Consider the following 124,104-nt stretch of genomic DNA (forward strand, 5'->3'; position numbering starts at 1 on the left):
CCAAACCCTAACCCCGACCCTCCCCATAACCTCTAAAGCCTGACCCTCACCTTGACCCCTAACCCTCATCCAGGGCCGGCTCCAGGCCCCAGCATTCCAAACTGGTGCTTGGGAAGGCATTCTTTAAGAGGAAGCAGTCCCTGTTGTTTTGTCCCCATCAGCGTGCCGAATTGCCGCCGAGGACGGCGGGGGCAGTCCGTGTGCCCTTACGGCGGCAAGCGCATTTCCCTGGTGGCAGCAATTTGGCAGCAGCTTCTATGTTTAGCTGTACGCGGGCTTCAGCTAAACATAGAAACTGCTGCCAAATTGCCACCACCGCGCAAACGCGCCTGCCATCCGAAGGGTGCAGGGACTGCCCCCACCACCCACGGTGGCAATTCAGTGTGCTGTTTGGGGCATCGAAAACTGTAGAGCTGGCCCTGCCCTCACCTGACCCTAAACCCAGACCCTAAACCCAACCCCAACCCTACCCTCACCCTAACCCTGACCCTAAACCCTACCCTCACCCGGATCCTAATCCTCTAACACTAACCCGACCCTAACCCTTAAACCTGACCCTATCCCGACCCTAACCTGTGATACACTGGGCCGTGTCAGTCCGGGGACTGCAAGTCCCGTGATGCACCGGGCGTGGCATGGGGGTTGCGAATCTCGCGATGCACGTGTCGCCGCACGTTCCTCTGTTCCACTCACACCCCCTCAAGCCGCGCCTAGGCAACTGCCGCTTCCTGCCTTGCAGGGCCCCCGAGAAGGGTAAAGTCCCGAGCCCCGCAATGAGTGAAGGGAGATAGAGGCCGGGTGATACTGTATTTTCCCGTAGTGGCCAATGGGAGAGGGCGGCTGCAGGTAAATACTACATTTCCCATGGTGCCGCGCGGTTCACAATGGCTGATGGGAGATACAGGCCCACGGAACACTACCCCTCCCATAATGCATTGCTTCACTCCGCTTCCTCCTAGCTCGGCACCAGCTGGCGCGTCTCTGTCTCTGCGATGCGGAGCGTGACCCTCTTCCCAGTGTCTGCAGCGAGGGAGCGCCAGAGATGGGGGCGGAGCGAATGAGGCTGCTCCGGCTACGGGGAAGAGGGGATTTGAGCTGACTCCTCCTTCGTTTGCCACGCCAGAGCTATGGACCCGTTCAGCCCCCTAGTGCTAGCGGCCCCGCTGCACGCACGCACCCCCGGCGGGCATAGCTGTTGCAGGAGCATCTGCCCCGTAGGAGCCGGGCTGCGGTAGAGGCTGGTCCCAGCAGCCAGGCCAGGGTCAGCCTAAGGGTACCTAGGAGGGAGCAGAGCATGCGGCCTGCTCACAGGAGAGAAACGTGCCCAATCCCCTTACTGGCTTGGGGGAGGGGCCACCAGTGAAACTCAGTTCTGGGTTATGGATCCTGCTCACTTCAGTTGGTTCTTGATTTTGGAAGTACCAGAGAGGGTGTTGGCTTTTTCAGTCCCTGCTGCTTAGGGGGTTCCCAGGTTGGGGGCCTACTGTGGGTGATTTATTCCCCTCATCTCCCTCTGGCAGTAACATCCCCACTCAGCTGCTCTCTACTGGCATTTTCTATCCAGATATCTTAACCATTCCCATCAGCATAGTGCAGCCCTCCCCTCCCATGGCTTTTCAGCTGTAAAACGTTTTTGGTTCCTCTCCTAGTTGTACAATCCTGGTGCATGTTCATCCCACTAACTCTTTGCTGTCTGGAATCAGAGTGGTTCTGGGAGAAGTGGAACTGACAAGCCCATTCCATGTAGTCCAGTTGGGACAGAAGGAATTTAGCCACACCCTTCCCACCCCACCAATGAGCTGTTTATAGGGGGAGAGGTCCCTCTATATATTCCTTACTCTAAGCCTCTCTCTTACTGCAGATTCTGGCTTTCATCTACCAGGTGAAGGGCCACACAGATAGAGTAGACACACCGGAAAGCCCACATCCTGGCTCCCATAGAGTCACGTGTGAGAGAGAACCTGGGAATCAGAGCACATGCTGTGTGGAGGTTGGCAGCTTTCGTTTGTCTGTCCAGCTGCAGGGCAAGAGTCAGTTTGGTTGTACAGTACTAGGATGGGCATGAGGCACATGGCATTTACATTGAGTCCATCCTTTCGGAAGCTGTGCCTATCTCACTCTGTGCTCCTTGCTGGCTGGCCTCATGCTCATTGTACTGTGCCTGTGTGGAGGTGTATGGGTACCTGATTCCAGAGCATTCACTGAAATCTTCTGCCTCTCAGATCTAGATTGATCTTGCTTAGAAGCTGGTGGATAAGCTGGAAGGAACTATGACAGCAGATTTCTATCAGGTAACAGAGGCATCAGCAATCAGCATCAAGATCCTCCTGGGGCTGCAGTGCCCAAGCACCAGTTCACCCTTCCTGTTTGTATGTGGGAACTGAGGCACACACTCACCCAAGATCATGCAGCAGGTCTGGGTCAGACCTGGGAGTAGAACCCAGCTGTTCTGACTTCCACACTGGTACCCTCCCAAGTAGATTATGCTGCCATCGTTAGCTTTCTGTGCTGGTTAGCTGTGTAATAGTGAAGGGATTGAAGCAAGACCAGATAGCAGCTCATGAGCACTGTGTTCCCTGGGAGATCCCAGGCTCTGTAACCACCACTTTCTCATTCTCAATCAGCAGATTCCTCCAGCATCTGTGAAATTCATCTCCTCCCGTGCCCATTTGCCATGTCCCAGCAGCTGCCTCCACCTGCCCCTTCAAAGGTGTTCCTCAGCATCTTTCTGCAGAGGTCTGGGGGTTGCCTGGTTGGCCCCTGAGGCTGAGTGGCTGCGTATGCTCAGGAGCTCTCTTGTGCTGAAATGGTGGGTGCGGGGAGTTCTGGCTCACCTCTCTTCCCCCATTCTCATGCTGCTGTGTTGCTTGATAAGTGCTAGTTCCCTTAGAACAGGGCTGGCCAACCTGTGGCTCCAAAGCCACAAGCGACTCCTCATAAGTTAATATGCAACTCCTTGTATAGGCACCAACTCCAGGGTGGGAGCTACAGGAACCAACTTTTTAATGTGCTGGAGGGGGAGGGGAGTGCTCACTGCTCTGCCACAGGCCCCTCCCCATAGCCTGCCCTGCCCCTTGCCCCCAGAGCCTTCTGCATGCCACAAAACAGCTGATCAGGAGGGTGGGAGACACTCTGGTGGGTGGGAGATGCTGGGAGCAGGTGGGGGCGGCTGGCGTGTTACTGTGCCTCTTTAGCAAAGTACATTGGTAAATTCTGGCTTAGGTTGGCTGCGCCTGCCTTAGCAACAGCAAGTCACTGCTCAGATGGCCCTGAGTTGTGCGAGGCAGCAGCAAACAATTCCAGGCCTCCCACTCACAGAGCATTGGTTCCTCCAGATCCAGCAGCTGAAAATACACCCCTTTCCATAGTGTTTCAGTGGCAAGATTGGTTGGAGCATTGTAGCCATTTCCTGCTTAGTCAAGTTCCCCCAAGCCAGACCATTTGGGGATTTCTGTGGCACCAGGTTGGGTGGCCAGCCAGTCAATGGAGAATCTACCACAACCTTTGGTAAATTGTTTCCAAGGGTTAATTTAACACTTTAATGCTAGTCTGAATTTGTTTAGCTTCAACTTCCAGCCATTAAATTGTGTTCTACCTTTCTCTGCCAGCTTGGAGAGGCCATTATTAAATACTCTAACTACATGGGAAACAAATAATTGTTACCTCTTAACCTTCTCTTATTAATATATTCTGATTATGTGAACACAACTCTATTAGGGTAGGAAATGATGTCACACACCCTTTTGAAGGTAACTTGTCTTGGTGCACTTAAAAGCATCAAATACTAATTGAAAATATTTTACCGTAAAACTGGTTTATGCTGCTTATTTCATATTCAAGTTTCAAAAAACTCTAATTTATGTCATTAACTACAGAGTTACACAATTCTGGGTTTGGCCCTGGTCCTGCAAACTCATGCACGAGTAAAAATATATGAACATGTGGTCCTTGCAGGTGTTTAGAGGCCCTGCACCTTTCCCCAGGATCTGGGCAATGTGCAGAGAATGAGCTTAAAGTCAGACATTGACAAAGGGACCATTACCTGCCAGGGATTGGAAGATGTGGGGGTAGGGTGACATAATGGAGAACTATCTTTGTGCTGCCAGATGCACTCTTTGCAAATTCACGAACAACCTTAAAGTACAAAACAAAACCACCACTATTGGTTGGGCTGCACCCAGGGGGGCTCAGCAGGCTGGAGATATAGGGCAGGGGAACAACTTCCCTGATGCACTGAGGCCTGGCTGGAAATGAATGTGATAAACATTGGACTTCCCATGATGCACTGCAGCAGGAAAGCACTGGCAGCGTTTGTCTCTCCAGCTACAGGGCAAGAGTGACTACATTTCCCATACATGCCAACCAAGGAAGATCAGGGACAACCGAGTCCATCCAGGAAGTCCCTGGGGCATTTCACTGCTCTCCTCCCTATTTGGTGCACATATTGGATGGCAGAGGGTGGAGATGGAAGCTGACCCATGGCCACCTCCTGCCCTGCATCCTCCAGCAAGCCTCTCTGAAAACCAGAATTGCCCAGTATCCTGCCAATAGTATCCCCTCCCAGAAATCAAAAGTGCCAGTCTGGCCAATACTGTCCCATCCCCCTAAAACAGGTCAGTAGTGGTCTCTGCCTCCCACCCAGAACCAGGAAGTGCCTCAGTCCTGGCAGTGTCATTCTCCCCCACATATCCAAGTGCCCATTTCCTGTCATTAGTGTACCCCCAACACATCATCCTGCCCATGCTGTGAATGAAAGGCTCTTGCTCTATGCAATTCCATGGCTGGGTCAGGGGTCATCTCCTCAGTGTTCGTCCTTGTAATTTTACCCACAGCTGGAGCCAATGTCTGATTTTCTACTGTGGCCATGACTGCAGCAGCTAAGCACTTCCCAGGTACATCAGGACTGCACGGTAAGGGTGCCAGGGAGACCCATGGAGTCTACTCACCTTGCTCGCACAGGAATCAGCATTTGTCTCTTACCGCATCCATGAAACTTGGTGCAAACTTTTAGATGCCCTCCTCCTATTGAAGCCCCTTTAGTTCTGCTCAAACATCCTCATGAACCCATGAGACGGAGCAGTATTATCCCCACTGGAGCAACGAGGCACAGAGATTCTGCAAGATGCCCTGTGTCATACAGCAAGTCTTAAGACAAGACAGGCTTGGACCTAGATCTCCTTAAGGACACCCTTCCTTACATTTTTCCCAGAGCTTTGCTCTGTACAGGTAAAGAAATGTATTTATATGAAATGGCTGAGAGAGAACTAATGAATGAACACATTCTTCCCAACCACAAGACAGTTTTTCAACTTGACACAGAAAACCTGAAGTGAGAAGAACTGATGAAAAATTCTTATTTTTTCTGCAGCTCAAATGTAACAGAACTGCTGGTGGCAATGTTGTCGCTGTCTTATTCCCAGGCGATTAGACACACAAGGTGGGTGAGATTTTTTTTTTTTTTTTTTAAATTGGACTGACTTCTGTGGTGAAAAACAAGCTTGCAAGCTGCACAGAACTCTTCTTCAGGTGACCAGTCTGTGAAAGCTTCTCTCTAACCAACAAAAGTTGGTCCAAAAGACATTACTACACCCAACTTGTGTCCCTAAAAACAGGACTAGGTCAGGCAGTAGGTGACTGTCCTGCAGTGGGCCATATGATTGTATCAAAAGGTCAAGAAATGCAACCTAGGCTAATCCTCTATGACAGCTTCCCCAGAATTATGCACTTTGGGCTCCCTTAGTTCTACAATGAAATGCTATGCTTTAAGGGGATATTTTCATTGTTTGTGCTGGAAAGATCCTTGGGGCAGAGTGTGTCCAATTATACAGCAGAAGTCAAGAGTTAACACCTGCTGATACAGGCCTGGTGCAGTAAACCAAACACTTATATGCACTCCAGGACAGACTGAATGTTTTTCTTAAGATATTGATGCCCAAACCCATATGCAGAGGTCTGTCCAATAATGGCTACAGAACACATAAACCCTCAGCACTAGCAGACAGAGTTCAGCTGTAAGTCGTTGCCTCAGCTACTCCCAAAGGTCACATCACCCTAGGCTTGTGTGTTAGAAAAGTACACAACATTGCAGCATTAGTGACTCACACAGAAAGTCTGCTTTGTCCTCAAATAAACCCAATCTTTACTCAAGAGGGACAAGTTAATCAGGGAGCGGCATCCCAGAGTCCAGGGCCCATTCCACAGAAAACAGGACCAGCCCTAAACTGGAGGGAAGCTTTTGTCTGGGGAACTTTCCAGAAGGCAAGTCCTTACGGATGAGTTTGGAACCCACCTGTCATGTCTCAGCCCTCATCCACAGACAAGTTCTCAACATTTTAGTCTTAAAAGGGGGTGAACAGTCAGATTTATGCTCCTTCCACCCCACAGGTACAGAGGCCCGTGTTTAACCTCAGAAAGGGTAAACTTGGTTGGAAGAGTCAAGATGTGTGCATCTCAAATCTGAACTGGAAGCAGCAGCCACCTCTCCTTGCTTTTCTGGTGCACATTTATTAGCTATCGGGGCTCAAGCATTAGTGCCCCTTAATAAGGTTTTGTCCTTTGAACCTTTCATCCAACCCATGACTGGGACTCAGAGAAGACCTGGGCCTTTCCTCACCCCAGCAAACAAGGCAGCCGCCTGAATCATAGAATATCAAGGTTGGAGGGGACCTCAGGAAGTCATCTAGTCCAACCCTCTGTTCAAAGCAGGACCAATCCCCAGATACCACAACCCTGGGTTTAGCAGGCCAATGCTCAAACCACTGAGCTATCCTTCCCTCCCCAGAACTGGAAGGGACCCTGAAAGGTCATTGAGTCCAGCCCCCTGCCTTCACTAGCAGGACCAAGTACTGATTTTGACCCAGATGCCTAAGTAGCTCCCTTGAGGATTGAACTCACAACCCTGGGTTTAGCAGGCTAATGCTCCTCCCACCGAGCCCAGCTGATAATACATTTGGAGAAACAATACTCAGCTCCAGGAGTAGGATATCTGCTAGTGCACAAACCCCTGGCCTGCACTATGAGACATGCATCCCGCACCAAAAACTCTTTGTGGTACATCGTGCTCCTACTTGTCCCCTTCACCAACTGCTCTGTCATTATCTCCCTCCATTGTGGCAGATGCCACTGCATATGCTGGGCCAGAGGGTACTCCCAGGTGGACAGATGCAAGTAGACGCACCAGGTAAAAACCATACTTTTTTTTTTAATTGTTAAATCATAGAGGTATCAAAATTAAAAGAGGAAAATTACAAGGGATTTAACAGAACTATGGGGCGAGCTAGGGGTGCGGCAGGAGACAACACCATGAACACGTGGGTGGGCAGTGAGGAGGAGGCTGGGGAGGGGCTGGTGACAGGCTCAATCTCAGGTGGGCGCCTTGCTGGGGGGGTTGCACCAGTGGTTTAGGAGTCATCTTCACCATTGGCACTGTCTCTGTCGTCCTCTCCTTCCTCTGCCTCCTTCTCGTCACCCTTGATGGATTCCAGCTGGGGGAGAGGGGACAGGAAGGGGTTAGCCACAGTGACACCCACTCTGCCTTGGCTCTCTCTGGTTTCAGGGTTCATACCTGGTCATCCCCTCGATCCTCATTATCATCATCATCCAGCAGGTCCCCCTCCTCGGCAGAGTCATCTGCCCCAGCCTCAGACTCCATCTTCACGTTGCTCTCCTCCTTCTTCATGGAGCTGCTGCTCTGCTCCTCCTCAGATTTCTCGTTCTTCATCTCTGCAGGGCGTGAGGATGGGTATCAGGGAAAATGCCACCTCAGGGCCTCGTGCTCACCCACCATCCAGGGAGCTGAGGCTGCTCCGAGCAAAGGACACCCCTTGGAGGGAGACAGATTATCCCAACCCTGCCACAACTCCACACCAAGGACAAATCAACGTGGGTCCCCCGAGGGAGCCCCACACCTTTCTCCACCCCCCCTCTCACCCGTCTGTTTACTTTGATCCTTCTCGATCTTTTCCAGGCTCTCCAACAGCGAATCCACTTTCTGTTTGATCTGGGTCAGCTCCTTCTTAATGGTCTGGATGTCATCACCTTTCACTGAAACCCAAGAAAAGCAGGGGACTGATTGCCACTAGGACCCATCCCAACAGGGTACAGGCTGCAACCCTAACTCTGGAATGCAGGGCCGTAAGACCCCACACAGGTAAGGGATAGTATCAGTACACACTATTCAGCGTGGGTCTGGCACCTGCAGCCCACCTGACCCTGCCCCAGATCCCTGAAGTCAGCACTGCACGCTCAGTCAGACACGTACATTTACCAGACTTGGAGGACGATCCTCGCTGACCACTCTTGGAATTAAAGCCACTCTTGCCTCGGCGGGAGGTGTTGCCAGAGACACGCTGGCGTTTGGAGGGCACCACAGCCCGAGCGATGGGGGGAGGTGGGGGCACGCGTGCTGGGTAGCTGTACATCCTAGGAGCAGGAGGAAAACAGTGACCCCTGAGCAGCAGGACCTTCATGTACCCACCTGCACACTGAGCTGCAGAGTGTTACGCCCCTTGAGAGACTGTGTGTGCAGTGCTAAAGCTTATCGTCATCCTCCCAGGACACTCAACGTACCTGTCATAGTAATCCCGCTGGAAATCATAGTCCAGGTCAAAGGAGGACCTGGAAGAGAAAGCCCATGAGACAGGGTCAGGATGGGCAGACAGCCGGGGGTGGGAGGGTGGGGGGAGAAGGGTGGAAGAGGAGAAGGAGGAAGTGATGGTGGGGAGGGACCCTGCTGAGCAAGTGGGGAAAGAGGTGCTGCTGCACCAAACCTGCTCCTCATGGAGACAGGACCCAGCAGCCCAGCCTGAGAGACTCACTGGCTTCTCAGTGCAGGTTATACACACACACGGAGCCACATTACAGGAGGAAGGGGTAGCTTTGCAGAGCAAACTCACCAGCACCTGTCTCTCCAGTTGGCCTACTACCCAGCTGCTATGAGCTGGGATGGGCCTAGGCAGAACCTCCCACACCCAGGGAGCCCCAGCAATTCAGACACTTGGGGCAGGGGCCTAGGCAGCCCAAGACACCCAATGGAGGCATCTCATATGCAGCCACTTCCCAACATCCCTCCCCACCTCTGGGAGACAGAGAGAGAGAGAGAGAGAGAGAGAGAGAGAGAGAGAGAGAAGCTGCCCACGCAGGGCATTAACGCGATATAAAAAACATAAGGGTCCCGACCTGACTAGAGGGGACGGAGAAGGTGGTGCAGCTACTGACCCGTACATCTCCGCTGCCGACCGCTTCACGCCTGCCTTGCCTCGGTTCACCTTCGGCTCAGCCGCAAGGTTGATATCTGGGAAAGAAGCAAACATGCTGAGCAGACAGCCCTACTCCTCATGGATGCGAGGAACTAACACCACTTCGACTGACTGGAGCCAGGCCCATAGGGGACAGCTCCTCGATCAGAGCTACTCTCCCTCACTGGACTGCTAGCTCTGACCAGTGCAGCTCACCGACATAAAGTGATAGTATGATCCATGTCCCTCTCCAGCACGACTCGATACCTGGCCCCACCAAATGGGCCATGGGGAATAGCTGGCAGTGGGGAGGCAGACACACAAGCGCTCATCTACCACAGAGGCCAGGCAATGGGAAGGCTCCCCACACAGGCAAGGCTTTCCCAGAGAAAATTCCCAACTGCAGACTGTGACCACAATGTATCCAGCTTGCAACAGGGCCTGTGTGTGTCAAAGTGACCCAGCCACACACTGGCAACAGGGAAAGTGGCAGATTGCACAATGGGTGCCTCAGTCTCCATACAACCCCACAGACATCTTCCGATTCACACCTCTGTGCTCAAGACTTCTTGAGCATCATACTCATCTCCCTTGACAGGTCAGCACTAGGTGTCTGTTGGCTGCTGGCCAGTGCCCATAACAGCTTCTGAGATAAACGTGAGCCCTGGGGGAAGAGGCAGTGGCATCTCTTGTATCAGAGATCTGCAGAGGGTCAGAAACCTGCCACTCTGGAACCTCCCATCCCAGCTCCCCACCCACCCCCATCTATTCCATGTTCACCTTTCTCCTGCTCCCTCCTAGCTCCTGTGACCAGGCGCTGCAGGGGGGCACCTCAATAGCCCAACCACTAGCCAGGATGGGCATGTTGGATGAAGCTCATAAAAAACCTGGCTGGTGATGAGCTTACCTTCTGCAGTGTGCGTGGATGGGGTGGGAGGCACAGCTAGAGGATGACCACCAAGGGTCTGGCCAGCAATCTCCCTGATACGGTGTCGCAGGGTTAGGGCAGACAGGAGGTGCTCACCTGGGACCAGGCCAATGCTATCCCTGACATCTCCAGAGTATGTGAGAGTGGGGGACTCTCTGGTCTGGCTTAGGGATGCAGTCAGGAGGTGCTCACCTAGGACCTTGCCCATGCTAACCCCACGATACTCCTCAGTGTGCAGGAAGGGGTATCTAATCTGAGTTAGGGATGCAGCCAGGAGGCACTCACCTAGAACCTGGCCTGCGATCATCCGGCCATCCTCCCCAGCCACAGCAGCGCGGGCATTCCGCTCGTTGACGTACTGCACAAAGGCAAAGCCCTTGTGCACAGAGCAGCCCACAATTTTGCCATACTTGGAGAAGATCGCCTCCACGTCAGACTTCTTCACCACCAGCGTGTTGAGATTCCCAATGAATACACGCGAGTTCATGGAGCGTGGGTCTGTCTTGTTGGTGACGTTGCTGGCCATGGCTCACGCGCAGCACGGACCTGCTGGGGTTGGGAGAGCTGGTCAGAGGGACAGTCACAGAAATGAACACACCCCATCTCCCTGCATCTCGGAGCCAGGTCCCATCTCCACTGCCTTCCATCCGGGCATCCAAGTGCTTTAGGACAAGGGACCGCGATCTCAGAACCTCCAGTCACACCACAAGGCAGGACTCTCACAGTTAAGACTTGGGCGAGAAGAGGGAAGGCCTGTCCATGGCTACACAGTGATCCAGGGTCAGGGACAGCCAGATCCACCCCCTTTTAGAACTACCATTGTACAAGGCACTGGTGAGGGCTCATCTGGAATATGTCATGCAATTCCAGTCTCCCATGTTCTAGAAAGATGCAGTCAAACTGGAACAGGTGCAGAGAGAGCCTGCTAGGATGATCATAGACTCATAGACTCTAGGACTGGAAGGGACCTCGAGAGGTCATCGAGTCCAGTCCCCTGCCCTCATGGCAGGACCAAATACTGTCTAGACCATCCCTAATAGACATTTATCTAACCTACTCTTAAATATCTCCAGAGATGGAGATTCCACAACTTCCCTAGGCAATCTATTCCAGTGTTTAACTACCCTGACGGTTAGGAACTTTTTCCTAATGTCTAATCTAAATCTCCCTTGCTGCAGTTTAAGCCCATTGCTTCTTGTTCTATCATTGGAGGCTAAGGTGACTGGATGACTGGAAAACCTACCTTATGAGGGGAGACTTAAGGAGCTTGCCTCATTTAGCCTAACAAAGTGAAGGCTGAGGGGAGATGTGACTGATCTCTGTAAATACATCAGTGGGATAAACACCAGGGAGGAAGGAGTTATTTTAGTTAAGAACCAATGTTGGCACAACAAATGGTTTTACACTGTCCATCAACAAGTTTAGGCCTGAAATGAGACAAAGGTTTGTAACCATTATAGGTCTGAAGTTCTGGAAGACCATAAGAACAGCCATACCAGGTCAGACCAAAAGGTCCATCTAGCCCAGTATCCTCTCTTCCCACAATGGCCAATGCCAGGTACCCCAGAGGGAATGAACAGAACAGGTAATCAGCAAGTGATCCATCCCGTCACCCATTCCCAGCTTCTCGCAAACAGAGGCTAGGGACGCCATCCCTGCCCATCCTGCCTAATAGCCATTGATAGACCTATCCTCCATGCATTTATCTAGTTTTTTTTTTTTAACCCTGTTATAGTCTTGGCCTTCACAACATCCTCTGGCAAGGAGTTCCACAGGTTGACTATGCACTGTGTGAAAAAATACTTCTTTTGTTTGTTTTAAACCTGCTGCCTATTAATTTCATTTGGTGGCCTCTAGTTCATGTGTTATGAGGATGAGTAAACAACATTTCCTTATTTGCTTTCTCCATAACAGTAAAGATTTTAGAGACCTCTCTCACATCCCCCCCTTAGTCATCTCTTTTCCAAGCTGAAGTCCCAGTCTTATTAATCTCTCCTCATACAGCAGCCATTCCAAACCTCTAATTATTTTTGTTGCCCTTTTATGAACCCTTTCCAAGTCCAATATATCTTTTTTGAGATGGCGCAACCACATCTGCACATAGTATTCAAGATGTGGGCATACCATGGATTTATATAGAGGCAATATAATATCTTCTGTCTTACTATCTATCCTTTTCTTAATGATTCTCAACATTCTGTTTGCTTTTTTGACTGCCGCTCCACAGAGTGGATGTTTTCAGGGAACTATCCACAATGACTCCAAGATCCCATGCCAAGGGGAGCAGTGGAGGAAAAAAAACCCTAATTTGTTTCAAGAGCTTTATAAGCTTTATAAGTTTATGGAAGGGATGATATAAGGCAGCCTACATTGGCAAAAGGCCCATCTGTGATGTCTATTAGCAAATATCCCCAACAGTCAGAAATGAAACACTAGATGGGGAGGGTTGAGTTACTACAGAGAATTCTTTCCCAGGTGTCTGCCTGGTGGGTCTTTCCCACATGCTCAGAGTCTAAACACCATATTTGGGGTCAGGAAGTAATTTTCCCCCAGAACAGATTGGCAGAGACTGGGGTGGAGGGAGGTGGGGGGGTTGCACCTTCCTCTGCAATGTGGAACACGGGCCATTCGATAGTTTGAACTAAAGTAAATGGTGGATTCTCTGTAACTTGAAGTCTAAGTCAAGATTTGAGGACTTCAGTAGATCAGCCAGAGGTTACTGGCCTATTACAGGAGCCTATAGATGAGATTCTATAGCCTGATGCGCATGAGGTCAAGCTAAATCATCATGATTGTTTCTTCTGTCCTTCAAGTCTATGAGTAATACTTTGTATTAAAGTTGCTGCAGAAGACACTAATACCTACGGAGAGGAGAGCCACAACGCCTAGCCCTAGGCACTTGCCTAGCTCTCCAACTTTTCCTGACCCTGGAATACAGCCAGTGTCACATCCAGTCACATAGGGCTCTGTCTGGCCCGGAATCACCTGGCAGCAGCCACCACCTCAGAGGAAGGGCTAAGAAACCCTGCACCAGGCAGTTTCCCCCCCAACTCCCTCAGTTAGGGGTCAATCCAGACTCTGGAGGAAAGCTTAGATGCCTTCCACCTTTGGGTTTTAGGATGGGATTTCCAAAAGGAGCCTAGGAGTTTGGGACATGGGCAATAGTCCCCCTCAGTACTTTTGGCTATCCCAGTCTTAAACCTGGCTAATGGAACTCTAGATGCACATGCCCAATCTGCCTGCACCCTATCAACCTCTTGGCCTCCTCAACGACACCATGTGATGGAGAGTTCCACTGGCTACGTGTCCATGGCATAAAACTATTTCCTTTCTAGCAGCATCATACTAGCTGCTTTTCCATTTCATTAACTCTGCCCTTGGTTCTGTAATGCGACTGCTGATCTACCAGCCATTGTTGTGTAACCCTTCATTCTCTCCTCTCCATGAGGAGCTGTCCCAATGGGAACAAGCAGCCCTATCTTGACTCATGTGGGCCCCTGGATCCTTTCTCCCAGCAGGCCATTTCCATACTGGAGTGGGGGCTGGACAGTATTCGTGCAGATCCTGCCTTGTGCCCCACACCAGCCAACTCAGTCCAAGGAGGCAGAGTGACCTTCCTTGGGTCACTCAGCAACATAGGAGCTCACCTCAGACCCAAGCACTTCACTAAGTGCTCACCCTCCCCGACATTCTGTGCTTGCCTTCCCAGCTGCCCTACAGACAAGAAGCCTTTCATGAAAAAGCGATGACTCGCCCCTTCTAATGGAGACTGGCACAGGATATGATGGGCATAGGGCAGTATACAGGCACTGTGCCATCAGTGGTATGAGGTAGGAATCAGCATGGGGGCCATGCTGCATGACATGAAGATGGAGCACAGCCTTATTTCCACTTGCCTCTGATTAAGGGGATGTTCTCTCATGGAGCTGCAGGGGGCTAGGAGGGGAAGGGAACAGAGGTCTGGGAGACTTCTTGAGAACTGTCCCCCATCTCTCAGGATGAGATTCACCCTTTACACTCAACTCCACTGAACAGAAGATTGTTGCTCCCACACACACAAAGACAGCCCCTCTCCCCAAAAGGTCAAAGCATTAGGGGCTGGTGAGATTAACACACCTGCATTTCGACAAGCCAGAGCATCTGCCAGGAGCTCAAGCACCATACAATGAACATGGCGCCAGTGGCAGTTCTTGCTGCAGGAGCCCTTGGACTAAAATAACAGGGGCAGCTGCAAGTCAGGATTGAGGGGCCTCAGCAGAGCTTGGTGAGGACTCCAGAACTTGCGAGCATGTCACTGAGTGGAGAGGTCAGCATGCTCCATCCTCACACGTGGTTCAACCTCCTGGTGCTTTTGCACATACCAACCACAGACAAGAAAAGAGAGAACCTACACACAATTCTAGCAAGATGTCATCTGGGACCTGGCGCTCAGGACCAAGACCCTCAAACCCAGAGGCCTCCGGTCCCACAGCAGGGAGGGGAAAGTCCCTCTATAGACAGATTCAGACCATCCCGCCTGGGATCCTGTGCTCAGCTTTGGGGTCCTCACTGGGAGGGACATCTGAGGAGAGCAGCACAATGGTTCGTGGATGCTGGAAAGTTGCACATCTTGGGCAGCTGAGCCTGACTAATTGTGCGTTGAGAACAAGATTTCCATGGCTTCCTTTCCTCTGTCTCTCTCCAACCCAGAGCTTCTTGTGATGCAGCTTTTTGAGGTGGAAATGTGACCACACGTATACAGCCCGCTTGGCTATCATGGCTGATCTTTCCCCTCCCACCACCAGAGCCACATGACCATGGCCCTTACCATGAGAGCACTCCCCCACCCCGCAGGTCTGCTAATGCACGTCTCTGCAGCAAGCTAACCTTAGTCCATGCCTGAGATACAACACTGGCACCCACAACAATGCCTCCTCCATGCCAGGGCCTTTAGTTCTGGCTGCTGAAGCTTGCAGTAAAACATATTGGCCCTCACACCTCTTACCATGGCCCAAGATGGGTTTGTATCTGCGCCGCACGTGGGACCACCAGCTGCCGCTGCTGCTTCAGGCTGAGTGTCCATGTCGTGGTGGGTTGTTTGTGAGGGAAGGACGGCGTAGAGGAAGAGCAGGAGGAGGGTTTGGGGGTCAAAGGAGGAGAGGGGCTGTTTGGGGAAGGGCCATCGCTATCAGGAGCGATCAGCACCACAGACATCATATTGCAGCAACAGTTTAAAAATTGTACAAATGAAAGATTAAAAATAAAAAATAAAAATATAAAAAAAAATACAGACTTCCAGAGATGTTCTAAAACAATTCAGGAGAAACCAGGTCCCGCTCTCAGCAGCCAAGCAGTCAGGGGGGAAAAAAAAGAGTTAGCGTGATCAATCCACTTTAAAAATTTAAAAACCTTCCACAGTCAGGAACACTCAGAAAAACTCGATTTCATCCGGTTAAAAATCAGCAGTGTCATTATCATCACCATCAGCAATATATCAGCATAGTCAAGTCATCAGCATTATAGTAGTATAATAGTAATAGTAACTAGTAACAACAATAAAAAGGAAATCAGTGGAAAGGCAGGAAAAATGGAAAAAAAAATTGGAATAACTTACTGTAGCTGAAGATCAAAAAAATCTCACTGTAAAAAAACAAAAATAAAAATAGCCCAGATTAGAAAAACGGGAGGTGCCAAAAGGTCAAGTCAGCAATGATCATTTCTGTTCTCTCCCTCTCTCTTTCTGTTCCAGCCACGGTTACCACAGAACCGCCTGGGGAGAGCTCTCTGTAGGAGACAATCACAGCCCTTTGCACATCATCATTTCACTCTAAAAATACCCGAGGAGAGGTCAGCTCATGAGGGGCGAAAAGGCTCCTCATCTACCCCAGCTGCTGCAGAAAAAAATAGAGATAGAGACTTTAAAAATTACATCTTAAATCCAGCTCCAGTTTGGTGCAGGGAGCACTAGGCCACAGGGACACCGTTAAAATGGCTCTATAAAATTGGGAGATGTGCGTGTGTGGGGAGGGGGGTTAAAACGAAGCTGAGCTCCAGTGAGAAGGGATGGGGTTTCGCCTTGCTGCCCTGTGAAAGGAGAAGGGACAGATTGAGTCAGGGTTCCTCAGAAACACTGCACGCATCTCCCACTCGCGCGCCAAGAGACCTGCCTACCTCCCAGGGGGCCCTAAGCTCACAGATGCCCTGGCTCAATTAGGGCTCTGGGTGTGATGAAACTGTATCCATCTTAATCTCTCTGCTTCTCCCTGTCACCAAAGCAACAGCTCAGATGACTTGTGAGCACAGACACCTGTGAGCTTGTGGCAGGAGGCAGCTTCAAGTGGGGGTGCATCATGTTCACACACCATGAGGCAATGAGGACGAAGGGAAGGAGCACATGCATATGCTGAAGCCAATCCTGACAGAGGATTGGGAGAGGAACCTACAAGACAGTTAACTGGAACTCCAGGACTGTGGGGGGTTTGAAGCACCACAGCCTCCTGGGGTTGGAAGAAAATATCCCCTTCCCCTTCCTGTCAGGCATTACAGAAGGCAGCTTGCTATTGGAAAAGGGGATGAGGCTGCCTTCTTTCTCTCTGAAGAGACCAGCATTAGCTGGAGATGGGATACCAGGCTATGTGGGCCCACTGCCCTGTGGGGCCATGGCTATGATGTGAAAGAAATACCAGTTTACATGGGCCCATCTATCTGATCCAGCATAAAAGAGGATGGGGAGAATCCTAGGGTAGATGGGCCCATTACCACACTGGTTCAGAACACAGACAGAGAAAGTAGATTAGATGTGCAGATGTGTAGTGGGGAAGACATTAGGAAAGGAAGTGCCCTGTACCTTTAGTATACACTGCCACCACATGCTCCCCATCATGGTTCAGGGACAGCCTGAACTGCAGGATCCATGTTACCCCAGCATAAGTCACATTGTAAGTAACTCTCTCCTTCAAATCATCTCTGATCACTAGGAATAAGGCAGAGTCCCAGGCTACACCATAGGGGGACAGGATCCTCTCACTCTCACCTGTTGCTATGTTTATTAAACAACAAGAATGTCTACATGAGGCTATGCCTCTAGGATTTGAGCTCCACAAGGGTTTCCCCAGCCCACTGTCACTCAAGAGAGGAGATGTGATAGTGGGGAAGCTGACACTGTCCAGTTTGGAGTCACAACAGCCACCAAATGCCTGCTGTTTCACGCAAGGTTTGGGTTAGATGGTACGTCCCCATGTAGAGACACACACAGCCCAGATTTGCATCAGCTGCCCAAATCCCTACAGTGATGTTTGTGCCCAGGGACCATTTACAGACAATTCTTGAACCAGAGATGATAAAGGGGCTAGCCACCGCTCCTGGCAGGGGTCTGAATGTGTGGCCCCTCCCTGCCATATGAGTAGAATGGCAAGTGGCCCCAACAAAGTGTGTTTTGTGAGAGGGTATATGTGCCAGCCGATCCTGATCATAGAGACAGTCTGTGCACCCTCATGCAGCCCCCACCACCACAGGCACATCTGGGCTCACTGCAACTGACATCCTGGGGGGAGGAGAAGGCACTCCCGCCCAGACACCTCTCCGGCCAACTTCCAGGTCTTAGCCATCTCAACCACGGGGGTCAGCACAAAGGAGGATGCGTGTGAGGGCAGCCCTCCTCCCCGTGCAAGGAGGCACTGGTTTCTCCTGGGGCTGGAGGGACCACATCGCAAATTCCGGCACTCCCCCACAATCCTACTCTCTAGGACGTACCATTCACCACCACCCCGGGGGGGGGGGTGTCAACAGGGTCAGGATATTTACTGTACCAGTCATCCCGAACTCCCCCGCCCCGCCTACCCTGGTCTCCGAGTTCCGGGGAAGAAAGCGAGATTTTCTGTTTCGGCAGCGCCATTCCCCCTCCCCAGAAAAGGAGACTCTCCCCCCCGGAACAGACCATTATCTCACCCCCATTTCCATCACTGGCCTTCCCAAAGAAAAGGGTAGATTTCCCTCCCCTGGACCGCACCATGGGGGGGGGGGACGCAAGATGTCCCCTCACCCGCTATTACCGGAGAGGAACATGTATCCCCCGCCCGAGGACCAGGACGCCCACCATTATCGGGGGAGGAGATGGTGCGTGTCGTCCTCCCCCGCTCCAGGGCCGCACCGTTCGCGGGACGAGGGCAATACGTGTGTCGAGCCCCTCCCCGGCACTGGGGAGGGTGATGCCTCCCGGGCCAGGACCGCACCGTTAACCCTCAGGAAAGGCTCGCGAACGACTCACTCACCGCTAGACCCCAATAAGGCTCCGCGTCACACTCACTATCTCTCCACGGCCCCCTCACTCCGAGCTCCTCACAAAATGGCGCCTACACCGCCCTCTGCGCCGCGCAGCCCGGACTAATCTGTGCCCGCCCCCTCCACGCCTCCATTGGAGGGCGGGAAAGCCCTTCTCAACAGCAATTGGCTACTGTGGAAGTCGAGCACAATACTGGCCAATGAGAGCAAAGAAAGTGAGGGGGAGGCCAGGAGTGGCTCTGTCCCTCTCTCCAGCATGGGACGGAGAAAAAAATAACGATTGGCAGAGAAACGTGTCACTCCCCGACTTTGCTCCAATTATCCATTCTGATTGGCCTGTCATTCTCCCCCGTTTCCTTTACATTTTCCTTTCTGATTGGATGAATAACTCATCAGACTCCGCTCTAGCCTATAGACCTCCGTGATTGGTTAAATGTATTTTTTAGCCCACCACCGCTTTTGTTCTCATTGGTTGGCTACCATGTCTGTCACTCTAAATAGTTCAACTATTATAAGCCACTAACGAGAAAGAGGAGGGATTAACTGTGTGACTGAAAGGGCTTTATGGCGGCGGAATTACGTCCGCCGTCTGCGCACTGACGCCTTCCCATTGGTCACAGAGGGGATGATGACTATTCTGTTTCCTCGCGTTATCATTGGTGAGCGAAGGTTCCCCCATTTCTGCTGTGGGATCGGCTAGCGGCGAACGCGCGGGAACGGGTAGCTCTTGCTTCCGCCAATCAGTGCCGGGCCGCTCCCTTCCTGTGATTGGCCGCTTTGAAACCGACCCTATCAAATCAACCGCGGAGAGAGGCCGTTTCTCGGGTGGGGAGGGGCTACATAGGCCTTGCGCGAAAGTGGAGGGGCAAGAGGTTGCGGGATAGGGGCTGAGACAGAGCTGGGGGGGGGGGGTCAGTTAACGGAGGCGGGAAGGGGCTGACGTGGGAAGAGCCGGCCGTGCCCTCCCCAGGGGCCTGACTCTGAGTGGGCTGGCTTCAGGGTGCAGCCCCCCTCCCCACATCGACTCATAGACCTGGAAGGGACAGTGAGAGGTCGCTGAGTCCAGTCCCCTGTGCTCCTGGCAGGACTCAGTACCTAGCCCATCCCTGACAGGTGTTTGTCCATCTTTCTCTTAACAGTCTCCAGTGGTGGTTCTTTCACAACCTCCCTGCACAACTTGTTCCAGTGCTTAACCACCCTGACAGGAAGTTTTTCCTAATGTCCCTCAGCCTCTCTTGCTGCAATTTAAGCCCATTGCTTGTCCCATCCTCAGAGGTTAAGAAAAACAATTCTTCTCTGTCCTCTTTGTAACAACCTTTTTTGTACTTGAAATTGTCCCCTCTCACTCTTCTCTTTTCCAGACTAAACAAACTCAGCCTTCCCTTATAGGGCATATTTTCTTGACCTTTAATGATTTTTGTTGCTCTTCTCTAGACTTTTTCCAATATTTGTCCACATCTGGCACTCAAAACTGGACACAATACTCCAGTTGAGGCCTAATCAGCGCAGAGTAGAACGAAAGAATTACATCTTGTGTCTTACTTACCACACTCCTGCTAATACATCCTAGAATGAGGTCTGCTTTTTTTGCAAGAGTGTTACACTGTTGACTTGTATTTAGCTTGTGATCCACTCTAACCGGCAGATCCCTTTCTGCAGAATTCCTACCTAGGCAGTCATTACCCATTTTGTATGTGTGCAACTGATTGTTCCTTCCTAAGTGGAGTACTTCGCATTTGTCCTTACTGAACTTCATCCTATTTTCTTCAGACCATTTCTCCAGTTTGTCCTGATCATTTTGAATTTTAATCCTATCCTCCAAAGCACTTACAACCCCTCTCAGCTTGGTATTGTCTGCAAATGTTATAACTTTACTCTCTATGCCATTATCTAAATCCTTGATGAAGATATTGAGCAGACCCAGAACTGATCCCTGTGGGACCCCACTTGTTATGCCCTTCCAGTATGACTGTGAATTACTGATTACTCTCTGGGAGCAATTTTCCAACCAGTTATGCACCTACTTTATAGTAGCTCCATCTAGGTTGTATTTCCCTAATATGTTTATGAGAAGGTTAAGCAAGACAGTATCAAAACTCTAACTAAAGTCAAGATATACCACGGCTACCACATGACCCCATATACAAGGCTTGTTACCCTGTCAAAGAAAGCTAGCAGGTTGGTTTGACATGATTCATTCTTGACAAATCCATGCTGACTGTTATTTATCACCTTATTATCTCTCAGTGTTTGCAAATTGATTGCTTAATTATTTGTGTGATGGGTTCGGCCACAGAGACCCCCTTGGGACTGTCACCTGATGGCGCTGAGACTACCTCTGACCCCATTTTCTCTGCCAGTTTTGGCCTCCAGGACCCTGCTGTGTTGAGCCAGACATGCCAGTCTGTTCCAACACAGACCCAGGGTCTGAACCACATGCCCCAAAGTTGCAGACTTAACTGAAAATGGCTTAAGAAGTGCTCCTGTCGCCAGCACCCAGATACCCAGCTCTCAATGGGATCCAAACCCCAAATGAATCTGTTTTACTCTGTATAAAGCTTATGCAGGGTAAACTCAAATTGTCCTCCCTCTATAACACTGATGGAGAGAGATGCACAGGTGTTTGCTCCCCCAGGTATTACTTACTTACTCTGGGGTAATTAAAAACCAACAGTGATTTTATTAAGTATAAAAAGTAGGATTTAAGTGGTTCCAAGTAATAACAGACAGAACAAAGTAAGTTACCAAGCAAAATCAAACAAAACGTGCAAGTCTAAGCCTAATTACAGATAAAATCTCACCCTCAGAGATGTTCCAATAAGTTTCTTTCACAGACTGGACTCCTTCCTAATCTGGACCCAGTCCTTCCCCTGGTACAGTTCTTGTTTGCTCCAGCTCGGGGGATTTCTCATGACTAGAACCTCCTTTGTTCAGTTCCACCCCCTTATATAGCTTTGGCACAAGGCAGGAATCTTTTGTCCCCTGGGTCCCCACCGCTCCTTCTAAATGGAAAAGCACCAGGTTTAAGATGGATTCCAGTGTCAGGTGACATGTCACATGTCCTGTGAGACCGCAAGCCTTCATTCTTCCTGGCCTGACTCACAGGAAGGCTTGCAAGTAAACAACTACAACCAATTGTCCTAGTTGATCAGAGCCATCTAGATTCCAAACCGCCATTAATGGCCCACACTGTGCATAATTACAATAGGACCTCAGAGTTATATTTCATATTTCTAATTTCAGATACAAGAATGATACATTTGTACAAATAGGATGATCACACTCAATAGATTATAAACTTTGTAATGATACCTTACAAGAGGCCTTTTGCATGAAGCATATTCCAGTTACATTATATTCACACTTATTAGCATATTTTCATAAACATATGGAGTGCAACATCACAATTTGCTCAATTATCTTTCTGGGTACAGAAGTTAAGTTGACTGGTCTGTAATTCATCAGGTTATTTCCCTTTTTTGTAGATGTTCCAGAAGACTAGAAAAGGGCAAATATAGTGCACGTCTCCCATCTTCCATGACTTTTCAAAGATAATTGCTAATGGCTCATATCTCCTCAGTCAGCTCCTTGGGTATTCTAAGATGCATTTCATCAGACCCTGGTGATTTGATGACATCTAACTTATCTAAGTAATTTTTGACTTCTTGTTTCCCTATTTTAGACTCTTATCCTACCTCATTTTCACTGTCATTCACTATGTTAGGCATCCAATTGTCACCAACCTCCTTGGTGAAAACCTTGTTTCCCTTTATGTCCCTAGCTAGTTTGATCTCGTTTTGTGCCTTGGCTTTTCTAATTTTGTCCCTACATACTTGTGGTGTTTGTTTATATTCATCCTTTGTAATTTGACTGAGTTTTCACTTTTTGTAGGACCCTTTATTTTTTTCAGTTTTAGATCATTGAAGATCTCCTAGTTAAGCCCGTGTGGTTTCTTGCCATACTTTCTACCTTTTCTACACAGTGGGATAGTTTGCTTTTGTCAGTTTTTCAAAGATACATTATTAAGGGCACAACTGTCTTCAATTATTTTCCCCCTTCCACTTACTTCCCATGGGATTTTACTTACCAAATCTGTGAGTTTGCTAAAGACTGTCTTCTTGAAATCCATTGTCTTTATTTTGCTGTTCTCCCTCTTACCATTCCTTAGAATCATGAACTCTACCATTTCATGATCACTTTCACCCAAGTTGCCTTCCACTTTCAAATTCTCAACCAGTTCCTCCCTATTTGTCAAAATTAAATCTAGAACAGCCTCCCCCCAGTAGCTTTGTCCAACTTCTGAAATAAAAAATTGTCTCCATTACATTCCAAGAACTTGCTGGAAAATCTGTGCCCTGATATGATGTTTTCCTAACTGATGTCTGGATAGTTGAAGTCTCCTATCACCACCAAGTCCTGTGATTTGGATTTCTTTTTTTGTTGTTTTTTAAAAGCCTCATCCATCTCTTCTTCTTGGTTTGGTGGTCTGTAATAGATTCCTACCATGACATCACCCTGTTTTTTTTTACCCCTTTTAGTCTTACCCAGAGACTTTCAACAAGTCTGTCTCTTATTTCTATCTCAACCTCATCCAGGTATATACATTTTTAATATATAAGGCAACACCTCCTCCCTCTTTTCCCTGCCTGTCCTTCTTGAGCAAGCTGTATCCTTTTATACCAGGGATCAGCAACCTTTGGCACATGGCTCGCCAAGGTAAGCATCCTGGCGGGCCAGGCCAGTTTGTTTACTTGCCCCTCGGCAGTTTCGGCCGATCGCGGCTCCCACTGGCTGCTGTTCGCTGCTCCAGGCCAATGGGGGCTGCAGGAAGCCAGGGTGCTTACCCTGGTGAGCCACGTGCCAAAGGTGGCCAATCCCTGTTTTATACCAATATTCCAGTCATGTATTGTCCCACCAAGTCTCTGTGATGCCAACTATGTCATAACTGTGTTTATTTACTAGCATTTTGAGTTCTTCATGCTTATTCCCCATACTTCTCATATTAGTATGCAGACAATTAAGATACTGATTTGATTCCCTCCCCCACCCCTCCATTCTGTCTTCTCTCCCTTATTTCTGCTATAACAGCCCATGCTCCCCCTAGATTCTAACCCTTCTCCCAGGTCTCTGTTTTTTACTTATCTGTGGGCTTTGGTCACCTGCCCTCGTTGAACCTAATTTAAAGCCCTCCTCACGAGATTAGCCAGTCTGTGGCCAAATATGCTCTTTCCCTTCCTCGACAGGTGGACCCCATCTCTGTTTAGCTGTTCTTCTTCCTGGAACAGCATCCTGTGGTCAAGGAAGCTGAAGCTTTCCTGGTAACATCATCCTCGCAGCCAGGCATTCACCTCCAGGATGCATCTGTCTCTGCCTGGACCCCACTAGGGTGACCAGACAGCAAGTGTGAAAAATCAGGACAGAGGTGGGGGATAATAGAAGCCTATATAAGAAAAAGACCCAAAAATCGGGACTGTCCCTGTAAAATCGGGACATATGGTCACCCTAGCCCCTACCCTTGACTGGAAAGACTGAAGAGAACACCACCTGTGCTCCCAGCTCCTTCACCCTTACTCCCAGAGCCCTGTAGTCACTTCTGATCTGCTGAGGGTCATACCTCGCAGTATCATTAGTGCCCACGTGGATGAGCAGCATGGAGTAGTAGTCAGAGGGCCGGATGATCCTCAACACTCCCTCTGTAACCTCTCAGAATGGGCCCCTGGCAGACAGCATACCTCCCGGGATGCCATGTCAGGGCAACAGATGGGTGCCTCCATCCCCCTCAGAAGAGTCTCCAACCACCTCTACCCTACGTTTCCTCCTGGGAGTGGTGGCTGTGATCCTCCCAGCCTCGGTGGGGTACATGGCTTCTCTTCTCTTCTTCAACGTTTGGGGATGATTCCTCATCATTCATTGTGATGGCAGCATAACAGTTCTCCACCATAGTGGGTGGGTTGGGAGTAGGGGTGGAGCACTGCCTGCTGCCAGGAGTAACCAGCAGCTAGTGTCCTCCCTGTATCACAGTGTTATCCTCCTCCCCTGGGGGCGTGACAGCAATCCTATCTAGCTGGATAGCGTCCTCAGCCTAGGAAGTCTCCATATGAATACTGTCAATGGATTCCTCTTGTGCACAGATGCTCCTCAGTCTAGCCACCTCCTCCTGTAGCTCTCCCATCTGCTTCCGGAGAGATTCCACCAGCAGGCACCTTTCACACTGGATGGTCCCCCCCAGCCTGGTTTTCTGTGAGTGAGAAATGCAGGCCACAGTTTCTGCAAATCCACACCAGGATCTGGATAGAGGCATTCGTGGTTAGGTTCTGTCTGGATACAGCAGGGCTGGTGCAACCATTTAGGCAAACTAGGCGGCCGCCTAGGGCGCCTAACGGTTTGGGGCGCCTAAAAGCCCCCTCAGGTGAGGAGATGGAGGTGAGCTGGGTGGGGGTGTGTGCAGAAAGGGTTGCCCGCAATAATGGGCGGGGGGCGCACAGGGGAACCGCTCCCTGCCCCAGCTCACATCTGCTCTGCCTCCTCCACTGAGCACACAGCCCAGCTCTAAGTCTCCTCCAATCAGCGCCGCAAGCCTGGGCGGGGAGGAGAATTAGAGCAGCGCCAACGTGCTCAGTGGAGGAGGCAGAGTCGAGGTGAGCTGGGGCGGGCTACTCAGGCAGGCTTAGTTTCCACAGGAGGTCTCCCCAGGCAGGGTTAGCAGCCAGAGAGAGGAGTTAGCTGTCGCGGTGGGGGGGGTAGCTGCTGCGGGGGGGGGGGTTCCCCGAGTGGGGGGTTAAGTTAGCTGCCGCTGGGGGGGCAGGTTTAGCTGGGGGATGGGTGCAAGGTGGAAGTTTCGCCTAGGGCTCAAAACTTCCTTGCACCGGCCCTGGGATACAGGCATAGGTGGAGGAAATGGGAGTACTATTGGCACTGGCAATGTGGTCCTTCCAAACCATAGCAATATTGTCTTGTCTCCCTCTCTCAAACTCCCCTGTTTGTTCAAGGTCCCCTGTTCACTAGTTCCCCTTGTTCACTTAGCCTCTGGCTTTTAAGGCCTTCCCTCCTAGGTCAGCCCTACCCCCTTGTTACTCACACAGGGGTGGGGTGATCACAAGGCTGATTGAGGCTGATCAAGGATGATCAAGGGAACAAAGGCTCAAACTGTCCCCAAACACACAATCCCAATTAACCCTGTAATTGAAATAACCCAGAGTTTCTCAAACAGGGGTCGCCACTTGTGTAGGGAAAGCCCCTGGTGGGGCAGGCCAATGTGTTTACCTGCCCCGTCCACAGGTCTGGCCGATCGCGGCTCCCACTGGCCACGGATCGCTGCTCTGGGCCAATGGGGGCTGCTGGAAGCGACGCGGGCCAAGGGACTTACTAGCTGTTGCCTCCTGCCGCCCCCAATGGCCCGGAGCAGCGATCCGCCGGATCTGCAGATGGGGCAGGTAAACACACCGGCCCGGCCCACCAGGGGCTTTCCCTACACAAGCAGCGACCCCTGTTTGAGAAACCCTGAAATAAACAACAAAGAAAAACACAAATAGCCAAACAAACTCACTCACTCCAAGGTTAGTACTCGCATCTTGTTCCTTCAGCAGGGGGCTGTCCTTTGCCCTCTCTCAAACTCCCGTTTGCAGTCCCCTGTTCACTAGCTTGAACACAGAAACTGGGTGGCCAACTCTCTGTTGGGCAGGGGCTGCATGACACCCCATAGCCTGCCACAGAGTTAATGCCAGGTTGGCCTGTGCTGCCCAACAGGGGAGAGACCCTCCAGGGGGAAGGAAGAGAATCCTCCCTGTCGGGGTTATCTTTATCCCAGACTTTTCAGGTTCGTTGTCTGACTGCAACAGAGACAGGCAACCCAGCAAAGTCCAAAACCAAGTTCTTTATTGATGCATGCACACAAGCAACAAAGAACAAGCCCGTTCTCCACAGAGAACCAGAATCAGCCCCCCCCCCCGAGCCTTTCTTCAGTACAGCACAAATTTATATAAGCAAGTTTACATAACAGTTAAAGCATTTAATAGCCTGCAGTTAATTAATGGCACCTGGTGAAGCATTTGATTACAAAATTCATGGCCTTGAGCAGTTCCTGGCACACAAGCATCTTCCTTATCAGTACTGAGCATTTTTTTATCGGCACTTCCCAAGCTTGAGTGCAAGGTGGGGTTTATCCACCCAGCTCCTGCTTGCTGACTTCATTCATCCACCTTCTGAGCCCCCCTTGTTCATGCATCAAGCGTGTGATCACCTGCTCAGCCTATCTTGTGGGCCTTTGGGCCCACTTTAAAGCATCCTATCTATCATCCCTATCCCATCCCAAAATCGTGGGGAGACCAGAGGCCAATAAAACTTCCTCCCTGCCCCTTTCCCTGGGGGGGAAGCCATGGCCCTTTGCACAGGAGAAGGGGGCTGCATGGAGCTGTATGAGACAGCAGTCTTAAGCAGGGAGCCAGCAGTGCTCCCCAGTGCCAGATGGATGAGGAGGTGTCTGCTCACTGGGCAACACTAGTAGTAGCTACATGTAGGGTCTAGTGCAGCTTTGAGCCATTTCAGACACTGTGTCCTCTGCAGCAGTCATCTGACCTTCACTTCACAACAGTGCTATCTAGGTCCTGACACATGACCACATCCTATACCAACAGCATGCCCCAGATCTCCGCCCCCCATCACCACACAGTGCAGCTCATTCCAGGAAGACAGAGATAAGTATTCTCGCACGTCTTGTCAAACTGTCTGTAATGGGCTATCTTGATTATGACTACAAAAGTTTTTTTTTTATCTTAATTAATTAGCCTCTTAGAGTTGATAGGACAACTCCCACCTTTTCATGTTCTCTGTATGTGTATCTATATCTCCTCACTAGATGTTCCATTTTCTGCATCCAATGAAGTGGGCTGTAGCCCACAAAAGCTTATGCTCAAATAACTTTGTTAGTCTCTAAGGTGCCATGTAGAGGGGTGGTCACCTGCTCCTGCCCTGAGGGGCTTAGGAAAGTCCCAGCTGTGGCCTAGCAGAATGCCAATGAGTACTGGAGGTTGCAGAGGGCAGCCCACGGGTAGGCAGAGGCAGCAGGTCCAAACCCTCCTTGCCAGTGATGAGTGGCTTATACTGCAGTCTGCCCCAGGGAACGGGGGGCTAGTATGTGACTGGCAGTAGCCCATGACTGAGGCAAGGTGGGGATAGAGGGTTGGGGGTTCACTGGGGAGGGGAGACCCTGAGAGTGAGGGGTTACTGCTAGGGGGCAGCACTCCAGATAATGGGGCACCAGGTCTGGGAAGGATATGAGGGCCAAGCGGCAGCGGGACACTGGCCTGCAGAGGGTACTCTGGAGGCTGGACAAGAGACAACCAGAGACAACCAGCAGGAGGTGCTGCAGTGGTGAGTCCTGCACATGTTTACCTCACAAGTACTCCTGTTCTTTTTGTGGATACAGACTAGCATGGCTGCTACTCTGAAACCTGTCAGAAGCAAAGGAGAACACGTTTAGTAAGCAGATGAGGGAGGCTGCTCCAGCCAGTGTAGAAGGAAGCCCTCACCCGCCCACTCTGTTAGGAGGTGGCCAGTGCCAGTAAGCAGAGGTTAGTGACCTGGATTTTATTCAGACTGGTACATTTAATTGTATTTCCCTGACAGAGCGCTGCTGTAGCAGGAGATGACAGTAGACCTGGACCCACCTTAGGTCCGTCTTTGCCATCCCCCTTTGTGGGACACATTTTACCCTCCCCCTAGTAGGAGGGGTGAAAGGTCTGGCTTGGAGGATTTCAGCCTGGCTGCTTCAGGCTCTAGCCACACCAGTGGGAAGATTTGTTCCCAGAACTTCCAGCCCCCATTTGCCATGGAGGTGATGGTTGGTTTAAAAATCCACAATTTGACAAGACAATGTGTGTGGGGGACTGGTGGTGCCACTTTACAGCACTTGGGGTGAGAGAGACAGATGGGCAAAGGGGAGGTACTGCCAGAGGATAGACAATTTCTCCTATCACCTGTCTCTGTGGCTACTCAGTGCCTGAGCTGGGGATGTGGCATGGATGTGCACATAAGTACCAACTTCTCCTAGTGCCAGTGGGTGCTTGACCCCTGCCCTGCCACCATTCCAACCCCTTCCCCAAAGTCTCTGCCCCCTCCCTGCCCCTATTGGACTCCTTCCCCAAATCCCCACCTCCACCCCTGAGTGTGCCGAGTTCCTGTTCCTCCCCCCTCCCTCCCACAGCTTGTTATGCTGTGAAACAGCTGTTTTGCAGTGGCAAGCACTGGGAGGAGAAGTAGGGATGTGGTGTGCTCAGGGGAGGAGGCAGAGGTGAGGTGAGCTGGGGTGGGGAGCTTGGCTACTGGTGGGTGCAGAGCACTCACCAATTTTTCCCTGTGGGTGCTCCAGCCCCGGAGTTGGGGCCTATGGACGTGGGTGCCTTTTTCTTTGTCCCATCATGGTTAAATTGACAGCTCCTTGCCTGCTGTGAGTCTCTTTCTCCCCAGTGGGCAGCATTTTGTTGCCTTTCTGCTTTTGCTGAGGGTGGGTCTTTTTTTTTCATTGGTGGGGATCTGGGTCTCTCTGTCTCACACATTCACTCACATGTAAGTTTGGATTAATATCTTCTCAACTGTAGGTTGCTCCTGTAAGCAGAGTCAGGATAAGCTCTACCCTGACATCTGGTGGAAAGAATGTCAGAGAGTGTATTTGCATAGGCACGCCTACCCTATCCCAGACTGCTGAGCGGTGGGACTGCTTGGTGACAAATGACTCACCGTCAGTTGGGTGGTACTTGCTAGACAAGGGACATGGGTTCCAAAACCCAGTGAACTGAGAGAAGCTGGGGACAGGTATCTGTGCCTGGTGGTGCAAGTTCCTTGTGGAGCTAGAAGCACCAGTTACACCCCCTTCTCTGTCCACTGTGGAATGTCAGAGTTGATTTTTTTTATTCCCTCAAGAATCTAAATACAGGTTACTGAGCTGAACTCGCTTTGGGCTAATGGTGCACTAGCACTGGGGCTCCCCCACTAAGACCTGAGATCTCTAAGAGTTGAAATCACAAAAGAGCTGAAATGACTGAGCTGAGAGCACTGAGTACTGTGCTAACTAGTGGGGGAGCCTGAAGATATACTGTGGCAGCAGAGCAGCTAGCAGAGTGGAGTAGCTGTGGGACGGGTGGAGCGGCCCACAGAGCGAGCAGAGCCGAGCAGGTTTTGCAGAGCAGCTCATGGAGCAGAGCAGCTGGTGGAGCGGAGCAGTTCCTGAGGATGGCTGGAGGAGCAGAGTGGAGCAGCTGGTAAAGCGGAGCAGTTCGTGGGGAAGGCGGAAGCAGAACCCACGGAGAGGCAGGGCAGTTGGCCCCGGACCACGTAAGGTGCCCCTTTCTACCGAGGCTGGGGGGAGGGACCTCTACAGATAAACTCTCGAACTCTGGGGTGGCATTGACCAGAGACTTTTGGGTTGTTGGACTTTGGGGTAATTGGACTTAAAACCCTAAGGGGAAAAGGGACAGTGCCAAACGTACTTGGAGGTGGGTTTTTGTTTATGGTTTGTGGTATAACCCTGTTTGTGGTGTTTCTCCAATGGGATGCTGCATTGATTCCTTCCTTTATTAAAAAGATTTTGCTACACTCAGACTCCGTGCTTGCGAGAGGGGAAGTATTGCCTCCTAGAGGCGCCCGAGGGGTGTGGTATGTGAGTGTCCCAGGTCACTGGGTGGGGGCTCGAGCCGGTTATTCATTGTGTTACTGAAATGGAACCCCTGGATACTGAACCCGGCCCTTGTTGCCGCCAACTCAGAGAGGCAGAAGGGTTACACTCCTATCCATCCATATCCACTCCTAGATCCTAATCTAGTCTAGTGGTCTATGTTTTTTATACTTATCTGTTCGGTATTGCCACCTCTCAGTTTTATCATGAGTCAATATTAAATGTTAAAGCCCCAGCTCTTGAAATTATATGATGCTGTTCATTTAAAAGAGCATGATAGCCCCCCACTTGCAGTGAAAAGCTGGAGCTCCAACCTTAAAGGCAAAAAGACCTAAAATTTATTATTCATAAGCCAATCTAATGATTTTTTGTGGTTTGACTCAGCCTGTCTCTTTGGTATCGAATTGCTTCTCCAAGAAGTTCTGAGTCACGGAAGTCCCTGGGGGATCATATTTCCATGTTTGGCTGCAGGGGGCAGAGTTGCTTCACAAAGGGAAGCAGAGAGCAAGGCCAAGCCCTGGCATTCAGACCGGGATCAAATGGAGGGACCTTGAAGTCCAAATGGGTTTCTGCCACCTCACTGGGTATCTTATGCAGTGGTCTGGGCCAGTGTCCGCCCAGTGTGTCCATTTCTGTCTAATATACTTGTGACCCTGACCCAAGACCTTGCATTTTAAGTGATTTCCAAGTTCTGTATGCACGTCTTTGAGGAGCAGGATGTACCGCAAAGGATCCAGGACATTGCCCAGAGTGGTGAGGCACAGTGCTACCTGGCTGTAAATGAAGAGGTTTGTCTCAAAGAGGCAGAGACCTTCATTGTTCTGAACCATCTCCCTTTGGTATTTGTAGAAGGAGGTCACCTGGTAAGGAGCACAAAGGAGGAAGAAGGAAATGATGATGAGGGAGATGAAGCTGTAGATTTGCCTCTTTGTCTCCCGCTCCAGTGATGGCACCTGCCTGAGCTTGTGCAGGACCCGGAGGTAGAAGAAGCCCATGAAGAAGCAGGGTAGGAAGAAGGACAAAGCCATGGTGGCTATCTTAAAACATGCATAGTACGTGCCCAGTGAGCAACCCTCATAGCAATGCCCTGCTTCTGGCTCTTTCCGCAGTAGCCCAGTCCCCACGGAGCAGATACTGAGCACCAGCACCCATGCTGTAGCGCTGACCTTGGTGGCACCACGTATTGTCTGTAGCCCACGGAACCACAGGGGATAGACAACACCTATGCAGCGCTCCATGGCAATGAGGCACAGGAAGCCGTTCTTGGCATAGAAGTTAGTGATGAAGCCCAGTTAGTGATGACTGCCACGCAGGCCCCAGCCCCCAAATCCCAGTTGTGATCCCAGTAGCAGTAGTAGATCCAGAAGGGCAGCATCAGGGTCTGCAGCAGGTCAGCTACTACCAGGTTCAGCATGTAGACAGAGAGGACGATAGACTTGTTTATCTAGGACACCAGGGTCCAAAGCGCCAGGCAGTTTAGCGGCAAGCCAGCCCCCAATACCACAGAGTAGACGGGGATGAGGAAGTATTTGGTGGTGTTAAAGGCCATTGGACAGGGCGAGGCCATGATATTCACCTTACCCAGCAGAGTCAGTGATTGTTACCAAGGGCTTTGGTTGCCATCCTGCATGGAAAGGGACACAGGCCCCTGTCTTCAGGGTCACTGTTCTACAGTGGAGGCTACATCCAGTTCTCCAGGGTGACTGTCTCACAAGGGGAACACAGTTACTCCACTCACTCCCAAGCTGCACTCCTCAAAGAGCCTGTAAGAGACAGAAAAACCAAGTGCTATAGGGAAAAAGCAAGGCAGCCCAAGCACCTAACTGTCCTTGAGGACTTACTCCCTTTATCAGACAGCTAGGTTTGGGATTTCACTGCCTAGTAATCTTTGTGTTGGGATCTGAGCTAGAGAACAAGCCTGAAACTAAGACTTTTAACTCCTCCTTGTTAGTGCAAACACTACAGCAAAGCTGGGCTGTCTGGTCAGGAAGCAGTCACAACTTCCTGTCCCCCTGGCAGGCCAGTTATGCTCTTAAGCAATGAAAGTCCACCCCAAACTCCCAACAAACTAAACACAAACAAAAGCCCTGAGCATTGGCTCTTTGGGCAAGGCTTCTGTTTTGACAAAGCTTTTCCACTATAATCTTATGACCTTTACAACAACTGCTCCCTGCAACCTCAAGGAGAGCTTCCCACAACTGTGGAAATGAGAGAAGCTGAAGACTCAGTGAAATCCCCTAGGGACCTTACTTTGCCAAATAATGAACATGAGAGGCACTTGAACACTGTGGTGAGGTGGTGCCAGCATCAGAAAGAAAAGGCTCATCAGAGTCACAGGCCAGAGCTAAAGACAAGGACAGCTAGGCGTTGGCTCTGAAAATTGCACCATGTATGGGTCAAATACATCTCAGAACCTCCCCCCTGGCTTAGTCCCTTTTCCAACCCTCTTCAGCGAAGGGGCTTTGGACTCCATACACCACTGTGTTGCCCCTTGGGTCATTATTTACAGTAGTACAAAATGCCACCTTTTGGATTAATGCCAGCCTGCTCCACCCTGCCCTGCCTCTGCCCACCCTGATCCACCCTGCACCCACTCACACCCTCTCCACCCCTTTCCCCCAAACCCCAGCCCCACCTCTTCCCACCGCTGCTCTGCCCATGCCCTTCCCCCAAGCCCCTGCCCTGCCTTTTTCCGGCTTCTGCCTCCTTCCCCGAGTGACGCCGGGAGCCAGAGGGGTGGATCGGGGCAGATTGGGGTTGGGTTGCTAACTGCTGCTGGTGCCAGCCCCCCACTAACACCCCCAGGCCACCCTGGACCCCATGTCCCCTGAAGTGCAGGGCCCCCCCCAAAGCATGGGGCCCAGGGTGGTTACCCCAGTCCGTCCTACGGATAGGACGGCTCTGCTTGGACCCATTCTGGGCACCACCAAAAATTATACAAACCTGCCGCCCATGTAACTCGCCTAGGGCTAGTCTACACACAGAATTGCACTGAAATAACTAAAACAGATTTAATTCACCACTGTTGTTTTTTTAGTGCAAGTCTGTGTATGGATACTCCTTTTGGTTCAAGAGTGCCCTACAGCAATTTAACACAATTTTTTATTCTAAAATAAAAGTCTCTACCCACAGACTTGAACTGAAATAGCAGAAGGGGTGAATTACAATTGATTTAATCATTTTGAAGAAGGTTTGTGTGAAGAACCAGCCGAAGGGTCCTTTGAAAATCCCAGCCTAACGTGACTGGTGCTGTATAGGTACTCTGAGTGTCTGTGATCTGTTTATTTGTACTGTGGCAACACCTAGCATTCCCAGATGAGATCAGGGCCCTACTATGCTAGGCATCATACAAACACATAGTAACAAACTCGAAGAGCATACAGTGTAAATAGATCAAGAGTGGGAGAAAGTGGGTGATGATATCCTTGTAGCAGGGCAGTAACCCCGCTCCTTCCCTGAAGGGCTTAAAACAGCCCTGTGAGAGAGCTGTGGTGGGGAACTAGTAAGCCTGGGCTGATTGGGGAAGCAGCTGCAGTTGGCCCTATAAAGGGGCTTCTAGGCTGGAGCTAAGGAAGTCTCTCTCTAGCTGTGGAGAGGGATGGGGCTGGCTGCTGCGGGCTGAGCAGGATGCTTAAAGTGGAGCAGGGCTGGGGAAAGGCCAGAGGAGCTGGGGAGCTCTGCCCTGGAAAACCCCCAGGCTGCAGGCCTTATTTAAAGGCCAAGAAGGGTACTGGGGTTGCAGAGGGGCAGCCCAAGTGTAGGCAAAGGCAGCGGGTCCAAACCCTCCTTGCCAACGATGAGTGGCAATTATACTGCAGTCCGCACCAGTGAGCGAGGACTAGATAGTGACTGGCAGTAGTCCAAGACTGAGGTGGGGATAAGGGGTTGAGGGTTCCCCAGGGAGTGGAGACCCAGTGAGACTTTGGGGTACTTCAGGGGGCAGAACCCCAAGAGAAGAGGCACCGGGGTCTGGGAGGGGCACCGGGGCTAGCAGCAAGCAAGACACTGGCCTGCAGAGGGTACTCCTGAGTGGACAGAGCTAATTCCCAGGATGAGCAGCAGGGGGCGCTGCCGGGTGAGTCGTCGCCCCATCACAATCCCCATGTTTCAAGCCGGGAACTGAGGCACTGCCAAATAAATGGTCATATTTTCAAAAGAACTCAGTGCTCAGCTTGTGAAACTCTGGCCACTTCATTTAGGGACTGGAGAGGGAGCTGAGCTACTTTGAAAATATGAGAGCAGAATCATGTCCTGAGTTTAGATCAACAGGCAGCATTTTTACTGAAAGCCAGCTCAGGTTGTCTTATAGACTCATTGTCCAAGGTGAGCTATAAAATGTAAGCACAGCACCAAGATACCATTTAGTACACCATCCTCAGACCCAAATGATTAGGAATACAGCTTGTGGGGAAAATGCCATTTCACTTTAGAGTAGAATTGGAAATACTTACCCTTTAGCTCAGCCCTGCGCTACCTGTTATACCTCTTTAAAAAAACAAGAGTACTTGTGGCATCTTAGAGGCTAACAAATTTATTTGAGCATAAGCTTTTGTCTTAGCTCAGTCATGCAGTAGCAGTAACTTGCTCCATTTTTTTTATTTTATTGAATTACACTCTGAGGTCAGGATTATGTTCCTTGATTAGAAGGAGTCAAGGACTTAACAGCACCACAGTGGATAGTGATAGCATCCAGCATATCTTGAATAAGCCTGGCTTAGTAAAGGGGACCCCAATCCTGTGACAGGCACATTTGACTCTGTGTACCTCATGAAGAAAAGTGACAGTAAACTGCAACTTAAAAACATCTCACTGAAAAATTAAATGGGAGGCAGGGGGATTGAGGAATGGGCTATTGGAGCTTTTGGAGATATGGACATGAACATATATGGCTAAGAGGGAGTTTCAGAAATGATAGTGTTGAGTGTGGGAGGGAGGGAGCCAGAGAAAGCTCACATGCTTAGAAAGCTTTCTCGTTTTGTTAAAACTAATCAGCAACAGTTCAAAACATTTGTACCAAATGGTCATCTCCATAAACTTTGCTTGTGTGTTCTCCTAAGCAAGGATCCTGGCTCTCCAACGCCATGGCTCTTCCATGTCTATATGTGCTCTAATCTGCATTTGTTGGTTGTGAAACTGCTTCCTCTGGAGAGTTTATTAAGTGTGAATGTCCCAGTGTTTCTTTGCTGTACCCAAAACCAGTGTTAGCAGCACACCACACTGCCCTTGGTCAATCTTTTTTTTTTTTTTTTAACCAGAAGGGTCATTATTTATGCCATATTTCCAGTCTGAACTTGGCTAGTTTCAACTTCCAGCAGTTGGGTTTGGTTATACTTTTCTCTGCTAGATGAAGAGCCCATTATGAAATATTTGTTCACCATGTAGGTATTTACAGACTGTAATCAAGTCACCCCTTAACCTTTCCTTTTGTTAAACTGTATAGATTGATTTTGAGATTATCACTATAAATGTATTTTCTAATCCTTCTCATGGCTCTTCTCTGAACCCTCTCCAATTTATCATTGAGAGGTCATCTAGTCTAGTCCCCTGCACTCATGGCAGGACTAAGTATTATCTAGACCATTCCTGACAGGTGTTTGTCTAACCTGCTCTTAAAAAATCTCCAGTGATGGAGATTCCACAACCTCCCTAGGCAATTTATTCCAGTGCTTAACCACCCTGACAGTTAGGAAGTTTTCCCTAATGTTCAACCTAAACCACCCTTGCTGCAATTTAAGCCCATTGCTTCTTGTCCCATCCTCAGAGATTAAGAAGAACAATTCTTCTCCATCCTCCTTGTAACAACCTTTTTTGTACTTGAAACTGTTATGTCCCCTCTCACTCTTCTCTTTTCCAGACTAAACAAACTCAATCTTCCCTCATAGGTCATGTTTTCTAGACCTTTAATAATTTTTGTTGCTCTTCTCTGGACTTTTTCCAATATTTGTCCACATCTTTCCTGAAATGTGGCACTCAGAACTGGACACAAGACTCTAGCTGAGGCCTAATCAGCATGGAGTAAAGCGGAAGAATTACTTCTCGTGTCTTGCTTACAACCCTTCTCCTAATATATCCCAGAATGATGTTTGTGCCTTTTTTTTTTCTTTGGAGAGGCAGGGGGTGGTGCAACAGTGTTACACTGACTCATATATACCTTGTGGTCCACTATGACCCCCAGATCCCTTTCTGTAGTACTCCTTCCTAGGCACTCATTTTCCATTTTGTATGTGTGCAACTGATTGTTCCTTCTTAAGTGGAGTACTTTGCATTTGTCCTTATTGAATTTCATCCTATTTACTTCAGACCATTTCTGCAGTTTGTCCAGATCACTTTGAATTTTAATCCTATCCTCCAAAGCACTTGCAACCCTCCCAGCTTGGTATCATCTGTAAGCTTTATAAAAGTGTTCTCTGTATGCTATTATTTAAATCATTGATGAAGATATTGAACAGAACTGGACCCAGAACTGATCCCTGTGGGACCCCACTCATTATGCCCTTCCAGCATGACTGTGAACCACTGATAAACTACTCTCTGAGAATGGTTTTCCAACCAGTTATCCACCCACCTTATAGTTGCTCTGTGTAGGTTGCATTTCCCTAGTTTATGAGAAGTTCATGTGAGACAGTATCTAAAGCTTTACTAAAGTCAAGATATCAACCACTTCCCCCTAACTACAAGACTTGCTACCCTGTGAAAGAAAGCTATCAGGTTGGTTTGACAGGATTTGTTCTTGACAAATCGATCCTGACCATTACTTATCACCTTATTATCTTCTAGATCGGGGTGGGTAAATGACGGGCTGGAGGCCACATCTGGCCCTTCAGACATTTTAATCCATCCCTCGAGCTCCCACTGGAGAGCGGGGTAGGTGGCTTGTACTATGGCTCCGCACGGCTCCTGGAAGGAGCAGCATGACCCCCCTCCAGCTCCTACACATAGGGGCAGCCAAGGGGCTCAGCATGTTGTGCCTGCCCCAAGTGCCACCCCTACAGCTCCCATTGTCCGGGAACCATGGCCAATAGGAGCTGCAGAGGCAGCGCCTGCGGATGAGGCAGCATGCAGAGCTGCCTGTCTGCCCCTCTGTGTACGAGCCAGAGGGGGGACATGCCGCTGCTTCTGGGAGCTGCTTGAGGTAAGCGCCATCCAGAGCCTGCACCCCTGACCCCCTCTCATGCCCCAACCATCTGCCCCAGCCCATATCTCCCTCCTGCCCTCTGAACCCCTTGATCCCAACCCAGAACACCCTCCTGCATCCCAAACCCTCATCCCCAGCCTAGAACCCCCTCCCACACACTGAACTCCTCATTTCTGGACCCACCACAGAGCCCAACAGAGCCCCTCCCCCCCAGCTGGAGCCCTCACCCCCTCCTGCACACCAGCCCCCAAATTTGTGAGCACTCATGGACCACCATACAATTTCCATAACCAGATGTGGCCCTCGGGCCAAAAAGTTTGCCCACTCGTCTTCTAAATGTTTGCAAATTGATTACTTAATTTTTTTCCTATATAATCTTTCCAGGTCTACTTGAGAGTCACTTTTTTATGCAGCCAAGGATTGCATTAGCCCTTTTGGCCATAGCATCACTCATATTCAGCTGGTCTACCATGACCCCTAAATCTTTTTCAGTCTCACTGCTTCCCAGGAAAGACTCTCCCATTCTGTAAGTATTGCCTCCATTCTTTGTTTCTAGATGTATATATTTACACTGAATCATATTAAAATGTGTAGTGTTTGCTTGTGCCCAGGTTCCAGATACAGATTGCTCTGTATCAGTGACCAGCCTGCACTGGACCATAGCACAGCTGTCTGAAATGGAATGGAGCCTTCACTTAAAGAGCTTCACATCCCAAAAAACAGCACTTTATAAATGAATGAAAGACCATCTTACTGCCACTCTGTCAAAGCTGTGCAGCCAGGCACCTGGGTAGGAGCTGTGTCCATGATACCAGTACCTGTAACCCTGCTCTCCAATTCCACCCCCTTTGTTTGCTGCTCTCACCTGTTGGTCCTTGCCTTGGGTTTAGGCTGGCAGCTCTTTGGAGCAGATAGTGCTTGCTGCCACAGCCCCCACCTCCACCTTGGAGGTGGATAGATAAGTAATAAATGCAGTAATAGATAGCAAGAGGACAGGTGCCTTTAAACCCCAGAGAGTGAATAAGGAAAACAGAGTTTGTCAGGTAAAGGCATCTTAGATAAGTAAAATCAATCAATAAAGCACTCACCAAAGGGTCGTGCTGCCATGTTAGGGCTCACTGACACCCTATCTCCTCTGTCTCCAAGGCAGCATGTCTCAGGGGAGTCAGATACTCGGCAGCTGTGGTTTAGTTACGTGACATTTACTCTCTGCAGATAGAAATGTCTGAGCGAGACAGGCAGTAACCACAAAGTCTGCTTGAATACGTGACAGTGAAGGGCACAAGCTATGCATAGGCTGGGAATTTCAGCTGACACTGGATACTACCATAGCTTACACTAATGGAGGAGCCAAATTCAACCTGGTGAGTGACTGATACAGAGGGAAAAAGGGGGCTCTTCAGGGGTCACGCTTCAGCAAAAATCACTTGCAGAAAGGCCAAGCAGAACCATGACCCTCAAACTCTGAGATGAGCAGTGTCTCAGGGGGTCAGGGACTGAGATAGAGGGCGCTGGTTCCAGTCCTGTCTCAGGGACGTGGTTAATGGAATATGGAGACTTTCCCCTCTAGGATTGTCATCTCTGATCCAGCCCAAGTAAGGGGGAGAGGTTGGCTTAGGGGGATGGGAAATGGAATACTTGGCCTTCTCCCTCTAGGGGGTGCCAGTACCAATGAATCCCCAGGTCAGCCAAGTCCTTCTAAGTGGAAACTCTTTAGTTGCCTGTCTGTTAGTAGGTCTCAGCCCAGTTTCCCCAGTTTCCCAGGACTTGGTACCTACATAACAAACAACCGTCATTGGTCACCTTAGGAGAGAGGCTAAGAAATGACTGGGCCATGGGGACTGCTCTGCCTCCCTCTGCACACCTACCCCCTCCTCCAAAGGCAGTACCTGTTCTATGGGTTGGGAAGGAACCCAGGCTTGGACTCTGAGAGAGAGGGAGCTATGAGGCATGGTGAAAGCAGAGCTGGAATTTCACCATCCACCATAGTCCCTTCCTTTCCTGTGCGCTCCACTTCCCCAGGCTACTTCTCCACAGAGCCTTGGCTGTGGTTCCAGCAGTGACCATGCTGCTACTGAAGAGGAGGAAGCAAAGTTGCAGCCAGAGGAGAACTGCTTCCCCACCCTATGCTTAGAGAAGGGACTAGGCTAGCTGTGAATTCCTTCTCCACCCAGCTGGGGAGCAGACAAGTGCTCTGCAGTCTGGGGATTGATAATCTTGATCACTGAGATGAAGTTGGTGCCTATAGGGAGGCTTGGATCCCTCTGCTTGTGGCAGGCACAAGTGACTAGATTCAATTTCTGAATAGGACTCAGGAACAGCGACCCTGCATGCTCCTGTGTTGCTGCAGAAGTGAGATGCTCACCGACCTCAGTGGGACACATTCAGAAATGCTGCATTGGAAACATTGCTGGTTCTTGCATTCTTTGTGTTCCTCAGTTTCAGCCCAAAATCACAGCTTCCATTTGACACGTGTGCATACCCATTCCCCTCACCACTCCCACATATATAAACACAGACCTTTCACAAGCCCACTGCACACACTCCCCTAATAACCTCATCCACAAATGCAGGCACCCACCCTTCAGAACCCCTTATACACACACCCATCCATATGCAGACACACCTCCTCACAACCGCCCCCCACTCTCAGAATCCTGCCACACACCCTGCACCGCCTCACAAATGAAGACAGGCATCCCTCATAACCCCACACAGATCCACCTCCCTCACACACACACACACACACACACACACACACACACACACACACACACACACACACACACACACACACACACACACCCTCTTGACAGACACCTCCAAAAACACACACACTCCCATAGCCTGACTGCATAGACACCCACCCCCGGAGACACTCCTCCATTCCCCCCTCACAGTCCCCTCCCACACGTACAAATGCCCCTGTGATGGGTTCCCCAGGGTGCAGCCTGGGACCATGAGACCGCTGTGCCACTCTGAACTCTCTCCAGCCTGGGCTGTCTCTCAGTGCCTGGCTAGTGACCAGCAGCAAACCCCGCCAGGCGCTGTGATCACTCAGCACAACAGCATGTGGAGCCCCCCTCCCAGCTATATTGCATGAGTGCTCCCAGAGCTTCTCATGAATCACACAGAGAAAGGCGCCAGCCCAATCCCCCCAGCTCCCAGCACTGTACCTCAGGAATATACCATCTTGCACTGCTCAACATGAGCAGTGCAGATTTATTAATTGGTTCACCACTTCATCAGTGGAAAGTGGATATACACCAGCCTTTGCAAACTTAATCACATTTGCCACACACTTCAGGTATCTCACAGGTAAAGCTAAATGGGGGGGATAGCTCTGTGGTTTGAGCATTGGCCTGCTAAACCCAGGGTTTGTGAGTTCATTCCTTGAGGGGGGGCATTTAGGGATGTGGGGCAAAAAAAAATCCATCAGGGACAGTGATCCCACTGTGGAGGCAGGGGACTGGACTCAATGACCTTTCAAGGTCTCTGCCAGTTCTGTGAGATAGGTATATCTCCATATTTAAAAAAAAAAAAAGTTACTTATTGACTATAAAAGATAGATTTGTAAGTGATAGGCAAAAAGTCAGAGTTCATTACCAATAGAAATAAAATATAAGCACATAGTCTAAACTCTCAACCCCATTAGACTGGGCACCAACTAAACTATGCAGTTTTCTCACCCTGCTGAGGGGACTGGGAGGCCAGTCCCCTCAGTTGAAGTCTTCAGTCTTTGCAAGTTTCTGCGCAGTAAAGCACCTTTGAGCACTGTAACCCCCTGAGGTGTACACACTGCCAGGCCACTTAGTGCACAGAAACTGCACAGTAACAGCACTGTTAAAAAAAAACCAAAAAAAAAAACCAAGAGGTATACGGCTTTCTGCACCAGGGCTGGGTGTCTGGCTGGGGAGTCTTACCCACATGCTCAGGGTTTAGCTGATCGCCATATTTGGAGTCGGGAAGGAATTTTCCCCCAGGGAAGATTGGCAGAGACCCTGGGGGTTTTTCACCTTCCTCTGCAGTGTGGGGCATGGGTCACTTGCTGGAGGATTCTCTGCATCTTGAAGTCGTTATACCTATGATTTGAGGATTTCAACAGCTCAGACATAGGTTAGGGGTTTATTACAGGAGTGCATGGGTAGATTCTGTGGCCTGTGTTGTGCAGGAGGTCAGACTAGACAATCATAATGGTCCCTTCTGACCTTAAAAATCTGAGTCTATGATTTTGGGAATTGCTGAAGCAAGTTGTCAGGGGCAGGAGGGTTGCAGAAAGCAGGCTTGTCTCCCACCGCATGCCTAGTCTGAGTGGCGGAACAGGCTGTTGATTGACTCCCTCACTTCATGGGAATTTCCCTCAGATTTCCAGGAAACTCTCACGGAGATACTGGGCAATCCATTGCTGCAGGTTTTTCGGCAGAGCTGCTTTTTTTTTTCCTTGCCCCATTAACGGTAACTTTCCTGTGCCACTGAGGTGCGGGAACCATTGCCGCACACAGCCGAGTCATGTAGGGTCTAGGGCAGAAGCCGCAGGCTTGAACGAGACCCTCCCTTGATTCCCTGCTCACCCTCAGCAGTGATATCTTCCATAATGATCACCTCCTGTGGAAAGTGTGGGGACAGGAATGATTATCAGCCCCCGCCCACCTCTCTTTACAGTGCTGGCTCTCCCCAAGAGCCACATGGCCAGTGTACAGCAGGGCTTGGGAAGACTGATTTACCCTGCCCCTACTCACAGTCTGGGGGAGGGTCTTGTGGCTCATGTGTGCTTGCCTGGGGTCAGCCAGTCAGTGACAAGTGTGAGTACTGGCAGTGTTTTAAAGCACTGAATCACTGTTGCATGTGTTGCAAACAGGGCCGATGCTACCATTAAGGCGAACTGGGCGGTTGCTTAGGGTGCCAAGATTTGGGGGCACCAAAAAGCGGTGCCCTCAATTTTTGTTTTTACAGCGGTTCCTCCCCGAGCGCGCAGTTGCTGCTCCACTTCTTCCGCCTCCCAGACTTGCAGCGCCAATCAGCTGTTTGGTGCTGCAAGCCTGGGAGGAGAATTAGAGTGGGGGCGGTATGCTCAGGAAGGACGCGGAGCAGAGGTGAGCTGGGGTGGGGAGGTACTGCACGGCTCCCCGGTGGGGGGGAGCTGCCACAGGGGGAGTTGCCTCAGGGCTGGGGTGGGGGGCGCAAGGTGGAAGTTTCGCCTAGGGCGTGAAACTTCCTTGCACCGGCCCTGGTTGCAAACAATACTGCTTCTGTAAAATGTTGCATTTAAACTTCAGAGATGACCTTGGGAGCCCAGCCTCCCTCTTTATCAGCGGCAGAACGGCTGCGGAGAATTAGAAGGCAGCCAAGAAGAATTAAGGAGGGCTTCTGAGTGAGGTTATGATGCACTCCACTGCCGAGAAACAGGAATTGAAGGAGTGACAGGACAGCGAGAAGAGGGACTGAAAGGAGAATGCGGCATGCCAGAAAGAAGCCACGGAGTGGCTCTTAAACTTTATGGAGTGCCAAGTGGACACACTCCAGGCAATACTAACTCTTCAAACCAAGCAGCTCCGCACCCGCCCTCCCCTGCTGCTGCTGTCACAAAACTCTGTCCCATGTGCCCCCCAGACACTGCTAACCCACTCTTACCAACCTCCTGGCTCCAGTCTCTACCTGCAGCATTCCACTCCTCCCTCCTCACAGTCCAGCACTGTGGACTTCCCCTACCCGCTGCACTCAACACCCATCCCTCTACAGTTTGGCCCTACTGAAGTACAATACCTGTTGCATTGTACTTCAGTGGAAAACTGGATATGATCCCTGGACATACCTAAATCTTTATCCATCCTGGGACCCCTCCTCCTCCTGAGACCTTCCTTTCCCCCATTCCCCTCAGTGCTGATGTATTTTTTCATTTGACTCTGTCCTCTGGTTGTTGTCTTTTAATAAAAGAATTGTTGGTTTGAAAGCAATATTTTTTTCTATTAATTGAAAGCAAAAAGAGCACTTCAGAGCAACATACGATTATGTTAAACCCCTTTATTGCATCTTGTGCACCAGCCACCTCCTAGCATTACAAGCACTTCAATCCCGAGCATAGCAATAAATATTAGTGGCTTTCAGCTTCAAATTGCTGCCTCAAGGCATCCCTGATCCTTATGGCCCCACGCTGTGCCCCTTAATAGCCCTGGTCTCTGGCTATTCAAACAGCCTCTAGGCACTGAGCCTCTGCAGTCCAACCCTGAGGGTATGGCTACACTTGATGCTTTGAAGTGTGAGTGTGGTTGGAGCGCTGCACGTGAACCACATCCCTTATGGGTGTAGCTTGCAGCGCTGGGAGCCGCGCTCCCAGCGCTGCGGCACTGATTACACTGAGGCTTTACAGCGCTGTATCTTGCAGCGCTCAGGGGGGTGTTTTTTCACACTCCTGAGCGCGAAAGTTGCAGCGCTGTAAAGTGCCAGTGTAGCCAAGCCCTCAGTGAAGCTTTCACCCTTCCCTTCACAAATATTATGGCATGTACAGCACACAGCTATAAGCATAGGAATATTGTCATCGGCCAGGTCCAGCTTCCCATACAGGCATCACCAGCGGGCTTTTAAATGGCCAAAAGCACACACAGTCATTCTGCACTTGCTCAGCCTGTTGTTTAACCACTCCTTGCTGCTATCAGGTTGCCCCATGTATGGCTTCATAAGCCACAGCAATAAGGGGTAGGTGGGGTCTCACAGGCTCACAGTGAGCATTTCAGCTTCCCCTATGGTGATTTTCTGGCCTGGGAAGAAAGTCCCTGCGTGCAGCTTCTTGAACAGGCTAGTGTTCCAAAAGATGTGGGTGTCATGCATCTTTCCGGACCAGCCTGTGTTAATGTCTGTGAAAAGATCACCGGATCCACAAGTGCCTGAAGATCCATTGAGAAATACCCCTTGTGATTAATGTGCTAGGAGGTCTGGTGCCAGAATTGGAATGTGTGTGCCATCTATCGCCCCTCCGCAGTTAGGGAAGTCCATTTGTGCAAAGCCTTCCACAATGTCACGCATATTACCCAGAGTTGCGGTCTTTTGGAGCAGGATGTGATTAATGGCCCTGCGCACTTCCGTCAACATGAGTCCAACGGTTGACTTTCCCACTCTGAACTGGTTAGCGACCAATTGGTAGCAGTCTGGAGTAACCAGGTTCCACAGTGCAATCACTACATGTTTCTCCAATGACAGGGCAGCTCTCATTCTCATGTCCTCGTGCCACAGGGCTGGGGCAAGCTCATCACACAGTCCCATAAATGTGGCATTCCTCATCCGAAAGTTCTGCAGCCACTGCTTGTCATCCCAGATGTGCATAACAGTGTGATCCCACCATTCAATGCTTGTTTCCCAAGTCCAGCAGCGGCGTTCCACTGTGGTCAGCACCTTCGTGAATGCCACAAGCAATCTCATGTCATAGCTAGTACATGTGACGAGATCAATGTCACACTCCTCTTGCCTTTGTAGTTTAGGGAATAAGTCCACTGCCACTTGTGTTGGTCAGAGCAAGCAGCATACTAGTCAGCAGTTCGGGATCCATTCCTGCAGCCCGAAGAAGCAGGGAGCGCAGTACACAAACCATTGAAAGATGGTGCCAAATGTGGACAAAAGCACAGGGATTTCTGGGATGCAAAGCAATGCATCATGGGGCATTGGGACAGGACCCAGGATGCTGCATGACCCCATCCACCTTCCCACAAGTTTTAGCAGCAGAAAGAGGTGCTCTGTGGGATAACTGCCCAGAGTGCACCACTCCGAATACTGCTGCAAGTGCCACAAGTGTAATTTTCACTCCATTTATCTGAAGAAGTGGGTTTTTTACCCACACAAGCTTATGCCCAAATAAATGTTAGTCTTTAAGGTGCCACCAGACTCCTTGTTAGCATGTTTTAGTGACAACCACACAACACAATCCTCATAACTTCGCATGTATTAAATATATGCATATATGGATAGAGAAATGACCTCCAGCAGATCATAATGTTTCCCCTGATACCTTACAAGGCATGCTTTCTATGTAATATCACAATTATATATAGATGAGGAACCTGGGGGTGGGGGGTTACAGGATGCTTTCCCAACATACAGAATGTCACAGTCCCCACATCCCCTCACAACTCCTCCCCCCACATGGACACCCCCCCATCCACACCTACACCCACAAGCCACACACACAAGCCACACACACAGACACACCCATCTCACACATACATACACAGACCCACAACTCCCCGAAGACAGACTCCTCCACACGCCTGCCACACCTCCTTCACAATGCTCTCATATACAGACACACAAATACCCCTCACAACCTCTCCCATGTACACAGAAACACTCACCCCTCACAGATCCAGATACCCTTCAAATTCCCTACATGCAGACCCCCCACCCAATTCCATCCCACACGTGTAGAGGCACACACAATCCCTACTCCCCATACACACCCTTCAGTTCCCCAGCCATGTGCAGCTGCATGGATAGCCCCCACATCCTCCCACCCACATACACACCTGTCATTCATTCCTCTCATGCAGGTACACACACAGGCCCCTTGCAGTCCCCCTTCCACAGGCTCACACACCTCTTGCATGTCCCTCTGGGTTGTGCACATCCATCACACATTTCCACAACATGCTCGTGCTTCCCCAAGACACGTCCCTAGAGAGGCACAAACCATCCTCATATTTCTCCCCATACACACCCTTAACACATTCCCCCCCCATATGCACAGACATGCCCCTCACGCTCCCCCCGCCCCACGAAGATGGGTGCACATACATGCAGATATATGCACATCACTCACCAGCACACCAAACATTCCCACATGCCTCAGCAACTGCTTAGTAACCTCCTGAACTTCATCCCAAACCACAAAGAGCCAGTGTGACATGGGCAGTTGGTGCCAGGGAGCCATCAGAGATACAGTTCCTTCGGGCACTTCAGTTATCTGCCTCTGACTCACCAGAGGAAGAGGAAGGATGTGGGAGCGGGGCAAGTGAAGGAGGCTGAGTGTATGGGGAGTGAGGGGTTGAGCAAGACTGTCTGCGGGATGCGAGGGTACAGGCAGCCACTGGGGAGTCCTTGGGGGAAAAGAGGCTGTAGAAAGAGGTGGTGGAGAGTAGTGGTGGTGGTGGCGGTGGGGGGGAGGACACTGTCAGTACTGGGAGCTGAGGTTGTGTGAGGATCCTTGACAGTACTGTGGGCTGAGGCTGGAAGTGTGTCTGCACTATGAGGCTGTGATGAAGTGGGGGGGTTTCTTGGTTTTTCTGTGTTTTCCAGTGGGTTGCATGCAGAGGGAGTGGGACTCAGTGTCCCCGTGTGTTACTGGTTTAACGAGCAGAGGGGAGAGGGAGTTTGTTGTTACAGAGGACCGGAGAGGGAACTTGGGATCCCAGCCAATGGCCTGGAGGATGGAGACCCCCGCGGCTGGTGACCTGCCGCCCAGAGGCCCAGCTCAGGAGTCACAGCCGGTTCTGGCCAGTGGGAGAACAGTGGGCTGCAAAGAGAGGACCCCGGTGACCTGACCAGCTGGTTCCAGCCAGAGGGGGCCAGAAGAGGGCTGAGAGGAGAGGAGACCCAGGCCTTCCTGTTTACACCCTGTTTACCTGTAGAGAAGACAATGAACAGAGGTGGGGCTTGGGGCCGGGGATATCGGAGGCCCAGCTGGGAAGCAGGGGGAGCTTTGGGCCAGGGCTGCCCAGAGAGGGGGGCAAGAGGGGCAATTTGCCCCAGGCCCCGGGCCCTGCGGGTGCCCCCATGAGAGTTTTTTGGGGCCCCTGGAGTGGGGAGCTTCTTCCACTCCGGGTCGTCATTGGCAATTCGGCGGCGGGGGATCCTTCCACCCCAGGACCCGCCGCCGAAGTACCCCGAAGACCCGCAGCGGGGGGGTCCTTCTGGCACTTCGGCAGTGGGTCTTCGGCGGCAATTTGGCGGGGGGGGCCTTCCACTCCAGGACCCACCCACCGCCGAAGTCCACCAAAGTGCCGGGTCTTTGGCGGCAGGCCCCCCCGCCGAAGACCCCAGGCCCCCTGAATCCTCTAGGTGGCCCTGCTCTGGGCTGGAGAGGGGGAGCAGGCAGAGCCCACCTGGATGCAGGGAGACTGGGATATGCTGTGCTGAGGGAGGCCAGGCCTGAGGCCCTGAGAGTTTCCTGTGCTGTGTTCAACTCTCAATAAACCCTCCTGTTTTATGCTGGCTGAGAGTCACTCCGGTCTAGAGAACAGGGTTGCATCAACCCCTTCGGGGGTGGAGGCTCAGGGGGTCCAGAGCGAGGGGACTCCATGAGGGGCCCCACGGCAGAGACAGACGTGCTAAGGCTCAGAGAGGTGCAGCGTCAGGAGGTGGAGGGGCCTGACCCCGAGAGAGAGTGGACCCCTGAGAAAGGGGCACCCCCTATGGACCACGTGGGGCCATGAGTGGGCATGATCTGTGAGTCTGTGACAGAGGCATCAGCACAGTAAGGACTCCGCAGAGCACTGCTGTCTGGTGCATCAGGGAACATCAGCAAAGCCCTTCTTCAAGCACCAAGGCCCCAGCACAGACACATGGGGTCCCTGCAACAGACCTCTAGACCAGACATAGTCTCCCCCTCTTCCCTGCCCAGGGTCATCTCCCACCCCCAGTTCCTGGTGTCCCCTGGTGACCTCAGCCCTTGTACTTTCTTCTGCTCTCTAGACTCACAGACTCCCTCTGGCAATGTCCCAGACACAGATGGGTACTGAGCTGGAGAGCCCATCCCTGGGGCTGTTCTCCGCCCTTACCCCCAGCTAGTGCCTCCTGTGATCCCAGTTGCATGTGTAAGCAGAGTCAGGATGAGCTCTACCCTGACATCTGGTGGTGAATTATGGGGAGTGTGGAAAGAATTTCAGGGAGTGTGGAAAGGAATTTCAGGTATTTGCACTGGCACACCCACCCCACCTAGCATAGCCCACAGCAGCCTGGGATGGTTATTTTGACAGCTCTGGGATCCCCAATTTCTTTGTTATTGGGGCAGGAAGAATAAAGTGTTGTCACCCTGATTATGTGAATGAGGAACTATGAGACTGCTTTATAACAGAAATGACTCAACCTCAGTAAAGTAGTACTTGCTAGACAAGGGACATGGGTTCCAAAACCCAGTGAATTGACAGAAGTTGGGGGCTGGTGTGTGTGTATCTGATGGTATGGGCCTCTTTTGAGGGCTGGGGGAGTATCAATTGTATATCCTTCTCTCTCCACTGTTAAAGAGCACAGCTAATTTTGATTCCATTAGGAATCCATCTAAAGGCTGCTGAGCTGAATTCATGTTGGGCCAATGGTGTACCAGCACCGGGGCTCCCCTACTACAAGCTGAAATTGCTAAGAACTGAAATCACTAAATGAGCTGAGATCACTGAGTGCTGTGTTAACTAGTGGGGGAGCCTGAAGACCTATTGTTAAGCAGCTGGCAGAGCGGAGCAGTTTGCAGCATGTTGGAGCAGCCCATGGAATAGTGAGTGGAGCGGTTTGCGGGGACAGCTGGAGTGGCTTGCAGGCTGGCTGGAGAAGCGGCACAGCAGGTGTAATGGAGCTGGTCGTGGTGAAGGCTGCAGCAGAACTCCACAGAGAGGCGGAGCAGTTGGCCTTGGACCACGTAAGGTGCCCCTTACCACCCTGTGTGGGTCCCGCCCATTTCCACCCAGGCTGAGGCGGGTAAAACTCTGTGTGATGCAGTAGGGACTGTCTGTGTGGGGAATGGAAGAGCAGGGGAGGACTTTAGGGGATGGACGATGCCAGGGCCTGTAACCTGAGCTAGGTAAGGGAGGGGAAAGGTCAACACCTTTGCCCGGGAAGGGGAGAAAGGAAGGGAGTGGCAGGAGGGAAGCAGTTTGAGTTTGGGCTTGGGGCTGTGTGGGCGGAATTCAGGGTATCCTAGCTAGGATCCAAGCACCCTGAAAGCCCAGAAGGGCTCGGTGGAGGGGTCCTGACTGTGCCTGCAAGCTCTGCTGTAACCTGTGTTCCTGTTGTCCAATAAACCTTCTGTTTTACTGGCTGGCTAAGAGTCACTGTGGGTCCCAGGAAGAGGGGTGCAGGGCCGGACTCCCCCACACTCCGTGACAACTGGTGGCAGCAGCGGGCGATACTGCACCCCGTGGACGGTGCTTCCTGCAGTAAGTGACTGGGGAGCAGTAAAACGAAGGGGTGATTAGCCCCTGGGAGTGTGTGCCCAGTGAGAAGGACTTTGCAGTAACAGGGTCCCCCGGGGGATTGCAGTGATCGGTCCCAGGGACGAAGGAGTCTGCAGCTCAACCCTGGCAGAGAGGTGGTGACCTCAAGAAGGGCTGGTGCACTAGGGGTCCCCCTGGAAACCGTGGGGAGCAGGAAGATGTATGCCAAGCGGTGCAAGTGCGACCTGCTGGAGCTATGCAAGCAGAGGGGGTTGCGCCCAGGGAGACGCACCAAGGACCAGCTGATTGCCCAGCTGGAGCAGGGAGACCGCATGAATGAACGGAGCCCTGTCTCTGAGGGAAGCAGCCGGGCAGATACAGCGCAGGCACCAGTGTCTGTCCCCGCTGGGAGTGGTCAGCCGGCGGACGAGGGCTTCCCGAGACCCCCCCCCCTCCTAGGCGTAGGGGAAGGGCGGGGAGGAGCCCAGTGTATACCGAGGGCACCGTGACACCCCCGGCCAGCAGGGGAGCCTTCCGGCGAAGCTCACCCCCCAGCAGGGGATCTTCCCGGCAACGCTCGGCATCCGTGGAGCGGATGCGGCTGGAATATGAAAGGGAGCTGAAATGGGGGGAGCTCGAGTTAAAGAGGCAAGAGCTGGAGGAGAAGGCGAAACAGCATAAACATGAGGAGAACCAGCGCCAGCGTGAGTGGGAGGAGAAGGAGAAACAGCGTAAACATGAGCTGGACCTGGCCCAGCTGAGGAGCAGTGAGGCCCCGGCTGCGGTGAGTGAGGGGGGACCCAAGCCTACAAAGAGCTTTGATAAGCACTTGCTGCCCCGGCGTAAGGAGGGGGAGGACATAGATAACTTCCTGACGGCCTTTGAGAATGCCTGCGAGCTGCACAGGGTTGACCCTGCAGACAGGATCGCAGTTCTCACCTCCTTACTGGACTCCACAGCCGTGGAGGTGTACAGCCGACTGAAAGGGGTGGAGGCAGGGGACTACGAACTGTTCAAACAGGCCCTGCTCCACGAGTTTGGGCTGACTCCTGAGATGTACCGGAAAAAGTTCCGGAGCCAGCGTAAAACCCGTGAGGTCACATACCTACAACTGGTCAACCGGGCGCAAGGGTATGCCCGCAAGTGGACAGCTGGGGCCCAGACTAAAGAGGACCTGCTTGACCTATTCATACTGGAGCACCTGTACGAGCAGCGCCCGTCCGACCTGAGGCTGTGGTTGATGGACCAGAAGCCGGAGAACCCGCAGCATGCAGGCCAGCTGGCCAACCAATTTGTGGACAGTCGGGCAGGGGATGGTAGGGAGGAGTCTCGAAGGAGCAGGCCTGCCTCAACACAGAGAGAGAGTCATCATGGGACCTCCCAAAGGGGGCCTATGGAGAACCCCCCCAAAAGGGGAACATCCAGCGGCAGGTCCCTCCGACCCACTCAAGGGGACCCACGAGATATGGGATGCTATCGCTGTGGCCAACGAGGTCACATACGGGCCCAGTGCCCCAAGCTCAGGGACAGACCAAGCAGACCCAACCCGCAGAGGGTGGACTGGGTAAAAACCCAATCAGAGGAGGGGCTACATTCCCAGGAAAGGGGGGCTGGCAACATACCACCTGTGGATGCTCTAGGTTCCAGGTTTTTGGTTTACCGGGTGGGCGAGGGGCTGCCCCTCCGGAAAGAGTGCATTGTTTCCCTGGAAGTGGATGGGAGGAAGGTCACTGGGTACTGGGACACGGGCGCAGAGGTGACGCTGGCCCGGCCCGAGGTGGTGGCCTCAGATCGGATGGTGCCCGACACCTACCTGACCCTGATGGGTGTGGGCAGGACCCCATTCAAGGTACCCGTGGCAAGGGTACACCTGAAATGGGGGGCCAAGGAGGGCCCCAAGGATGTGGGGGTACACCAATATTTGCCCACTGACGTGTTAATGGGAGGGGACCTTGAGGACTGGCCTAGTAACACCCAGAGTGCCCTGGTCGTGACTCGTAGTCAGAGTCGGCAAAGGGCACTGCTCCCCGACAACGGGGAAGGTACTCGACCTGAGGTGCAGGACTCTAACCCAGGGAGCGGGGAACGCCCAGGGGCACGGGTCAGAGAGGCTGCGGCCTCAGACCCAGCCAGCAAGAGAGAGCCGGTCCCCATCCCTGTCCCAGCTGCTGAGTTCCAGGCCGAGTTGCAGAAAGATCCCTCCTTGCGGAAGCACAGGGACCAGGCTGACCTTAGTGCGGTACAGATCATGAGGAGAGGTTGCAAGGAGAGGTTCCTGTGGGAGAAGGGGTTCCTGTACCGAGAATGGGCTCCCCCAGGGGAAGTAGAGTCATGGGGGATCAGGAGGCAGCTGGTGGTTCCCCAGAAGTTTCGTCACAAGCTGCTGTACCTGGCCCATGACATCCCTCTCGCAGGGCACCAGGGAATCCGGCGCACCAGGCAGAGGCTGCTACAGAACTTTGACTGGCCTGGGGTCTTTACCCATGTCCGACAGTACTGCCAATCCTGTGACCCCTGCCAGAGGGTGGGGAAGGCCCAGGACAAGGGGAAAGCGGCTTTGAGGCCTTTACCCATCATAGAAGAACCTTTCCAGAAGGTGGCCATGGACATAGTGGGACCCCTCAGCAAGACGACCCGGTCAGGGAAGAAATACATCCTGGTGCTGGTGGATTTTGCCACTCGCTACCCCGAGGTGGTGGCCTTGTCCTCTATCGAAGCAGACACAGTGGCAGATGCGCTGCTGACAATTTTCAGCCGGGTGGGGTTCCCCAAGGAGGTCTTAACAGACCAGGGGTCCAACTTCATGTCGGCCCTGCTCCGGTCCTTATGGCAGAAATGTGGGGTCCAGCACAACTGGGCCTCAGCGTATCACCCCCAGTCCAATGGGCTGGTGGAAAGGTTCAACGGGACGCTGAAGATGATGCTAAAAACATTTATGAACCAGCACCCGCAAGATTGGGACAAGTACTTACCTCACCTGCTGTTTGCATACAGGGAGGTACCCCAGGAATCTACCGGGTTTTCACCTTTCGAACTGTTGTATGGAAGGCGGGTGAGGGGGCCCCTAGACCTGATGAGGGACGAATGGGAGGGGAAGGCCGCTCCCGAGGGAGAGTCAGTGGTGGAGTATGTCCTGACCTTCCGGGAAAGACTGGCTGAGCTCATGGGCCTGGCCAGGGAGAATCTGGCCCGAGCCCAGAGGAGGCAGAAGGTCTGGTATGACCACACAGCACGAGCCCGTGCCTTCGCCACCGGGGATCAGGTGATGGTTCTCATCCCCGTGAGGAGAAACAAACTCCAGGCCGCCTGGGAAGGGCCCTTCAAGGTTATCAAGCAACTGAATGAGGTAAACTATGTGGTGGAGCTGTCAAACCGGGCACATCACCGTCGGGTGTACCATGTGCACATGATGAAACCATACTATGACAGGGGGAATGTGGTGTTGGCCGTGTGTGGACATTGGGAGGAGCAGGGAGATGACCCCTTAGTAGATCTATTCCCTGGGACAAAGGCTGGTTCCCCCCTGGAGGCAATTCCCCTCTCTGATCAACTGACCCCGGGCCAGCATGCTGAGATCAGGGGGGTGCTGCATCTATACCGACAGCTGTTTTCCAACCAGCCTGGACGCACTAATTTGACTGTCCACCGGGTGGAGACCGGGTCACATCCCCCTATAAGATGCTCCCCTTTTCGGGTCACTGGTAAAACTGCCCAGGATCTTGAAAGAGAGGTCAGGGACATGCTGGCTTTGGGGGTGATCCAGCCGTCTTCCAGCCCTTGGGCCTCGCCAGTGGTGCTAGTCCCCAAGAAGGATGGGTCAATCCGGTTCTGTGTGGACTATCGAAAGCTCAATGCCATCACAGTATCTGATGCCTACCCTATGCCCAGGCCTGACGAGCTCCTAGACAAGCTGGGAGGTGCTCGGTACCTCACCACTATGGATCTTACCAAAGGCTACTGGCAAGTGCCGCTGGACGCAGAGGCCAGGCTGAAATAGGCCTTTATCACCCCTCTGGGGCTCTATGAGTTTCTGACCCTGCCCTTCGGCCTCAAGGGAGCGCCGGCCACCTTCCAGCGCCTGGTGGATCAGCTACTTCAGGGGATGGAGAGTTTTGCCGTGGCGTATATTGACGACATCTGCGTCTTCAGCCAGACCTGGGAGGACCACATGTCCCAGGTTAAACAAGTCCTGGACCGACTCCGAAAGGCTGGGTTAACCGTCAAGGCTGAGAAGTGCAAGGTGGGGATGGCTGAAGTATCTTACCTGGGCCATCGGATGGGGAGCGGCTGCCTGAAGCCGGAACCAGCCAAGGTGGAGGTAATCAGAGACTGGCCTGCCCCCCAAACCAAAAAGCAGGTCCAGGCCTTTATTGGGATGGCGGGGTACTATCGAAGGTTCGTGCCCCACTTTAGTGCCATAGCCAGCCCCATCACTGAACTGTGCAAAAAGGGGAAGCCAGACAAGGTGATCTGGACTGAGCAGTGCCAGGAGGCTTTCCGGGCGCTGAAGGAGGCTCTGGTTAGTGGCCCAGTTCTGGCAAACCCAGATTTTGACAAACCCTTTATGGTGTTCACCGATGCCTCAGACACGGGACTGGGGGCAGTGTTAATGCAGGAGGATGAAAAGGGGGAGAGACACCCCATCGTGTACCTGAGTAAGAAGCTGCTACCGCGGGAACAAAGCTACATGGCCATCGAGAAGGAATGCCTGGCCATGGTGTGGGCCCTTAAGAAGCTAGAGCCATATCTCTTTGGGCGACACTTCACCGTGTACACCGACCACTCTCCCCTGACCTGGCTGTACCAGATGAAAGGAGCCAACGCCAAGCTCCTGAGGTGGAGCCTGCTCCTGCAGGACTATGACATGGACGTGGTTCATGTGAAGGGAAGTGCCAACCTGACAGCGGATGCGTTGTCCCGGAGAGGGGGCCCTGAACTTCCCCAGGTCACTGGGCAGAGTGACCCCGCTCAGTTCAGTCTCGAAGGGGGGAGAGATGTGATGCAGTAGGGACTGTCTGTGTGGGGAATGGAAGAGCAGGGGAGGACTTTAGGGGATGGACGATGCCAGGGCCTGTAACCTGAGCTAGGTAAGGGAGGGGAAAGGTCAACACCTTTGCCGGGAAGGGGAAAAAGGAAGGGAGTGGCAGGAGGGAAGCAGTTTGAGTTTGGGCTTGGGGCTGGATGGGCGGAATTCAGGGTATCCTAGCTAGGATCCAAGCACCCTGAAAGCCCAGAAGGACTTGGTGGAGGGGTCCTGACTGTGCCTGCAAGCTCTGGTGTAACCTGTGTTCCTGTTGTCCAATAAACCTTCTGTTTTACTGGCTGGCTAAGAGTCACTGTGGGTCCCAGGAAGAGGGGTGCAGGGCCGGACTCCCCCACACTCCGTGACACTCTGCAGATAAACTTTTGCACTCTGGGGTGGCACTGACCAGAGACTTTTGGGTTGTTGGACTTTGGGGTGATTGGACTTAAGACTCTAAGGGGGAAAGGACATTGCCAAACATACTTGCAGGTGGGTTTTTTGCTTATGGTTTGTGTTATAATCCTGTTTGTGGTGTTTCTCCAATGTGATGCCGCATTGTTTCCCTCCTTTATTAAAAGGATTTTGCTACACTCAGACTCCGTGCTTGCGAGAGGGGAAGTATTGCCTCCTAGAGGCGCCCGGGGGGGTGTTATGTAAGTGTCCCAGGTCACTGGGTGGGGACTCGAGCCGGTTATGCATTGTGTTATTGAAACGGAACCCCTGGATACTGAACCCGGCCCTTGTTGCTGCCAACTCAGAGGGACAGAAGGGTTACACATGAAAGGAATGCCCCAGGCATGAGGAGAATTTGCCCCTCTGCTTAACCTCATGTTGCACAAGGTGTCAAGACCCCCTCCTCCTCCTGGCCTAATGAGCTTACACAGCAGAGGATTACAAGAGATTTACACTCTCCTTCCAGACTCACACTGGCATTGGGCAGAACACCAGGACAGGAGACAGTGACGGGCAAGGTGAGATGGAATAGAGTAAAAATGCAGGGCTGAGACAGAAGGGAAGCTGTAGGTTGGGACAGAGGCACTGGCAGAGCTATGGGGAAGCCCAGGGCTGGGATAGGAGGAGAACTATGGGTCGGTAGTGAGGGACATTGATAGAGCAGGGGTCAGACTGTGCAGCCTGGGGTGGGGGGAGTATGGGGACTACAAGTCATGAGCAAGGGGCACTGGCAGAACTTGAGGGAACCCTGGTCTGTGTTAGCAGGGGGCTGCAGGTCAGAAGTGGGGTATTGACTGAGCTGTGCTCAGGATATGGAGCCCTCGGCTGAGAGAGCAGCGAATCTCTAGGTGTGGCATGACGGACCTTAGCACAGTTAGAGGAGCCCTGGGCTGGAATAGCACGGGGTCTGTGAGTTGGGAGCGAGGGGCATTGGTAGAGCTGTGGGGCATGGAGAGTCCAGGGCTGGGAGAGCAGTGGCCTTCTGTGTCTGGACTGAGAGGTTTCAGCAGAACTGGGGTGGAGGGAGCTCAGTGATGTCTGGAGGAAGCTTGCACAGAAGCTGGCTGTTCAGTCTGATTCACGTCAGTGCTGTTCCTTGTGCCACATCTCTGCCATTATATCCCCATGCCCTCACATGGGCATGACTGGGCTGTGGATCTTCAGGGGGCTTGCACTACTTTCTGGCAGATGGTAGCAGATTACCTGGGAAGGAAATCCTCCTCCACAGCTGCCAAGACAGCTCTTTCCAGGGACAGAGCAGTCAGCAGGCTGGGAGGGGATTGTGAGTGAGGGGGACAAGCACCCACCAGCTGGGGTGGGGGGGCCAGACAAATGGAGTAGATAGTGAAGCTGTGGGGCCTGGAGTGGAGGTCCAACCTCAGCGATGAGCTGCTCCCCTATCCCACCCCCAGGAGCACAGCAGAGGGAGGAGGCCACCTTGGTAGCCCATATATCCATGGATATGTGAATGATTTGCCCCAGGGTAATGAGGCAGCTGCAGAGCCAAGCCCTGGTGGTCTTTCTCCACAAGTGTCCAAGCTGCAGCTCTGTCCCCTCCAGGCTGGTCTCACCAGGACCGGCGCCAGGGTTTCTCGTGCCCTAGGCGCACGGCCATTTCGCCACCCCCCGCGCTGATCCCGCGGCTCTGGTGGACCTGCCTCAGGCATTCCTGCGGAGGGTCTGTTGGTCCGCGGCTCTGGTGAAGCTGCTGCAGGCACCACTGCGGCAGCTCCACCGGAGCCGCAGACCAACGGACCCTCCACAGGCACCACTGAGGCACGTCCACCGGAGCCGCTTGCTGCCCCCTTGGCAAAATGCCGCCCCCTCAATAATCCTGGCGGCCTAGGCGATTGCCTAGGCTGCCTAAATGGTAGCGCCGGCCCTGGGTCTCACCCACTGTGGGACATGACTGGGGGCTGGACCCCCGAGGGCCACCTGTAACTGCTTCTCTCCCTGCTTTCCAGCCTGTGCTTGGCCTGCTGCTATGTCACTGCTCCTGCTGGATGAGACAGCTGGAGACCTGCCTGTCAGAGACAGCAGCCTGAAGCGCTCAGTGATCACAGCTATTCAAGGTCAGGGCCACATCACAACAACAACACAGGAATCCCAAGGAAGGGGTGAGGGTACAGGGACCCCCAGATTCCTTTGACCTCCAAGGCCTCCTCCTAGCCTCCCTCACCCATTTAACCCCCCCATCCACTCTTCACCTCCTCACCCATTCAACCCTCCCTGATCCCCCTTCCTCTTCTCCTGTCCCCCTCATCTACCCCCCTCCTCCTCACTTTCACTGCTGTCCCTGGGCTCATCCCAGAGCCCCCGCTGCCCGTGACAGCGTGATGCTCTAACTGCTTTCGTGGTGACTTCCTAGATGTGTCAGCCATTGCTCGTCCCACGAAGGCCCAGGGGCGGAAGACCCGGATGAGAGGTGAGCAAAGGGGCTCACCCCACACAAACAGTGAGGGGATTCAGGGTTGACACAGGCTGAGGTAGATAGCACGGCACACTAGAGAGGATAAGCCTCTACTCACACCAGCACCCTATGTCACCACCCCATTCAGAGGGGGCAGTGGGGCGCAGACAGGGTACTTTCCCCAAGCACATCTCTCTGCAGGAGACAGGCATCCCCCAGTCCAGAGAGGCAGTCTTTCCCGGGCATACAGTCCATTTCCCTGAAGTCTGAGTTCTTACTGGGGAAGTGCCTTTTAATGTGCCCATCCTCCTACAACGAAAACATATGGACCCACCTCCATGCTAGCTCCTGCCTGCTTCTGCAGCAGGCCAAACACCAGCCAGAACTTCACCAGTTGGGAGTGAGGACTAGCGCGGCCTCCTTGTCTCGAGGAGCACAGCCCGCTCAGACAGACAAATACCGAGCTGGGGATCCACACCACAGAATGGACCCAAACACTCAGTTTCACATCCCCTTTTGTACAACCTCCATCACAGCCCATAACAGATCCCACTTCAGTTCATCTCCTACCCCCACTTCTCCCTGAATGACAATCTTTAGTCTAGAGTCAAACCTGCCCTTCCCTCAGCTGTTAGGCCTAACATTGTGCTGTCTGCTAGCTTCCCAACGCTTCCTCCTGTGACTGCAGCCATGTGGGCCCCACACTTCTGGTGTGTAATGGGCAGACTCTCAGCGCAGGCCCTCCTTCTCCCCAAGGAACCCAGTGCTTAGTTCTTTCTTTAAAACTGCAACTTCAGTCTCCATACCCTCCAGCTTCTCATCCTTTTCTCTAATGGGCTGGCTCTGCAAGAAGATTTAGCTATAGCTTTTCCTCCTGCAGCAGCCACTGCTGCTTCCCATTCTCTTCCTTTACCCTCGGCAGGCCAGGACTTGCTCTCGCTGACCGGTGTCCAAGCCCTGTCCCTTGAGGCGCTCCTGCAAGCACGCCACTATCGGACTCTATAGATATTAAGTTCTATGTGGGTTTCAGCCCTGACCTGTCAGCCATGGGAACCGCCTTCAGATCTTTCCACTCCTAAACAGGGATGGGGGGGCTGGTTGCTTTCTTTTCCTCACAGAGGTCCAGCTGGTCCTGTTCTCCTCTGCACTGATCCCAACTTCACAACTGCATGTTTCTGAGCTCACAGACCCACTAGACCCCACTCCCCTCCCAGAACTCTGGAGAGAGCCCACCAGTCCTTGGTCCCAGACACTAGCCCTAGTCCCTGTAGAGTAGAATTGGTGCAAGCCCTTTGCCTCTCATTCCCTGATGTTGGGCTTTCAGAGTTGGTGGCGTGGACACGGCAGCATGTGAGCCAGATGAACAGGGCAGAGCTGGAGGATGGGTTCCTGCATCTACGTGACGAAAACCTGGTGCTCAAGGAGTTTGCCTGCAAGCAGGAGGACAGGATCAAGAGGTACCAGCAGGGCCCCATGAAACCCATCACCCTCACCGCTAGGATCCTAGGCTCCTGGAGACATGGTGGGGCAGAGGAGGGTATGCAGGGCTTGCAGAGGGAGCATGTGTAGATGTCTGTGGTGATGCAGGAAGGGGGCCTGGGGGTTAGAAGATTCACAGGGAGTGAGGGGCTGTGCTCCCCACTCCCCAGGGGGATGTGTGTGTGAGACTCCCCCACAAGCAGGCACAGGCTGAGGGACGCACAGGGGGTGGGTAAGTTAGGGGCTGTGGCAGTATGTGTGCGGGGATGGATTAGATGGAGGTTCGTTACCTGTGCTTCCTCCCCAGGCTGGGCACTAAGCTGCTGAGACTTACCCATGAGCGGGCACAGGTTGAGAGCCATCTGGGCACCAAGGCCAGGTGGTCAGGCCGGGACCTGGAGGAGTCCTTGGAGGAACTGCAGGAGCGAGTGTGGGACCTGGAGCGGCGCAATGAAGGGCTGCGGAGTCATCTGCTATCCTACAAGCAGCAGCTGCAGCTCTACGGTTGCAGGCGCCACTGGCCCTATGGCTACGTCCAACCCCGGGTGGACACTGGACTCCGGCAGGTCCACAGCGCCGGCGGGAGAGTGACTGAGAGACATCCCAGAGGTGAGGGGGATGGATCAGGACAGGGCGTGGGGGAAAGCACCATTCCTAGGGGCTGAAGGGCCTGGATCCTGGGGCAGTGTGTCCCCAAGAAAAGGGGTGGGAGCCCAGGGTCTGTGATAGATGGTCTGCAGCAGTGGAAGCTCTGGTGAAGAGCCCAGGGGATGACCCATCCTGGCCTCTGGGCAGGCCCTTTCCCAGTTCTGCTTCTGTGTATTGGAGTCTGCTCACAAGTGAAGTGAGTCTGCTGGCCTCAGCCCAGTCCCCTCAGAATCCTTTGCCTCTACAAGTTTAGCATCAGGAAGACATAAGGTCTCATCCCACCTATTTCTCCTGTGCAGGGACGCGGGTGCGTGGTCCAGAGGCCAGACCTACCCACACAGCTCCCCCAAGATACACAGAGGGAGTACGGGCCGATATGGAGAGACTATGTGTTCTTCCCCGAACCAGCACCACGGAAGGGGTAGCAGCCCCTGAATCCCAACTGTGAGTGCCTCCACCACTCCACTATTGTCCACAGCCCCATGTCCTCTCCCTCAGATACCCTTCCTGCCCTGCAATAGGACATGGGTGCCACATCCCCACCATTACAGACTGCTCTGAGACTTTCTTACTTGAGCACCAGCATATATTTGCGATACAGTTCCTCAATCCCTCCACCACTAGATCTGGATCTTCACACTGTTGTCCAGCTTTCTGGTCCCTTGTCCCAGGGGGTGCATTGCAGGTGGGAGGAGAATTGTGGGATGTTAAGAGAGCAATCTCTTGCCAGGCTCTCCCAGGTTAGCAACATCTACTCCAGAATCCAGCAGGTCTTTCCTGTGCTCTTTTCAAACTACTTGCCCATTGGCTAGTGAGCTTATTACCTTCCCAACCCCACTGGCCCAGTGTCATGGAGTGTGGGAGAGTCAGGGCCCCGCACCCCACACTTCCTGCGAGTCACTGTGACTCTCAGCCAGCCAGTAAAACAGAAGGTTTATTAGACGACAGGAGCACAGTCCCAAGCAGGGCTTGTAGGTACAGCCAGGACCACCACCACCCCAGCCAGGTCCCTCGGGGGGACAAGGATCTTAGACCCCATACTTGGGGTTCCCTGCCTCTTCCCAGCCAGCCCAAAACTGAAACCAAAATCCTCTCCAGCCAGCTCTCTCCCCTCCTTCTCTTCCCTTCGCCCTTTGTCCAGTCACGGGCAGTTCCAGGCCCTAGCACGCCAAGCGCGTGCTTGGGGCGGCATGCCGCGGGGGGCGCTCTGCCAGTCACCGGGAGGGCGGCAGGCAGCGTGCCTTTGGCGGCATGCCTGCGGGAGGTCCACTGGAGCCGTGGGACCGGAGAGCGGCCCCTGCGGCATGACGCCATGCTTGGGGCGGCAAAATGTCTAGAGCCGGCCCTGTGGGGCAAAGGTGTCGCCTTGCCCCACCACCTTCCTGGCTCAGGTTACAGGCTCAGGTAGGTCCCTCACCTAACGTCACCCCCTGCTCTCCCATCCCCCACGCAGACAGCCCCAGTAAAACTAAACGACATTCCCAGATCAATCCACCCCGCTCCCTACTGCATCACACCCAGTAATCAGGCACAGCCCTGACCAGTTAGGCCTTGAGGGGGGGACCTAATTGGTGCTAATAGTGACCAGCGTGGTGATGCAAGTGCTCTCTCCGTGCTCTGTCAAACTCCCTAATCCTGCTGTCTGCTTGCCTTCCAGCCCCATGCTCCCTTTGGAGTCAATGTGGCATCACCCTAGCACCTGTGTCCTCTGATCCTGCCCCTACACTTCCTTAGAAGTCAGTGTGTCACCCCAGGTCCCTGCTCCCCACAGATCCCACAGCCTGGTGTTGGCAGAGCTGGAGCCTGAGACACAATGCCTGGCATGGGGGAGTGAGATGGACCGTGATGGGGCCTCGACCCAGCAGTACCACCGTCAGGTCCTGGAGCATCGGTATGGCACCCTGCGGACGCCCCCTGGGCGAGGGGGTGGCTCTGCTGGGCCTGGGCGAGAGTCGAGGGGGGAGTCTATGCCTATATAGCCCTGGCGGGAAGAGGAAGTGACTCCGATTAGCTTTGGGGCTGGACAGGGGAAAGTAAGGAAGAGGTGGGAGGGGGACTGTGCCAGGCCCAGATGGTTGGGGGCATAGGACAGATGGAATGTGGGTCCCCTGCAGGAATTGCTGCTCTAGCTCAGGCCATCCACTGCTCCCCTTGCAGAGCCACCATCCGGGGGAACGTGGAGCTGATCCGGCTGCAGCGGCTCCTGAGAGAGCGAAGCTGCGAGCTGGCCGTGACCAAGGGCCGATTCACTGACCTGCAGGAGGTTAATTAGCCCCAGTCCTGTGCCACCCGGGGGGAAGAGGAGATAAAGACGCCCCAGCTGTCAGTTCCCCTGCCTGTGCCACCCGGGGGGAAGAGGAGAGAAAGACCTCCCAGCTGTCAGTTCCCCTGCCTGTGCCACCCGGGAGGGGAGAGGAGAGAAAGACCCCCCAGCTGTCAGTTCCCCTGCCTGTGCCACACGGGGGGGGAGAGGAGAGAAAGACCCCCCAGCTGTCAGTTCCCCTGCCTGTGCCACCCGGGGGGGAGAGGAGAGAGAGACCCCCCCAGCTGTCAGTTCCCCTGCCTGTGCCACCCGGGGGGGAGAGGAGAGAAAGACCCCCCAGCTGTCAGTTCCCCTGCCTGTGCCACCCGGGGGGGAGAGGAGAGAAAGACCCCCCAGCTGTCAGTTCCCCTGCCTGTGCCACCCGGGGGGGAGAGGAGAGAGAGACCCCCTCCAGCAGTCAGTTCCCCTGCCTGTGCCACCTCGGGGGGGAGAAAAAGAACCCCCAGCTGTCAGTTTCCCTGCCTGTGCCACCCGGGGGCGGAGGAGAGAAAGACCCCCCCCAGCTGTCAGTTCCCCTGCCTGTGCCACCCGGGAGGGGGGAGGAGAGAAAGAGCCCACCAGCTGTCAGTTCCCCTGCCTGTGCCACACGGGGGGGGAGAGGAGAGAAAGACCCCCCAGCTGTCAGTTCCCCTGCCTGTGCCACCCGGGAGGGGAGAGGAGAGAAAGACCTCCCAGCTGTCAGTTCCCCTGCCTGTGCCACCCGGGAGGAAGAGGAGAGAGAGACCCCCCCAGCTGTCAGTTCCCCTGCCTGTGCCACCCGTGGGGGAGAGTAGAGAGAGACCCCCCCAGCTGTCAGTTCCCCTCCCTGTGCCACCCGGGGGGAAGAGGAGAGAGAGACCCCCCCAGCTGTCAGTTCCCCTGCCTGTGCCACCCGGGAGGGGAGGAGAGAAAGACCCCCCAGCTGTCAGTTCCCCTCCCTGTGCCACCCGGGGGGAAGAGGAGAGAAAGACCCCCTAGCTGTCAGTTCCCCTCCCTGTGCCACCCGGGAGGGGAGGAGAGAAAGACCCCTCCCAGCAGTCAGTTCCCCTGCCTGTGCCACCTCGGGGGGGAGAAAAAGAACCCCCAGCTGTCAGTTCCCCTCCCTGTGCCACGCTGGGGAGAGAGGAGAGAAAGACCCCTCAGCTGTCAGTTCCCCTCCCTGTGCCACCCAGGGGGAAGAGGAGAGAAAGACCCCCCCAGCTGTCAGTTCCCCTGCCTGTGCCACCCGGAGGGGAGAGGAGAGAAAGACCCCTCCCAGCTGTCAGTTCCCCTCCCTGTACCACCCGGGGGGGAGAGGAGAGAAAGACCCCTCCCAGCTGTCAGTTCCCCTGCCTGTGCCACCCGGGAGTGGAGGAGAGAAAGACCCCCCAGCTGTCAGTTCCCCTCCCTGTGCCACCCGGGGGGGAGAGGAGAGAAAGACCCCCCAGCTGTCAGTTCCCCTGGCTGTGCCACGCTGGGGAGAGAGGAGAGAAAGAACCCCCAGCTGTCAGTTCCCCTCCCCGTGCCACCCGGGGGGGAGAAGAGAGAAAGACCCCCCCCAGCTGTCAGTTCTCCTGCCTGTGCCACCCGGAGGGGAGAGGAGAGAAAGACCCCCCCCATCTGTCAGTTCCCCTGCCTGTGCCACCTGAGGGGGGAGGAGAGAAAGAGCCCCCCAGCTGTCAGTTCCCCTGCCTGTGCCACCTGGGGGGGGCGAGAGAAAGACCCCCCCCCCCGCTGTCAGTTCCCCTGCCTGTGCCACCCGAGGGAGAGGAGAAGAGACACTCCCAACACCTAGGCCTCTGCCTGTACCACCTGGGGAGAGATACCTGAGCACCCAGTGTGACCTCCACCGACCCACCCGCCTGTGGGGAGGAGTAGGGGCTTAGAGGGGAAGTTCTCCCTTCAGCCAACGTCATGGGGAGCTCCTGCCTTCACCCCCTCACGTCTGTGTCTGTTCCTTCAAGTGGGATCAGTGTACCTGCTTCCCTGGGTTGGGGGTGCGCACGGGGCAGGGTTGGGGGAAACAGCTCTGAGGGCCATTGGGAGAGGCCCTGCCCAAAGCCCTCCAAAGTCAGCGCTCAGCAAATAATAGGCTCCACATAGCAGCACTGATGGCAGCTCAGTGATTTCTCTTCCCAGGCATATGAGAGCCAGCTCCAGCAGGTAAATACTGACGTACGGGAGCTCCACTCCCCCCAGTACCCTACTGGGACCCACTCCCCAGCAGGCAGGAGCTCCCCTGCCCAGACAACTCGGATGAGCCCTGCCCCCCACCTCCCAGGAAGGGAGCACCCCTTTTTACTGATGGGACAAGAGCGCCTCTCCCCCGCTGGGAAATGCACGCCAGATATGGGGGAGGCTGGGGCAAAGAGAGTCTCTCTATATCCAGCCCTAAGGAGCCAGCCTCCACCCCCCTGTCCCTGGCTTCTCACACTTGGTTCCAGGTCCCTCCATCCTGGTGGCCCTGCAGCAGGGAGGGGCCGGTGTCCCTCTCTCCTGCCTGTGCAGGTCTTTCTTCCTTCCCCTCCATCACCAGAACCAGGAGACGTTGCGAACCAGCAGTGAGGCCCTCCTGGCCCAGCTGGAGGCACTCACTGTGCAGCTGAAGGCAGAGACGCAGAAGGTGATGACGTTGGAGAGCAAAGTGGAGAGAGTCTCATTTCTGCAGGGGACGCTAGAGGAGGTAGGGAGCCCTGGGGACCCCTTTCTCCCTACTCTGAGGCCAGCTTCCCTGGTGCGCAGGGGCTGGGGGGTCCCTAGAGAAAGAGCCTGACAGGCCCACGCCCCACTGGCTGGGGGAACCAGGTCTGGGTGCTGAGCTCTGTCTCTCTCAGTTTCAGGAGAGAATCGGGTCCCTGGAGAAGGAGCGAGACCTGTTGAAGGAGGATTATGATAAATTGCTGGAGAGGTGAGAGCCCCACGCCATGCAGTGGGGCTGTCCTATGGTGTCCAAGGTCAAGTGGCAAGTCTTAGCCCCCACTGATCTGCAGAGATGCCACAGCCTGGGGTCCAGTCACACCAGATCTGGCTGATGCCTGCTCAGCCCCCACTCTAGGCTCCATTCAGGGACGGGCTGCTGGGGCTGGGAGCTCTGGCCTGCAGGAGATAGGCAAAGGTCTGGAGCAGACCCAGAGTGTGCCAGAGACAGGAGTCTGATCCCAAACCTGCAGGAAGGGGGTTTTGGGGAAAGCCTCAGGAAGCCCTCTCCAAGTCTGTGGCACAGTTTGTGGGGGCCTGGCAGAGCCATAGGGACACTCCCTCACCCTCAATCTGCCATGCCTGGGTGGGGCCTGGGAAAGAATTGCCCCAGCCATGCAGAAGCAGCTTCCAGGGCCCTGAGGGCTCAGGGCAGCATGTGTGCTGGAGCCCCCACATGCGGGGGCGCGGGGGAGTTTGTGGCCCTTGTGGTTACACTGTAGCATTGCCCCTCTTGCTGCAGCAGTCTGGCCTGTGAGCAGCGGCAGGGAGACATCTCACAGCTGGAGGAGCAGCTGAGCTTGGAGCTGGCAGAGAAGAGGGGGCTGATGGAGGAGCTGGCGCAGGAGAGAGGTGAGGGGGCTGGCAGTTCAGTGTGCCAGGGGGGAATCTCAGTACCAGCACAGGGACAAGGGACTGAAATGGCAGCTTCATCCCAATGGGGAGTTCTTGCATCACCATTGACTAGTCCACTCTCACTGGGGTGGGGGCATCGCAAGTGCACTGCAGTCTGGGGGGAGGGGGAGTGCCTCAGCCACATGACAGCAGTGGGGGGAGAGGGGAGGGGTGCATGCGGTCTGGCCACGTGACACCTGAGGGAGGGGGTGGATCCTTGGTGTGCAACACGTGTGGTGGGGGGACAGAATGTGGCCTGGTCACACAGGGCCAGGGCCAGCGCTGTATTACAACCAGTTTGGTGTCTGGACCTGACTCCTGTCTTGTCCCCAGCTCGGAATGAGGAGCTGAAGCAGGAAGTGGAGAGGGGGAAGCAAACTCCAGAGCAGAAGCCTGATCCGACCCTGTCCCAGGTGGGTGTGAGCCAAGGAGGAGCCAGGGTTGACTGATCTCCCCTGGCCCCTTCATGGGGGCGGGTAGTAGGTGCCCCATCATCTAGCAGCATTTGGCAGGTAAAGGGCATAGAGCTGGGGCCTGTGCAGGGGGTGGTGGGGGTGGGGTGGGGCTGGTCCCTGTGTGGAGGAGTCAGTGGGGGACTGGCTTGTCTCACCCGTCATGGCAAGTGCAGGGAAGTTGGAGGGTGGATGAGCTGGGCTGGCCCCATCTGTCACGGCAAGCACAAGGCCATATGTGGGGGAGTCAGCAGGTCTGGAGTGGTACTTCCACTCATGGCGACTGCTATGTGCTTTTTGATACAGTCTCCCACAGTATTCTTGCCAGCAAGTTAAAGAAGTATGGGCTGGATGAATGGACTATAAGGTGGATAGAAAGCTGGCTAGATCATCTGGCTCAACGGGTAGTGATCAATGGCTCCATGTCTAGTTGGCAGCCGGTTTCAAGTGGAGTGCCCCAAGGGTCAGTCCTGGGGCCGGTTTTGTTCAATATCTTCATTAATGATCTGGAGGACAGCATGACTGCACCCTCAGCAAGTTTGCAGATGACACTAAACTGGGAGGAGTGGTAGAGATGCTGGAGGGTAGGGATAGGATACAGAGGGACCCAGACGAATTAGAGGACTGGGCCAAAAGAAACCTGATGAGGTTCAACAAGGACAAGTGCAGAGTCCTGCACTTAGGACGGAAGAATCCCAGGCACGGCTAGAGACTAGAGACCACGCAGCACTTCTGCAGAAAAGGACCTAGGGGTTACAGTGGACGAGAAGATGGATATGAGTCGACAGTGTGCCCTTGTTGCCAAGAAGGTTCATGGCATTTTGGGCTGTATAAGTAGGGGCATTGCCAGCAGATCAAGGGACATTCCCCTCTATTTGAGATTGGTGAGGCCTCATCTGGAGTACTGTGTCCAGTTTTAGGCCCCACACTACAAGAAGGATGTGGAAAAATGGGAAGAGTCCAGCAGAGGGCAACAAAAATGATTAGGGGGCTGGAGCACATGATTTATGAGGAGAGGCTGAGGGAACTGGGATTGTTTAGTCTGCAGAAGAGAAGAATGAAGGGGGGATTTGGTAGCTGCTTTCAGCTACTTGAAAGGGGGTTCCAAAGAGGATGGAGCTTGGCTGTTCTCAGTGGTAGCAGATGAGAGAACAAGGAGTAATGGTCTCAAGTTGCAGTGGGGAAGGTTTAGGTTGGATATTAGGAAAACCTTTTTCACTAGGAGGGTGCTGAAGCACTGGAATGGGTTCCCTAGGGAGGTGGTGGAATCGCCTTCCTTGGAGGTTTTTAAGGTCAGGCTTAACAAAGCCCTGGCTGGGATGATTTAGTTGGGGTTGGTCCTGCTTTGAGCAGGGAGTTGGACTAGATACCTCCTGAGGTTCTGTCCAACCCTGATATTCTATGATTCTATGTAGGGAGAGTTAAGTGTTTAGGGAGGCTGGGCCAGCCCCCGCCAAGTGCTGTGGCCTGTGCTGGGAAGACAAGGGGGGGCTGGGCCGGGACCACGTGTGCCAGCAAGTTCTGGTGTTATGCATGGGGGAGTTGCAGCTTTGAGGACTGTGGTGCTCCTCCCTCATTCAGCAGGGTAGGCTTGACTTTTTTCTGCTCACTCCTAGCCCATTTTTCTACAGCCACCCTGCCTTGATAGGCTCCCCACCGAGACTGAGCCGGAGGAGCTGTTCACCCAGCGGAGCCTGAGCCGGAAACTCCTTGAGACAGAAGCTGCCCACGCTGACACCATCTTGGAGCTGGAGAAAACCCGGGACATGCTGATTCTGCAGCACCGCATCAACCGGGACTATCAGGTGCGGGAGGTGGTGGTGCAGGGGGTGACTGACCCCACCTGGGTGCTATGTCAAGCTGAGCTGTGGGATGAGCTGCTGTGTAACTGACCTCATGTGCTGTCAGGCCGAGCTGGAAGGTGTAATGGTGCAGGCTGAACAGGAGAAGAGGGGACATGAGGAAAAGCAACAGAAAATGGTGCAGCTCCTGGATCTGCGCAGCACCCGCATCCGCCAGCTGGAGGGTAAGAGCAAAGCCAGCCTCACCTGTCCCCTGGAGCAATTCTTGCCCCTGCCTCACTCATGACCACTGCTGGAGACAGCTGGGCAGGATGGGCCTTTGTCTGGACCTGTGTTTTCGTTCCCTGCCCCAAGAAGTTGTGCCAGGTCCCTGCATACCCATGGTACTGTTCAGAGGGGGACCTGGCCCCTCAAGAGCAGCTGGCTTGCTGTACAGCACTTTGACTGGCAGATGGCTATGCTGGGCTTGTAGCAAGAGGGGGGGAAGATAGCAGACGGGCAGTGGGTCACTCCTGTCAGGAATGGATGGGGAGGGGGACTTGTACAGGCTGTGCCTTGGGGATAGAGCGGGGAGAAGATGGGGACATTCCCACCCCTCACAGGCCCCATCTCCTCCCCCAGAGCAGCTGAAGGATGTGGCCTGTGGGACACGGCAGCTCCCACTCCTGTGGACTGAGGGTGATGTGGACGTGGAGGAGGGAAAAGCCCCCGTGCTGCGGCGTGGTGAGAACCTGTTTGAGCTGCACATTGCAGGGGCAGTGCTGTCAGGGGAGGCACTGCAGCTGCTGGGGGAAGTCCAGCCCGTCACCTTCTGCACCTATGCCTTCTACGACTTTGAGACGCACTGCACACCGGTGGTGCGAGGGGCCCGGCCCCGCTACAGCTTCACGTCTCAGTACGTGATACAGGCTGAGCCCTTTTTCCTGCAGTACCTGCAGAGGGCTGCCGCCCGCTTAGACCTGCACCTGGCCACGGCTGCTGACCACAGAACTCTGGCTTCCTGTTGGCTGCGCTTCCAGGAGGCTCTGGGCAGCGGGGAGCGCGTGCATGCCACAGCGCTGCTACATGGTAAGAGCTTTCCCTCTCCACAGCGCTGCTCCACGGCAAAGCGCTCCCTGGGCCCTCTGCCATGGCAGCTGCTCAGTGAGGGTGCTGGCCTTGTCAGTAAAGGCTCTCCAGCCATGGGAGTGTTTTCGCTCACCTTTCCCTCACAGGAGACTCCCTGGGGCCAAGGCTCACCCTGCCCCAGCCCTTCTGCTGTCAGCTTGGGGAATATGCCAGGTTTCTAACCATTCTTATGTCCCTGTGGCCTTCATGTCCTGTTACCTGCTGCCCTAATCCCTATGCCCCGGCCTTTGTGTCCACATTGCCTCCTGCATGCCCCCCCCCCCCCCGACCCACTCCACACCTTCTAGGTCCAAGCGGTGAGAACTACGGGATGCTGGAGTATTGGATGAGGCTCCGCCTGCCCATGGAGCAGACTATGCGGCTGCACTGCCAGCGCACCAAGGCCTTGGGTTACTTGTCAGCCTGCGTGCCCCAGGCCAGAGATGCCCAGCAGAGTAGGCAGCAGGACAAGGAGGGGGTGAGGAAGCAGGGGCTTGCATGGGGGAAGAGTATGTAAGGGTAAACACACACACACACACGGAGGGAAATGCACTCCAGAAAGGGGGAGCCCTATAGGGCCATGCCCACTGGTACAGGATCCCTGTATGGACATATGCCCCCACAAAAGGGGCTCCCCATGGTGGCACACGGGGATATGTGCTCCACACTAGCAGCTCTCTGGCACATGTCAAAGCAGGATCCCTGTAAGGGAAGCCTCAGGCACTCTGGACGCTAAAGTGCCTTTGTCATGGAGTGTGGGGGAGTCTGGGCCCTGCACTCACTTCCTGCGATTTACCGTGACTCTCAGCCAGCCAGTAAACCAGAGGGTTTATTAGACGACAGGAACACAGTCCCCAACAGAGCTTGTAGTACAACCAGGACCCCTCACACAGGTCCCTCGGGAGGAACGGGATGGGGATCTTAGACCCTAGCCTTGGGGTTCCCTCCATTTCCCCAGACCGCTCCAAACTGAACCCCCCTCCAGCAGTCTCACCCAGCCTTCCCCTGGCTCCTCCTCCAGCCTTTGTCCAGTTTCCCAGGCAGACGGTGTTACCTGGCCCCATCCCCCTCCTGTCTCAGGTATTGTTACTCAAATAAAGTCACCCCCTGCTATCCCAGGTCAGTTTGCCCCACTCCCTACTGCCTCATGGCCTTCCATGTAGCAAAGCCGTGATTCCTATGGGATGCACTCTAGGCCGTCTGCTCACCCAGTTACTAGCCTTTCTCAGTCTCCCCCCTCTAGGTCCTGGATGCTGAGTGGCTGTGGAACGAGCTGCAAGTGCAGATTGTAGGCTGCACAGGCCTGCGGGGTTGCTGGCTCAGCACCCAGCCCAGCCCCTATGCCATGTACCGCTTCTTCACCTTTCCTGACCATGACACGCCCATCATCCCCTCCAGCAACAACCCGCACTTTGGAGACCTGCGGACCTTCCCCATGCGCCCCACAGCTGAACTCGACCGCTATCTGCGTCTAGAGAGCCTCTGGGTGTACATCTTCGATGATGAGGATACAGAGCCAGGCAGTTACTTGGGCAAAGCACAGATCCCCCTGCTGCCTCTGGCACACGGGCACAGTATCACAGGTGAAAGCCGCTGGATCCAGATCCTCTATTGCTCAGGAGGCACATAGCTGGGCACAGTTCCCCTGCCCCTGGCCTCAGTGCCTTGTGCCCAGAGCTCCACCCCCTGTGCCCTCTTATGCCTCTATTTCTCTACTCTGCAGGAGATTTTGTCCTCACCAACCCGGCTGGGCACCCCAATGGCTCCATCAGCCTCAGCCTGGAGTGGAAACATCGGTACCTGCCCCTAGGGGCCACCCTGCACCAAGCGGCCTGGGCAAGGGAACACCAGCGTGAGACCCCCTTGGAGCAGCTGATTGAGGAGGAAAGAGCTGCACTACACAGCCAGGTACAGAACGACTCAGCAGCCCAGAATTAACACCTGCTCCATACAATATCACCCTCCCCGTGACGGGTTCAGTGAGTGAGGGCTGGGAGTCAGAACTCCAGGCTTCTAGCCCCTGCTCACTCTTTGCCTTGCTGGGTGCTGCTGCCACTCCTGCACCCCAATACAAGGAGGAGCAGGGTAGTGGGAATGAGGGGAAGCTGCCAGGCTGTAGCGTGACTGTGCTGTTCTGACACCTGCTCAGGCCTGGCTTGCTCCCAGCATCTTGCCATCACAGCCTGAGGGCCAGAGGAAGAAGCTCCGTATCTCGGCGGGCGAGGCTGATGGATGCAGGGGGAAGTGGGGAAGGCGGAATGCAGGAGCCAGCAGTCAGACTCAGCCTAATCCAGTGCCAGCATCCAGTGGCTACAGCCCAGAGGAGGGAGAAGAGTTGGCTCCGGTGGGAGACACTGCTGAGGTGAGAGCTGGGGAGAAGGGAGCAGGAAGTGAGGGTGCAGCAACCCAAGTCCCCTGCTCACCGCACGCCCTGGGTAGTCAGTTATTTTTTTATCAGGGTCCAAATTTCTTGGTCAAGGTACAGTTAAGATCCGGACTCCAGAGAAACAGTTTTCACATCACAACGATAGTAATAAGTACATAAAAAGATGCAATGGTCTGTTTGCGAGCGTCTGGCAGTCTGGATTTGGCCCGCAGGCTGCCTAGTGCTCCACACTGAACCAGCATCCAACAGGGGGCAGTACTAATGGGGCTGGGCCAGAGCTCCCCTGGCAGCGAGCTGTTCCCTGAGCCTGATGGGGTTTGTCTGTGCAGGGGACACTGCAGGGGAAGGAGGCCCAGGCTGGAAAGGAGGAAGCAGGACACTCAGCTAAGGACGCTGAAACCGCTGCCAGGACCCAGCGCTTGGAGCCCAAATCTCTTGCACTGGACATAGGCTCTGCTTCAGAGGACATGGGTACCAGCTCCTGCCTCTCGTGGGGCACCCAGCTGTCAGTGCCAACTGGCCAGGCTATCCTAGGGCCCAGCCCCTCATGCTGTGCCAGAGCTGACTCTAAAGGTCACACTCGCCCACAATGTAGAGCCATAGACAGGGGCATCCGGCCATCCAGCTGTGGATTGGGGCTTACTGTGATGGGGGAAGGCGACATGGCCATCCAGCTGCAGAGCAGGGTCCCTGTGTGAACAAACTCAGAGGTGGGCATAGGTGCAGCCCTGACAGCTCTCACTGCAAACAGCCCCACAGCAGGCTGCAGCTGCAGCCATACTCTTCAAGGCCCACGGTCCGGGTGGGAGGGTTGGGAGCGGGCAGATCCCATTCTAATCCCCCTCCCAGTCAGGGCCCGCTTTAGGCCTGTTACGCCAATTCCCCCGAATCGGGCCCCGCGCCTAAGAGGGCCCCAGGCCCAGTGAGAATCCCTTCCCTGGCTAGAGGCACCTTTTAAATTTTTACTCACCTGGCAGCGCTCCGGGTCTCCAGTGGCACTTCGGCGGCAGGTCCTTCACTTGCTCTAGGTCTTCGGTGGCACTTCGGTGCCGGGTCCTTCAGTGCCACCGAAGACCTGGAGCGAGTGAGGGACCCACTGCCGAAGACTCAGAGCACCGCCTGGTGAGTACAAGCCCCACTTGTTTTTTTTAAAGTCATCCCTGCTGGGGCCCCACCGAAACTGTTCGAATTGGGCCCCGCATTTCCTAAAGCCGGCCCTGCTCCCAGTAACAAGTACTCTGTCCCTGCCAGCCCCCGAGGAGGCCTGTGAGCCAGCGCTGGAGAGCAACAGCGATGCACAGACCACAGACAGTGACGAGATTGTGGTGGGGACCAGCCTGGGGAGTCCTCCAAAGGTGGTAATGCCCCCACCCCAAGGCAGTGCTGGAAGAGAGGGTGCATAGACCCATGGGGGAGGGGGGAAAGCACGGCCAGGTACAGCATGTAGTGAGAGTGCTGAGCCCTGCTGGGTTCCGAAGTGGGGTGAGTTGGGGGGAGATGGGAGCTTGGCTTGGCCAGACTCTCCCACTCCTCTCCCCCCCAGAAGACTTTGGGGCACTGCTTCCTGCCCTCTCAGGCCCTGTATGACCTGCTCTCACCTCATCCTGTCAGGACATGGAACGGATCCGCATTGAGATCGTCTCGCTGAGCCTGCACCCTGAGGCTGAGGCCATGGCCAGCGAGCACATCCAGCAGCTGTATGTGGCGTACCATTTCCCAGGGGTGCCCCTGGCTGAGACGGAGACCCCTCTGTCTCTGCGCAAGCCCCAGGGCGGCGAGGAGATCTACTTCCACTTCAGCAAGGGTGAGCTGTTGTGGGCAGAGTCTGGCTCTCGCCCAGGGCTGGTGCAACCATTTAGGGGACCTAGGCGGTCACCTAGGGTGCTAGGATTTGGGGGGGTGGCATTTTCTTCAGCAGCGACCGCAGCGGCCGGATCTTTGGCTGCCCCAGTCGCCTCCAGCATTTAGGTGGAGGGAGCTGGGGCAGGGGAGGGCTGCCTGCAGCAAGTAAGGGTGGTGGGGGGGTGGCACGCAGGGGAACTCCCCACCCCAGCTCACCCTGCTCCGCCTCCTCCCTGAGCAGGCCGTGGCTGCTTCACTTAACCTGATTGGTGCTGTAAGCCAGGGAGGCGGGAGAAGTGAAGCAGCCACAGGGTGCTTGGGGAGGCGGTGGGGCAGGGGTGAGCTGGGGCTGGGGGGTGCCTCAGGGTGGAGAGTTGGGGGTGGTGAGCTGCTGCAGGGGGGACACCTTAGGGCAGAGGGGGGGGATCTGCTGCGGGGGGGGTGTGCCTCAGGGTAGGGGCTCGAGGGAGGGCGCAAGGTGGAAGTTTCACCTAGGGCACAAAACATCCTTGCAGCGGCCCTGCTCTCGCCCATCCCAGAGCCCCCCCAGGCAGGACAGGCGTCTCATGCCTCGTGGGGGTTGGGGGGGGAGATGACAAATGAGTGGAGAGGAAAAGCATCGCCCCCTCATCCCAGGACAGAGCTTTGGGCCCAGCTGTACGGTGGATCACTCCAGGCCCAGAAATGCTGTTGCTGGGACAGGGAGGCCATGATTGCTTTAATAGGGCCCCTTTCCCCAGCCCCCTGCCAAGGACTCAGCTTTCCCACTGCCAGTGCAAGCTGGCAAAGATCCCATCCCCTAGCTCATGCTGCACCACTCCATGGGGGAGCAGCACTGCCCAGGCCCGCCCCCGTGTGCGCCCTCCTAACAGGGAGAACGTGGCGCTGGAGCCTGGGAACCAGAGCAACACTGGGAAGTGTGGAGGTGGGTCCACGGTCAGCATCTGATCCCGGGTGAGCATCAGCTTCTTGCCCTGACTCCTCCCCTTGGTGCCCCTCAGCCCCCCCCGTGAGCATCGCCCCTACTCCTCCCCTTGGTGCCCCTCAGCCCCCCCCCGTGAGCATCGCCCCTACTCCTCCCCTTGGTGCCCCTCAGCCCCCCCCGTGAGCATTGCCCTGACTCTTCCCCTTGGTGCCCCTCAGCCCCCCCCGTGAGCATCGCCCTGACTCCTCCCCTCAGCCCCCCTGTGAGCATCATCCTGACTCCTCCCCTTGGTGCACCCCCCCCCGCCATGAGCATTGCCCTGACTCCTCTCCTTGGTGCCCCTCAACCCCCCCCACAAGCATCACCCTGACTCCTCCCCTTGGTTCCTCCCCCCCAAGCATTGCCCCAACTTCTCCATTTATTGCCCCCAGCCCCCTCCGTGAGCATCACCCTGAATCTTCCCCTTAGTGCCCAAGCCCTGTGTTTCTCCCTCCCACCCAGCATCGCCCTGCCTAACAGCCTTGTGCCTCCACCACAGTGATTCAGCTGGACACGGAGGCAGTGAGCAGCCAGCGGGAAATCCTCTTCTCCATGCTGCAGGCAGAGCAGAGCTGGTGAGCAGACTGGCTAGGGCCACAAATTCCAGTCCCCTGGGCTAAAGGTCCCCATCCCCTCCTCATACAAGCTCTTACAGCCTGCTCATCACCTCTTCTGAGCATGTTCCTGTACACGCCCGAACACTGCGACCAATATCCACCCCATGCTTGTTCTCTGCCATGGGTGGAGCATGTGCAGGGGAGGGCTTGCAGCACAGGGTATGTGTGATATAAGAACACGTGCTGTAGGATAGAGAATAAAGGAATGCGCCGGTTGGTCTGTGATGGCGTTTGTTTCACACAGGCCAAGTGTACCCCCTCCCCAGGCAGCGCTGTCTCCTGCAGAGGAGCAAAGCTGGCAGGCACAGCCCTCCTCCATGAGCTTTCGGCTCCTTTAGATCCCCTGCGCCCCAGCCACTGAGTGCTCTAGAGGTGAGGACTGAGCCCTTCGACTTGGCTTTTCTATGGGGAGCCAGGCTAGGATGGGCTGGCTGCAGGTGCAGGATCCAGACCCATTGCCGCCCATTGCAGGTTGCAGTTCGTGGTGGTAAGCGAGCCCTGGTCTGGGACAGGAGGCGAGTGTGAGGACGTGGGCTTTGCCCACATAGACCTGCGTGAGATCTTGCTGACAGGCAATGATGTGCTGGAGTGTGACCTCGACGGTGAGTGACGGAGACAAGCGGTCTCCAGTGCGCCTGCATGAGATGGGGCTAGGGGCCTGGCCACTGAACTGGGATCTATACCTGGAAGCTGCAGCAGTGCAAGTCTTGGGCTGGGGGAGGTAAGGCCTATACCAGGCCCAGCCAGAGAATGGGTCTGGAGAAACATTGACCCTTCCCCTCACCTCCGCTCTCTTACCCCCTCCTGGCAGTTGTCAGCCCTCAGGACCACTCTGCCATTGGGAGGCTGAAGGTCTCTGTGGAAGCAGCTGCTACCCTCTGCGCCATCTACTGGGAGGGGAGACGAAAGGCTGAGGAGGAGGAATGAAGGACCCGTCAGCTCTCACAAGGCGTGCAAGGACTTGGCACAGTAAGGTTCAAATGGGGACCTCAAAGCAGTCAGCCCATGACTCAGATTGCGAGCTCCTCGGGGCAGCGCCTGGCCTGTCCCTGCTCTGTCTATGCAGAGCCTAGCACAAGGGGTCCTGGGCCATGCCTGAGCCTCAAAGTGCTGCCGTAATACAAACAACAGAGGTGAGCAGCGTCCCATCCCCCCGACTGAACAGACTCAGCACCTGGAAAAGGTGAACTTACAAAAAAACATTTTATTGTTTCAATTCTCCAAAGTCGAAAATCCAAGAGCTACCAGCTATGAAAAAAATTAGAGCCCTCCCCTGCCCCATCACCTCCCAGAGGCCTTCCTCACCAGCAAGCAGCAGGGAGAGGTGATGGGGGCCCAGGGGAGATGACACAATAAAACCCCCCAAACAAAAGCATCTCTCCCACCAGAGGCTTGACTTGGCAACTGAGGAAACGAGATAAATACGGGACAGAGCCAGGCGAGTAAAAAAACAAGAAGCTGGATCCTCTGAGGGCTAGACCACTCCCCTCATGCACCCCGCTCCCGGCAGGGCTGGCCCACTCCCAACCCCTCCAGTAGGGATAGGATGGACCTGTAGGCGCCAACCCAGCCTTGGTTCCCGGCACCCTGAGCACGAAGTCCGAGACACTCAGAGATCCTCTGCGCTGGCTGCGTGTCTCCCCAGAGCTGCTGGGAAGGGGGATGATTCCATTGCCAGAAGAAAGCACCAGCCTGCACCATGGCCATGCCTATACCTCACAGGGGAATGTGGGGGTGACTTGGGAGGGACCCCAGGAGGGAGTGAAGGCGGTGTGGGGAGCACATCACTGACATCAGCGTCCTTACTCCTCTTCATTGGCAGTGCCCATGTCCATGGTTACAGGCAGGCGGGGCCTGGAATTCTCACAGCTGATTGGTCCGTACAAATGGCCAGAAAAACTCAAGAAACAAAATGGGGAAAATTGAAAACAGGAAAAGACAAAAGTCTGTGGGTGGGGCATGGTGCCCCCCCAACCCTGGGACAGGCTGTTGAGCAGGGTCTGGTGCCCCAGGCTTGGCCACTGGGGAGGGTCAGAGTTCACTGCCTACTTCCTCTTCTTCTTGGGGGGTCCCGAGCTGCGGCCTGGGCTGCGGCTGTGGGAACTGCGGCGGCTGGAACTGTGGGCTGGACCCTTCCTCTTCCGGCTCAGGCTGCGGCTCTGCTCCTCCTCTTCCTCATACCGGCTCTCTCGGTCCGCTAGGGGAGTGAGACAGGGGTCAGGGCATGGCTGTGTAATCCACCCAACTCCTGGACAGGTGAGAGACTGGGTACCTATCCCCACCAGCTCTCCTGTTCTACCACAAAGCAACAGGAGGTGCAGGGCTCTGTCCCCTCCCACCACACCCATTAGGGGTCAGAGTGAACAAGGTGCCCCAAGGAAACCCAGATCCCAGGGCCCTGGTGTGCATTTGGGGAGATGTCTCAAGGGCTAGCACTCACCTTTCCTGGCCTCTTCCTCCAGCTCGTCCCAATCCTTCCCACTCTCCTCCTCGCTGCCCATGGATTCCTTGGAGTAATCTGCAAATGGAGACAGGAGCTCAGCGGATGGCCCAGTGCGCAGCCCCACCCCCCCAGCTCAACCCTTTGTCCAATGGGGGGAACCATCCTCCTTACACTGGAACAACAAGGACCCATCCCCACCTCACCCCACCCCTCAGAATGAGAGAACAGCTGGGACGGGAAATCAGGCAGGACAGAGCAGGCAGTGTGGGGAAGAAAAGGGAGGGCTCCCAGGAGAAGGGGGGTAGCTGAGTACTCTGCCAGGTGACCCCTCAGGGTCAGACCCCCAGCGCAGAGGCTTGGTGTCAAGAATCCCTCCACCCCCGGCCTAAGCTGCAGGGGCCTCACCTGATTCCTCCGCCTCAGAGGAGTAATCTTCATCACTATCCTCTTCCTCCTCCTCATATTCGTCCTCTGAGGGGTTAAATGTCTCATCCTCGATCTCTGACTCTGACTCCCCGACCTCGGCATCACTGCCCTGGGGAGAGATTCCAGCCAGGAATCAGAACTCCTGGGGGTTCTATCTCCAGTTGTCTCTGATTCACTGGATGATCTTCAGTGATTCCCATAGGTCATGGGGGGCAGAGAGAAGTGGGAGTGAGATCAGATTAATTAATGTTCATTGGGCTCAGATACTGGGGTGTCCAGAGAAAATCAAAATAATCCCCAACTATCATCGCTTTGCAGGGGCCCCTCCCACTTGTGAGAGAGCCCTCCCTCATCACTCTCCAGGGGAGTCAGAGTCCCATCCCCCTACCCCCCATACCTCTCCCTCAGGCTCCAGGAACGACCAACCCCCCTGCTCAAAGAAGCCTTCAGGGTCATCCACAATCGTCTTCATGATTTTGGTCCAGTTGAGGGACTGCACCCCCTCCGTGTACTTCAGGTCACAAGAGCTAGGGAGAAAGGAGAGATCAGTATTGGGTCCCAGTGGACGAGGGGACTGGGACTTGGGGGAATGGTATCAGGAGGCTCCAGAGTGGATAAATTTTATGTAAAACTAAACATGTTTACTTACTTATAAAAAAATAAAGTATTTAAAATTATGACAACCTATGTTCAGGCCTATATTTACTATAATCTATTTACATTAAATTTAATATTTTTATTCAGTAAATGTTTACTACCAACTTTTAAGGAAAGTTAAACCACTGAACTGGTGGAAGTAGCTGGGCAAGCACTTGGAACCACAGTTTGCTGAAGGCCTAACAGGCTTTTAATAGCAGTACCCTCGTCTGCAAGTGCAGAGAGAATATTTTCTTCATGTCAGTGCATTCAAAGTTCAGTTCAATGACTAGTTTTCAAAGTGGAAAAACCTGCTGGGAAGTGGAAAAGCTTCCCTTGCTTAATTGGTTTTAAGTGCAAAACATGTTTAGATAAAACTTTGATATACACTTTTTTTGCATGTATCCTGCACATTAAGACAGTTTATTTAACTAATAAAAAAGCATTTTACAATAGATTTGTGCATTTTTAAATTGAATTTGAATTTCTATCCAAACAGAGCCTGACACTAACCAGAAGTAAAAAATCATCTTCAAGATATGGATCACTCACCATTTTTTCACAGAATAAAAAATGTAAAATTAAGAATCTGAGTGACACGTAAATTGCTATCATTGCTTAAATAACTGTGTATAGATACAGCTAGTATGTCCTCCTGGGCAGCAAGAAGAACTAAATGTAGTGTAAAGGCTGTATTCAGTTGCAGATCAACTTGGTTTAATGGTTACCAGCCAATGAGAACCAACCTTTTTTTAGGGGGAAAAAACCCTAAAAAGTACAAATGCAAAACACAATTAAAATTGATTTAAATCATGATTAAAAACTGGTGATTTAAATCATTCCACTCTGGGAAGCTCTATGGCATCAGAGTTCTGGTGTGTGTGGGGTAGGCACCAGGAGAGACGTGTGGAGGGGGAACTTCCAGTTGATGACATTGGTAGGTAGTGAGGAGGCTGGGAACTGGTATCAGGGGGAGCTGGGGGATTGGTATCCAGGTGAAGTAGATCTCAGTGGAGGGGTCGGGGGGTGGGCACTCCTCAGTGGGGACCCCCCAGTAGATGGAACTGGTGGGTATGGTGGGGGATCGGGATCCTGATGAGGTAGGTATTGGGGAGGGGGACGGTGGGGTCACTCACTTGAGCCACTCCTTGATGGGGTCGAGGGAGGCCACGGGGATGGCATTGATCATGGTCACTTTCTTGCTGTAGTCCTTGTAGACGATGACCATGTCAAAGTTCTTCAGGTGGAACTGGACTCGCTCAAAGTGAATGAGTTCCACCTCATCCAGCGTCACCACGAACGGAGGCTGGAGGGGAAGGGTGGGGTCAGGCCCAGGATGGAGACAGCCCCTCACCAGCCCTGTGACAGAAACTCCCTGCCAATGGGACCAGTAATCACAGGGGACTGAGCTGCACCCCATCCCTTCCCACCCTATAGTGCCAGCGCTTGCCCTGAGCTCTGCTCACCCCCATAAGCACCCAGGCGGCTCCCTTGGGACACAGGTTTGTGCCAGGCCCTGGGGAGGGCAGGGACTGGGCTGGGGGGCATGAACAGGTCCCCCACGGACACTCACCCACTCAGTGCAATTCACCAGGGCACTGCTGGTCGGCTGGAGCAGGCAGGTGCTTCTGTAGGGGGCACCATTGAACCTGCCAGAGAGCAAAGCGAGCAAGGTCAGTGAGAGCCACGGGGCAGACTTGTGTCACAGACTGTGTCCTCAGGTCCCGGAAGGGCACCTCCACATCCCTGATCCCTCCCAAAGGTCCCGCAAGGGCATCCTCCATGCCCTTACTCCCCGACAGGGCACCCGCCATGCCCCTGCTCCTCTCATCCTTAGGGGTGCTGGAAGGGCACCGTGATACCCTAGTTCTTCCCCTTACCCCAGGTCCCGAAAGGGCACCTCGAACTCCAGCTCCTCCTTGGTCAGAGCCTCCACCTTCTCGATGAAATTCTTAAAGGCCGTTTTCAGCTTGTGCCTCATCTCGCGCTCCATCTGTGTGGGGCACAGGGACATCAGCCAGGTTCCCGGGGAAAGACCCCCCCTTCTGAGCCCCCCGCCTACCCCCTCGCCTCCATCTGTGTGGGGCACAGGGACATCAGCCAGGCTCCCGGGGAGAGACCCCCCTTCTGAGCCCCCCGCCTCCATCTGCGTGGGGCACAGGGACATCAGCCAGGCTCCCGGCGAGAGACCCCCCTTCTGAGCCCCCCTCCTCCATCTGCGTGGGGCACAGGGACATCAGCCAGGTTCCCGGGGAAAGACCCCCCCTTCTGAGCCCCCCGCCTACCCCCTCGCCTCCATCTGTGTGGGACACAGGGACATCAGCCAGGCTCCCGGGGAGAGACCCCCCTTCTGAGCCCCCCGCCTCCATCTGCGTGGGGCACAGGGACATCAGCCAGGCTCCCGGCGAGAGACCCCCCTTCTGAGCCCCCCGCCTCCATCTGCGTGGGGCACAGGGACATCAGCCAGGCTCCCGGCGAGAGACCCCCCTTCTGAGCCCCCCCGCCTCCATCTGCGTGGGGCACAGGGACATCAGCCAGGCTCCCGGCGAGAGACCCCCCTTCTGAGCCCCCCTCCTCCATCTGCGTGGGGCACAGGGACATCAGCCAGGCTCCCGGGGAGAGACCCCCCCTTCTGAGTCCCCCGCCTCCATCTGTGTGGGGCACAGGGACATCAGCCAGGCTCCCGGGGAAAGACCTCCCCTTTCAGCCCCACGCCTACGCCCTCGCCTCCATCTGTGTGGGACACAGGGACATCAGCCAGGCTCCCGGGGAAAGACCCCTCCCTTTCAGCCCCCCGCCTACCCCCTCGCCTCCATCTGTGTGGGACACAGGGACATCAGCCAGGCTCCCGGGGAGAGGCCCCCTGCCTCCATCTGCGTGGGGCACAGGGACATCAGCCAGGCTCCTGGCGAGAGACCCCCCTTCTGAGCCCCCCGCCTCCATCTGCGTGGGGCACAGGGACATCAGCCAGGCTCCCGGGGAGAGACCCCCCTTCTGAGCCGCCCGCCTCCATCTGCGTGGGGCACAGGGACATCAGCCAGGCTCCTGGGGAGAGACCCCCCTTCTGAGCCCCCCTCCTCCATCTGCGTGGGGCACAGGGACATCAGCCAGGCTCCCGGAGAGAGACCCCCCTTCTAAGCCCCCCTCCTCCATCTGCGTGGGGCACAGGGACATCAGCCAGGCTCCCGGGGAGAGACCCCCCTTCTGAGCCCCCCTCCTCCATCTGCGTGGGGCACAGGGACATCAGCCAGGCTCCCGGGGAGAGACCCCCCTTCTGAGCCCCCCGCCTCCATCTGCATGGGGCACAGGGACATGAGCCAGGCTCCCAGGGAGAGACCCCCCTTCTGAGCCCCCCGCCTCCATCTGCATGGGGCACAGGGACATGAGTCAGGCTCCCAGTGAGAGACTCCCCCTTCTGAGCCCCCCGCCTCCATCTGCATGGGGCACAAGGACATCAGCCAGGCTCCCGGGGAGAGGAGCCCCCTAATGTACCCCCTTGCTCTCCATCTGCAGGGTCAGCACAGCCTCTTAGGGACAGAGATCCCTCCTCTCAGTCCCCTCTCATCTTGCACTCAATCTGCAAGGGCAGCAAGGTCAGCCTGGAGGCTGCCTCCTCACCCCGGCACCACATCTCACCTGCTCCGCGTAGAGGTCATCACGGTCATGCATGTGCTGGTGCTTGCCCAGGTCTGTGGTGATCTCGCCCACCTCGGTGTAGAACTGCACATCCGTGTGCCGCTTCTTCCCAAACATGATGGCGTTCTGGGGGAGTGGAGGGGAGGCATGAAGGTTCCACTGTCTCTCACACCCCACACCATCCCCCGGATCAAACCCTGCCAGAGACCCCCCCAGCCCTGCACAGAGCAGGGCAAGACCAGGCCAGGAGGTGGTTCCTGGGGGCACAGGGCCCTACCTTGAGGTGGAAGTGCAGCACAATGATCATCTCCCCGTCGCAGGGCTGAAACAGGGCGTGTTTGATGTTGTTGTACAGAATGTCAACCTTGTCTCCTCGCACGGACGTGAAGCGGAAACCTGCCCAAGAGACAGACAGTGAGAGGGGAGCCTTGGGCTGGAGCTGAGCGGGCTGGGGAAAGGGGCCCCTACCATTGACATGGGCCTCCAGCGAGCCTTGCATCCTCTTCTGAGCGATGTTGGGCCGGATGTACAGGTCCTTTAGCTTGGGGTTGCTCCGGTTCAGATTAATGATGAGCGAGTCTTGCTTGACGATGCCCTAGAGAGACACGAGGAGAGCCAGTGAGTGAGATTCCACGGAGCACTGAGCCCCAGGTCTGGTAAGTGTCTCTGCCTGACATCAGGATCTGGGGCCAGCTTTCCCCGGGATCCCCACTCCTGGCTCACCTCCTTCTCCTTCTCCTCCGCCTCTCGGGTTTTGTAGCGTTTCTGCACCTCCTTGATGATGCGGAAAGCGTTCTGCAGGTTGAGGGCTGGCACCGTCTGCTCACCCGGCGTCTTCATGTTGGAGGCACGATATGTGCTGGGGGAGGTGCAGTGAGCAGTTACTGGGTGTAACAGCACTGCACGCCCAGGGCATCCAGGCGCCCAGCCCCCACAGGACGCTGGTGCCCAGTCTCCCCGCTGCCCCATGCAGCAGGCTGTCAAGCTCCCCCATGTACAGAGGCCAAGAGCCCAGGTCACACAGTCAGACTGTGCCAGAGCCAGGAGTCCCAAGTCCCAGCCCAGCCTGGGGCTTGAGGGGGCTGTAGGGCAGGAGTTGGAGAGGCCCCCAGGGCAGTGCGGGAATTGGGGAAAGTCTTCCAGGCAGTGGGCAGAGGGTGGGGAAGGGGGCACTCACATCTCCTTGACGAAGGTGGCCTCGGGGTTGGGGAAGATGTTGCCCTCGTTGCGACCCAGGGCACTGCCCGGGCAGTAGAAGTTGATGCGCAAGTAGGTGTAGTCACCCTCCACCGACATGCTGATGTTCTGCACCACAGGGAGGTGGGGGGTCAGTCAAGCTGTGCGCCCTGAATGCAGCTGGGGCCTTCTCTGTACCCCGCTCCCACCTGTAAGCCACCGCCCTCCCCCCCAGCTCCACTCCCCAGAGCTCCTGCCTGTAACCCCCCCACTCGCCAGGGCTCCTGCCTGTATGGCCCCTAGAGACAGGGTCTCTGGGGGAAAAGGCCCCCACTGTCCTTCGAGCTGAAGAACCAACACCCTCCTCAACCCAGCAGGTTTCCTAACCCCCTCCCTGTCCCGTGTGCTGAGGAGTCACCTCCCTAGGCTGACGGTGGCCACGCAGAAGCATGCAGAGTCCCCATTACCCAGCCCCACACACCTTAATGGTGGCTATGTGGAAGGGCGTGGCGATGCCAAAGACTGGCATGATGACAGTCTCGTATTTCTTGTCAATGTAGATTTTCATCTCCCGGATGTGCGGCTCCTTGGGCATCAGCGATGGGTTCTTGTAGGAGATGTTCGATTTGCGGGCCCTGGGCGGGGTGGGGAAAAGGTGAAACATCGCACAGCCCCCGCCCCAGGGCTCCCAGATATCTAGCAGGCACACACAGCTTCCCTCCGAAACACAGAACAGCCCCCTGGGGTCCCAGATATCCAGCAGGCATACACAGCTTCCCTCCGAAACACAGCACAGCCCCCTGGGGTCCCCAGATATCCAGCAGGCACACACAGCCTCCTCCGAAACACAGCACAGCCCCCTCAGATATCCAGCAGGGGCGCACAGCCTCTTGGGGTCCCCCGATATCCAGCAGGCACACACAGTCTCCTCCGAAATGCAGAACAGCCCCCCGGGCTTCCAGATATCCAGCGGTCACACACAGCCTCCTCCAAAACACAGCACAGCCCCCCAGGGTCCCCTCCCACTCACTTCTAGAGTCACTGCCCTCCCTGCCCCCCGAGGTCCCCCCACTCACTCCTAGATCTGCTCTCACCCCAAGTTCCCTCCCACTCACTTCTGGATCTGCTGCTCGCCCTTCTGCTCCGTCAGCCGCCGCTTGGCCTCCTCGTTAAGCTGCATGGCCAGCTCTTTCTGGTGGGCTCGACGCTTCTCCTCTGCCGTGAGCTCGTTCTGGGGGGGAGCAGGAATGCGAGTGAGGCCTAGACCCCAGCTCAGCAGCCTAGCCACTGCCCTGCCCCGAGCCAGCCCTGCAGCCATAAGGACCACTTATCCCCAGTCCCATAGGAGCAGGGCCCCCAGCGCCTCCCTTGTGGGAATTAGCTCCCCTAGCCCCTTCTGAGCCGCAGGACCCCTGACAGGTGTCCCATGTGGGCTCTTTAGCCCAACCAGCCCTGCCCAGCTCCCCATGACAGGAGGGGAACTGCACCCGTGTCCGCTCCGTCAGCAGTGCTGCTGCTCGGGAGCTGCGCCCCAGCAGGTCTTCAGCCTCGTCCTTCTCCTCCTCTTCCTCCTCCTCATCTTCGTTCTGTGGGAGACAGGCAGAATGGTCAGAGCTGCTGCCCCCACCCTCTACACCTCTGCCCCAAAGTTGCCCTGTACCCTTCATCCTCCATCCCCCTGGGAATTATGCTGGGGATGTTCGCTGGCTTGTATTCTGCAGAACGTCAGACCAGAGGGTTGTAATGATCCCTTCTGCCTTAGGACCTACAAATCTATGAAATTTTGCCACTTTGTTCCCCAACATCTCCCCAGCCCCACCCCCACCCAGCACCTTGGAGACCTTCTGTCATCCCCTGCCCTCCTCCATGCAGAACTCACTGCCCCTGAAGCATGGGAGACCCCCAGACCCTGCTCTGATATTGAGTCTGTCTTCCCTCCACCTTTCCCACATTCCCAGCCTCACCTTGAGGAAGATGCCAACGTTCTTGACTTTCTTCTTAACAGAGGTCAGGATGGTGGCCGGGCCGTCCTTGGACAGTAAAGGGAAAGTCAGAGGGGGGAGTGGATGGCAGCCCATAAACCCACATGGGGAGAGAGATGCAGAAAATACTCACCTTGTATGCCCCCCATCCACCAGCACGGTGCCCCCCAAATAACCCTGCGCGCCTCCCATCCACCAGCACAGTGCCCCCCAAATAACCCTCCGTTCCCACCCCCCACACTCACCAGCATGGTGCCTCCCAAATAACCTTGAGACCCCCCCCTCACCTCATCCACCAGCATGGTGCCCCACAAATAACGTTGCGACCCCACTCCCACACCCACCTCATCCACCAGCACGGTGTCCCCAATGAACAGTGCATATGTTCGCTCCTCTGGTTTCTTCCCCTCCTTGTTGGTCAGGTCGGAGAAGCCCACGTTGATGCTGAATACCATTCCTGCCAGCCAGATGGGAAAGGGGGTGACATGGCTCAGAGGGGTCCAGACTGGGATGGCAGGGCCCGGGGGACATGCAGGGACGGCAGCTGTCACCAACCAGTCCACATGCACAGGGAGCAGGGTGCACGGAGCTATCCCCTCCCCTCAAAGGCTTTAGGGGAGCCCCTCGCCTGCAGGAGAAGGGCTGCATGGGGGCTTGCAGGGCCTGGGTATCTGACTGTGAGGACAAGGGGGGTTTCTGCCCATAACTGAGCTGGCTATGAGGGCATGGGGTTGTGATGACATCAGTGGGAAGGGAGCTGTGTGTGAGTGTGTGTCTGTAGGGGGTTGTTTTACCTTTCTTGAGCCGGTGCTGGTTCTTGCTGTTGATGACGAGGGAGCCCTCTCTGAACTCGATGCCCATGGCAAATCTGGGAGGAATCCAGAGAGCAGATGGGTTACCCATAGCCACCCTCTGGCCCTGACAATGCTCCCTGCCCTACGCTAGCTGGGCAGGGATTGCAGGCACCACTCCAGCAGGAGCCTGGTGCCTAGCCCCTAAGCCAGGCTGAGCAGTGCAGGCCCTGGGCGCACGGGGGCTGGGCTGGAACCTGGAGCAGGGTTCTCTTCCCCTAGGTCCTGGGTGCTCACCCTCAGCAGACTCAGCCGATGGTGGAGGGTGCGTGGTGCATGTGGGTCTGTGTAATGGGAGTTGGGGGCGGTTTCTTACCCCAGGTTCTTGGTGATCTTGTTTAAGAGCTCTGGCTTCTGCTTCTTCACCACATCCATGACGGCAGCATAGACTTCGCACAGCTTCACGCCTGGGGGAGTCTCAGCATGAGCACCAGGCGGCGCGATGTCCTCCCCTTCCCTCCCACGTGGGCCAGGGCAGCATCATGTCCCACCTCCCCCGCCGGGGCGGGGCAATGCGACATCCTTCACCCCCCCTCCACCCATGAGACAGCATGACGCCCCCCACACTTCCTCAGCACCCCCACCCCTACTCACCATGCCGCAGCTCCTTGAGCAGCTCCTCCTGCAGCTGCAGCAGAAAGGTGTAATTGTCCTGCACCTCCTGGGGCGGGTCCACCATGAGCGTGCGCACCAGGTTGGAGCAATAGGATTTGTAGCGGATGCCCATGGCACAGGTGATGGCCCCGAAGTGCATGTGGTTCTTGTCACTAGGGGATGGACAGAGAAAGGCGCATTTCGGGGAGGCGCTAGTCATGGGCTTGGCGTGGGGTGTCTGGGGGCTGAGCCAGGAGTCCCTGGAGCTTGGAAAAGGCAGGGCCAGCCAGACCAACCCAACCCAGCCAGCAGCACCAGCTCCCCGACTCCTCTCTAGAGACCGACCGTCCCCTTTCAGCCAACAAGTCTCCAGCATTGGGCGGTTCTCGGGGAAGCGAGGTTGGGCCTGGCCCTGGCCTTACCGCTCAGCAGCGGTAGGGGAGGATATTGGGGTGGAAGAGAGGGTTAGGAGCCCTGTTGGCACCGACCTGACAACGCTGAACTTGAGGTTGTAGTTGCCGCCACTCTGGATGATGGGGGGATAGCACATCTCCACCGTGGAGGGGTCAGCCCCTGACAGGTACTTCTTCTCCTCGATGGCCTTCTCCACGGACTCTGCCAGCTTGCTGTGCCGCACTTTCTGTGGGGCACATGGAGACTTCAAGTAGGAACAGCCAGACAGACTGCAGGATTCACCCCCCCCAGACCCCTCCCATTCGCGGCTCACCCCCCACCAGCCCTCCCCTCTCCCAGCCGCAGCTCGCCCCCCACCAGGCCCCCCCTTCCCAGCTGCGGCTCGCCCCCCACCAGGCCCCCCCCCACCTGCCAGCCACAGCTCACCCTCACTGCACCCCTGGGGCCTCCCTACTCTCTCACCTCGTCAGCGTCGACAATCTCCATGACCCGCTCCTTGAAAAATTTGTTAAAGACCTCAGAGGTGATAGCAGCCGCTTTGCGCATCAGATTCAGTTCCCCATCCTCCTTCACTGCAATAGTGTAGGCCACGACTGCGCTGATGTCTATCTGCTCCAGAGACAAGGAGGGAGTGAGGGGGGCAGGCAGAGCTCCCCACATCCCTGCCTCAGTGTAAGGCCACAGCCGCACTGATATCCACCTGCAGAGCCAGAGCCGGGGGAAGGGAGGGAACGGCAGCAGCTCCCACCCACCTACCCTGCCCCCAGCTCACCTTCTGGAAGCCCTCCTTGCTGAGGCAGTCGTTCCAGCTCTTCATGAACTCCCCGGGGAACCTGTCCTTGCTGAAGACCCCGATGCGCTTCCCGCTCTTGCTGCCCTTCAGCGCCTCGATCATCTTCTCAAAGTTCCCCTTGTTGCTCTCATTCTACGGGGTGCAGGGGCAGGTTAGTCCCCGAGAGGGGGAGTGGCGTTAGGGAGGCGGCAGCTTGCATCACCAGAGCCCGTTTGCTACCCCTCCCTTCACCCTGCCTGCCCAAGCAAGCCATAAGTGTAAGGCCCTCACCAGCTCTCCCTCCAGCCCGGCCCACCACACCATCAACATCCCCCAACTCCTCCATAAGCAGCGACCTCAACCTCCTCCCAGCCCAGTGTGCACAACCGTCAACTTCCCTCGACTCGCATGGGCTCAACCTTCCCGTAACTTTCAATGGGTAAAACACAACACCCTCATAGTCATTCCACAGCTCTCCACCCCTCAGCATGCACCACCCTAGTCCAGTCCAGCCCGGCCTGGTCCCCCCGCCGAGCACCCCCAGCCACGCCCGGCCCTGTCCGGACACCCCGCTGCACAGCGCCCCCAGCCTCATTTGGACATCCGGTCAAGCAGTGCGCCCGGCCCCGCCCTGACACCCTGCCGCACAGTGCCCCCAGTCATGCCTGGACACCCCGCTGCCCAGCACCCCCAGCCATGCCGGGCCCCGTCCGGACACCGCACCGCGCAGCGCCCCCAGCCCCATCCGGACACCCTGCCGCGCAGCACCCCCAGTCACGGCTGGACACCCCGCCGCACAGCACCCCCAGCCACGCCCGGCCCCGTCCGGACACCCCGTCGCGCAGCGCCCCTAGCCCCATCCGGACACCGCACCGCGCAGCGCCCCCAGCCCCGTCCGGACACCCCGCCGCGTAGCGCCCCCAGCCCCGTCCGGACACCCCGCCGCGTAGCGCCCCCAGCCCCGTCCGGACACCCCGCTGCCCAGCGCCCCCAGCCTCATTTGGACATCCGGTCATGCAGTATGCCAGGCCCCGCCCTGACACCCTGCCGCGCAGCGCCCCTAGCCCCACCCGGACACCCCGCCGCGTAGCGCCCCCAGCCCCGTCCGGACACCCCGCCGCACAGCGCCCCCAGCCCCGTCCGGACACCCCGCCGCACAGCGCCCCCAGCCCCGTCCGGACACCCCGCCGCACAGCGCCCCCAGCCTCATTTGGACATCCGGTCATGCAGTATGCCAGGCCCCGCCCTGACACCCTGCCACACAGCGCCCCTAGCCCCATCTGGACACCGCACCGCGCAGCGCCCCCAGCCCCGTCCGGACACCCCGCCACGTAGCGCCCCCAGCCCCGTCCGGACACCCCGCCGCGTAGCGCCCCCAGCCCCGTCCGGACACCCCGCCGCGTAGCGCCCCCAGCCCCGTCCGGACACCTTGCCGCACAGCGCCCCCAGCCCTATCTGGACACCCCGTCGCCCAGCACCCCCAGCCACGCCCGGCCCCGTCCGGACACCCCGCCGCGCAGCGCCCCCAGCCCCACCAAGACACCCCGCCGCCCAGCGCCCCCAGCCCCGCCAAGACACCCCGCCGCACAGCCCCCCCTGCCACGCCCGGACACCCCGCCGCACAGCACCTCCAGCCTCATTTGGACATCCGGTCACGCAGTGCGCCCAGCCTGGCCCTGACACCCCGCCGTGCAGTGCCCCCAGTCACGCCTGGACACCCCGCCACCCAGCACTCCCAGCCATGCCCGGCCCCGTCCGGACACCCCACCGCGCAGTGCCCCCAGCCCCATCTGGACACCCTGTCGTGCAGCGCCCCCAGCCCCGCCTGGCCACGTCCGGACACCCCGCCGCGCAGCACCCCCAGCCCCATCCGGACACCCTACCGCACAGCGCCCCAGCCTCATCTGGACACCCCGCCGCACAGCGCCCCTAGCCTCATCCGGACACCCCACCGCACAGCGCCCCCAGCCATGCCCGTAGATCCCGCCACGCAGCGACCCACAACAGCCTGGCAGCGTGCAACACACTTGCCTTCTCCCGCACGAGCAGCGTGATGGCCGGCACACCATTGGCGTTCTCACTGCCTTTGCTGTTGGCAATCTGCTTCAGGAATTCCACCTTCTTCTTGCTGGCCATGAACAGAATCTTGTCCTCGCAGAAAACCATGATGGTGTCGGTGAGCTCGTAGCCAAAGAGCCACGTCTACAGGAAGAGGAGCCGTGAGGGAAAGGAGTCACCCCCCACCAAAGACTCCCCTCCACTCCCTGCGAGTGCTACCCCAACCTCCCCTCTGTTCAGCGCTTTCCTCATTCCCAGCCTCAGCAGCATCCTCCACGGATTTCCCTCCTACTGACCTGCAGGGCAGTGGACTTGGCATAGACAATCTCCTCATCCACCCCCACGGAGACGACGATAGCGTCGACGTTGGCATAGTCATCCTCTCCCTTCTGCAAGGGAAGCAGAGGGAAATGAGGGCTGGGGTGTCTCCCCCACTAGCTGCCCCAAACCATGTCATGCTAATCAGAAAGGCTCATTTGACCTCTCTGGGCTCTCAATGATCTGTAGCCTCGGAAGGGCAGCCCAGGACTTCGAGGGGTAGGGAACAACCCTAATGTTGTGATACAAACCTGGAGAGTTCTAGAAAGGACAGAGCAAAAACCGAAGGGGAAGATCGTGGATGGACAATGAGAAAGGACGAGCGGTTAGCAGAGATGAATGAGAAAGGAGACAACAGCTGACTACAAAATTGGACAGAGAAGACTGTTTAGCCTAAGGGAGTTAGAGACCCAACCTGCAAATCAATGACTGCTGGGCACCTAACTCCCTTTGAAAGTCCTAGCCTCTTACTTGGGCAGAGATGGCTTAAGCTACCTGAGGGATTTGGACACCCTAATCCCAAAGTGAACAGAACTGGCATCCAAATCCCCTAGGCACGTTAGAAAAGCTGAAACTCATGGCACATTTCTAGGCCCTGGGTAGCAGAGAAAAGCCTGGCAATGTGACTCATGTGCTACCCAAAGACCTAGAAACCAAACAGCATATTTAAAAAGACAAATCCCCATTTTAGAGCCATCTCGTGATTTTGGAACATCTGGGGCTGGCAAAAAAGCTCAAAGGATCAGCTCACCACTAACAGCCCCTAGGCCCCCAAATCAAGGTGGGAGTTTCTAGCAGTCCAAATTATTTATCCAGCCCCCATTCCTGTAGTATCCGAGCGCGTCGGAATCAAACATATTTATGCCCGTGCACCCCTGCGGAGTAGGGCAGCGTCCCCATTGTACTGGGAGGCTAAGGGACTGCTCCAAGCTCTCACAGAGAGTCTGTGGCAGAGCAGGAAGTTGAGCCCCCCCCCGCTTCCCCAGTACCAGGCTCCTCTTCCCATGCACCCTTTGATTTTAACACAGCTCTGGTTGCTGCTCCATCTTCAGCTCTGTGCTTAGATCACAAAAGACTCGGGGAGACCTCTTCTGTGCAGCATCTAGTGTGATGGTGCCCCAGTTCCCTACTGGAGGCTGCTCCATGTGCAATCAACAGGGGCTGGGGGGAGGGAGCAGAGCTCAGAGCTGGGCACTTCACCACGAGCAGCCAGTGGAACTCCTCACCACTAGAGCCCCTCATGGGTAGGGCGCTCATTGCAACATGGTACCTCTCAATTGCAGACGAGAGCATTATGCTGGGTGGGAAAAGATAACCCCTAGACTCCAAAATGGCCCCTCACTACTACCAGTGCCCAAATCCCCCTGCCCCAGGGAGCCCTTGGGGCCAATTCTGAGCAGTGACCCCTGCCCCTGGACATGCTGCCTTGCTCCCAGGCTGGAAACAGGAAAACAAAGTTAGGGGACAACCTGTGGGTAAGGAAGAAGTTAGAACCCCTCCCCCAGATGTTGGGGTGGGTGGGCCAGGGTGTCTCCCCCCCCTTTCTGAACTGAATGGACTGTGCTGGGGGGGCCCAGGCCTAGCACCAGCCAGCGGGGGAAGGTCACTCCCTGAGAGGATGAACTAGGGAGTTCTCTTGATCCTCAGGGCATTAACGAGGAAAAGGGGACCCCCTACAGCAGATCTCAAGAAGGGTTCCCTAGCAGGGGCTCCCCTAGAGGTGTTGCAGGACAGAGAAGACCCCTGGCTCAGGGGATGGGGAGCACTCAGACTGGGAAACCCAGGAGTCTCCGCATGGTGGGTGTCCCGGGTGGGGTCCCCACGGTGGGTCCCGGTGTCTCAGGGGCTGGGGTCCTGGTGGAGGGTCCCGGGTGGGGCACCCAGAAATAGGGCTCCAGAAAGTCCCAGGGGCTGCCAGGGGGGGCCGAGGGGGAGGGGGGAAAGGGATAAGCGAGGCCGGGGGGGGAGCGGGTCCTGGGGGGCGGGTCCCGGGGGGGGCAGGGATAAGTGAGGCCGGGGGGAGCGCGCAGGGAGGTCCCGGGGGGGCAGGGATAAGCGAGGCGAGGGGGGAAGCGTGCAGGGAGGTCCCGGGGGGGCTCCCAGGGAGCAGGGATAAGTGAGGCCGGGGGGAGCGCGCAGGGAGGTCCCGGGGGGGCAGGGATAAGCGAGGCGAGGGGGGAAGCGTGCAGGGAGGTCCCGGGGGGGCTCCCAGGGAGCAGGGATAAGCAAGGCGAGGGGGGAAGTGTGCAGGGAGGTCCCGGGGGGGGGCAGGGATAAGCGAGGCTGGGGGAGCGGGCAGGGATCAGCGAGGCCGGGGGGGGGGAGGGGAGCGAGGCGGTCCCGGGAGGGCTCCCAGGGGGGACAGGGATAAGCGAGGCGAGGGGGGGGAGCGAACAGGGAGGTCACGGGGGGGGCAGGGATAAGCGAGGCCGGGGGGGAGCGAACAGGGAGGTCACGGGGGGGCAGGGATAAGCGAGGCCGGGGGGGGAGCGAACAGGGAGGTCACGGGGGGGGGGCAGGAATAAGCGAGGCCGGGGGGGGAGCGAACAGGGAGGTCACGGGGGGGGGGCAGGAATAAGCGAGGCCGGGGGGGAGCGAACAGGGAGGTCGGGGGGGGGCTCCCAGGGGGCGGGTCCCGGGGGGAAGGGATCAGCGAGGCCGGGGGGGAAGGGGAGCGGGGAGGCTCGCAGGGGGCGGGTCCCGGGGGGGAGCAGACAGGGAGGTCCCGGGGGGGCTCGCAGGGAGCGGGACCCGGGGGGGAAGGGATCAGCGAGGCCGGGGGGGGAGGGGAGCGGGGAGGTCCCGGGGCGGCTCCCAGGGGGCGGGTCCCGGGGGGGGGACAGGGATCAGCGAGGCCGGGGGGGGAGCGGACAGGGAGGTCCCGGGGGGGCTCCCAGGGGGCGGGGCAGGAAGGTCCCGGGGGTCCCCGGGCCGCACCTGCCAGTTGCCATAGAGACGCTTGACGCGGCGGTAATAGGCCTCGCGGTCCAGGCTCAGCGCCATGGAGACTCCGGCTCGGCTCGTCCCCGCGCTCCAGGCCCTGCCGCGGCCCCTCGCCCCCGGAAGCGCTTCCTGCCGCCCCGCCCCGCCCCCCGCGACCCACTTCCGCTTCCGGGCCAGCGCCTCGCGCCCTCGGGGCTCCCCCCCCCCCCCACTTCCAGCGCGCGGCCTCAAAACGCCCCGCCCCGCGCCAACCCCTGCGGCGTGCGCACAGGGCACGTGATCCCGCCACGCGATCCCGCCACGCATGCGTAACCTGGATACGCCCCTTCCCGCGTGAAAAACACGTGGCTACGCCACTGCGCTCCCTCGGCCACGTGACACCCTGGCTCCCACGCGGAGCCCTCCCCTGCCCCTCTCGCGTGCACGCGCGCCCCGCGGGAAGCCTGATGCGCGCTCCAGGGGAGCAGCCGAGCCGGGGGGGGGGGGTAGGGGTGCCATGACAAGGGAGGGGCACAGAGCCCCCACGGGCCAGGACAGGGAGGGAGGCGTAGGGAGGCCCCAGGGGCCAGTTTGGGGGGAGGGAGAAGGGGCAGGCTACCTGGCTGGTCTCCCACCGTTTGGCCCTGCAGGAGGCTGGGACACAGGGCCCAGGGTGATGCTCCAGCAAGGGGCAGACATCAGGCCCCGGGGGGGGGGAGCAGTGCTGGGGGCCTGCTCGCCCCCCCAGTGGCCAGCTGGGCCTCCGCTGGGCAAGGTACACCAGGAGGGAGAGGCCTGACACAAAGTCCCATTTTGGAGCCTGGAGAGCCTAGTCTCTCACAGGACACAGCTCCTGAGAAACTGGACAAGACTTGCTCCCTCGGCCCGAGGCATAGCTAGGAGTCCACACTTCCTCCACGCCCACCGCATACGCCAGGGGGAGGGGATTTTTTTTTTTTTTTTTGCATTTTGTTTCTTTTATTAGAAAAAAAAATCCACTACAGGAAGCGCTAACCCAGGCCACCGCACCCCCACCCGCTCCAGCCGCATGGCAGCCCCCACAGGGTCCCGACCCCACCGCAGCATCCCCTCCCCACCCTTGCCCTATTACACAAGACATATTACATATTTATATAAATATTGCCCCCCTCCCCCCTACAATACAGCATTGGGCCCTGCACAGTTGGGGCTAAGAATAGGGGCTGCCACCCCCTGAAGGCCAAATAAGGAGCAGGGATACACGCTGGCCGCTAATGCCACAGGTTGGGAGGTAACCCCAACTGGTGCCTCATGCTGGGATGCAGTTTTACTGGCCAAGCCCACATACATCAAGCCCAGGGAGGCTCCCTTGCCCCAGGACAGGCTCTGTGCCCATTCCCATCACCCCAGGTCAGGGCAGAGTCCTCCCAACTCTGTACCCTGACCCCCAGCAAGGGAAGAGGATTGTTTGACTGATGCTGAGAGCCCATGATAGGGTCGCTCCAGCCATCCCCCACATAGTCAGTGAGTTCCAGTACCCCCTTCTGTCTGTTCAGCTCAGTCGCCTCCGTCATTAGCACCATCACTGGAGTCCGAGTTGGCTGGCATCATCGGGTCATCGAGCAGGGAGAAGTCCTGTTCAGAACTGGCATAGCCCTGAGATAAGTCGTCTATCTCCTCTTCCTCATCCTCCTCTTCCTCGTCAGGTTGCGGGTGCCCCAGGGAGCCCAGGTGCATGTGCGGGCCTGGGGGATAGCTGCCATGGCCCAACCCTGGGTGCAGCAGGGATCCAGAGGAGGAGGCTGTAGGGAAGGGCATGTATGACAGGGAAGAGCCAGGGCCTGGTCCAGGCTGGAAGGGAGCATGTAAAGACAGAGGCCCCATAACCCCCAGCTGGCTCCGCCCAGCCCCACCCATCAGGGATACCATCTTGGACAGCTCCACACCAGCCTGGCGACCGCGCGGCTGTTTCAGGCTCCCTTCGGATTCCAATGGCCCTGGCAACAGTCGGCTCATCACAGGGTCAGTCACGCAGCCCTGTGAAGGGAGAGAGAGGAGAGGAATTAGTGGTGCAAGGCTCCCCACCCCAGTCCAGTCCTGCTATGGGGCTAGCCTGCCCCCAGCAAGGACAGTGGACCCCTCCACCTAGCAGCTAGAGATTTCCCTCACTGTCACACCCCTCTCCCAAGGGAGCAGACACCTTAGGGGGATTTGAGGGATGAAACCCAAGGAGAATCAAGGCAGAGACAGCCTCTGGGCCCTGCCTTTGTAGAGGGTTAGAACAGGCTGTATGAAGGTGAAGGATAAAGGTAGGGGATAGATCAATGGGAGGGGGCTGGGTAAACCCTGGGTGAGATGGAAGGGGGTGGACAGGGTGGGGTTAGCACCTGCCTCTCACCTTCTTGCCATTGTGGGAGCCACTGGCCCCCAGGCCCCGTTCCAACCCCGGCAAGCAGCTCAGCTCCACTGGGCCTGTCTTTTTACACCGGTGCCACTTGTGCTGCTTGCGCCGCTCTTCCATGTACTAGGAGGTGGGAACAGGGAATGACACAGGGATCAGGGCAAGAGAAAGTGACAACTGGTTATTCAGCTCTGGCTCTGCTTCCCCCAGCGGAGCAACTGCTCAGGGCCCCACCTCCCTGAAGGGCCTCTACCCAACAGCAGCCTCATTGCACCAGGCTGCAGTAGTTATCAGAGCCTCCCTCTATTTGGGGCCAACCACAGTCCATTCCCATAGGGCCCTGGGCCTGCTGAACACTCCTGGAGTGTGTTCCGGGCACAGTTGTGTCTCTGGGAGTGAGGGGCAGTTCAGGTGGATCACATGCAGGGGAGCCACACCAGGGAGGAAGAGAGAGGCATGTGTGCATGTCCGTGTCCAAAGCCCATTTCTCTCCCATGTCCAGACCGGTACTGGGGAGCAGGAGCCCAGGCTGAAGAGGCAGAAAGCTGGGGCCCGAGGGCTCCGGACTCTCCAGCATGGCCCTGACAGAAGGGAGAGGCGGGGTGACACTCACAGCCAGGAAGCGGGGGTCAATGGCAAAGTCAGGGTGTGCATGTAGCCAGGCCTCCAGATCAGCTCGGCGTGGGGCCGCCTCCCCCACTAGCAACGTCCCATTTGCCTTGTGCACCACCGGGATCCGAGCCTCCAGGTCGATGTCGGGGCCCTGCAGCCCTTCCAAGCACTGCAGCTCCAGCTGGGGCAGAGACACCCCCAGTCAGGAGAGTGAGACCCCACTGAGCCCCACCAGCCAGGAGAGAGACCCCCCCGCCCCCCGCCAGCAATGCCACCTCCCCAGGTACTACAGCTCCAGCTGGGGCAGAGACTCCCCAGTCAGGAGAGACACCCTCCCCTCAGGCACTGCAGCTTCCACAAAGGCCGACACCCCTCTGCATACAACCCCACCTCCCAGGCTCTGCAGCTCTTGCTGGACCCCCACCCCCTCCGACACACTCTCCCACCCCCTCACCTCCACCAGCTTCTTGCTGCTCTTCTTGTGGCCCAGTGGGTGCAGGTGCCGCTCATGTAGAGTGCCATTGGGGATCAGCTTATGCTTCTGGAACGTCAGCTTGATCCCCTCCTCCTGGGGGGGGGGGGGGGGCAGGGTCAGCATGGGGGCCGGGAAATGGGGGCCAATGCCATCCCAGCATGACCCCCCACCCCCAGAACCACAGGGGAGCAGGCACCTCAGGTCTCCATGAGAAGCAAGTTTAACTCATTCTTCCCCAGAGCAGAGCCACATGCACTGCCAGGGAGATGTCGGTATTAGCATGGCAAGTCATCACAGGCACCACCTCTGGAGAGACATCCCCTGTAACGCCCCCTTCCCCTCCCATGGGACTGGCACCCCAAACCTCCACTCACATCCTTGATCTGCACAGTGAACTCCTTATCCTCGGGGCTGTGCCGGAGACGGGTGTACAGGGCTGGCGATTCCTCCTGGGGGCAGGCATGGGGAGCAGGCGAACTGGCATAGTCACCTGGCAGCCGGGGGGCAACGTCTCCTCCTTGGCCCCCGCAGAGCTCCTGGCTGCGCTGACTTGAGGGCCACTTCCCCGACAGCACAGCCTGACACACCAGGTCGATGCGGTTAATGAGCACCCGGTCCTGGGGGAGACGGAGGGGGGAGGGGGGAAGGGATGTCAGTGTCACCATGGCAACCACCCCATTATGAGCCACATAACTATGCCAGCCACCCCATTTCCCCCCAGAACCATGGCAACCACCTCACCCCCCCACAGAGCCACAGCAACCACCCCATCAAAACCTGCCATGTAACCATAACCCCTGAACACCCCCACAGAACCTATCCCCAACAGCCCCACCCAGCTCCTCAGATGATCGGGACTGGGTTTGTGTCCCCCTCCCCTGGCCAGGGAGCAGTACCTTGGGCCACTCGTGGGCACGCTGCCGCTCCTGCAGCAGCAGCTCCGGGGCAGTGGGCTGGGGAGAGTCGCCCTCCTGGGAGGTGGGCAGGGAGAGCAGGGACGACTCCTCCTCCTCGGACAGCTTCCCCCCGCACGGCATGGTGCCTGGGGGTGGGGAAAGAGTGGGGTGGTGAGATGGACACCACACTCCCCATAGTCAGCTCCTCTCCACAGGGCATTGTGGCGGGGGGGGGGGGGGCGGCGTGACACAGACACCCTGACCCTCATGGACAGCTTCCCCCCGCAGGGCATCAGGCGTGGGGAAGAGATGGACACCCCACGCCACCCCATGGACAGCTTCCCCCACACAAGACATGTGCCTGGGGGTGGTGATACAGACACCACACCCCTAATGGACAGCTTCCCCTCGCAAGGCACCAGGCCTGGGGGGTGGGGAGAGACACACCCTCCTCTTCCCCCCCGCAAGGCACCATGCCAGAGGGATGGTGAGAGACGCTCCACCCCATAGGCAACTCCTGCCACAGGACATCATGCCTAGGGGGTGAAGGTAGGGGGAGACAGAGGATGGTGAGAGAGATCCCCTGCCCCTCACTCCTGCCACAGGGAGACGGAGGCCTCCTGCTTCCCACGGCCAGGGCCCATCCTGCAGGCTGCCCTGCCTGCGGAGAGAGACAAGGGAGAGGAGGATGCAGAGACAGACCGCCTCGCCCCCCCCCCTCCCCCCCCGCCAGGGGCTTGTCCCTCAGGCCAGGGACAAAGTGTGTGTGTGGGGAGATATCAAAGTGTGTGTGGGGAGAATTCCTGGCTCCATGGGCCTTTAAGGGCTTCTGGAGGTGGTCCAGGAGGGCACCCTCACTTCTCATCACAGTCACTGGAACAGGCTGGAGGAGGGTGGGGGGGTTCAGGTCCCTCACCCTTGTTTGCAGTCAGAGCTAGCTGAGGGAGACCCCTAGCTCAGTCTGGGTACAGGGAGGAGGTATGGGGGTCCCACACTCCACACGGTCCTCAGAGCAGGGCAATGACTTGGACATGGAGGGCGGGGGGGATCCCTGGCTCAGGAAGGGTATGGGAGACCCAGAGGGGATGGGGTGGAAGCCCAGGGAGAGGTGTACAGGGGGTCCCAAACTCACCCCTCTCGTCGTCGCTGTCCTCTGAGCAGGATGACGATGACCCAGACGTGGAGGGTGAGAGCTTCCCCAGGTCGAGCTCGGAGTCCGAGTCATCAGCCGAGTCAGGCTTGGGGAGAAGCACAGGCAGCAGCGGGGTTGGCAGCTCGGGCGTGGGGGGAAGGGGGGAGGCTGTGGCGGCTCTAGTACCCCCTGCAGGGGGTTGAGGCGTCCCAGCCTGGCCATGCAAGTAGCTGAGGCGGGCGGCCAGAAAGGAGAAGTCGGGGTCCTGCATGACGGTGGTGTCGGTCTGGCTCAGCCCATGGCGTGCTGCCCCCTGCAGCAGCTCCCCGTCGTGCCGCCCACACTCCCACCAGGTGGGCAGCTCAGGGCCTGGTGGCTGGCACAGGGCCAGGCGCTCCGGCAGCAGCGGATGACACAGGACCTGCTCCCGCAGGCGGCGCAGCAGGTCCACGCGATACAGCGTCCTGGAGGCCCGCTCCTCCGAGATGGGCTCGATGAACAGCGTGGGGTCTGGGGACTCTGCGGGGAGAGAGGGCGGGGGTCAGAGATTTGGGGAGCCCAGATCCCCAACATTCCCCTATCCTATGCCCACTCAGGGCTGCTGGCAGACAGACAAACAGACACTCACCGTTGCTGGCGGCCGGCACAGACAGACAAACTCACCATCACGGACAGCCAGCACAGAGAGAGACAGACAGACAGACAGACACACACCATCGCTGGCGGCCGGGGGCAGCCGGCACAGACAGACAGACAGACAGACTCACCGTCACGGACAGCCAGCACAGAGACAGACAGACACTCACCATCGCTGGCGGCCGGGGGCAGCCGGCACACCTGCCGGCACATGGCCACAAACCCATGGAAATACTTGGTGAGGCTTTCATCTGTCTTGCGGTTGAGGCGGGCCAGCGCCCGGAAGCGGCCCCAGTGGAAACGCAGCGTGTCAGGGTCGTACTCCACCCCGAAACTGGACACCACGCGGTAGAAATCTGATTGCTCCCGACGCGTCCATCTGGGGGCAGGGAACAGGAAAGCCTCAGTGGGCCCATGGAGCTGAGCCAGTCCCTGGGATGATGCCCCTCTGCCCCAAGCCCCACCACCCTCACCCCAGATCCTAGAACCAGGCACCCCCATCCTAGAGGCCTGTGGTGGCTGCAGGGTGCGTGTCCCATCTCCACAGCACCCCCTCCGGCTGCATGTTGCCCTGGCCTCACCGCTGCTGCTTCTCCCGGCGCACCATCTCTTTGAGCTTGCAAGCTGCCTCGCAGCGCCGGCGCCGCCGGTCCCCCCGCTCTGCGGCTTCCATCTTCAGCTGCTCCTGCTTGTAGCTCCGCTGGCAGGCGGTGATGAGGCGCCGCAGGCGGGCCGTGAGTACCGAGCCTGGCGGCCAGAACAGGTGCCCAGGCTGGGCTGGCTGGCCTGCAGGGGGACAACAGGGGTTAGAACCCCCACAGTGCACGGACTCTGCACCCCAACACTCCCCCGGCTGGCCTGCAGGGGGACAACGGGTCAGAGCCCCCCAGTGCGCACAGACCCTGCACCCCAAACCCCTCCTAGCCACCCCCAGCCTACATGCTACAGGACAGTGCCTGCTTTAACCCTCTCTGTGCTCCAGCCACCCTCTCCCTCACCCCCTTACCTTCATCCCCATCCACCACCGAGATCTCCTCGTCCAGCAGCATCAGGGGATCACCCTGGGGGTGAGGAAGGAGAGAGAGACTAAGGACTGGGAGTATTGTGCCCCTCCGCCATTTCACCCACCCCCTGCCCGATACACAGCCTAGTGCCCGCCCCAGACAGGGACCGATGCCCCCAGGAGCCAATGAGGGGGCTGGATTATGGCAGGGAGAGCAGGGGTCTCTGGGGATGGGGAACTCTGTGTGGAGAGGGACCTGAGGGCAGAGGGGGACCCTGGGGTGAGGGGGTGGCCAGGAGTAGCTCTCACCTCGTCGTCCTGCTCCTTGGCTGGCCCGGACAGCGGTTTGTATTCAGGGTCCTCGCAGTCTTTGTCAAACTCCGCCCTGAGGCCCATGGGAAAGGAGGGGTTAGTGACCCGCAGGAACTGCCCCCAGCTGGGCCTCCTCCACAGCCCCTGGGGGGCTGGTGCCTCAGAGCTCCGTGAGGAGCAAGTTGAACTCATTCCCCGCCAGGGCAGAGCCAAGTGCTGCTGGGGGGTCGGTATTAGCATGGCAAGTCGTCGCAGGCACGCCCCTCTGCACAGGTTACCCAGGCCCCACCCTGATGGCTGCCACTTCCCCTCTCTACCCGCTTGCCCAGGCCCTGCCCCTAGACCCGTCAGTCACCTAGACCAGGAGATCTCAAACTGGGGGTCGTGCGAGCTGTCAGTATTCACCTCCAAACCCTGCTTTGCCTCCAGCATTGATAACAGTGTCAAATACAAAACAGGGTTTTTAATTTACAAGGGGGGTCGCACTCAGAGGTTTGCTGGGAGAAAGGGGTCACCAATACAAAAGTTTGAGACACACTGCCCTGGACAGTCACTCACCCCGCCCCCGTGCCCAGGCCCCGTCCCTACCCATGACAATCCTCACCCCTCCCCCACATCCAGGCGGTGCTCCGCGGCGATGGCCTTGTCATCGGGACGCCCGGCCTTCTCCAGGAAGCAGAGAGCGGGGTCAGCTCGCATGGTGTTGTACTTCTCGTAGCCTGGGGGGAGGGGGCACAGGTCAGGGGTCAGCACCCCGCTGCCCTCTCTGTGCACACAAACACACTGGGGCCAGAAACAGCCTTCCCTGGCCCAGCCACTCTGGGCCTGTCCGCTCCCTTCCCATCGCATGCACAATTTACCCCGCCCTGTGCCGCTAACCTAGGGGAGCCGAGTCCCTTACACCCACCCCCACACACGCACCATGCTTGAAGACCCCAATGAGCAGGGACTTGTCGGCCTCAGCGTCCCACCAGCCCGTTGGCACCTCCAACTGCTCCACCAGTGGGAACCAGATGTCGATCTCGCTGAGAGGGGAGAGGGCAGAGAAACAAGTGAGATGCAGGCCCAGACGCAGGGAGGAGAGGGGGCAAGCGACTGGGATGGACTAGGGACAGGGCGGGAGACAGAACAGGCAGCAGTGAGGGGCACGGGGGGGAGAGGTAGTGGAGCACAGTGTGGGAGGGGCAGAAGGTGCATTACCTGGCACCAGCACCAGCCAGCACCTTGCTGGCCTGGTCGCCAATCACCTCCTGGCGCAGGTAGTACAGCATTCGCACTCGCAGCAGCACCCTGGCAGAGACACATCACAGGGTCAGAGAGAGCACTGAGCCCATGCTGGGGAGCAAGAGGCCTGGGCCTCATCCTCAGCCAAGGGAGAGCAGCCCGGACCTCTAGTGGGGTGGGCATGTGTGAGCCAGATGCCTTGGCCCTCACTTGTACTAGTGGTAAGTGTGTGCGCGTTGTGGGGAGCCCGGACGCCTGGGTCCCTTATTTGTACTAATGGTGAGTACGTGCGTGTTGTCGGAAGCCTGGACACCTGGGTCCCCTGTACCAGTGGTGGGTGGGTAGGTGGGTGTGTGTGTGTAGCCCCGACACCTGGGTCCCTTATTTGTACTACTGGTGAGTGTGTGCGTGTTGTGGGGAGCCCGGATGTCGGGGTCCCCTGTACCAGTGGCATGTATGGGAGGGGTGTTGGGGGCAGAGAAGGAGAGCTGGATGTCTGGGTCCCCTGCTTGTACCAGTGTTGAGTGTGCACGCTGGGGGGAGGGGGCCTGGACACCGGGGTCCCCTACTTGCACTAGTAGTGAGTGTGTGCGTGTTGGGGGGAGGGGAGGAGGAGGAGAGCACCCCGGACACCTGGGTCCCTTACTTGTTGCACTGGTGCTTGAGGTGCTTCTTGTAGCTCTCGTCCTGGAAGAGCGTGTCGGGGTTGTACTTGCGGATCCACTCGGCTTTGTGGACATCAAAAGTGCTCTGGGACTTCACCTTCTTGCCCTTACGCCCCCGTGGCACGGGGATTGACAAGCCTGGAGGACAGATGGACAGAGAGGTGAGCCCAGGGCGTTGCACCCAAGGGGCACCATGGCGCCTCTCTCAGGCAGCTAGGCAAGGAGTGAGCTGGGAACCCTCACCCGAGTGGTTCTGCAGCTCCTTGGCCTTGCCGTTCTCAGCCGGGCTGATCAGGTCCCAGATGAAACCCTTGATGTTCTCGTCACCTCGGTAGTGCAGCAGGCAGTAGACCAGGATGGCGCGGCAGATTGTCTCTACGTCCCGCTCCGACAGGCGCCGCTTAAACCGCCCGTGGGACAGGATCTCTCGCCAGCGGCCCCAGCTGCGGGGAGCTGCACGGGTCAGCGCTGGCCCCGAGACCCCTCCCCCCGTGTCCCCTGCCACACCAAGCCCTCCCACCAGCACCTGCAGCCCTGGGGGACTGGCTGGTTGAGCGCTGGGCCTGAGATCTCCCCCAGATACACCCCCCGTGTCCCTTGCCACAAGGAACCCGGCCATACCAAGCCCTCCCACCAGCACCCGCCGCCCTGGGGGACTGGCTGGTTGAGCGCTGGCCCCGAGACCCCTCCCCCAGTGTCCCCTGCCACACCAAGCCCTCCCACCAGCACCTGCAGCCCTGGGGGACTGGCTGGTTGAGCGCTGGGCCTGAGATCTCCCCCAGATACACCCCCCCGTGTCCCTTGCTACAAGGAACCCGGCCATACCAAGCCCTCCCACCAGCACCCGCAGCCCTGGGGGACTGGCTGGTTGAGGGCTGGCCCTGAGATCTCCCCCAGATACACCCCGTGTCCCCTGCCACAAGGAACCCAGACATACCAAGCCCTCCCACCAGGACCCGTAGCCCTGGGGGACTGGCTGGTTGAGCGCTGGCCACGAGACCCCTCCCCCCCGTGTCCCCTGCCACACCAAGCCCTCCCACCAGCACCCGCAGCCCTGGGGGACTGGCTGGGTCAGCCCTGGGCCTGAGATCTCCCCCAGATACACCCCCCGTGTCCCCTGCCACAAGGAACCCGGCCATACCAAGCCCTCCCACCAGGACCCGCAGCCCTAGAGGACTGGCTGGTTGAGGGCTGGCCCTGAGATCTCCCCCAGATACACTCCCCGTGTCCCCTGCTACAAAGAACCAGGCCATACCAAGCCCTCCCACCGGCACCTGCAGCCCTGGGGAACTGGCTGGTTCAGCGCCAGCCCTGGGAACCCCCCCGACAAGCCCTCCTCACCCATAGACCAGCAGGTGCTTCTCCACGCGGAAGCAGTCCGTACGCCCGTATGAGTGGTGCAGGGGGTGGTGGCGGTCATGACGTCTGGAGCGCGGCCGCTCTTCGTCCTCGCTCTCCAGGTCTGAGAACTCCACCAAGTCGTCGTCCTTCAGGGTGCTGAAGTGCCGGGTCTGCTTCCGCACCCGCGGCGTGTCGATCACCAGGTTATTCTGGAAGGGGAGGGACGGTTACACCTAGATTGGTGGTGGGGGGGCACACAGGGAGTGCCAGCCCAGCCCCCAGAACCAGCTCCTGCTGTAGGAGGGCAGCTCTGGGATACGACCCCCACCCTTCCGGCTGGGAGAACCTCCTGCCGCCCAGACCCCCTCTCCACCTCTCCAAAGTGGGTTCCCTTTCAGCACAGGCTGGGGCTTTTGGGGGCGCCCAAGGAAGCCTGGGAGTGAGAGCTAGAGCCAGGAAGCTGTGGGGGCTCACAGCACAGCGGGAAGCAGCCTCTCCTCCAGGTAGGGCTCCGACCCGATGTCCATCCACATTACTGGAGCAACAGTGTCTCTGTCTGCCCAGCCTGCCATGGGGATGGGAAGCTCTGGGGTCCCTAGCAACCCCCTTCCCCACCCGATGCTCTTCAGCCCCTCCCCCCACAGCTGAAGAGGGCACGTTCCCCACCCCCAACACCCGTGTCCCATGCCCCCTTGTGCCCACTCCTCCCACCCTGACCTTGCTGTTGAGAAGGTCCAGGTCCAGTTCCGCTTTCTTGGCCCATTTCTGCCAGAAGTTGGGGTCATCCAGGGCGATATCTGTGCGGTTCTCCGAGGCCACGAAGCTCGCCTGGTGGAGGCAGCCAGAGGGTTAGTAGTGGGGCGGGGGGAGAGCAGGGGGGGGGAAGGGGGTAGGCGGAGGGGGCGGTGCCCCTGGATATCCAAGCTACAATGCGCCATGTGTCTAGCCATCCCATTTGTCCTTCCGCACTTCCATTCCCCACCCACAGGCTGACCTTTAAGTGTGTTCATCTGTCCCTCCCACCGGGATACAGGTGAGCCATGGCCCCGCAGGGCAGTGGGGAGGCAGAGCTGGACCATGGTGAAGGGGGAGCTCCTGCGCTCTCTCCAGAGTGGGGGGTTGGGGGCATCTGCAGGAGGAATCTGTGTGGGGCAACCAGGGGTACCTTGGCGAAGGTGGAGCCCTTTCCCTCACTCTCAATGGTGATAGTGGTCGTACGGCGCAGCAGGATCTGGTCAATATCCTCCTCGCAGAACTTGGAGCCCTCATCGTCCTCCTCCATGATGGCAGCGTAGGCCCCCTTGCGCAGCAGGTCCTCGATCTCCTTCTTTGAGAACTGCTGGATCTGGGGAGGGGGACAACACACCGTTCCCACAGGTACCCCCAATGTCACAGCAACCCCCAGCCCCCCGGATCCTCCTCCTCACCATTCCACCACCCCAGCCCTTGGGCACCCCAATGTTACAGCAACCCCCAGCCCCCCAGAACCACCTTCCCACCATGCCACCACCCCAGCCAACGAGCACCCCAATGTCACAGCAACCCCCAGTCCCCCCGGATCCTCCTCCTCACCATTCCACCACCCCAGCCAACGAGCACCCCAATGTCACAGCAACCCCCAGTCCCCCCGGATCCTCCTCCTCACCATGCCACTACCCCAGCCCATGGACACCCCAATGTCACAGCAACCCCCAGCCCCCCCCGGATCCTCCTCCTCACCATGCCACTACCCCAGCCCATGGGCACCCCAATGTCACAGCAACCCCCAGCCCCCCAGATCCTCCTCCTCACCATGCCACTACCCCAGCCCACGGGTACCCCAAAGTCACAGCAACCCCCAGCCCCCCGGATCCTCCTCCCCATAATGTCACCACCCCAGCCCACGGGTACCCCAATGTCACAGCCCTCCAGCCCCAGGTACCTCCTCCCCACCATGCCACCAACCCAGCCCACAGGTACCCCAATGTCACTGCCCCCCGGAATCTCCTCCCCGCCACGCTACCACACTAGCCCATGGGCACCCCAACGTCACTGCACCCCCCCAGCCCCACCGGAACCGCCTCCTCATCATGCCACCACCCCAGCCCACAGGTACCCCCAACATCACAGCCCCGCCCCCACGGAGCCACCTCCCCACCATGCCACCCCCCCAGCCCACGGGTACCCCAATGTCACAGCCCCCCCAGAACCTCCTCCTCATGCCAACACCCCAGCCCACAGGTACCCCAACATCCCAGACGCCCCCAGACCCTGGATCCTCCTCCCCACCATGCCACCACCCCAGCCTACGGGTACCCCAATGTCACAGCCCCCCCAGAACCTCCTCCTCATGCCAACACCCCAGCCCACAGGTACCCCAACATCCCAGACGCCCCCAGACCCTGGATCCTCCTCCCCACCATGCCACCACCCCAGCCTACGGGTACCCCAATGTCACAGCCCCCCCAGAACCTCCTCCTCATGCCACCACCCCAGCCCACAGGTACCCCCATGTCACAGCCCCCCCCAGAACCTCCTCCTCATGCCACCACTCCAGCCCACAGGTACCCCAATGTCACAGCACCCCCAGGTCCCTGGAACCACCTCACCACCATGCCATCACCCCATCCCACAGGTACCCCAACGTCCCAGACCCCCCAATCGTCCTCCCCACCATGCCACCACCCCAACCCACAGGTACCCCCAATGTCACAGCACCTCCCGCCCAAGGAACCTCCGCCCCACCATGCCACCACCCTAGCCCACAGGTACCCCCAATGTCACAGCCCCCTGGAACCTCCTCCCCACCATGCCACCAACCCAGCCCACGGGTACCGCAATGTCACAACCCCCCCAAAACCACCTCCCCACCATGCCACCACCCCAGCCCATGGGTACCTGAACGTCACAGACTCCCACCAGCCCACCACCCCCTCTTCCTGGGGCTGGATTGGAGCCATGCCACGGCTCCCCGCGCGCTCTCACCCCGGCAATGCTGCCCTCGCGCCCATTCATGGACTGTAGCACAGCCTTGTCCAGCCCCAGCTTGAGGCTGGCCTTGTCGAACATCTCGCGCTCGTAGGAGTTGCGGGTGATGAGGCGATAGACCTTCACCGCCTTGCTCTGCCCGATCCGGTGGCAGCGCGCCTGTGCCTGCGGAGAGAGGGGCATCAGGGCGCTCGGTGCATTTGGTGGGGGGAGGAGCTGGTGCCTGTGGTGCAGGACCCAGAGTGTGCTGAGGGACAGTGATTGTTGGGCCTGGGAAGTGCATGGGGGTAGGACAGCCCCAGGGGATGCTCAGGGATGGGGCAGGGTTGTGGGGTAAGAGAACACTCAGGGACCCCAGAAAGTGCTCTGCGGACGGGGAGCCCTGGAGAGAGGACGATGATGCTGCAGGGAGTACAGGAAGAGAAGGGCATGACCCCCTCATCAGCTCTTGGAGGCAGTACACAATGGGGAAAGGGTGTGGGGCAGGGGAGGGTCCCCGCTACCTGCAGGTCATTCTGGGGGTTCCAGTCCGAGACAAAGATGATGCAGGAGTTGGGGGTGGGAAGGGGCTTTGAGGGGAGCTGTAGGGGGTCCCTGGTACCTGCAGGTCGTTCTGGGGGTTCCAGTCCGAGTCGAAGATGATGCAGGTGTCGGCTGCGGTGAGGTTGATACCCAGGCCGCCCGCTCGGGTGCAGAGCAGGAAGACGAAGCGGTCCGAGTCAGGCTTGCTGAAGCGGTCGATGGCGGCCTGCCGCAGGTTCCCCCGCACCCGTCCGTCAATCCGCTCGTACAGGTACCTGCGAGGGAGGGGCCAGCACCGTGTTTACGTAGGGCCTAGTGATGGAACTCTATGGCCCGCTGCACTATCACTAGCCCCGTACACTCCTTCCAATCTACCACAGCCTGTGTGGATGTATGCCCTACAGCAGAGCTAAGGTCACCCCCCCACCACAGATCCCAACCCCTGCCGGGGGGAGGGGCGGGGAGCATCTGTTCACACACAGGCCCTGGAATAGCAGGTGCCCTCACCGCCTCTGGATGAGGTAGTCCTCCAGGATGTCGAGGCAGCGCACCATCTGTGAGAAGATCAGCACCTTGTGGCCGCCCGCCTTGAGCTTGGGCAGCAACTTGTCAATGAGCACCAGCTTGCCAGCCGAGCGCACCATGGCCTGGAGGTGCAGGTCATGGGGCACGTAGTGCGGGCAGGAGTCTCGGAACTCAGCCAGGATCTTCTCCTCTGCGCCTGACGGAGAAAGAACAGATGGCAGCGTTAGCCTGGGGCCCTGCGTTCCCCCCCTGGCCCCACTGAGATGCCCTCATTGAGGGGACAGGTGCAGGAGGCAAGGGGGCAGCACTGCCTGAGGGGAGAGCCCCTGCCTGGCCCTGCTGAGATGCCCCTTTTGGAGGGGCAGGTGCCAGCGGCGAGGAGGCAGCGCTGCCCAAGGGGAGAGCCCCCCACCCGGCCGCAGTGAGATGCCCCCATTGCAGGGAGGGGTGCCAGCGGCGAGGCGGCAGCGCTGCCCAAGGGGAGCTGTGGGTACAGGTGCCGATGGCAAGGGGGCAGCACTGCCCGAGGGGAGAGCCCCCTGCCTGGCCCCGCTGAGATGCCCCCATTGCAGGGACAGGTGCCAGCAGTGACGGGCCAGCGCTGTCCAAGGGGAGAGCCCCCTGCCTGGCCCTGCTGAGATGCCCCCATTGCAGGGACGAGTGCCGGCAGCAAGGGGGCAGCGCTGCTCGAGGGGAGCTGCAGGGACAGGCGCCGGTGGCGAGGGGGCAGCCCCCTGCCTGGCCCTGCTGAGATGCCGCCATTGCAGGGGCGGGCGCCAGCAGCGAGGGGCCAGCGCTGCCCAAGGGGAGAGCCCCCGAACCCGGCCCCTCACCGTTGATGAGATAGGGGTGGTTGCAGCACTTGCGCAGCTCCATCATGGTGTTGAGCAGGTTGGGCATGTTGGTGTGCCCCGCTCCCTTGGACAGGAAGGAGAAATTCTTCTCCAGGATGGCCCGGTAGTACTTCTTCTGGATGTTAGTCAGCTCCACTTCGATGATGGTCTCTTGCTTGGGCGCCAGGTTCTTCTCTACATCCTCCTTCAGCCGCCGCAACATCATGGGTTTCAGGATGGCCTGGAGCTTCTGCACCTGGGAGCAGGGCCGGAGCAGTCAGCACTGGGGCGGTGGGGCTGGGAACATGCCCTCAGGGCGGGGGGAGGAGGTCTGCACATGTGGGAGGAGCCCAGGGGGCTGCGGTCTGGGATGGGTGTTGTGAACAGGAGACAGAGAACAGGCATGTGCGGGGTAGACAAGGGGCTTGGGGCATGTGTGCAGTGCGGTGTGGGACAAGGCGCATGGACGGGAGTCGAGGAGCTCATGGTGCGCAGGCAGGAGGGCAGGGGACGAGGGGCTCGGGGAGGGCGGGGTGGTGGGGCACAGAGGCTCAGGGAGGTCGTGCGCAGTGGGGCTTGGGGAGGGCAGGGCAGTGGGGCGCAGAGGGGCTTGGGGAGGGGAGGGCAAGGCGGTGCGGTGGGCAGGCGTAGATGGCGGAGGACGAGGGGCTCGGGGAGAGCGGGGCGGTGGGGCACAGAGGCTCAGGGAGGGCAGGGTGGTGGTGCGCAGTGGGGCTCGGGGAGGGCAGGGCAGGGCAGTGGGGGGTGGACAGTGGGGACAAGGGGTTCGGGGAGGGCGGGGCGGTGGGGCACAGAGAGGCTCAGGGAGGGCAGGGCAGTGGGGTGTGGACAGTGGGGACAAGGGGTTCAGGGAGGGCAGGGCAGTGGGGCGCAGAGGGGCTTGGGGAGAGGAGGGCAGGGCGGTGGGGCGTAGATGGTGGGGACGAGGCGCTTGGGGAGGGCAGGGCACGCAGGATGAGGCATTTGGGGAGGGTGGAGGAAGGGGCGTGGGGAGGGCAGGTGCGAATGGCAGGGGACAAGGGGCTCAGGAAGGGCAGGGTGGTGGGGCAGGGGACGAGGGGCGCGCGGAGGGCAAGGCGGTGGGGCAGGCAGGTGCGGATGGCGGAGGATGAGGGGCTCGGGGAGGGCAGGGTGGTGAGCAGAACGGCTCGGGGTGGGCAGGGGGTGGGGCGCAGAGGGCAGGGGACGAGGGGCTCAGGGAGAGCAGGGCAGTGGGGTGGGGAAGGCAGAGGACGAGCGGCACGGACGAGGGGAGGTCAGTGGGGCAGGCAGGTGCGGATGGCAGGGGACGAGGGGCCCAGAGAGGGCAGGGCGGTGGGGTGCGGACGAGGGGATCAGGGAGGGCAGGGCAGTGGGGCAGTCAGGTGTGAATGGCGGGGGACGAGGGGCTCTGGGAGGGGAGGGCAGGGCAGGGCAGGGCAGGGCAGGGCAGGGCAAGGGGGTGCGGAGGAGGAGCTTGGGAAGGCAGGGGGTGGGGCGGGCAGGTGTGGATTGCGGGGGTGAGGGGTGGGCAGGGCAGTGGGGCGCAGAGAGGGCAAGGCGGTGGGGCAAGCAGGTGTGGATGGTGGGGGACGAGGGGCTCTGGGAGGGCAGGGCAGGGCGGGGGGTGCAGACGAGGGGCGTGGGGAAGGCAGGGGGTGGGGTGGGCAGGTGTGGATGGCGGGGGACAAGGGGCTCTGGGAGGGCAGGGCAGGGCAGTGGGTCGCGGAGGAGGGCAGGGCAGTGAGGCGGGCAGGTGTGGATGGCGGGGGACGAGGGGCTCAGGGAGGGCAGTGGGTTGCGGAGGAGGGTCGCAGGGAGGGCAGGGTGGTGGGGTGGGCAGGTGTGAATTGCGAGGGGCGCGGAGGAGGGGCTCGGGGAGGGCAGGGCAGTGGGGTGCAGACGACGGAGTGGGACAAGGCACGTGGATGGGGGATGCCCGCCCGCCCTTACCTGCTCCTCTGTCTTGAGGTCCCCGAAGTCCTTTAGGAACTCGGCCTCGGAGGGGAACTGCGAGGGCTCCAGGAAGTGCAGCAGGCTGAACAGCTCCTCTACCGTGTTCTGCAGCGGGGTGCCCGTCAGCAGCACCTTGTGCTCCTGGCATAGTACAGGGTGTCAGGTGGTGGCCCCATGCTACCCCTCCTCCAAAGAGCCCCCTGACCCATTACAGCCAGGGCCCCAAAACCTCCACTCAGGGCCCAGCACAGGGTGGGAAGCCCCCTAGCTGAGCTCCATCACAACCACCCTTCCCCCCCCACCTCCCAGACACCTGCGGGCCCCCAGGTCTCCCACCAGGTCCATGTGCTTGAGGCTGTCCAGCAGCTTGCAGTTACGGTTCTTGAGCCGGTGGGCCTCGTCGATGATGACACAGCGCCACTCGATCTCCCGCAGCTCAGGGCAGTCCGACAGGATCATCTCGAAAGTGGTGATCAGCGCGTCGAACTTGTAGGCGCCGGGGATCAGCCGGCCCTGGAGGGGGGCAAGGTCAATCAGACAATTGGGGTGGTGTGAGGTGCCACACTGGGAACCAGCACAGCAAAGAACAGCCTCCCCACAACGTGCCAGGGCAGGATACACACCTCCTTGGGCTGTGAGACCCTCTCCCCAAACCCTTCCTACCTCTCCCTGCCCCTGTACCCCCGAGATCTGCGCCCTTCCCTGAGCCTGGCCTGCTGGGACCCATGCTCCTCGCCCAGGAGACCTTGCATTCCTGCAGCACATGTGCATGGATGTCCACGCCCCCGCGGGCCTGCCCCTCCCATCCCTGCAGTACACGCGCCCATGTCCACGCCCCCGTGGGTGTGCCCCTCCCGTCCCTGCTGTACACGCGCCCGTGTCCGTGTCCACGGCCCCGCGGGCCTGCCCCTCCCGTCCCTGCGTTACACGTGCCCATGTCCGTGTCCACGCCCCCGCGGGCCTGCCCCTCTCGTCCCTGCGTTACACGCGCCTGTGTCCATGTCCATGTCCATGCCCCCGCGGGCCTGCCCCTCCCCCCATACCCAGGAGTCCTTGCAGTACACGCGCCCGTGTCCGGGTCCATGCCCCCGTGGGCCTGCCCCTCCTGTCCCTGCAGTACACGCGCCTGTGTCCGTGTCCACGCCCTCGCGGGCCTGCCCCTCCCGTCCCTGTGGTACACACGCATGTGTCCGTGTCCACGCCCCCGAGGTACACACGCCTGTGTCCGTGTTCACGCCCCCGCAGGCCTGCCCCTCCCGTCCCTGCGGTACACGCGCCTGTGTCCGGGTCCACATCCCCGCGGGCCTGCCCCTCCCGTCCCTGCGGTACACGCACCTGTGTCCATGTCCATGTCCCCGCGGGCCTGCCCCTCCCCCCATACCCAGGAGTTCTTGCAGTACATGCGCCTGTGTCCACGCCCCCGTGCGTCTGCCCTCCCGTCCCTGCAGTACACACGCATGTACCAGTGTCCACGCCCCTGTGCGTCTGCCCCTCCTGTCCCTGTAGTACACGCGCCTGTGTCAGTGTCCATGCCCCCGTGCGTCTGCCCCTCCCCCCGTACCCGGGAGTCCCTGCAGTACACACGCGTGTACCAGTGTCCACGCCCCCGTGCGTATGCCCCTCCCCCCGTACCCGGGAGTCCTTGCAGTACATCTCGTACTGCTGGATCATCTGGCGGGAGGCCAGGCTGCCATGGTAGACGATGCTGTTCATCTCGGTCCACGTGTTGAACTCGCGCTCCCAGTTGGTGATGGTGGAGAGGGGAGCAATGACCAGGAACGGGCCTCGGATGCCCACATTATAAACCTCCTGCAGGAAGGCAATCGACTGGATGGTCTTCCCTAGCCCCATCTCATCTGCCAGGATGCAGTTCTGCCTGTGGGGGGAGAAATGGGGGTCAGCTTTCCCCCCCAGCCCAGTCCCTCTGCCAGGCTGCCGTTCTGCCAACTGGGTGGGAGACAGAGCTAACCCCAGCCTCACCTGCCCCCCAGACCCAGCTCACCTGTTGTACCAGTTGAAGAGCAGCCAATTGACCCCCTCCAGCTGATACTCCCGCAGCTGGTTGCGGTTCTTGTACTCGTGGGAGAGCTCCAGTTTCTTCCAGGAGATGGCCTGGGGGCGGGCCTGGGGGGGCAGGGGGGACACCATCAGCATGGCAGAAAGAAGCCCCCCTTACACCAGCAACCGTGGAGAGGGGGCTGCACGGAGGGGAGATAGGCGCTGTCACTCACCATGCCTAGGCATTCCAGGTGCCTGACCTGCTACTTTTGGGATGGGAGGCAGCTTGGGGGGAGGGGTGATGGCAGAGCCAACTTTGGATGGGGGCTGGGGGGGAGAGGCAGGATGGGGGCTGTCACTCACTATTCATTTAAGCAGGGTGGCTGGTGGGTGGAGCCAGGGTAGGGGGTGGAGCCACAGATGTTACTCCTGCCCCTGAGCTCAGGGTCTGGATGCACTTGGGCTGAGGGGGCGGAGCCGGTGTCTGATGGGGTGGAGCTGGGGGCTGTCACTCATCACGCATTTAGCTCAGGGTAGAGTTACCAGGCTTCCGCTTTCAGAGTGGAATGCCCGGTTGAAAAGGGACCCTGGTGGCTTCAGTCAGCACCGCTGACCGGCCATTAAAAAAGTCTGGTTGGCTGGCTCCTAGGCGGAGAGACAGCCATGGTGGCTCCATGCACTGCCACCGCCCCAGCTCCATAGCTCCCATTGGCTGTAACTGCAGCCAACGGGAGCTGCAGGGGCGGCGCCTGCGGGTGTGAGCAGCATGCAGAGCCATCTGGCTGCCCCAGGCCTAGGAGCTGGCCAGGCCAGTCGTTTCCGGGAGTCACCTGATGAAAGCGCTGCCTGGAGACCACGCCCTGAACCCCTGCCCTAGGTCAGAGCCCCCTTCCGCACCCAGAACCTCTCATTTCTGACCCCACCCCACAGCCCACACCCCCAGCCACAGCCCTCACCCCCCCCGCCCTGCATCCCAACCCCCTGTCCCAGCACGGTTAAATGAGTGAGGGTAGGGGAGGGAGGGAGGGAGTGGATGGGGCCTTGGAGAAGGGGCAGGGCAAGGGTGTTCAGTTTTGTATGATTAGAAAGTTGGCAGCCCTAGTGCTGCGACTGTGGGGGCAGAGCCAAAGACTGTCACTCACCACGCGTTTGAGCTCAGGGTGCCGGGCCTGGATGCGTTTGAACTCACGGACCTTCCCCTCGTCCACATCTTCCTTGAGCTCCCAGGTGCTGTCCTCATAAGGCAGGGAGCACCACTTCACTAGGTAATAGATCACGGGCTGCGGGGCCAGGGACAGGCCCATGATCACAAGGAGCTCCCACAGCTCATCCCCTACCCCATGGAGAGTGTCAGCTCTCTCCAACCAGGCCAGGGCCATGTGCTGGGAGGGGAAAACTGTGGGGAGGTCGCCACTGGTGCCTGTTCCCAGTTCCCAACCCCATCCCCAGAGTGAGTTCCCACGGAGCTTCACACCAAGCCCCAATAGCCCCCCATAAATCAGGGAGTTTTGCAGCCCCAGAGCCTTGGCCTCTGCCCAGACCCCACTTCCTCCCCACACCTCACTGTCCCAGTTTCCCCTTCCCCCACTCAGCTAAACCCTCCACCCCACTCTGGTCACCTCTCCATTGTCCTTATCGACGCTGTGAGACTCATCCAGGATCCGGTCGACCTCCACATAGTCAGGGTTAAAAGGCTCCTCATCCTGGGGAGGAGACGTATATAACTCGCCTTGCCCTGTCCCCAGTCTCCCTGACGGCTGACACTCACCCACAGCCCCCGTCCTGGCTGGGGACCCCCAGCTCCCACCCTCCCAGTCCTCTGCTGCTACAAGGAAGGAGCCAATCCCATGGTCACAGTGCCAAAGGGACCCCTGGGTGCCAATGGGCAGAGGGCATGGCGGGCAGAGGGCTTCACAGGGCCTCCTAGGTCGATTAGGCATGTCAGAGCTCACCAAAGGGTGTCAAGTGAGGTCTGTACTGTGAACTGGCAGTCCACTGGCCACCACTCCTCGGGAAACACACGTACAGAGAACATTTATGGAGTTCCAGGTCTGTGCTGGAAATTATGTTCTTAAGGGTTTCGAGTTAGGGTGGCAACACCCTCGGAAACGCTGCTTTCAGGCCAGCGGGACCAGACACTTCTCAAATACTCAAGAGACTTTAAGGCCAGGAGGGACCATCGTGACTGTCTAGTCTGCCCTCCTGCACATCGCAGGCCCTGGACCGTTACCCACTCCTGTAACAGACCCCTCACCTCTGGCTGAATTATTGACGTTCTCAAACTATGGTTTAAAACTTCAAGTTACAGAGAATCCGCCACTGACACTAGTTTAAACCTGCAAGTGCCCCAGGCCGCAGAGGAAGGTGAAAACCCCCCAGGGTGTGTCTGTCTGGCCATGTGGTGCACCTATCTGCATAGCAAGCCACAGGCTATGGAAGAGATTGCAGCATCTACAGGAATGACAGACAGCGGGGGTGTCCTGTAGAGAAAGAACAGCCGAGAATTTCTGCTGTACCTCAGAGTACAAAGTGATGCACGCCAGCGCCTTCACCTGGGAGGCAGCCAGCCTGGCGCAAAGTGCGGCAAAGAATCTGGGTGAGCAGTACTCATCAAGACAGGAGAGTCTCTAGCACAGTCAGTCCAGGCTCTGGAATGGGTGGTGGTGTTTCATTTCCTAGCCACCCTCTCTTTCCAATACTTTACTTACTGCAACTGGAATCTCTATGCTTCGTTAATGAAACTCTATTCTTGTTTTCACTACTAACCAGAGATTCTCATCCTAGTTACCATTGTGGGCTGCACATGTAGCTCTGTTTGTTACATAGGCTGCCCCCCCCCCCCCCCCCCCAATAGATACACTACCTGTATGGCCCTGAGGGCGTCACACGGGCCACAGCTGCGTGCTGACTGGGCCGCAGGCTGAGAACCGCAGCTCTAAATGTATCCAAGTGCTATGCTGAGGGAGCGGTGATCTGAGGATGTCCTGCCTCTTTGGGAACAGCTAGTCCACGGATGCTGCGAGTGGCCAGGGGAGGCATGCAGGGCCCAGGAGCTGGGGCGTGTCAATCGCTAACTGATAGAGTAATAGTGGGGCAGGGGAGACCCAGGGGGACAGTGCTTGTGTTGCCCATGGAGTTGGGGTGCTGGGTTGCCCTCATGCTCAGGACAGGGGGTAGTGAGGGGCCTCACAGCCTTGGGTACCCCCAGGAAGTGTCACTGCTGCCCAGACCCTGTGGTTCCCCCATGGTTTATGCCCACCCCCCGGTACCTCGTGGAAGAAGTGCCTCATCTGGGTCATCTTGGTCTTGAAGCGTTTGAGTTTCTGGTGGATTCGCTTGTCCTTCTCCAGCTGGGAAATGGTGGCCCATTCACAGTGCAAATATGAGCTGGAGGAAGGGCAGAGGGGTTAGACAGACAGACAAATGGACAGACACGGCGTGAGTGATATTATACCTGGCTAGAAACTGGAATTTGAATTCCACGCCCGGAAATTCTGACAGTGGGGAATTTTCTCCATTCAGAATCTGAACAGAAGAAGAAATTTCAGAATCTCTCGAGAAACAACCCCCCCCCCAAAACAAATGTGACCCATGGGCATGGAAACCCGCCGTTTCCATAGGGTGAAGGTGGAGCCTTATGAATTTATGGTTTCAAGTAGTCTCATTTTATATGAAAACAGACAACACGATAAGTTGTGCTGGCAGGAGTCACCAGTGGCCATGGCCCATAGGGCTGGTGGTGCATCAGCTATCTTTCAGTCAAGGTAAATGGAAGGAGCAGTTCAATGCCCTGTTAGGTAGTGACCGCTGGGAGCAGTAGGAACCCATCCCCCCCGGCAAACGGTCTGGCTGCAGAGGCAGGGTCTGGGGGTTGACTGGTAGCAGAGCTTTGCGTGTGCAAAAGCCAGCAGGAAGAAGAGATGCACCAAGAAGCATGGACTAGGGAGGGGGCTGAGACATGGAGCTCCTTGGGGCACAAGACTGGCCGTGGAGTCAGGCCTGGAGAGCATGGGTCAGAAACTGCCTTTTTGTGTCCCAGGGCACACACTTGTGTGTTGGTTCTTTAGGATTGCAGCAAAGAGCAGACCTGACTATCACCAACTTCTCTTCATGGTTCCAGATTTTGACAACCTGCCTGGGCTTTCAGGCCCCAGGATAATGTACATAAATGGAACATCCCAATTTGTTAATAGAAAAGTTGAGTCAAAAGAGAGCCAGTCAAAATGAAACACACTCTAGTTCCAGGGATGTCCAGAAAGTAAATCTTCTTGTCAAAAGTTTGGTTGAAATTGTCACAGAGCCAACACATTTTGGGGCTTTTTTTTTTTTTTTTTGGGAGGGAAACTGTTCTGCTGAAAATCTTTCAACCAGCTCTAAAAGGCTCCCATGCCGCATCCCTTTGGCACCCTTGACCCTCCCTAACTGGGTGCTGATGCCCACGTGCAGTGGTGGGTGGCCACCCCAGTGCCCCTACCACCCAGGGTCTGTGGCACTAGGTACTCCAGATCCATCTGTCCCCCGCCGCCCCCCCGGGCCCTTGCAGGGGAAAACCAGCGCTGGGGAGATGCGGCTGCAGCCTCCTCACACCATGCGGGGGCAAATGGGGAGCTAGACTTAGAGCACTCCAGGGGGGAGTGGCACCTAGACGCCTTGGGGAAGGGAATGACACCTACTAGTTCTTGTATTTGACGAAGAATTCCTCTGCTTCCGTGAACTGCCCTGAGGGGAGCTGGAGAGAGGGGGGAGGGTGTTAGTGCTGCTGACACCCTGTACTCAAATCCCTGAACATCCCCCCCACCCCCCTCACCACCAAAGCACCCAGCTCCACCTTCCTCCCCTGTGGCCAGACTGCAGCCAGCACCCCCTAGAGGAGAAAGGCACCATATCCCAGTCCCTGGCCCCCTCTTGCAGGACCTGGTGCCTGGGAGGCGTCAGACACATCCTCACAGCGTGTGCTCTCACCTCCTTCTTCACCACCCGCATGGACAGCACCTTGTCCACAATGGCAGCATCCTCCTCACTGGGGTTCTCCTGAGGGCAGGGATGGGAGAAATTGGGGGAGTGGGAATCACACGCAGCAGAAGCCTTTCCCCTTTCACACCCTGCCTCCCAGACTGCAGACTTGGCCCTCGCCGCAGCTGCATCACATTTCACAGCCTGAACACCCTTGTGCCCACCCACCCCCAGACTTACCACAAGGAATGGTGTCGGGAGCAGTGGTTCTGCTCCCTGCTTCCCCCTGGGGCCCAGAACTCACCACGAAGAACTGCATGGAGGGCAGGGTCTCTCCCTCCGGCTCAGGGGCAGGGGGCTGTGGCATGGGAGGCTGCTCGAGCCGCACTGGCCCCGTCACGTCCAGCTCCTCATCCTCTTCATCGTCAGTGATCTTGATGTCCAGATCCTCGGTGTATTTCTTCCGCTTCACTTGCCGGTTGGAGCGACGCTTCTGGGGGTGCAGGAGTAGGGCGTGTGTTAGAGATACCCCAGGACAGACACTGCACACAGAGCCTGGACAGCGCCCCCACATACACACATAGGGGGTTAGAGGGCAGCAGGGCAGACACCCCCCCCCACATACACACGGGGTGCAGGGCACAGCCCCCTGCCCCACTCACTTCCCCCCCACTAGAGATTACACTGCTCCCCTTCCAGGCAGGGAACCCAAGTGTCCGGGCAGCCTGTGTACCCAAGTGTCCGGGCAGCCTGTGTACCCAGGCCCTCCCGTGGGCAGTGCATGAACCCCTCCCCCTATACACCACACACACACACACACACCGGTTTCCTCACCTGGACGCTGCTCTCCTCCTCCTCACGGGGGGATGGAGCTGGCATGGCCTCAGTGTCAGAGTTATCAGAGGAGGCGTTCCGCTTTCGTTTCTTCCCCACCACGGGGGTGATGGTGCTGGGGGGGATGACAAGGGATAGGCAGAGTGAGGGGGGGCTGGGCTCACACCCCATCGCAGGGGAGTGCAGGGGGAAGGGAGGCCAGGGCTCCGCTCTGCTGGGCAGACAGAACCGCTGCCCACCTCTCGCCAGTGCATCCAGCACAGCTCCCACTCCAGCCCAGATCTAGCCCCAACCCCTTCGGAACTGGCTGTAGCTCCTAGTACAACCACCACCAGAGACCAGCCACCTGCCTGCACCCCCTACGGGCAAGATGGGGCAGATGGGACAAGAGGGGCTGGGGAAAGGTGGGGTGGGGCTGGAACAGGGGAAGATGGGGAAACTTCAGCCTTCAACCCTGGGTTTCCTGCGTCTCTGGGCTGCGGGGATCAAGTCTCCCCTGGGGGGGGACTACATGATGAGATGGGGGCTCCAGACTGCGGGGCTGTATGAGGGGTCTCACCTGGGCTTGCTGCGCCCCTTGCTTTTGCCAGAACCGCCCTGGCCCCGGCCCTTGCGAGGCCTCTCCTCCTTGGGCCCCCCACGCTCGCCCTTGCGGCGCCGCTTGCGTTCGCCCTCCTCCTCGGGCCGCACACTGGGCAGCTCATCCTCATTCAGCACCCGGGGGATGTTCTGCTCGCCCCGGGCCCGCGCCCGGGCGATGGCTTCGGCCACGATGCGGTTCGCCTTCTCCTGCTTCTTCTGGTGCTCCAGCTTGCGGGTCTCCTCCGAGCCACCGCGTGTGCCATGGCTGGACAGTGCCGCCACCTCGCTGCTGCTCAGTACCTTCACCACGGAGAGCCCAGGTGAGCCGCCCTGGGACGAGCCAGCCTGTGGGAGGAGGGACCATCACCCCCTAACCCAAACTCCACTCAGACCCCTCCTTCCGCACAGGGAGCTGACATCACCCCCGAACCCAAGCTCCCCTCAGACCCTGCCTTCCCCCCAGGGAGCCACCTTGGGACGAGTGGCCTAGGGCAAAGTCACTCCCCACCCCAATTTCCCCATGGAGCCTTCACAGACACCTTCATGGCTCCCCCTTTGGGCAGCTCCCCCAAAGCAGGCCCCATTCCCCAGCTCACCTGTGGCTGCAGCACAACCTTGAGTGGCACCGTCAGCCTCTGTCCCGGGCTGCCCACCACCTGGGCCTGCTGAACGGATGAGACCGCCAGGGGAGGCTGCTGCCCTGAGGCACCCGCTGCCGGGGGCTGCTGCAGCAGCTGGATCTTCTGAGGCCCCCCAGGCTGACCCCCGGTAGGCTGCTGCACTTGCAGCTGGATGGTCACCACCTTGGCGGGCTGGCCCGGCACCCCCTTGGCCTGGCTTAGGGCCGCCAGCTGGTTGCCCTGCAGCACAATCTTCCCTGGCAGGTTGCCCAGCACCACGTGGCGCTGCCCAGGGGGGCCGCCCCCACCCTGCGGCTGCTGGAGCACCAGGGTGATGCGCTTTGACTCACCCTGTGGGGAAAAAAGCAATGGGGGTTAGACACCAGCCCCACCCCCAGTGCCCTTACCCCACACCCTGCTCAACAGCCCCCCAGCCCAGAGTGCCAGTGAGATGGGTGTTGACTCTTTCACAGTGGCGTCAGACATGCCCGCCCCCCAGCCCCCTTACCTGAGCAGGGGCAGATGTCAGGGTCACAGCAGGCTTCAGGGGTGTTCCGCCTGCAGTCCCCGTGCCCCCCGCCGGGCTTTTCACGGGCTGCAACACCAGCTGCTTGACCGGCCGACTGGGCTGGACCAGCCGGTGCACAGTGGTGGGGCCGCCCGAGGGGGACATCTTGGTGGCCAGCACGGCATTGCTGGAGACAATGGAGACACCAGGACGTAGCGGGGTACCTGTCAGAACCTTGGCAAAGGTCACCTTGCCCCCATTGGCCGCTCCCAGCGGCTGGGGCTGGGCCTGGATCTGAGCCACATGGGTCCCCGTCACCGAGCTGCCCGCCGGGGCCTTCAGGATGACAATCTTGGGGGCTGACAGGGGGGCCGCAGCCTGCGGCAGCTGCGACCCCCCAACAGAGGACGATGACACCACGGCAGTGCTGGCACTGGACACGCCCATAAAGGGGTTCCCCTGGCTCAGCACCTCCTGCCCCTGGGGGAGCTCTGGCTGTGGAGGGTCTGGCTGAGGGGGGCCGGGCGTGGGATTCAGTTGCCCTGGTAGCGGCTCTTGCTGGACAGGCTCTGCGGCAGGGGGCGGCGTTGGCTGGGAAGGGTCCAGTGCCCCCGGCAGTCCCAGCGCCTCTTCAATGGGGTCCGGTGGTGCCTGGGCAAAGCCTTCATCCGCCAGGGAGTCCAAACCGAAAAGGTTGGGGTCATCGAACAGGTCCATGATGGGGTCAGCCATGGCAGGGGGTGGGCGAAGAGGGAGCTGTCACAGTGGGGAGGGGTTTGGGGCTCCCCTCCCCAACGAGTGTCACGATAAGGGCCTCCGCGGTCACATCAGTCAGCACCAGGCCTCATGGAGAAGAGAGAGCAGGAGTCCAGGTCCGGCTGCATGGGGGACACGGGATGGGGGGTTACTGGATGCACCGTCAGCATCTCAATCCCTGGCTCCCAGCTACAGGCCAGATGCTCCCACACACATGCCCATCCTCACTCCTGTCCCACAGCCCTCTGCCATCCCAGCTCTGCCCCTTAATCCCATCCCACAGCCCTCTGCTCCTTAATCCCATGCCAGCTCTGCCACTGCCCATCTTCTGCTGCATCAATTCTGCTGCTGCCCCTTAATCCCATCCTCCAACCCCCTGCTGTCCCAGCTCTCCCCCTTAATCCCATCCCATAGCCCCCTGCCGTCCCAGCTCTGCCCCTTAATCCTGACCCACAGCCCCCTGCCGTCCCAGTTCTGCCCCTTAATCCTGACCCACAGCCCCCTGCCGTCCCAGCTCTGCCCCTTAATCCTGATCCACAGCCCCCTGCCGTCACAGCTCTGCCCCTTAATCCCATCCCACAGCCCCCTGCCGTGCCAGCTCTGCCCCTTAATCCCGTCCCACAGCCCCCTGCAGTGCCAGCTCTGCCCCTTAATCCTGACTCACCACCCCCTGCTTTTCCAGCCCTGGCTTCTTCCATGTCCCATACACACACCCCAACTGAGACAGAAAAGGGCACACATATCCAAGAGTCCCGTCCGCAGCTATGGGGCCAGACACCCCTTCTTCATGCCTGAACAGCGGCCAGTGCCACAGAGCAGGAGCAGGGACCCCAAAGTCCTGTCCCAAGCCATTGCTCAGTCCCACACCCTGCTTCGCTTTCAAAGCGCACAACAGCAGCAAGGATCCCAACCTGCCCTGTTGTTTCTGTGGGGTGACAAGAGACACCCCCACCCCTCAATGCCAAAGTCAGGGCAACCCCAGAAAAACGGAAAGGTTCCAATGCAGGCCCCCCTCACCCCAATGCACCTCGCGAGGTGCTGCACAGAGACTGGGGCAAGAAACGGGCTCCCTGACAGCATCCGAGGGACAAGAGGGCATTGAGCAGACAGAACTGGGGAAACCACCACATTGCTCCTTCCTCACATTGCTCCCTCCATCCCCACACGCTGCAGCCCCTCTCAGCGTTACAGATCCTGCCCTGCACTCCACAAAGTGTTTGACCCTGCCCCCCCCACAGCGCTCCAGATCCTGCCCTCCCACAGAGCACCCCCCACAGCATTTCAGACCCTGCCCCCGACACCGCAGCCCCCTCAGTGTTACAGAACTTACCCCCCACTCCATTAGACCCTGCCCCACACTCCACACAGCGTTACGGGCCTTGCACCCCACACTATTACAGACCCTGCCTCCCACAGTATTACACCAACCCTGCCCCCTCACCTCCCCTAGTGTTACAGACTCTGCCCCCCACACCGTACCAGAACCCCCACTTCACTGCTCCCAGTTCCCCAGGCTATCCCATCTCCATCCTTCTCCTGCCCCACCAATCTTCTCCCCACTCAGTGCCCTCATACTACTCCATCCACCCTTATCCCCCCCTCCTGCAGCCTGTGTCTTTTTCCCTTCATCCCTCCCAACTCTCCTGCTCCACAACCCCTGCCCCATGCACCCTCACCCCCACCTCCCTTCCGCCCTAGCTCCCTGCCCCCAACCCCTCTTCCACAGCACTCCACACCCCCTTCAGTGCTCCTTCTCCCCAAAGCATACAGCCCCATCTCACCGCCACATGCCCCCAGTGCTCCCCCAGCCCACCCACATGGCTCCTGCCACCTGTGCACCCCTGCCCCAATCTGCCTCGGTACCCCAATGCCTCTCGCAGCTCCCCACATGCCCCTCAGGGCCCAGAGCTCCCCCACCCCACCTCCCCAGGGCTCCCCCCACATGCTCCCCCATCCCCCCACGTCCCCATGGCTCCCCCCACATGCTCCCCCATGTCCCCAGGGCTCCCCCCCACCAGCACCTCCCCCCCATGTCCCCAGGGCTCCCCCCACATGCTCCCCCCCTCACCCGCACTTCCCCCAAATGCTCCCCCACCCCACCTCCCGCCACGTCCCCAGGGCTTCCCCCCACATCCCCAGGGCTCCCCCCCCACCCGCACCTCCCCTCACATGCTCCCCCACCCCACCTCCCCCCGCATCCCCAGGGCTCCCCCCACATGCTCCCCTACCCCATTCCCCCATGTCCCCAGGGCTCCCCCCCCACCCGCACCTCCCCCCACATGCTCCCCCACCCGCACCTCCCCCCCATGTCCCCAGGGCTCCCCCCACATGCTCCCCTACCCCATCCCCCCAGGGCTCCCCCCCCACCCGCACCTCCCCCCACATGCTCCCCCACCCGCACCTCCCCACCCATGTCCCCAGGGCTCCCCCCACCTGCTCCCCCACCCGCACCTCCCCCCCATGTCCCCAGGGCTCCCCCCACATGCTCCCCCACCCGCACCTCCCCCCCATGTCCCCAGGGCTCCCCCCACATGCTCCCCTACCCCATCCCCCCATGTCCCCAGGGCTCCCCCCACATGCTCCCCTACCCCATCCCCCCATGTCCCCAGGGCTCCCCCCACATCCGCACCTCCCCCCACATGCTCCCCCACCCGCACCTCCCCCCCATGTCCCCAGGGCTCCCCCCACATGCTCCCCCACCCCCACCCGCAACAGGGCCGGGCTCTCCCAGACGCGGCTCCAGCCCCGGCGTCTCGGCGGCGAGTCCCTCCCCCGAGCCGGGCGGGAGGCGGGGCCGGGCCCGGCCGCTTCCAGCAGCGCAGCAGACACAGGGCCCGGCCCGGCCCCCCAGAGACCCCCCCCTCGCCCCCAGCTAGACCGCCCGCCCCCCCCGCCCACAGAGACCCCCCTGCCCCCAGCCCGGCCCCAAAGAGACCCCCCCCCCGCCCACAGCTCCCGCTCCCCCCCAGCCCGGCCCCCTTGCACACAGCTTCCCCCCCAGTCTGGCCCTACAGAGACCCTCCCCACACACAGCTCCTGCTCCCACCCCCAGTCTGGCCCCCACAGACACTCACAGCCCCACACAAGAGACCCCCTCCTAGCCCCCACCCAACACCCCGAGGACCAGACCACCCTCCCCACAGCTAGCCCCCTGGAGCGCCCGAGAACCCCAGTATCCCACCCCACCCAGCAGAACCCACCCAAAGACCCACCTCAGCCCCCCCATCCTGCCTTGAGCTACTGCACCCCTGAGTCACCCCCAGAGCCAGCCCAGGGATGCAGGTGCTAAGTGCTAAGGCTGCCACAACTCCCCATAGACATGCTGGGGCCGACCTCCTCTGCACCCCACTCCATGGGGGGGCCTGGGGCCATGGGCTTCAGCCACCCACCCCAGCACATACCTACTGGCCTCCTTGCAGGGCTGTGCAAGATACAGCCACTTCCAGGGCTCCCCCACAACTGCTCCAGCTGCCCCCTCCCCAGAGACACCCGAGCTGAAAACAACACCCAACAAGCCGATAGCTGGGGGTGCAACCCTTAGTCCTGTACATTTCCCAACAGCCCCTCAGTGCCATCTGCAGGCACCCGTCCCCCATGCTCACTCTGGACCAGCTGAACCCCCAGGGCACCTCAGCCGTTACACTCCCCAAACCACAACTCCTCACTGGGCTGCACTGTGACCCCCACTGCCCAGCACCCACCTACTACCAACCAAGCTCTGTTGAAGGCTCACGCCCACG

General features: G+C 57.3%; 4 protein-coding genes, 1 long non-coding RNA gene and 2 other non-coding genes across 25 annotated transcripts; 2 read left to right on the top strand and 5 right to left on the bottom strand.

Moving 5' to 3' along the window:
* Window positions 1–7,181: 7,181 nt before the first annotated feature.
* On the bottom strand, window positions 7,182–18,530 carry HNRNPC (heterogeneous nuclear ribonucleoprotein C). Of its 12 annotated transcripts, none has more exons than XM_050919002.1 (10): window positions 18,414–18,530; window positions 16,073–16,227; window positions 15,758–15,783; window positions 10,450–10,710; window positions 9,178–9,292; window positions 8,569–8,616; window positions 8,261–8,421; window positions 7,930–8,043; window positions 7,565–7,722; window positions 7,182–7,484 (listed from the first exon to the last, which is right to left on the bottom strand). In XM_050919002.1, exons 4-10 carry the CDS (start codon window positions 10,688–10,690, stop codon window positions 7,401–7,403), a joined length of 921 nt encoding a protein of 306 aa, XP_050774959.1. In that variant the 5' UTR covers window positions 10,691–10,710; window positions 15,758–15,783; window positions 16,073–16,227; window positions 18,414–18,530; the 3' UTR covers window positions 7,182–7,400. The 12 variants fall into 12 exon arrangements, with proteins under 12 accessions (XP_050774959.1, XP_050774956.1, XP_050774957.1 ...); XM_050918999.1 differs by having other exon boundaries at window positions 10,450–10,713; XM_050919000.1 differs by lacking the exon at window positions 16,073–16,227 and having other exon boundaries at window positions 18,414–18,528.
* A 435-nt stretch (window positions 18,531–18,965) lies between these two features.
* On the top strand, window positions 18,966–43,176 carry LOC127030629 (uncharacterized). 6 transcript variants are annotated; one of them, XR_007768436.1, is made up of 8 exons: window positions 18,966–19,082; window positions 23,667–24,832; window positions 27,848–27,992; window positions 30,941–31,143; window positions 33,224–33,348; window positions 37,611–37,752; window positions 37,838–38,016; window positions 38,442–38,589. It is a non-coding gene; the product is annotated as an uncharacterized LOC127030629 (long non-coding RNA). The 6 variants fall into 6 exon arrangements; XR_007768434.1 differs by lacking the exons at window positions 37,838–38,016; window positions 38,442–38,589 and adding an exon at window positions 42,503–43,176 and having other exon boundaries at window positions 33,211–33,348; XR_007768431.1 differs by lacking the exons at window positions 37,838–38,016; window positions 38,442–38,589 and adding an exon at window positions 42,503–43,176.
* Window positions 43,177–56,811: 13,635 nt separating this feature from the next.
* On the top strand, window positions 56,812–75,354 carry RPGRIP1 (RPGR interacting protein 1). Its single transcript, XM_050918978.1, has 24 exons — window positions 56,812–56,899; window positions 57,196–57,252; window positions 58,562–58,694; window positions 59,024–59,325; window positions 59,664–59,808; window positions 61,522–61,627; window positions 63,785–63,808; window positions 64,182–64,328; window positions 64,480–64,553; window positions 65,085–65,194; window positions 65,570–65,649; window positions 67,320–67,493; window positions 67,597–67,714; window positions 68,112–68,558; window positions 68,906–69,075; window positions 69,841–70,180; window positions 70,321–70,505; window positions 70,747–70,959; window positions 71,313–71,454; window positions 72,235–72,338; window positions 72,595–72,787; window positions 74,289–74,364; window positions 74,878–75,008; window positions 75,218–75,354. The coding sequence occupies exons 1-24, from the start codon at window positions 56,812–56,814 to the stop codon at window positions 75,331–75,333; spliced, it is 3,675 nt and encodes a 1,224-aa protein (XP_050774935.1). The 3' UTR covers window positions 75,334–75,354.
* A 236-nt stretch (window positions 75,355–75,590) lies between these two features.
* SUPT16H (SPT16 homolog, facilitates chromatin remodeling subunit) lies at window positions 75,591–92,790 on the bottom strand. Its single transcript, XM_050919055.1, has 26 exons — window positions 92,650–92,790; window positions 89,691–89,783; window positions 89,368–89,538; window positions 87,337–87,489; window positions 87,027–87,173; window positions 86,639–86,790; window positions 86,151–86,323; window positions 85,873–85,963; window positions 85,500–85,573; window positions 85,050–85,162; window positions 84,688–84,753; window positions 84,211–84,309; window positions 83,839–83,954; window positions 83,205–83,358; window positions 82,725–82,852; window positions 82,271–82,406; window positions 82,016–82,142; window positions 81,825–81,943; window positions 81,548–81,673; window positions 79,792–79,904; window positions 79,485–79,560; window positions 79,048–79,217; window positions 77,673–77,802; window positions 77,255–77,384; window positions 76,847–76,924; window positions 75,591–76,603 (listed from the first exon to the last, which is right to left on the bottom strand). Exons 1-26 carry the CDS (start codon window positions 92,713–92,715, stop codon window positions 76,452–76,454), a joined length of 3,153 nt encoding a protein of 1,050 aa, XP_050775012.1. The 5' UTR covers window positions 92,716–92,790; the 3' UTR covers window positions 75,591–76,451.
* A 791-nt stretch (window positions 92,791–93,581) lies between these two features.
* Window positions 93,582–120,361, bottom strand: CHD8 (chromodomain helicase DNA binding protein 8). Of its 3 annotated transcripts, XM_050919016.1 has the most exons (37): window positions 119,609–120,361; window positions 119,077–119,451; window positions 118,458–118,825; window positions 117,899–118,013; window positions 117,369–117,557; window positions 117,074–117,142; window positions 116,785–116,840; window positions 115,381–115,498; window positions 113,731–113,814; window positions 113,254–113,391; window positions 112,116–112,237; window positions 111,746–111,989; window positions 110,450–110,626; window positions 110,111–110,254; window positions 108,158–108,413; window positions 107,307–107,520; window positions 106,879–107,074; window positions 106,275–106,442; window positions 104,476–104,655; window positions 104,028–104,138; window positions 103,311–103,519; window positions 102,213–102,412; window positions 101,951–102,107; window positions 101,281–101,370; window positions 101,002–101,105; window positions 100,685–100,799; window positions 100,078–100,153; window positions 99,772–99,826; window positions 99,347–99,551; window positions 98,936–99,144; window positions 98,130–98,648; window positions 96,998–97,143; window positions 96,476–96,718; window positions 96,081–96,194; window positions 95,628–95,807; window positions 95,012–95,137; window positions 93,582–94,650 (listed from the first exon to the last, which is right to left on the bottom strand). In XM_050919016.1, exons 1-37 carry the CDS (start codon window positions 120,338–120,340, stop codon window positions 94,171–94,173), a joined length of 7,284 nt encoding a protein of 2,427 aa, XP_050774973.1. In that variant the 5' UTR covers window positions 120,341–120,361; the 3' UTR covers window positions 93,582–94,170. The 3 variants fall into 3 exon arrangements, with proteins under 3 accessions (XP_050774973.1, XP_050774975.1, XP_050774974.1); XM_050919018.1 differs by lacking the exon at window positions 95,628–95,807; XM_050919017.1 differs by lacking the exon at window positions 95,012–95,137.
* LOC127032008 (small nucleolar RNA U6-53/MBII-28) lies at window positions 96,294–96,401 on the bottom strand. The gene has a single exon (XR_007768705.1). It is a non-coding gene; the product is annotated as a small nucleolar RNA U6-53/MBII-28 (small nucleolar RNA).
* LOC127031995 (small nucleolar RNA U6-53/MBII-28) lies at window positions 100,236–100,338 on the bottom strand. Its single transcript, XR_007768693.1, has one exon. It is a non-coding gene; the product is annotated as a small nucleolar RNA U6-53/MBII-28 (small nucleolar RNA).
* Window positions 120,362–124,104: the final 3,743 nt, after the last annotated feature.

Source organism: Gopherus flavomarginatus, chromosome 11 (assembly GCF_025201925.1).
Source record: "Gopherus flavomarginatus isolate rGopFla2 chromosome 11, rGopFla2.mat.asm, whole genome shotgun sequence".
Taxonomy (NCBI): domain Eukaryota; kingdom Metazoa; phylum Chordata; order Testudines; family Testudinidae; genus Gopherus; species Gopherus flavomarginatus.

Bases quoted from the DNA above. Each gene is read 5' to 3' on its own strand.
- HNRNPC (XM_050919002.1), bottom strand. From the start codon at position 10,690: ATGGCCAGCAACGTCACCAACAAGACAGACCCACGCTCCATGAACTCG. The intron at 8,044-8,260 runs GTACGTGTCTGA...CTTGGGTTTCAG, and splicing joins GTCCTCCAAGTCTGGTAAAT to TGAAAGGTGATGACATCCAG. The intron at 7,485-7,564 runs GTATGAACCCTG...CCTCTCCCCCAG, and splicing joins AGGATCGAGGGGATGACCAG to CTGGAATCCATCAAGGGTGA.
- RPGRIP1 (XM_050918978.1), top strand. From the start codon at position 56,812: ATGTCACTGCTCCTGCTGGATGAGACAGCTGGAGACCTGCCTGTCAGA. The intron at 70,506-70,746 runs GTACAGAACGAC...ACACCTGCTCAG, and splicing joins GAGCTGCACTACACAGCCAG to GCCTGGCTTGCTCCCAGCAT. The intron at 72,788-74,288 runs GTGAGCTGTTGT...CCTCCACCACAG, and splicing joins CTACTTCCACTTCAGCAAGG to TGATTCAGCTGGACACGGAG.
- SUPT16H (XM_050919055.1), bottom strand. From the start codon at position 92,715: ATGGCGCTGAGCCTGGACCGCGAGGCCTATTACCGCCGCGTCAAGCGT. The intron at 82,407-82,724 runs GTGAGTGCCCCC...CACCTCCCCCAG, and splicing joins GCCACCTTCGTCAAGGAGAT to CACATATCGTGCCTCCAACA. The intron at 77,385-77,672 runs GTATGGGGGGTA...ATCTCTCCCCAG, and splicing joins TCCTGGAGCCTGAGGGAGAG to GGCAGTGATGCCGAGGTCGG.
- CHD8 (XM_050919016.1), bottom strand. From the start codon at position 120,340: ATGGCTGACCCCATCATGGACCTGTTCGATGACCCCAACCTTTTCGGT. The intron at 110,627-111,745 runs GTACGGGGGGAG...GCCCCCCTCCAG, and splicing joins TGTACTGCAAGGACTCCCGG to GGCCGGCTGATCCCCGGCGC. The intron at 103,520-104,027 runs GTCAGGGTGGGA...CTCCCCTTCCAG, and splicing joins TGGACCTTCTCAACAGCAAG to AATAACCTGGTGATCGACAC.